This window comes from Taudactylus pleione, unplaced genomic scaffold (genome assembly GCF_031769625.1).
Source record: "Taudactylus pleione unplaced genomic scaffold, aTauple2 ptg000113l, whole genome shotgun sequence".
Taxonomy (NCBI): Eukaryota; Metazoa; Chordata; class Amphibia; order Anura; family Myobatrachidae; genus Taudactylus; species Taudactylus pleione.
The window spans coordinates 10,602,349-10,733,369 of NW_028284515.1; the positions used below are offsets into that span (position 1 = coordinate 10,602,349).

A 131,021-nucleotide genomic window follows, 5' to 3' on the forward strand; every position below is an offset into this window, starting at 1 on the left:
ATTCATGGCTGAGCTAGTGGCCAGCTGTTCATCATCAGGCTGTCATAGTGATGGGCCTATTTTTATGTGGAGGCCTGGAGCTGTAGTCCCATCTGCCCCATTGTTAATCTGGCCCTGGGTCTATTCCACGTGACGATGTAACCAAACAACATTCCCTTATTACAATGCCATTTCCTACCACTTGCCTGTGATATTATTACACAAGATAATCTGACCTTCACCAAAGGCTCTGTAATTCCTTGAGAATAAATCATCGATGAGTTAGAAGGTTGGAAACTAGACCAATATAACAGTTTGGTTTTAGTTCATATCTCACTTTGTTAAAAACTATTTTGCAATACAGGTTGTGGGAGTTTCTTTATCGGCTGCACTGTCTGAGCTCATTATTATTAGACCTCCCAATATATACCAGACAGTATGATAGCAAAGAAACAACATATTCAAAATCAACAATTGGTCAAAATATGTCTGTAGTCTGTATAAGTATGCTAAAATATAATTCTGGTGCTATAAAAAGTGAAAATGACGTGTCATATCCGTGGCAAACAAAAGACTTCTAGAGAGGGATCAAATGCTTGACTTTAAAGCAAGTGTGGCCAGTCCATGAAGAGGGCATAATCGGCACTTATCCAGCTATAATATATGTCATACGAAGTACAGTATACAGTACTGTACAGTATAATAATTCTGACATATACAGGACCAGCGATCACAGTATGCCATTATATGCGGCAGTGGGGACATCCTGTCTGAGCTAAATGTTTTTTATATGGACTCTTGAGGGCTAACATTACATCAGACCAGGAGGTGATGGGCCATCGCCTGGTCCTCTGGCCAAAAGGCCGATTGCTACAAGCTCAAGGTACAGCATTGCCCCGAGCAGGCACTAGTGAATGGGAACACCAATGCACTCAGTAAGGCACTTTGCACAGCACCTTTTTTTGGAAACATTTTATTTGTTTGCTCTGGCCTTCTGGCAGAGCAGGAGATGTCTTATATATACCACCCATAAGGATGGGTCCTTTGGGCACTTATTTATTCAATTATTCTACATTTTTGCACTTACCCCACTTTTCGTGTGGGAGCTGAAGATCTGGTTCCCCGAGGGAAGCCTTGACGGAATTTGTGGAGGAAGGGGCCTAGGTAAGCTTTGTGATGGAGGTGGGCCTGAAGAACCTTGCCCCCTAAGAATCCTTATGGCGCCGCTAGTCAGAGCTGTCAAGGAGTCCACCTAGCTTCTCTGAATTGAGGTCTAAGACCTCTATATTCCGAATGTGCTTTATGGCTCCAGGGAATAGGGTAGAAATGGAGGTAATGAATAGCCGCTGTTTCTCATACTGATGCCGGAAGCCCGAAGGGAGTATATCCTGACAGCAGAAGGGTATGTGCTCTAACCCTCCCCCCCCCCCAACCCTTACCCTCCCTTAGGGGTGCCTAACCCTAACTTCCCCCTAGTGGTGCCTAACCCTAAGTACCGCCCCAGGGGGTGCCTAAATGTAGCCCCCACTGCCTGCACCCTAAACCTAATCCCCCCTAGCCTAACCCTAATCCCCCCGGGGGTGCCTAACCCGAAGTCCCCCCGGGGGTGCCTAAACCTAACCCCGTCCCCCGCAGCTACTTGCTAACTCTTCCCGGCTTACCTCGTTCAGGATGCCGGGCATCGGGATTTTGGCCAAAGATCGGGATTTGGGGCCAAAGATAGACTTCGGCCTTCCGCCGTCGGGATTCCGATGGCCAGCATTCTGGGCGGTGGTAATTTAACCGCATCCCGAAATGGAGCCATTCTTCTTTTGGAAAGGGTCCAAAAATGCAAGCCCCGAGCACAGCCTGAGCACCACACCTCACGCATAGGTAAAACATTAAAACATATTGTTGGACGACCAGGCAGCAGCATTATATAATTGTCTGTGCTTCGTCTAGTGTATAATTGTGACTATAGTATTATATGTAGTTGGTATGCTGATGTATAAAAAAATAAACAATAGACTTTGCTGTTGGATTGTGTAGTTTTGCAACAAATGTTCCTCCACTGAGTTTTAGCAGCATGTAGCAACTTTTTACATAATTGCAGTTACAGATTCTTTTCCTCTAAAGGTGCCCACACACATACCGATCTGCACACGATCCCACGATGTGTGCGATTTCCCCTGAACTCTCCCCCGGCAGCTCCCCGGCAGCTCCCACACACGATTTGGAGTAAAAAGCATAAGATCTATCGCGCTGCTTAACTTTTTTTTTTTTTCCCCAGTGCATTTTGTCCCAGATTGTCAGATCTGCCCTACTGCACGGCAGATCTGACGATGCGATGTGCGACCAGCGGGGACGCGCATCGCATCGTGATCGTGAGTTAGGACTCACGATGTCCTCACGATTTGGCCATATTTTACACGATCTGTCGTCACGATTCGTCGGAATCGGCCAGATCGTGTAAAATATCGCTATGTGTGTGGGCACCTTCAGTCTGCATTTTACACATTATTTTTATATAGATTTTTAAGAAACAAAAATCTAGAATAAGGGGAGTTTTTAAAAAAATCTAATATCTGATTAAATAATAAGTGAAGTTTGCATATAACTTAATGACGATGGACATTACTGTATTCAGTTTATCAACTAGTTTGTGGGCTGAACTCATTTTCAGGAGAATGCAGCCTATCTAGTAACAGTGAACAAGAACATCATGAATATTGGCCGTGAAGAGCCGAGTGATGTCATCAGCTCCCAAGGAATGTATAGGCTGTATTCTGAAGGCTATGTATTAAGTATACATCTACTGCGTACATGTGGAAAGTGCACTTTACATCATAGCTGCAGACTTTGTGGGACTCACCTTCAGGAGATTCTAGAGTGGGGTCTCAGGGTCATGACACCATTAATCGCATCAACATGACCCTACATCCCGCTGTAATTCATGATATATTACAGCGGGAGGAAAGACCATGATGACACGATTCACAGCTAAACGCGTCATCGCAGAAGTGGACAGGATGTGGGAAGGTTGTCTTCTCGGGAGTCTACCAGACATTCATGGAGAGTAGGCAGCTGTGATTTAAATATGGTCTATGCTCTTCAGTCCCTCCACAAGAAATTTCTCTGTACCTTATGTAAAACTAGTGGGGCTGGTTTCACATACCTGTTATGAAAGCCAGTGTTTATACTTTTTTTTGCATCTTCAATGTATATATGTTATAACGCTCCCATCATAACAACTGCTTAAGCCACTTGAATAAAATATACTGCCATTGTTTATCAAATCTGTAGCTAAACCTCACAACACACTCTGCAGACATGTCTAAGGCTTGGGGTTTGCCAATCAAATATGTACAATGTAGAATGCATGCAAATTGAGCCAGTTCACCTGAGAATTCCTAAATAAAAGTTTTGTCTTCTCATAGTAACTATACAAAGTACATTCCCAATTTAATTGGAATTAAATAACTTCTGTTTGCATCTCATAACAAAAATTGTGTTTGCACAAAAAGCAGAATACGCTCCTTTCTCATCTCCCGTGGGACCCAGCTTGTAAACATATGCAGGCTTTGTTTAATCCCATATTTCACATTTCAGTACTTGGTGCATCACTGAGGCGGCTGAGTGGCGACATCTCTCACATCGTTCTGAGCTTTGGCGCTGTAGGCAGCAGCTGACATTGGCTTCCTTTGATCCCGCAGAGTATGTGCATTCAGCATCTCCAGCAGAAGATCGTATACGGGCACCACGTTTTTGCACTTCATGCTCAGCAGATGCTCCATGCCTTTGTTACTGAAACCAAGAATTTTGACACCAGGGGGTAAATTTACTAAAAGTCGATTTTGGTTCCATTTAAAATTGACCAAAATAGAACCCACAAAATTGACCACATTGTTTCTATTCAAAATAGATAATTTACTAACAGTCTCTTTTGGGTTCCATTCTGATTTCGATGGTTCATTGGTTTCTGTTTGTGATCTATTTACAAAAATCGACCCAAAATTATACAAAAGAATTCCTATTGGCCAAAACATGTCACATGCACTGTATTACCCACAAACACCTTCATCCCAGTGCTAACTTGTATAGCCACAATCTTCTTAAAATCATTTCTATGTCTTTCAAATGCCTGATTTATACAGCCAGAGTTCCCCATATGCTTCTCTCCCATGTTTTTTCCCGTCATACTGAGTTTTCAGACAATTCTACATGATTTAAAATCAAATAGAACTGCTTCTGATGGTTCTATTGATCATGTCGATTTTGGGTCGATCTTCAAATCAACTGCTAGTAACTAAGCTTTTTCGGCAGATGGCTATGGGGAAGTACCGATGGTCTATCTGAAGTTCTATTTGTGTGTGAAGTCGGATTTCTGGGGATTTCGGGGTACATTTACTAAAGTGAGAGGTTTTAGAAGTGGAGATGTTGCCCATAGCAACCAATCAGGTTCTAGCTATTATCTTCTAGAAGGTGCTAGTTAAATGTTAAGTAGAATCTGATTGGTTGCTATGGGCAAAATCTCCACTTCTAAAAACTCTCACTTTAGGAAATATACCCCTTTGAGTCAGGTTTTCCTTTAGTAAATACCTAATTGTGAAAATCATCACCAATTCCCCTACAAAATAGAATGGAACTGAAAATCGACCCTCGGTAATTTCACCCCCAGAATGTTTGATGAATATGGGAAATTCCGTCATTGAACCCTGAAAACATTTTGATTTGCTATGTTACAATGGGTGAGATGTATCAAGCCATATAAAGAGTGGGGAAATAGACAAGGATAAGTTGCCAGTATCAACCAATTAGCTTTACTCATCATTTAATAGACTATACTTGATAAATGCTATCTCAAAGCTGATTGATCTCCACTTCTCCAATGCTTGATATTTATCCCCCTTTAAACCTTAATCTACAACTGTTGTACAGAATATTTATTTCCCTGAAGTGTGCTCAGCGAAGTTATTCCTTTATTAGCCAAAACTGCTGCAAAATCTCGTCATGGAAAAGCTTTTCTCTCCTCAGATAGTTTTATTTTAGACATGTCAGCTTTCAACATGAGAACGCCATAGATTTTATTTCAGAGGCTCTCAAACTCGGTCCTGAGGACCCCACACGGTGCTTGTTTTCCAGGTCACCCAGCAGGTGCACAGGTGTAAGATCAAAGCTTCTGCCACCAGCGCTTCACGTTTCCTCCCCAGTGGTGGGAGCAGCTGGGCACAGGAGATGCCCAGACTCGTAAAACGGAGATATGTATATAAAAGGGGTTGCGTACCAGCGCTCACCTATATGTAACTATCTATGTGGTATATGCCCACAGGCGCAACCTCACGGGTCTATGTCTTGACAGTTATGTCAGTTGAGTTCTCAAATGAATACGGGGGCACATTCTTGGTATATTAAAAATAAGTTTAATGGATTGTACTATGAGGTGGAGACACAGTGCTCCGGTATATCTAGAAAAGTTCCTCATAAAAGTCCCAAATTTTGGTCTGGGTTGTTACTGATGCAAAGAGTAGGCTCCTAGAAGGAGTCCCTTTCCGTACAGTCCCGAATGTCCGTGTACCCTTACTGGACCAATGGTGCAATATTCTTGATTTTTCACACAGTGAGTGGCTTCCTTATACCTTGGTTGCAGGCAGAATAATGAGGCTCCTTTAATATTCATGAAGGCCCCAGACATCAATAAGAAGTGGGTAAGGAACCATATAAAACCGAAAACTGACATACAGACCACATTACCTTTCATGAAACACATAAGAGGATTGAATTACTGCAGTAAGTGTGCAGAATGTAAGACCACGCACAAGAACAGCACACAGACAGTACAACATTTCCACTCACACACACCACCTATCATGTGAAACGAAAGGTGTGGTATACTTACTTAGATGCCAGTGTGGACTGGAATATATAGGTAGGACAATCAGGCCTCTCAAAGTTAGAATATATGAACACTTACGTAACATTAGGATTGGATATGAAAATCATATGTATCAAAACGCTTTAAAGAGGCACACAAATCAGCCCCGTCCGGACTATTCTTCATGGGGAGGGAACCATGCTAACAGACGATAGATTAAATGGATATACACTCACAAAGCCATGACCCCGAGAGGTTTGAACGTAGACTTTAACAATAGCGTGCTGATAAGGTGACACCATCAATCTGCAGAAGATGGAGCCTTGGTCATTACAATTTGGGAGCAAATAGACACTATATTTACAACACCAACGATAGTACACTACATTCCTTTATCCACAGCATGTTGAATATTAGCACATACCCATATGGCCATAAGTCCAACTATTAAAGAAGTTAGAGAAAAATAACACAGTACTTACAATTCACATTATACCATTTGTAAGATCAGATCTTCTGTAGTATGCAGATGCACTTGCTACAGCACCATGCCATAATAAACATAACATCTGGCACACTACGCACATATCATACAGACCACACATAGATCATTTCACTTGCAACCTAGAATATATTATAGATTGTGGATACATATGCCACTTCATAATGCCAGAACAGACATAACATCTGACACAGAAGATACAGATGTCACTACACCATGCCATAATAGTCAGAGTATCTGGCACACAATATACAGATAACACAGATTAAACGCTGTATTCTATATGTAAATAGCACCATCATTGAGACACATAGACATGACAGTGCGAATGTAGCCCTTGTCCACATTATGTAGGATATCACATGTATCCATATGTTTACAGAACATATTACACCTACACCCTGATGCAGTAGTGCACGAATACTAACACATAAGAATCCACTCTCCCATCTTTTCCTACTCTCTGCTTCCCCTTCCCTTCACCCCCACTCTCGTTTTCCCACCCTATCCTATCATTATACCATTAGAGGATCTCACATTATGGACTGATCCATAGCACCAATCCTTGCACACGATTCAGACTACTATGTACTGGGGGTAAACTTACCAATACGATATAGGGTTGCCTTGACTACACAGCACGCATAAGGATATGCAAATGACCATGACGTTTCTCCCATCCCATAGTGCAGAACGAGAACGGGCCCGGAGGAGTGGACAGCGGTGGTCGTCGGCAGGAGCATTGATCAGGTAAGTTGTTTTTTTTCTGTGTGCGTGTGTAAGCCTGTGCACGTGGGTGCACTTTATTATTGGGGGGGTGGCTGCTACTGGGGGCATTGTAGAGGGGGGACTACTACTGGGGACACTGTATAGGGGGGGCCGCTACTGAGGCCACTTTATTGGGGGGACTACTATTGGGGGCAATGCAGTATAGGAGGGACTACTACTGGGGGCAATGCAGCATAGGGGAGATTACTACTGGGGCACTGTATAGGGGGTGGCCGCTACTGGGGGCACTGTATAGGGGGGACTACTACTGGTGGCACTGCATAGGGGAGATTACTACTGGGGGCACTGCATAGGGGGACTACTACTGGGGGCACTACCTGAAATTATGAGAGGAGGGGGGCGCCAGTCCATTACACTGCCAGGGGCGCTCGGATACCTAGATACACCCCTGCCTAGAAGGTTGTCACACATACAGTGTTTAAAAAGGGAGACGTAGGCACTAAGGGCCATGGAGAAAGAGGCACCCTAAAGGAGCCCCATTATTCCGCCTGCAACCAAGGTATAAGGAAGCCACTCACTGTGTGAAAAATCAAGAATATTGCACCATTGGTCCAGTAAGGGTACACGGATATTCGGGACTGTACGGAAAGGGACTCCTTCTAGGAGCCTCCTCTTTGCATCAGTAACAACCCGGACCAAAATTTGGGACTTTCATGATTAACTTTTCTAGATATACCGGAGCACTGTGTCTCCACCTCATAGTACAATCCATTAAACTTACACTTATTTTTAATATACACCAGAGTGTGTTCCCGCATTCATTTGAGATCTCAACTGACATAACCATCAAGACACAGACCCATGAGGTTGCGCCTGTGGGTATATATACCACATAGATAGTTACATATACTGTAGGTGAGCGCAGACACACAACCCCTTATATATACAGGTGTACAGATGTATTCATTGCTCACTGTCACATTTTAAAAGTTCCACTGGTGGAGCTAATTATATATTTCAGCTTGTGTAAATGATTTAGTGGACAGCATAGTGACACGGTGGTTAGCATTACTACCTCACAGTGCTTGGTTCATGGGTTCCACTCTGGCCAGCACCCTATCTGTCTCTGGCCAGCACCCTATCTGTGTGGAGTTTGTATGTTCCCCATGTGTTTGCATTGTTTTTTTCCCACATTCTAAAGACACGCTGATAGGATAGGATTGACTTATGGCAAAATTTACTTTAGTGTGTGATAATAAATATGGATTGTAAGCTGCACTGGGGCTGGAACTCATATGAATAATGAAATATTCTCATAGTATGCAGGCCTTATAGAAATACCTTTTAGTAAATAGAAAATAGCTTTAGTTGTCCTTAGAGTGCCTGCGGGTAGCTACTAAGTAAGCCACTGACAATAAAATAAAATTGATATACAAGTACAGCAGACAGAGCACACCACTGCCCATTTGCACATGTCCAAAGCCAAACCATTGTATATTTTTTATCCCAATAAAACAACAGAAAGCTCCATGATTCACTGGGCAGTATGCAATATGGGAACACCAACATTTACAGAAAATGCCATGGCTGGTGCAATGTCAGTACGGGCCTGCTCTGCAAACAGCAGCATATATCGTTACGGGATGTAGTTCATATCCCTGAGGTCGGAATCCCAACACCAGTCAGAAACCTGGCACTCAGAATGCCGACTGTAAGTATTTGTTACTTACTACTCATAACCTTACATCAGGTACAGCATAATCACAACACTATCCCTAAGTTTGCCAATTGATTTGAAAAAAAAAAAAATTAATTGCAGCAAAAACATGAAAACCTATTTGCTAAGTCGCGGGTCCTAATGGTGGAAGGACTACGGTCACTGTGGTAGGTATCACCTGGAGTTGGATAGAATATTTTAAAAGGATTTGTATTTTTTGTGCCTAATGACTATTTCCCTGGCATATGAATGTAATACGTGCTGTAAATGTTAATTGCTACTCATACCTGGCATGCCTGACATGAGACAGGAGCATCAGCAGGTTAGCCAGCCGTGTTGATTGTTGCCGGAAAGGGATCCCACTCTTGGCAATGACCCAGACCAGGCCGTCAGTGACTGTGTTTAATAGATGGTGCAGCTTTCTGCTGCTTTCTGACTCCTCCTCTGAACTTGCTAGTGGAAACATGCCTGAGGGTTATACATGGGAAAGGCATATAATGAAATATCAGGTCATGGATTCATTTGCATTGTATGTACACAATGGGGGACAAGCAGGGAATCACCTGTTGATGACCCTATTGCTGCATGTGACTAGTAGACTTTGCCTTCTTCACCCAGTTCTGGACCACACTGTACCCATATGTGGGATTAAGTAGGGTCAGAGGCACCGCCATGGTTTTATCCAAGCATATGGATGTTATTAAACTGCTTTATTCAAAATTTGAACAATTGCGAAAGCTCAGCCATTATGTGAAATGGAGATATTGTCCTCATATCTGGATGGGTCTCTTTAATACACTAAAGAGTCAGGCATAGCTCCAGGGGGCATATCGGTGGCGGGTAAGTGGATGTGTGAGGTCGCCCCACTCTGGTGTAGCTAGTACAGTAGAAGAATCACATTTTCTCTCTACACTTGATACTGATGCTAGATCTTCCCATTTGGGGGGAGATGTATTAAGCCTTGGAAAGTGATAAAGTGGAAAGTGATAAAGTACCAACCAATCGGCTGCTAACTGCCACTTTTCAAACACAGCCTGTAAATTCACAGGAGCTGATTGGTTGGTACTTTATCACTTTCCACTTTATCACCTTTCAAGGCTTAATGCATCACCCTTTGGTGGCCACCATCTACAGCTCACTGCCACACATAAGCCTGCCTTAAGCTGCCCACATACAGGCCGTTCTTGACATATATAAAATGGGATTTAGTCGGCATGCCAGCGGTCGGGATGTCGGTGCCGGTAGCAGTTCGGATCCCGGCTTCAGAATCCCGGCTGTTGACGTCTTCATGGTAAGTTAGAGTTTGGCACTAGGGATAGGGATAGGCTGTGGGGGGGAGGGATAGGATTAGGTTGTGGCTGAGGGTTAGGGTTAGGCTGCAGGAAGGGAGGGTCAGGCTGCAGGAAGGGTTAGGGTAAAGGTACTTACCTGCATGCATCGGGATTCTGACTGTCGGGATGCTGCTGTCTGTATTCTGACCGCCGCCATCCCGTACCCAACCCATATAAAACAATTATCTCCAAACTTAGACATAAGCTGAGGGAAGACCATATGTATTATCAAGTTACTCACTGGAATTCAGTAGGATCATAGCCTTCAGGCATAAATATTCTCTGTGTTGCAGCTTTAAATCTCTGAATCTTGAAGTAGTAGCTAGCAGCATGTCAAAGATTTCTAGAATCCCCTCCACACATTTACCTTCATCTCTGTAAATACATAAATGACATTTTATCCATGTGAGTTTATAGAGTATTAAGATGACAACTTCCTAGGGTGTAGGTAACCAACTGGCAGACCATGGTTGGCATCCAGACCCCTGTCCTGAACTGTCCAGACGTAAATAGGGGGGTATTTATCAAAGCTTGAAGAAGGGTAAAACTGTGAGAGATAAAGTACTAACCAATCAGCTTCCAGTTTACATTTTGCAGGCTGTGTTTATAAAATGATAGTTAGGAGCTGATTGGTTGGTAATTTATATTTTACAATTTTATCTCTGTCCCAGCTTTGATAAATACCCCCCCATACTCCGCTCTTCAAGTTCCCATCCAGAGTATGGGTCATGCTATGGAGAGCAGAGCATATTGTCTGGGATCGCAGAGCAGAACTCTCTTTATCACTCCATGGCCCACCCTCTATACAGAGAGAGCAGAGCTGACAGACCTCCTCCGTGCAGGCGCACCCATTTCACCTGCCAATCTGAGTGGAGAGCAGAGCCAGCTGCACATTGGGGCTGATGCATGGCTGGAAGTGAAACTGGCATGGATTTCTGTCTGGGGCAGTAGGTGGGACATTACTGACCCAGCAAAATAGAGTAACTGACCTGTAAATGATTAAAGACATCCACAAAACATGACGTGTTGGGTGTACCTGAAGACTGGAGTCCCAGTCCTCATGGCACTGTAACGGGATATCAATGCTTAAGCAGAGGTGACTTCATTAAAACCTCAGTCAGTTTGATTATACCATCTGTGAACAAGCATAGATATCCTTAAAACCTGGACTGTAAGGGTGCTTTTGAGGACCCAGGTTTGGGAAAGCTGGTACTAAGTGATGCACTCTATCAAGTTTGCTTGAGAATTCATTTACATATTAGAAAAGACGTAAAAATGTTGCCTATTACCAGCTATTCTAGCAAATGTTTTATTTAGTTTTTCCATAATTATTCATATTTGATGTTTTCTGAATTTCATTGTTTCATTTGCTTTATTATCTAGCAATTGTGACATTATAGACATGATTACAGCAAGACAGCCACTATATTTAAAGTGACAATTTATGTCTTGATAAAAGAGGTTAAAGTCCTCCGAAACGTTGACATACACATGGAGTGTTGATGATTCACTTCTTCGTTTATATCTGTGGTGCCTTTCAAACTTTGCCATAGATATTTATACAGTCCCAGGACTGCTGGAAAGAGCACCCAGTATTTACCATTACAATAGGAGTGCCAGGCAAAAGATTGTGTATATATATATATATATATATATATATACAGTCAGGTGCATAAATATTGGTACATTGACAGAATTTTCATATTTTGTCCTCTATTCACCACCACAATGGCTTTGAAATGAAACAAACAAGATGTGCTTTAACTGCAGACTTTGTTTTAATTTGAGGGTAATTACATCCAAATCAGGTGAACGGTGTAGGAATTACAGCGGTTTCTATATGTGCCTCCCACTTTTTAAGGGGCCAAAAGTAATGGGACAAACTAAACAATCCTAAATCTAACTTTCACTTTTTAATACTTTGTTGCAAATCCTTTGCAGGCAATTACAGCCTGAAGTCTGGAACGCATAGACATCACCAGACGCTGGGTTTCATCCCTGGTGATGCTCTGCCAGGCCTCTACTGCAAATGTCTTCAGTACCTGCTTGTTTTGGGGGCATTTTCCCTTCAGTTTTGTCTTCATCAAATGAAATGCATGCTCAATCGGATTCAGGTCAGGGGATTGACTTGGCCATTGCATAACATTCCACTTTTTAACCTTAAAAAACTCTTTGGTTGCTTTTGCAGTATGCTTCGGGTCATTGTCCATCTGCACTGTGAAGCGCTTTCCAATGAGTTCTGAAGCATTTGACTGAATATGAGCATATAATATTGCCTGAACCACTTCAGAATTCATTCTGCTGCTTTTGTCAGCAGTCACATCATCAATGCATACAAGGGAACCAGTTCCATTGGCAGCCATATATGCCCACGCCATGACACTACCACCACCACCATGCTTCACTGATGAGGTGGTATGTTTTGGATCATGAGCAGTTCCTTTCCTTCTCCATACTCTTCTCTTCCCATCACTCTGGTACAAGTTGATCTTTGTCTCATCTGTCCATAGGATGTTGTTCCAGAACTGTAATGGCTTTTTTAGATGTTGTTTGGCAAACTCTAATCTGGTCTTCCTGTTTTTGTTGCTCACCAATGGTTTACATCTTGTGGTGAACCCTCTATATTCACTCTTGTGAAGTCTTCTCTTGATTGTTGACTTTGACACATATACACCTACCTCCTGGAGAGTGTTCTTGATTTGGCCAACTGTTGTGAAGGGTTTTTTCTTCACCAGGGAAATAATTCTTCTGTCATCCACCACAGTTGTTTTCCGTAGTCTTCCGGGTCTTTTGATGTTGCTGAGCTCTCCGGTGCGTTTTTTCTTTTTAAGAATGTTCCAAACAGTTGATTTGGCCACACCTAATGTTTTTGCTATCTCTCTGATGGGTTTGTTTTGATTTTTCAGCCTAATGATGGCTTGCTTCACTGATAGTGACAGCTCTTTGGATCTCATATTGAGAGTCGACAGCAACTGATTCCAAATGCAAATGTCACACCTAGAATCAACTCCAGACCTTTTACCTGCTTAATTGATAATGAAATAACGAGGGAATAGCCCACACCTGTCCATGAAATAGCTTTTGAGTTGATAGTCCCATTACTTTTGGCCCCTTAAAAAGAGGGAGGCACATATAGAAACCGTTGTAATTCCTACATCGTTCACCTGATTTGGATGTAATTACCCTCAAATTAAATCTGAAAGTCTGTAGTTAAAGCACATCTTGTTTGTTTCATTTCAAAGCCATTGTGGTGGTGAATAGAGGCCAAAGTATGAAAATTCTGTCAATGTCCCAATATTTATGCACCTGACTATATATATATATATATATATATATATATATTTAAATTTTTATTTGCGTTAACAAATTAATATTACAAAGGCATTCAAATATTAGATACAAATAAATACAAAAATATGGATGAAAGTTACATTGAAAATAAACAAAACAAAGTCATCAGAGTGTGGGAAAGTCCTTTAAGGGAACCTTTTGGGGACACCAATAACAAATAATAGATGACAAAAATTCGCAGTTAGTTACAGCTTCAGGATGCTCTTTGTATTGCATCAATATGCATTGTAAGTTTGTTGAATTCTTTCATCTGTAACAGCTATTTTATATTACATTTAAATATCAGAAATTTACAATTCATTTTAAGTTAAAACCAACCTGGCCACTTAAAATGCAGTGACTATCTCGTTGAAATCGTGCTGGTGCCTGCAAATCGCGGGCTATTATATTTCTTCCCTATTATATTAAGATATACAGGGAGAGATGTACTAAGCTCTGGAAAGTGATACAGTGGAGAGTGATAAACTACCAACCACTCAGCTCCTAACTGTCATGTTACAGGTTGTGTTTGAAAAATGACAGTTAGGAGCTGATTGGTTGGTAGTTTATCACTCTCCAATTTATCACGTTCAAGAGTACATCCTGCCCACAATCTTTTTAAATAAATAAATCTTGTAACACCCACTGTTGCCTGTATTGGGATCATTACATTTCTAATACTCATTTTCGACAAATATTAACTTCCAAAGCTTGGTGAGCAAGAACTGTATCTAGCTGGCAGCAAAGGAGAAATTTATTGTGCAGTTGGCCAATACTGAAAAATAAGGACAGTTACAAAAAATGTTAAGGGCTGCCGTGAAGGTGCAGCCAAGCCCCCATGGTGACAAGACCATGCCCCTTTCAGCAAGTATATAAAGAGGGCCCCCCATAATGACAGTGGAGAATGTCCACAACTACATATGCTTGGCCACACCCCCTAATATCAGGAGAGCTCTCAGCAGCCCTAGATTTATAGCTTACTGTATATACTAGTAACAGGAATAGCTTGTAACACGCACTCATGCACACACAAGCATTACACCTTAAACCCTCAGGTGTTATAAGTTATTTTCCCTGGTTAACATCATAGCTTTGTAAAGTGGCTGTTTTCCAAAAGAGATAATGATGTATGTTAACAGTGGCCTTCTAAATACAAATCAGTATGTCTGTAGCAATATAGCTGCATTAGGAAAGTTAGGAAGAGGGAAGAACAGATAGTGTACCTGACTGTAGAGAAGAAAAAGGACTTAATAAAATGTTCTCATCTACAGCTGCTATCAAAGATAGGTGTGTGCCAAACCCTATAGCAACAACAAACATGTAAGGAAAAATATAGACAGCACTTGTAATATCGTATATCTATATAAACACGTTAATATTGTATACCAAGATAGAATACTATAAAATGAAACAAAATAAAATAAATATTTGTGTACCGACCATTATTACCACTTTACAATCAATATTAAAACATATTAAAAGACATTCATCAGAGACTGTTGACGGCTTTTCCTAATTAAAAATCACATGGATGTGTTTGGTAATACACTCCCTCATGACACTTTGTGACTTTTCAGCTTTAGAAGTTTAATTAGTCCAGAGCTTCGTTATTATTAGCATATATCAGATGTAATACCCATAGCTTTCAGCTGTAGTTAGGAGTGTGGAAAACAATGCAAAGCAGATAGTCTTCTTCTGAGGCAGCCGCTGACTATTCAGAGAGGCGGAGAAACGCGTAAAGGATTGTGAGTTGTTTGACCAGCTGTATATACCAATTTTTTTGTCTCCTGAGAAAGCTGTGAGTACGAAATTCAGTAGGAGGCAGAGAACTAATATTGTGGTTATATTGAACTCACGGAGAGGATGAGCTCTTGATTGTTTGAATGTTATATGGCCGCCTAATTGTGCATGCATGCTTTAAGAAATCTTACTAATGCTACAACTTGCTGGCAAAGACTAAAAACTATCTGCATTAACAAAATAAAAGCTTTTTAGCTACACTCTCTGCAAAACAATATTTCCTTCTCTCCACTTTATAAAAATACTATCTGCTTTTTCCTGTGTCATCCCAACAGTAAAGCATCCTGATACCATTCATGTGTGGGATTGCTTCTCCGCTAAGGGAGTGGGCTCACTCACAATTTTGCCTAAGAACACAGTCATGAATAAAGAATGGTACCAAAACATCCTCCAAGAGCAACTTCTCCCAACCATCCAAGAATAGTTTGGTGAGAACAATGCCTTTTCCAGCATGATGGAGCACCTTGCCATAAGGCAAAAGTGATAACTAAGTGGCTTGGGAAACAAAACATCGACATTTTGTGTCCATGGCCAGGAAACTCCCCAGACCTTAATCCCATTGAATACTTGTGGTCAATCCTCAAGAGGCGGGTGGACAAACAAAAACCCACAAATTGTGACAAACTCCAAGCATTGATTAGGCAAGAATGGGCGGCCATCAGTCAGTGTGACCCAGGATATGATTGCCAGCATGCCAGGGGGAATAACCGAGGTCTTGACAAAAAAGGGTCAACACTGCAAATATTGACTCTTTGCATAAACTGTAATTGTCAATTAAAGCCTTTGACACTTATGAAATTCTTGTAATTGTACTTCAGTATACCACAGTAACATCTGACAAAAAGGTCTACAAACGCTGAAGCAGCAAACTTTGTGAAAACCAATACTTGTGTCATTTTTTTTCCAAAATATTGGGGAATGTGGTTTATTACAGTTCATCTTTATTATTAATATATTTGACTTATATGGCGCCAAAAGGTTACATAGTACTGTACCTGGGTGATTATGTTGACATGTCGACACATTCACAATGTCGACATTCTGCATGGACCTGAGGGTTAGGGTTAGGCTGCGGCAGGGGAGGTTAGGGTTAGGTACTAGGGGGAAGGTCAGTGTTAGTGATACTCACTGCTGGAACCGATGCAGGATCAGGAGGAAGTCTCCATCAGCTGACTGCTGAAATCGGAGGGCACCGCTGGAGCTGCCGGACCTGCCGACCTAGGTTAGTCTAGACCACTAGAAACATTTTATCGACATTCTAATCATGTCGACATTTCACCAGTGTATACATGATGAATGTCTACGTGGTCAGTGGCAACACCCCAAACATGTTGTAGTGAAGCATGACAATAAAATATACTGAACCCTAATCAGATTACATCATTCCATAGAGACCACAGAGAGAGAGCTGAATGATATGCGCAATACAAAGGGCCAAATGTAATAGGGTGAGAGTTTAGAAAAGTGAGAGTTTCTGACACTTTTTAAACTTTGCCAATGTAATAAAGTCCAAAAACAAAGTAACAGAGCGAACTTGCATGTTTTTTTAGACTTGAAAATCTCATTCAGCTGTTTTCCCGTTTTGAAGATAAAACTCAACCAATGTGAGAGTTTACTGCTAAACTCTCACATTTTCTAAACTCTCACCCTATTACATTTGGCCCAAAGTCTCAGAACTAGAGAATTAACCTTTTGAATAACAAGGCACCAACATAACAACACATTTCGAGGCATTTATGAAAATTGGTGCAAAGGAAACCTAGTTAAAAAGCAGTGACGTGTGGTGAGGTAAATGGCCGGGCAGGCACTGGCTGGTATCAGATCCAGATTTACAGATACATATATGAACCCGAGGGTTCATGTGGGCGTTATATAAGGGTGAAGCAGTATATAGTACTGGAAATTTGGTGTGTTTTGATCAGGGATGTGCGGAAAAGGTAGACAGGGGAGGCAGTGCCTCACCTGCCAAACACTTTTTACTTCAGAGTTTTGACTATAAAAATGATTTGAATAATACAAAGAAGATATTTATAATATTTTCTTTAATTTTTTCTTATAATTTTTATAGTTAAAACTTTGGAGTGTACCTAAGTATGACAGGAAAGGCTAAGCATCACCTGATCGCACATCACTGTTAAAAAGGTACGGGTGGAGTCTTCCATATCCAAAATGCTTTGGACATGGGGTACACACAGCCTGCAGGTAATTTTATACAATATGTTCAATAATTTTGTGGCTCAAACAAAGTTTGTGTACATACATGAAATTAATTTGTGTGTCATATACACCTTATACACAGAGCCTATATGTAATTTTATACAATATTTTTAATAATTTGTGCCTTAGACGTTTGTGTGCATTGAAACATCAAAAATCAAAGGGTTCATTATCTTAGTCATGCCAAAACAATTCTGTATTTCGAAATATTCCGTATTTTGGAATATTTGGATATGGGAGACTCAACCTGAACTGTAATAAGAGATGTGCACGGACCACGTGTTTTGGTTTTGGAAAAATTACCCTCAAATGTTTTGGTTTGATATTGGTTTGGGATTTCTTTAAAAATGGATAAAAACAGCTAAAATCATGTAACTTGGGCTGTTTTTGTTCCTATAGTATTATCATCAATAACATTCATTTCCAGTCACATTTTGAAAACCTCACAGCACCTGAAATCACAAAAGATGGACTGAAATGCAATGCAAAATACACAAGATCTGGTTTTCAGATCTGATTTCCAAACTTGTCGAGAAGACACGAGTCGGGACCCCAAAGTGATGTGAGCCGGCACTCGTTCGACTGGCAACCCCAAAGTTCGGGAGTGTTCAGCTTTCAGCTGAACCGAATCGCTCATCTCTAAGTAACCCATAGCATAAAGACATTTATTTCATTTCCCAACTGTACATGAAAAATGACCAATGGAATTTTATTTGTTGGTAGATATAGCATCTTACACAGTTACCTGTATATTCTACTCTGTCCCTTTGTTTTAATCTTGAGCTTTAACTTTGGAATAATTCCAGAATTTTTAAGAAAGGTTTATACAAAAACATCATGATAAAATCAATAAACATGCACCATTGTTTCCCAAATGTTCCCTTTTTATGCAGATGACTTAATAAATATTTACTGAAATAACAGCTGCTAAATCCGTATTGACCTGCTTGTTAACACAACACCGAAAATGAAGAATATTTTACATAATTCCCAATCACAGGAGGGTTCACAGAAGGAAACTGTTGTATAACTAAAAAGACAAATAAATATTCATTTGCAAGTCATTCAAGGGAAATCGCAATATATTCTAAAATTCAGATATAGATGCGGCATATTAGGAGCAAATTAAGAAATAATGAGCTGACTTGTACAAGCTCTTATTGTTGTTCAACAATGTTTGAAGATTTTGTTATTGTGACACTGAGCTCAGGGCATCACCAGATGGATTAAAGAAGACAGGCACAACATATATTTTTAAGAGATATGTTCTTTTAGGTAGATGGTGGTAGAGATTAAAGCAATGCTGTATTAAAAAAAAACAAGCAAACAACAAAATGACTTAATTAGATTTTTGAGAGATAAACAACTGTAAATGCATTAAAATAAATATCACATCTTGCAGGGACATAAACCTAAATATAAGAAATGTCTGTCTTCCCTGTAAGATTATGGGGCCTATTTATCAAGCCCTTGGGAAATCAAGCTGAAACAACAGTTTCTTCATGAGTACCACTTAATTAAGTAACAAGGCTATTTATTAAACATCTAACACGGGAGATATTGCAGATATCTCCTGTGTTCTGGTAAGTAACGGAACGCACTGCATTCTCCATACAATGTATGGGGATGTTGTAGCTATGCTATTTATCAAGCTCCGAAAACTACAATCTCAGTGTTGTTACATGTAAATTAAAATATAATGAATGGAATGACATGGAGTTACATCAACCGAGCCAGTAATACACAACCCAGCACATGGTCAACACCCTTTTGACATGAAACATGTCCACACAGGACTAAATATAACGGCACAGTGGGCAGCATTGCTACCTCACAGAAATGTCTCATGAATTTGATCCAAATAGGTCCCTATCTGTATGGAGTGTGTATGTTCATTGGTGGGTTTCCTCCAACATTCCAAAATCATACTTGTAGGCTACTGGCTTCTAACATAAAAATTAACCGTATTGTGTTAGTTACCATGTGATATATATAGATTGTAACCTCCACTGGGACAGGGGCTGATGTGAATGGCTAAATATTCTCTGTACAGCGCTATATGAAAACCTGTTAATAAATAAGCAATCACCATATTCTTACCTTGTTTAATAACGATCCTCATGTAATTCTGCCTTACATAAATATATGTAAACATAAAGAAAAAATTTACTACCTGGCAGAATACAATAAGTATTATGAATAGATGCTGGCACAGTATGTTATGCTGTTATTTTAGGATGCATGGGTATGAAGTCCAGTCCTGACTTCCATTGATGAGTCCTTAGCTTGTGCCACTCAGGCCAATTTTATTAATTAACATGGATGCCACAGTTTAAGCAAAGGAATTGGCTCTCTAATATTCACTCAAATAAGTGCTATTATTTTCTAGTGTCTTTGTAAATATAATGGTAAGATCTTGACTTGAATAAAGACAGAATTAATAGGGAATCAGAATCAGGAGGTGTATTGCAAAGAGTATTCTTCGCCAGCCATCTGTGGGAGCACTTAATAAACACATCAGAGACTTGGAAGGATATGACATTGGGAGAGAGTCTGAGATACCGATTCCCATAAATGAGGTGAAGCACAGGAGAAGTCTTGAGGTGTGAGTGACGTTTTACCTACAGTCTACGTTTCATGAAAGAAAATAAAGAACATTGTAACACCCAGACATCAATGTAGAGCCATCAGAGAAATAATGAAATTGTGGAGAGTCTTAAGTACTGAGGAGAAGTCTCATCATTAGCACCATTAAAGAAATAGTGATATTTATAGGGCATATACAAGAAAAAAAAAGCTTGTCAGCACTGGAGAGACATTAAGAAATGTTCCTCGTTCTAGGGTTCTTGACGCCTATAAGGAGCCATCAATGCTTCACACCTTCCTAATTGTACTGCCTGGTGAGAAATGATGTACTGACTCATTCTCTTTTAGAATCAGAAGTGGACATGTTGAATAACTTCTGGAAACTTACTAACACGCTATAACAATGTATCCCACTCATTGTATCCTTCTCCATAGGGAAAGTATATACATACTGGTTTAGCCCAGAAAATGGCTGCATACACTGTGTGCAGGGCAAATTACACGTGTCTCTGACGTAACAGGCTATGTACCAGGAGCCGTCCTCTTTATATTCTGAACTACAACTCCATTGCATTAATTTCCACTGGGAGTGATTAGAATCAGGGTTTAGCAAGTTTAACAACTCACCTGTCAAGAGAAAGATCTGGGGCAAAAATCAGCTTTCCGGGCTGATCGATAGATCTCCACATCAGTCCCATCATCAATACCTCCAGCCAGCAGCTTTCCAGCAGGCGAACTTGATCATATAGACTCAAATCAACAAATCCTATAAAAAAAAAAATATATAATGTATGCAAAATATCCCTCCCATGTGCATGTATACTGTATATCTATTGGTGGACTGTGTGGTCTATGTACTAAGTCTTGGATGGCGATAAAGTACCAACCAGCTTCTAGCTGTCAGTTTTCAAACACAACAGCCTTTGATATGACAGTTAGGAGCTGATGGGCTGGCATTTTATCTCTGTTCACATTATCTCCATCCAAGGCTTAGGAATGAGACCCCTGTGTCTTGTGTGTTGTCCTACTAAGTATGACCGGAACTGAGCACACACAGGTGATGCAGCATCATACACATATCAGGGAGATCTATACTTGCAACTGAAAAGGTGTAACTGGCCGGTGACGTAGGCAAAGTTCAGCGAGGGTGTTCCTATAGAACTACATGCTGTGCAGAGCTGTGCACAAGCATAAATGCGCCTGTATGAGTCATCTTTTAAATTGGTTTGGACTATGGCAGGGGCGCACATATTTTGGGGACTTGTAGCCAACAATGCGTACAGATAGGGGATGGGCTGCGGGCACACAACAAGATGCTTACAGGGGTGCATTACTTTCCGTGTTTGCAATGCAGGAGCACATACGTCCAGTTCTATCCAACTCTGCATCAGGCCTAGGGCTGCTGAAAGCTCTGCCGGGCCCAGGTACAGGGAGGGGGCATGGCCAACCGGGGAGATGTGGCCAGGCTCCCTCCCTACAAAAAAAAACAGTTGGGGGCGCAATCGCTCTCCACTCCCGCATATAAAGCAGGTTGAAAGAGAACAGGATGCTGCAGCCTCTCTCCCTGGCCCAGCACACAGTGTGACAGCAGCCTCTCTCCCTGGCCCTGCACACAGTGTGACAGCAGCCTCTCTCCCTGGCCCAGCACACAGTGTGACAGCAGCCTCTCTCCCTGGCCCAGCACACAGTGTGACAGCAGCCTCTCTCCCTGGCCCTGCACACAGTGTGACAGCAGCCTCTCTCCCTGGCCCAGCACACAGTGTGACAGCAGCCTCTCTCCCTGGCCCAGCACACAGTGTGACAGCAGCCTCTCTCCCTGGCCCAGCACACAGTGTGACAGCAGCCTCTCTCCCTGGCCCAGCACACAGTGTGACAGCAGCCTCTCTCCCTGGTCCAGCACACAGTGTGACAGCAGCCTCTCTCCCTGGCCCAGCACACAGTGTGACAGCAGCCTCTCTCCCTGGCCCAGCACACAGTGTGACAGCAGCCTCTCTCCCTGGCCCAGCACACAGTGTGACAGCAGCCTCTCTCCCTGGCCCAGCACACAGTGTGACAGCAGCCTCTCTCCCTGGCCCAGCACACAGTGTGACAGCAGCCTCTCTCCCAGGCCCAGCACACAGTGTGACAGCAGCCTCCCTCCCTGGCCCAGCACACAGTGTGACAGCAGCCTCTCTCCCTGGCACAGCACACAGTGTGACAGCAGCCTCTCTCCCTGGCCCAGCACACAGTGTGACAGCAGCGCATGTGCTGGGCTGGGGAGAGAGGCTGCTGCAGCAGCAGTCAGTCCTCTCCCTGCCAAAACTTAAGTAACGCGGAGAGCGAGCAGCAGTTCCTGGACCCCTCCTATAGGCCCAGGCCTGGGTGAATAGTACCTGCTCCACAACCTCTCGGCGCCCCTGATCAGGCCCATAAAATCTAATTTCTGCATATTTCCATTATAAGATTAACTGTTACTATTCTCTAATGTACAGGGAATTAATAGCGATAGAATAGTGCTACTTAGGTTCTGAGACTCATGCAAATTGGAGGGTAGCAGCGGAAGCCTGATTTACCACCTTATGCTAATGCAGGTGTCCATTCCATGAATGCGGGGGATTGTGCATTGACTTTACGCCAGTCATCATTAGTCATACTTGCCTACTCTACCGGAAAGGCAGGAAGGCTCCCAAAACTTGAGTTGCGCTCCTGGCCACACCGAAGAGTGGGCCACTCTCCCACACCCCTCTCTAGTCGCCCGTGTCCCCTCCTCCACCCACTCGCACTCCTCCTAGGCAGGCAACCACTTTCAGAGCACAAGTGGGCTGTCCGTGGAGGGCCGATGATGTAATTTTCACTGAGTTGCGTCATCATAGCCCCGACCCCGCTATACAATATCTGTTTTCTCGGCACTGTATAGCACAGCCCACCTTACCCACGGTAAGTTTTAGGGTGAGGGTTAGGGTCAGGCACTAGGGGAAGGGTTGGGGTTAGGCTGTGGGATGGTTGGGGTTAGGCTGCAGGGGGTTGAGGGCTAGGCTGCGGGAGGGGAGGGTTAGGGTTAGGCTGCGGGAGGGGAGGGTTAGGCTGCCGGAAAGGTGGGTTAGGGGGAGGGTTAGGCTTAGTATACTTACATACTTGTGTTGGGATTCTGACTGCAGGGATCTCATACCCAACCCAAACAAAAACATACTATTTTACTGTATATAAGTAATTTTGATACTTAGCACAGTTTTCAGCACAAACATACAACTATCCTCTAGTTCATACCTGGGATCTTCTTGGCCCATGCTATCATGTGGACCAGTTCCTTGTCGGCCAGCTTTGTTAATGACATCATCATGGATGCTTCAGTGAAAGGCTTACAGGGACTGTTCATTAATAAAACATTTGGTGGTTCGGCTTCAATTAATGATAAAACAAATTGTTCAGGCCCCATGGCGCTTGGGAGAACCTCTTTCACTCGTCCGATAGTTTCAATGATCTTTTTGTTTTTTCCAAGACAGTGCATCTGATCCTCTGAGTGGCGCCGGTGACGTATGATGCGGTACCCACAACGTTCACGCCTCGTTCCTGAAAACAACTGGAACTTAGAATAGTTTTAATGACAATAACAAAATCAACAAACAAAAAACTTGTTGTTACCATGTCACCTGGACAACGGAAATGTAAGAGATGTGGGCATTGGATACAGTTAATTTCCACTCAACTTCATCTGAGGAAAAGTGGCCTGACCTTTTAGTAAATATGAAAAGAAACCCTATCCAGGTGCGTATTAGGAGCTGAGGTGGGCCTGTGTACAATAGGCAACCCCATAACTGTTCCTGCTGGCACCATCTTTTCGATGATATACAGGGTAGCCAATGCTCTATTCAGAGCCATCTTTAGCTTGATCTAACAATCAAAATGTCACCATATGTTATAGGGAGACTAATTAACCCATGAAAAGCTAGATTCTGCAAAAAAAAAATAATTCCAAAAAGTTTCTGATAGGGGGAATAAATTGTTGTACAATTTGAAAACAGTGTCAAAATGGACAAATGCTCTGTTGTCATTAGTGTAACACAATAAAGGTAATCGTTCATTACAGTTTAGTCTTGTTATTTAACTGTCTGTCCCTAGGGAAGGGGGGTTGGGGGGCACACAGACAGCCACAGTGGTGAATTGGTTGGTCATGAGTGCTGAGTGTGCTAATATCCCATAGCAGCGGTGGATACTAAATCACCAGAGCAATTCAACATTGCGGGGAAAGCTGATCCATAAATCAGCTGTCCCTGCTATCTTTATCACTGCTACTTCCGTAGCACTGAATCTTGGGCTCGGTATGTATTACCTGACAGTGCATGCCCGGCAGGGGTGAAGATCCCGACTGCTGCTAAAGGTAAGTAACTGTAATCTCCCCCCCCAACTCTGACCCTCCCTTAGCGGTGCCTAACCTTAACCTCCCCCCCAGTACCTAACCCTAATCCCCCCTCTAAGTGCCTAAACATAACCCACCATTCCCTGTTGCCTAAACCTAAGTCTCCCGGGGGGGGTGCCTAACTCTAACCCCCTCTTTCCCTAGCCTGAACCTAACCCTCCCGGGGGGGGGTGCCTAACCATAATTCCCTCCCGGGAGCCCTAAACCTAACCGCCCCCCCACGCATTTGTCCGTGCCCGGCTTACCTTCGATCGGGATGCCGGCGTAGTGCTCCTGGCATAGGTAAAATGACAGTCGTTGGGATTTCGATGTGTGTCATATGTACCTTCCCGGGATTAGACAGTCAGGAAGCCGGCGGTCGGGATTGCATCTGTCGGCTTCCCGACTGCTTCCCCTGAAACTTAGCACTGCCAAGTCTGACTCTACAGTGTTAGTGCGCATAAGTGAACTCGGGTTCACGCATGAAGCTCCCGATGTCCTGTGGAGGGAGTCAAACAGGGCCAGTGGTATCCGAAAGGATCTCTTTTCACAACCCGGTTCTCCATCCCATAAACTGGACTGGGGGTCTCGGGAACATATGCTGTCTGAAGATGGCATAGGTTCCCACTATCAAATTTGAAAAATGTAGTATTTTCAGCTTGATGAGTTTAGGTCACCTATTGTATGGGGACGCCAGGTCAGATCGGGACTGAAAGGTAAGAAAGAGATATCGGTGATGTCTCCTGCATTACCTCTGTAATGATTGGCCCCAACACTTAATAGGCCAAATGTAATAGGGTGAGAGTTTAGAAAATGTGAGAGTTTAGCAGTAACCTCTCACACTATTACATTGGTTGAGTTGTATTTTCAAAATGGGAAATTATCTGGATGAGAGATTAAATCGTGAGAGTTTTTTGAGTCTAATGAGTTTGCCTGTTCTCGGACTCTATTACATTGGCCGAGTTTACTCTCACATTTTCTAAACTCTCACCCTATAACATTTGGCCCAATGTCTTCAAAAATAAGTGAAAATGTTAACTTTCACCTTTTGTATAAATGAAGGGATAATGAATAGACCCCTTAATGTAATGCAGGAGATGTAATAGACTTAATAAATAGGCTTTCTGCTTAATTTAATGATAATCGCATGGAAAGTGCTGTTTCTACATGATTACTAGGGCATTTATGTTGAATGCATAGGCCCCTTCATCCTTGTTGACCTTAGCGCAAAGGGCTGTAAGATTTAAAATAGCTTCAACCCAAAAATTCAAGTGAACAGAGACACACCTAAATGTGCATTTCTATTAATGTCTCATCAACGTGCAGAAAAGCCCACGCCATGTCTTGCACATATGGTAGATGCAAATAAATTGTAAATCACATGGACCTGTTCTGCATTGGATAACAAGTTGTACGATAATCTGACATGCAACTGGAGTCTCTCATACACATGGGCACCGAAAGAGGGGGGGAGCGGGTACAGTTTACCCGGGCCCGGGCTTGCTAGAGGGGCCTGGCGGGGCCCGGGTCCAGCGTCACACCCCCCCCCCCCCCCCCCCCCTCACAGCAGCTCAGCACACAGCTTGTGCTGGGCTACAGTGCGATGCATTTTCCGGACACATCAGTTCCCCCCAAAAAATCCCTGATAAATGTCAGAATCCGGCTTGACTTCGATGCTGATCAGATGGCCCTGGGGATCCATTAGAGCTCGAATAATGTTCGTGGCTAATTGGATACCACCCAAAAAATTGCGTGGTTGAATGAATGGAAACAATCAGATTGGTTAGAGCTCCCATACAATCAGATTGGTTAGAGCTCCCGTACTTTGACCAATCACAGTGCTCCTATTCATGTCAATGTCTATGTCAGTGTCCGATAGTGAGCTGTCAGTTACGTATGGCTCCCTATGAGAGTATTTTGGCGTTTTACATGTTTTTTTGTTTTTCCAAATGGATGTGGACTACTTCAGAACCTTTAAAATAGGTGAGTACTTAATGAAAGATGGCTGAAAGTAATTTGTGTATGTGTCTTTATTTATATAGTGTTTTTTTCCTAAAATGTTTTGTGCCTTTAGTTTAAATTTTGTTTGGTGAACTACAGGTCCCAGCTAAGCCTGGTGGTTCCAAAGCAAGTTGGAACTTGTTGTTCCCCAAGTGCCAGTAGGCCCTGGCAGTCATGTTTGGCAACAGCTGAGATTTGTAATTTGCCCATGACAAAGTGTTGCTAAGTATATATTTTACATTATTATCTCCATACGCAAAGCGCCAGAGGTACAGAGCCCTAGTGCTTATTGGACTAGGTCTGGTTATACCAAGGAAGGGGGTCTCCCATCTATTCTTCCACCCGCCCTGGCTTTCAAAGTTTAGCGCTGGTTAATGTAAAATCACGGGTGACTCCAGCTGTTTGTCCCCCAGACCTACTACCAGCCTAGGATTAAGACCTGGGGCTAGATAAGAATTTTGGGGGACCCCCATTCATTTATTTTATTATTTGTATTCCTTTTTTTACAATAGAAGTACTGTAGGCGGACAGTGTGATTTGATTTTGCACATTGTATTAATAAACATGTTAGATATGTAGCTAAGATAACAATTGTATAGCGATTGTGTATACTGTCCACACTAAATACCGAACTGCCAGTCATCTCTGGGCTTTGTTTTAGCTGGATGCTACAGTATTTTGTTTTTCATATTCAAAATGCCCAACTAAACTGCTCTAGAGAAATTGAGTGCCACTGAATTCTGCCAATGAGAAATGTAGTGTGCTCAACCAATGAGAGAATTTTACTATACACAACCAATTATAACTAGTTTAGTTAAGAGTGCATACAATAAAACATGTAGTGCACTGAAATAATGAGAACAGCTATCTCATGCAACCAATGAGGAGCCTTTTGTAGCACTACACTGAGTAATGAGAAGAGCTATCTCACGCAACCAATGAGAAGCCTTTTGTAGCACCACACTGGGTGTCTTAGGTTCTAGCCGCAGGGGGAGGGGTTTGGTTTAGGAACCCCCGGGGGGACAGGGTTAGGCACCACTAACCCTGGGAGGGTTAGGTTTAGGGTGCAGGGAGTGGGGGTTAGGCACTAGGGAAGGGAGGTTAGGGCTAGGCACTACTAAGGGAGGGTTAGGGTAGGGTTAGGGTACTTACCAGCCCCAGTTGGGATTTCCATCCTCTTGTCTTCTGGTGTTGGTATATGATCCGGCATTACATACCGATTCCTCTCACGCAACCAATGAGAAGCCTTTTGTAGCACCACACTGAGTAGTGAGAACACCTATCTCACGCAACCAATGGGAAGCGAGGTATAAAGTATTTTCAACATGAAAGACGCACATTTTACACACAAGGAGCTAAAAAGTATGTACATCTGATGGAAGGCTGGTCCCTAAACACGTCAAGACCATGGTATAATGGGTGGACAGACATTGAATTCACAGGGAGCTTGGCTTTATGTGCTCTATCACTCAGCCCCAGTGGAGGACGCAGGCGGAGCTCCACCAACATCTCAGGAGGACAATAAGGAGATGTAAGTGTGTTGTTACCGTACACGGTATGTTTACTAGATATAATGTATAATAGTAATATATTCACTATATAGCAAATACTATAAAGTACACAGTATACTGCCCCAGAGCAGTTACACAGTCACATGCTTAGTCGCAAAGTCAGCGGAAAACAGGTATAATTGGCACGATTTGAGGATAGGTGGATGAGGACACATCTGTTGACAGGACCGACTAACTGATCACCCAAATGAAAGATACATATATTGTCTAAATTATGGTACGTACCGCACCTGTGAGTAAAATTAGCCATAAATACAAAGGAGACACAGTACTCACTGAAATAGGGCTTCCCGGATTAGATTACAATGGATAGCTCTAAAACATAGTGGCAGGCACTAAGTCGGTGCTGTCCAATTTATCCAAATTTGTAGATTGCAACCATTAGTAAAGAAAACACCATCTTATTTAAGGGATACTTTCTCTATTATTAAAAAATTGGCGGGTATAAAATGGGAAAGTAATTATTTTCTGGTCACTGCCGACGTTACCTCGTTGTATACCATCATAAGTCATCAATTAGGATTAGAAGCTACTGAGTATTTTTTAAATAAAGAAGATCTTTCTGACACTTATAAGAAATTTATTATAGAAGGTATTTCGCTTATCCTATATAATAATTATTTTTGGTTTATGGACTCATTTTATTTGCAGACCGCTGGCACAGCCATGGGCACCAGGCTGGCAACAAGCTATGCCAACTTCTTCATGGCCTTCTGGGAGGAGGGAGCAGTATGGAGGGGGCATGGCTTTGGGTCCAGCCTGGTGTCCTGGGCACGTTATATAGATGATATTATTTTTGTTTGGCAGGGGGATAGGATTCAGTTGGATGAGTTTTGTGAATATCTAAACCAGAATCCATTTAATATACAATTAACTTTTTGTATCAGTAAAGAAGAGGTGAATTACCTGGACCTCAATATTTATATTGAAGAAGGAATGATTAAGACAAGAAATTTCAATAAACCAACGGATTGAAATTCAGTAATTGAATTCACTAGTAATCATCATAATAATTGGCTTAGGAGCATTACCCTAAGCCAGTTTCAAAGAATTAGATGTAATTGTACTGACATAAATGTATTTAGAACACAAGCGGTGGCTTTGAAGCAACAATTTCTGGATAAGGGGTATAAGGAGGCCTTAGTGGATGGTGCAATACAACAGGGATTAGATCTTGAAAGAGAGAAGGCCCTGAGTAATGTACCTAGAATAAAGGAGAAGAGAGAGACTCTGGAAATACCATTTATTTCTGATTTTCATAGCCAATCAAAACAAATAGAAGGCATTATAAGGACTCATTGGAAAGTTTTAAGTAAAGATCCTGTTCTTAAAGATTTTATAAAGGAATGCCCAACCTTCGTTTACCATAGGGCCAGAAATATTAGGGATAAAATAGTGGGTAGTATTACTAGTAACCCTCAAAAGATGGTAATTACTAAATCAAAGGGTTTCTTTAGGTGTGGAATGTGTACGATGTGTAGGCTGTGTAAAAGCAAGGAAACACACATCACTCAGTATAAATCCACACAAACCAATAAGGTATATGAAATCAGGGATTTTATCTCATGCCATAGTAAATATGTGGTCTATCTGTTGGAATGTAAATGTGGTTCTAAATATATTGGAAAGACCATCCGCATGTTGAAAGTAAGGTTGGCAGAGCATGCACGTAATATTAAAAAGGTATTGATTCCGCACAATGTATCTATGCACTTTAAACAGGTTCATGAATGTGATATCTCACAGTTATCCTCATTTTGTGGTATACAAATTATCCAACCCAATTGGAGAGTAGATAATAGGGATGAGAGACTAGCAAAAGCTGAGATGAAAGTATATATTTAATGAAAATCTCCCCGGGGTCTGAATGTTGATTTCGAGACCAAATGGTTTTTAAAATAATTTTAGAGGTATAAATTTTAATTGAATTATTTTTTATTGATATATATCTGGATTTTTACTAAGAATTAATTGTGTTTTAATGTGTAAAATATGGATTTTATTCTTAATACATATTGTTTTGCCCTTCTTTTCCAAGATAACATGATGAAGGAGAAATAAGGGGGCATTGGTTGTATTGGTGATGATGCACGGAATCCCGGGTGATCACTTCCATTGTTTGCGGTACAGCGGTTATAACTTCCAGGTGTATGCGTTCCACAAACCGGAAGTAGAACAGCCAAAGCACCAAGGAGAGCCACGAGGTGTAGCGGAAGTGAAGGAATCCCCTGGAAAGATACCAAATAAGGAGATTCCGTTTTTTATCCTGAAATGATGAATAAGAACTGAAGAAAACTGTGGCAGTGTGCATATACCGAAATACAAGGGAGTGAATATGACACAAACCGGAGGGGGAGTGTATCCGGGGTTTTTTTAATTAAGGATGAATTTAAGCTACAATATGTAGTGTTGGACTTTTTAAAATGTATATGATTTTTATTTTGGAAAAATGTATGTATAGATGTATGTAATGGAAGAGGTGGGTGTGAAAGACAACGTATTATTTAGAGGTTAAAGATGAATATGAAATGTTTTTATCCTTGATTGGGAATTATGGGTAAGGGTATAAATTCTATTTCCTGTTGGGTTCAAACCACTTCCTGAGGAAGGACCATAGAGTCTGAAACGCGTTGATGGTGGTGGACCCAGCATTCATATGAATTACCAGTGGGTATCTGTTGTTGTCTGTACCAACTAGACCAGTGAATTAAACCTTAATTCTCGGGTATTTGGGTTGTATCCTGTGAACAGAGACGCTGGATATTCTATCTTCATTTGTATAGATGTACTGCATGAAGAACGCATTGTAAATTAAAAACTTTTTTTCTACTAAAAACTGATCAGACTGAGGAGTAAAGATTTTGTTTCATCCAGAATTAAAGAAACCTTTATGGGCATGAACCAAGAGGAGTATGTTGTGAGTACATGTCCACTTACTCGATAGAAGGAAATTGAGAAAGTCTTCTGAAGTATAACGATAAAGTGTAAAGAAACCTTTGAGGGAACAGTAGTTTTTGCTACATGGTGAGTGCGAACCAGTCTGTATGTTACTGAGAAGAAGGACACAGACAGAAGAGTGTGGAAGGGAAGGTGTCTACTGGGTCCCATATAGAACAGCGCTTGTGGATTACCTCAAAAACTTTGTTTTATTGAGCTCTAAAACATAACTTGTATTTGTTTTTCTAATAAAAACTAAAAACACACTATGTTCAACAATTGGAGCTTCAACATCACCACGGAGAAACAATACAAAATATGATTTTAAGTGGTAATGTGTTATGTAAATAAGGAATTGTGTAGATCTGTGCAAGAAAAAGCTAAAAGAATAATATTTGGGATTTCAAGTAGTAGCCATCTCATGTATCTCACATTTCTGTAATGTTTCTTTATTGTGAGTGCGTGTGACTGGATCCAACGATTGTTAAGTTGGTTACCACTAGACGATGTGCAAACAACACGATGGTCGATTTCACCTTCATCCCCAGAACAAACAATATCGTGCGTACACACGGTGCAATTCTTCAAACGTTTGATCATTAGATTGTTAATTATATAACATTAACGTATCGCCTGGTCTTCCGGTTGGCCGTACACACTAGACGATTTGCACAAAATTATTAACGATATCTTCAACTCTGAAGATACGGTGAGATCAGAAGATACGATGAACGACGCACGGGAGCGCGCAATAGTGTGTACCCAGCTTTAGGCAGTTATTTTTGTTACTTTTTCATACAGTAATGTATATTGTTATATATCTATAAAGAAATCCAGTAAGTTATATTTTAAGTTTATGACTTGTGGCATTCATTATTTTCTTTTCATTTTAAAAGCGAACAAAACACTGGAGAGGGTAAATGTACAGTAGCATGAATAGGTTATTTGGAATTGAAAAGCATAACAAAAACAAATGTACAGTTAGTATACAGTACTGTACATGAAGTTGATTTACATATATCTTGCTTGTCCACTTCTTTCAGTTATAACTGACAACACCTTATCCAAATGGTCACTATAATTATTATATTGCTTGTGAATTAGCACATTGTCCCAACACTAAGGGGCATATTTAATTGGGTGCGAGAATATCAAAAATCCCGCACCTGCGAGGTATTTCCTGTAGTTGGGGGATTTTTGCTATTCAATAAGGTGTGTGTTGTTTTTTTTTGTGAGCCGGGCGATTTTTATTCTCACACCTCCAGAGCAAGTGTGATTTTTCCTAAAATCGTTAATTTTAGGAAAAATCAGCGGAACTTGCTCTGGGACCCCGGCGCAACCCCCCTTAGGACTAATTAAGCAATTGGAAGTTTCCAATTAGCTTAATTAGTCCATAATTACTTACCTTCCGAAGTGCAGTCTTCTGCATCCAGCGTCGGAAGCCGGCTCTTCTGCAGCAGGGTGAGTATGTCAGTGTGTGTGGTGTTTGTAAGTGTGTGTGTGTGAGTGTGTGTGTGTGTGTGACCCCCGGTGTTAGTGTTGCCCACCGGAATGGGCACTGGGAGAACTACATCTCCCAGCAGCCCTTGCCCCTCCCACCAGCCCCTGGCGCCTACCAGCAGCCCCCGTGACTCCCAGAAGCCCCCTCTCCAGTGAGAAGATAGAGGGGAGGCCACCGGGAGCCGTGGAGACCACCGTCACCATGTTGCAATACAAGGGGTGTGTTATACATATATACATATATTTTTTTTTTTTCATGAGGATAAATACTGTATGGTTTTGCATATAACTTGAAAACACAGGACAACTTTATTTTTACACTGCAATTTAGATTTTATTTTAGATAAACCTCTCCCAAATCTAAATCTCTCTGCACATATAACATCTGCCTCTCCTGCAGTGCAGAGTGATTTTGCCAAGGTGCAAAGGGCCTGATTCAGGTTGGTTCGCAAGGCTGCGTTCGCACGCACCCGCTCACTGCAAAATATACTAATGAATGCAATCGCATGGCAACCGCAGCTCTATACCAAGACACCCATCACTGTAAGCCTGCCCACTTCTCATGACATGCATTCGTAAAATAGGCAAAACATTGGTACCATCGAGTAACATCGGAACCATCCGCACAGTTGTCGCCATCTAGACCTCTGCCTGCGTATGCTATCGCAGGGGCTTAATTATGCACGACCCTGTAACGGCGTTTAAGCGCCCAGGCACGCCTGCGTTTCTTTGACCACCCCCCGTCACCACCCTCAAATGATCACTTCCTGTCAATCACTGTTTGAAGACTCTGCATGCTCACTGCGATAGCTTCCCGACCTTTTTTTTTGCTTTGCTCTTAACTCAAAATCAGCCTCTTGGTCTCCATGAAACCTGCAGTCCTCAAACTGTCCACTTCTGCCCTGAGAAAATGTCTCACAGGCCCATCAGAGTTGCATGGAGCAGACTTGATGGAATGCTAGGATTGCAGTTTCTGAGGTGGAGGAAGCAGGGTGCTGCATTGATAACATATCCAGTAGTGCAACTGAGGGCCTGATTCAGCAAGGATCGCTATTGTGATCGCAGTAGCAATCACACACGCAGTTCTGCCGCGAAAGTATGCTAATAATTGCAATCGCAAAGCACTCTCACTGACAACATGTAGACGCTCACTTCCCCTCTCGCACATCCGTAATACCTTGCAATCCAGCCAAAACATTGGTAACATCGAAGTACATCGGAGCCAATCGCATATTTAAGGCAGGTCTGACCCTACAACTAAACTGCTTTCCTGCACGCAGTGAGAGTTCATGCTGCGTATGCCATCACAGTGGCTAATTTATGCACGCCCCTGAAACGGCGTTCAAAAGCACTGGCACGCCTGCATTTCTCCGACCACTCCCCGTCACCACCCCCAAACTGTACTTTATGTCAATCACTCTGCGATGGGTCTGCGTAGTCTCTGCAATCCTTGCTGAATCAGGCCCTGTGTCTAATATTTACTAAGGGTTTGCTCCTGTCTGTAAAGTATCCAAAATGACATCTAAGTTCTCCCATAGAAGGTAAAGGCAATGTACGTACAGTATAGCAGAATCTCCTCTAATTCATAAAGATGATGCCCTTTGTAGAGTACAAGACATGATAAACAGCTGAGCCTAGACAGTACAATACATTTTATAGACTGATGCTTGGAAATGCCCTTTGTCTATACCATGTTGAATTCATGTGTGGGTGTGGGTGGTTGTGGGGGAGGGGTCCCAAGTGTTTTTAAGTTGTTTAGTTACCAGACATTGCAGCAGGACATCAAGTGAATGGTTAGAGAAGGTATAGAGGGTAAATGGAAGTTTAATTTTTGTTTCAGTGAGATATCCCTAAACCCAATGGCAGACACTACGATGGTAGGTGGTTGCAGTGTGCTCTGGAATTTAGTCCACACAACGTATCAACTTAACCAGGGATTGGTTTGTTAACTGGTAGCTGGTACAGGTTACAAATATTTCCCCAGTTGCAGCTTGGAATGTATAAGGGTATGCTGGTCGTTGGGGTGTGCCAGTCCTCACTGTATATGCAGATTAGCAGGGCCTGCTTAAGGCATGTTCGACCAGTGCGATCGAACAGGGGCGCCACCCCATAGAGGGCGCACCCCTCCTAGTCATTCCCGATTTCAGCGGGACAGTCCCGTTTTTTGGGTACTGTCCCGCTGTTCCAGGCGGTGCCGGCCCTGGAGAAGAGGAATGGATGCCACGCGCATGCACCCGGCATCCATTCAGTGCAGGAAGAGGGCTGGGGGCACCCCAGCTACTGACGTAGTGCTGTGCTTATCCCCAGCCTGCCGTTAACGCGAGGCGTGCCATACGGGCACGCCTCTAAATAATGTCATTTAGGGGGCGTGGCCTACGGCAATTAGACTACACCAACATTTCCGAGGGGGGGGCGGGAGGAGGTGGGAGGAGGCGGGCTGATCCATTTGTGAAGCCTGTGATTGACAGCAGCTGCACACTGCTTCCATCGATGACATCAGCAGGGGGAGGAGCGCAGACACAGAGAGGAGCCTGGGACACAGCATCCATGGACCACAGTCACACACCCAGCAGACTGGAAGACATCTTATTATTAAGCCAATAAGGTTGGTAGTGATTGGAATTAATGGATTTATATTTACTTGGCTGGTTATGAAAAATGCAAGCAGCCAGTGTCACATACAGCCTGGCAGCATCAGATCACTCTCTGTCTATGCTTGCTGACAAGCACTTTAAGTGTGTCTCCCCAAAATATAATAAAATATAAAGGATTAAAAAGCAATGAAATAATTTGCGTCAGCAAGCATAGACAGGGCCGAATTAGGGCTTATGGTGGGCCCTGGGGCAACTAGGTTGTGGGGGCCCCCACCAACAAAATTGATTATGCAAACTTATTTTACAGATGTATTATAAATACAAGTGGACCAGTGGGTGTATTATTAAGTTGTGCACAGGGTATTGCAAACAGTCAATGTGTTATGCTGGGCATACACTGCCAGATAAAATGTCTGTCAGACCGACAGACATTTTATCTGGCCAGCTGCCAGCCGCAGATGTCCGCGGAGTACACTGTGAGAGAAATCTCACAGTGTATAGCCCGACATCCGCGCTCCGCCCCCGGGGGAGGAGACATTTCCCTGTTCCTTCCGTAGGAAGGAACACAGGAAATGTCTATCTGTCGGCTGCGCTGGGCATACACTGCCTGATGCGGCCGACAGTTTACCGGGTAATATCGCATCGGACGGGCATGCTGGACAATCCAGCATGCCCGACCGAGCAATATTTAACCCTCCGTCGCCCGCATACACGCTGCAATTATCGCGGCGATCCGCCGATATCGGGCGGATCGTCCCGATAATTGCAGAGTGTATGGCCAGCATTAGCGATAATATTTATTTATTATTTATATAGCGCACACAGAGAATATTTGGCCATTCATGTCAGTCATTGCTCCAGTGGATCTTGCAATATATATTCCCTACCACATGTACATGCACACTAGGGTTAATTTTTTGGATTGCAGGAGGAAACCGGAGCGCCTGGAAGACACACACACAAGCAAGGGGAGAACATGTAAACTCTACCAGTTAGCGCCATAGTGGGGAGTGAGGCAGTAATGCTAACCATTACACCAACCATGCTAATACATGGCAAAAGAAAAAGTCACATAAAAGTGTGATTGGAGTGGTGAGATGTTGCAACAGGCGGCATCTTGCAACTCTGCTGCACAATGTTGTTACCTGATGATATTTTAAACCAGTAGTCTCTATGATGAGCTTTCACGGTAGCAGCATTATTTCTCACCTGGTCCCCAGGAGTGCAGATACAGTCATCAGGCTTTGAGCAGTATTCAATTTGAGCCAAGCCGCGATACTTTTTTGAATCCTGGACTTTCCGCCTTCTTCGCCTGTTTTGTAGGCGGAAAAGTATCGCGCTCATGCCCGCTTTACCCCGTATTCAATTTGAAAGTACGCGAAAACGTGAAACCGGCAAAACTTAAACAGGCGGAAAGTACTGTCAGATTTGGGGAAATCAGCCTGACACCCCCCAAAAGATGCTCTAACAAGGGGGTTAGCTATGGTACCCCCCGATTTGGCTTGCTGAAGGTATTTGGTGTTCAATAGCTGCTAAATAGCGTTTTCCTATACGTGATGCAGAATAGTATTCAGGAGTATTTTTTGCATAAAATAACTTATCCCCGCAAATTTGGGGTACTTGAAAATGGGGATCAGCATATATAAAAGTTGCTAAAGTGAATTTGGAAAAATCGTGAAAAATCCACCTGCGCAAGCACCTGCAATGAAAAAAACAATTGGGGCATACTTGGGGACCCCCCCAGAGTCAAGTTCGCTAGTTTTAACTTTGTCTTTTTACCGACCATTGGGATGCCGCTGTCGGTTTCCCGACTGCCGGTATTTCATACCCATTCCATGTACAAATGCTGGCCTCTAGGGACTACATCAGCTGCAGCCACTAGAAGCTGGGTAGGGCTCGCCGAAAAGCAGAGGAGTGGCTTCCCATTATAAGCACTCTCTGCTAATTGCAGTCTGGATTGACAGTCCCAGTGGGAGAAAGCACCCCCCGCCCCCTGGGGCTGCCTGTCTGTCCGTGATTAGCAGATAGCGGTTCTAATAGGGAGCCACTGCCAGTAAACTCTCTTTCTCACTGGGGTGCCAAATTATATGGGGGGGTGGGAACTGCAGCCACTTATTAAAAGGGTCACAGATTATTGATATTGTAATAGTCTGGGATGACCACACCCCTCTAATTGATGGCCACACCTACCCAAGACTGGCCACGCCCCTTCAGTGGGCCCCTGCCATTGCATTCCCCTGTGGGCCCTTCATGACCCAGTCCGACACTGTCTGTAGCGGTGGTGACATAGTGAGTTTTTGGGGTTTCTATGTGTCTCCCCATGTCAGAGATACTTAGGGGCATGTCCGGGATGGATTAGGAGGAAGAGACAACTGGTATTTTGTGCATGCACAGTAGCGCACAAGTCAGGCCAGAGGTGCGCATTAGGCAGGTCAGAGGTCGCGCCTCCAGAGCCTCTGGGTTCTGGTGCCCAGTGGCTATGCAGTAAGGAGGCAGTGCAGAGCGCTACTCTAACACCCCCCTTGTTTAAGGCTGTCTCTGGTTACATAAAATTAAAACATTACATCCTTGGACATCACACAACCAAAAAACACAAGGGTGTTATGCAAAATGTGACATAACAAAACACATCAACGATTAAAATGTATTCTAGTCCACACTTTTGTAAGAAGACGTTCAGTACATGTGACGTCAGACCTTTAGTTAATATGTCAGCAACATTTACTTCACTCATCACAAGAAACACTCTGACGGAGGTAGTATCTACCAGCTCTCTAATGAGATGGTGTCTTATGGCAATGTGTTTAGACCTACCATGATGCTTAGTACTGGAAGATAAGTCCATTACACCTAGTGTATGTTGTCACATGCAATGTTGATGGGCTCATCTATAGTAAGAGTACCTAACTCACACGTAGGGCATGATTCAGTGATAGATGGAATTAAAATATTGGGTGCTTGTGCTATTAATTCTGCGCATGCATTCAAGTTAAAAGTTGCAGCCGCTACTGCATCCATTCAAAGTGCACGCAATGCCGACGTTCATGTAGATTAGTGATTATTTTCTACTTTGCATATCCAAAATATTCTGAAACCTCTACGCCCGTATGCGACCGCTGGTAATAGAACTGTTGATGGAAAACCATGGGCATTCCTGGGTGGTGAATGGGAGGTGGCCTGAAGTGAACGAAAAAAAATAATTGTTGTGTGGGCATTTTATGGGAGTGTTGCGGGCGTGCCAATGAAAGTGGCTATGTTCTCAGATGCAGTACCGCAGGCACAGAGGCCATGTTCAGACACAGAGACACTGCACCTGACTGGTGCAAGTGTCAATTGTGTACATGATGGTGTGCCGATGGTAGATTGTCCAGAAACACCATTGGTGTTGCAGTGTTCATGAGCACTGAAAGTGGGCGTCTTAGGGCTTGCACATTCCGGTCCACGTTAGTACACACAGGGAAGGCTGAAACTAGCATTTGCATATTATCACCATCGTGGTATGTGACTGCATGCACCTCTGTATCAAGCCCATAGTTTTTTTCAGCCATTTGGCTGTTTCTGTAAGAGCCATATACTCCGCCTCTGTAGCAATGGCTGGCTGTTTCTTACATGGCCAGCTGACATCTGCGCCTGCCACAGCAAATAGGTCGTCTTTATCTGCTCCCAAATTGGCATCACAGAATTTTTGCAACTCTGTTTCAGTTTTTACAAACTTTGGTTTAAAGGAATTTAAAGCCAAAGTTTGTCAAAACTGAAACTTTAGAGTTGCAAATATTCTGTCAGGTATCTGAAGATACATTTAATACTGTCCAGCGTTCTCTTCCTGTGTTGTTTGCAAATTGGCTTACACAGCTGACAGTGTAGGTCAGGGCCGATCTGTGCCATGGCACAGTGCACCGCTGTTTATTATCATTCTCACTTGTACCTTCCTCTTATTTTATACCCAGCAACTCATGGCCTCCCCAATCTCTTCCCTGGCCCTTCCCCATGAGGCCATGGCCCTTTTTCAGGTGCACTATCTTATGGCCCTATATGAAAACTGGGGGGGGGGGGGGGGGGATACCAATGCTCTTTCTGGCACAGGGCACCAAAAAGTCTAGTTGAGGCTATGACGTAGGTGATGTCTGGTCATGTGCCAATGCTTACATACATTAAAGTTCCATTGGCACTCTGGTGCTGGCCCAAGGTTTTTAGGTTTGATCTTGTTACTTGTACTGCTTTTCCACTGGCCAAACAACCTCAGTGGCAAAGGGGCCAGCGTTTAATTCCCCTGTCAAGTGATCCGGCTATCCAACCCAGGTACCGAGCATGGTTGAACACGGGAACGATACGTGTAACCCAGCAGTGTGAACGGGTGGAGAGCCAGCTCGCCAGCGCTTGGAGATGATGTCATTAGTTACTAAAGAATGTTATGAAACCCGCACCAGGTTACCAAAGGTAAATCGATATATGAGGGATGTTCCTATAGCTATCCCTATAGATACCAATATTTTATTAAACTATAGGTGCTAAACACAAATGGTGCTACCCACTGATTCAAAAATGGTAAGCTTATATGTACAGAGAGAAAAGGGGGAATCAATTTAAATACGGGTGCACTCAATCCCTCCTAATAAATAAAATGCTTTCAACTTTATTATATATACTTTCAAATTATTAATCTGGCTTGTCAAGTTACAATAAAATTGCTATTTATTACCTATTTTACTTGCACATCATTGCAATATATCTGTGCTAGTTATTGTTCAATTATATTCAATATTCATGCATTGTTACCAATATGCGGGCTCAAGTGCATGGGCACAGCCCGGCGCCTGCCGGATTCATTGAGCAGGCACCGGGACCAAGGCCAGCAGCAGTGGCAGCCCCCCTCAGGTAAGAGGGCAGGAGCTGCTGCTGGATAATGTTATTTAATACATCACAATTAAAACATTGTTAAAAATTAAATACAGAATTCAGCTGACCGATAGATACAAAGTCGTGGTCAGGAAAAAATCTCTTTCATAAGCAGCAAGAATGTTTTTTAAAAAAACATCAATTAATAATCACTGTTCATAGCAACTTGGAATAACTGAATTGTTGCAATTGTCCAAATAAGTACAAAAATGCAGAAAAAACAACCTGATCCTATCACAACCTTTTAAATAATACCAGAGACTGACAAAGTGTTATAGTACTGTTATATACCATGGTACATCGTTTTGGCTCTTTTAGTTACCACCATGAAGCCATAGTTGATGGGGTTCTTTTTGTGGAGATAATTCACTCAGCAGAATCGGATCCCTTGGTTGAGGTAGATTTTTAGAGGTGCGATGAAGCCAACGTCCAACCAAAGTCTATGGAGTAAATTTACTAAAGTGAGAGTTTTTAGAAGAGAGTTTTAAAAGTGATGTTGCCATTAGCAACCAATCAGATTCTAGCTATTATCTACTAGACGGTGCTAGTTAAATGTTAAGTAGAATCTGATTAGTTGCTATGGGCAACATCACTTTTAAAATTATCTTCTAAAAACTCTCACTTTAGTAAATTTACCCCTATGAATCTGGTGTTACATCTGGTAAGAGAGTTTCAAGGCTTAGTCCGGGTAGTATAAAGTGCAATGGAAGTCCCAGTGCAGAAATAGTTAGAGAGGTAGAAGTAAAACTAACGCGTTTCGCTGTAGGTCCTACAGCATTATCAAAGGTGGTTGGTATCAGTTACTGATGGGGTTTAAATATCCTTAACAATTAGGCTGCTAACATATACCTGTGTATAATAAGCCATTCGATCCATAAATAATACATCAAAATATTATTCTGAGTATATTAAGAGAAGGCAAACTACCTAGGGCCTGTAGAATTTACCATCTGAGAATAATTTTGTTAGTTAATAACCAGGAAAATACTTTTAAAGTACCGCTGTTATTCACCTTGTCCCAGTCATTTGATGTGAACACAAATCACGTGACCGGGGACTTATGCCGATCTTCTCTCTGGTGCTTTAGTTTAAGCACTTCCGGATTGGCACCTCTCTAACATGCGATCGCACTTGCCCCTCACGCTGTTCTATGCGCCGTCCTGATATAGTGCATCTCCGGCCATGCCTGTGCAAGTGCCGTTTATGTGACAGATCACATGTATAGTATATCAGGTGATTCAGTACACCTTCTCTGAAGTTTTCCAAAGGGTGTGCTCATTACATAGGCACTCCCAACCTATCAGAACGTATTAACAATACGCTCACTTCAGTTGAGCCCAATTCACTACATCAAAACAGTTTTGTTGTCTATATATAATAAAAATAAGAATAGAAATAATAAATGAATACATAAAGAAAGAAAGAATGAGTAAAAAAAGATACTTTTATCCTTAAATACTTCAATTACCTCAAAAGTGAAAATTTAAACTGACGGGGTAATAAGCAGGAGAACACTATAAGGTTAGTTGGTTACCAAATTTAAAAGTTATATATATGGGTACAACACAACACAAAAAAAGGGAAAAGTGTAGATGATAAACAAAACTGAAATATATACAACTATAATAAATATATCAATATCATCACAAAGTTTAAGACTACGAAAAAAAAAAGAAAAAAAGGGGGCAAAGATCTTCAATAGTACCTTCAATTAACTTTACTTAGAAATATCCACAATAGATGATATTAATATGACTACATTAAGTTCTACTGCTTCATCAAAACCATTAATAAATTTCTCATTTGCAAAGACTTTTGAAACGGTCTCCACCCCTTTTTGTTTTCAGTATTTGTTCTAACCCTACTATTTTCAGTGATTTGGGATCTCCATTATGAAAGTCGTTAAAATGTTTAGATACGTTATACTTTGGACACGTTTCAAGATATTTCATAAACCGTAATTTGAATGTTCTAGTGGTTCTTCTATATGAATCTTTTGGTTTTACTTGTAGCCATGGTGATTACTTTTGTTGTTCTTTTTGTACTTTGATTTTTAAGTGGCCTGGAGCCAGAATAGTTTTGAGGGATTTTTTTTTAATAGGAATCTGGATTTTTGAGGTATAGGAAATGTGCATTAAAAATATTATCTTGTTTTAAAATATTATTATTTTTATAAATAATTTTCTTAATCTGTGAACACTGATTATTGTAAGTACTGTAGCAATACATGCTAGATCCTGATCCCTAACTTCAATTTGGTGCCTTAACATCTTTTTACTGACCAAAAGAATATCCTTATCAGTCAATCTTGTTTCTTCAAAGGCATTACATACTAATGTATCTGGGTAACCACATTCCAGTAAAGATCCATCATTGTTTCTGCCTGATTCGCAAAGGTTTTTAATTCAGTACAATTTCTGCTTAATCGAAGTAATTGCCCTTTGTGGATGTTCTTCTTACAGGGGGGTAATGAGCACTGCCAAAATGCAGGTACACATTGGTGCCTACCTCCTTCATATAATGGGAAGTGCAAATCTTTCCATTTTTGATGTCATGGGTTATATCCAGGAAATTTGTTTTGGACGGGTGAAAAAGGTGAGTGAAATGAAGGTTGAAAGGATTAGAGTTGAGAAATGAAACAAAACTAGTGACTGTGCTCAAATCCCCATCCCAAAAAATAAAAAGATCTATGTAACGGCCATAGAGGGCCAGGTGTCGGCTGAACTCACCACCCCACACATTGGTCTCCTCAAAGTAGCCCATGTAGAGGTTAGCATAGCTCGGCGTGAATCTGGTCCCCATGGTCGTTTCCATGACCTGTAGATAAAATGTGTCAAGAAATGAAAAATAATTGTGCTTGAGGATAAAAGAAATGGAGTTTATGATGAAGGCCTCATGTCTTCTTGGGAGGTCACCATCTGACCTGAGTCTTGATGCTATAGCCTTCAAACCTAGATTGTGATGCATATCGGTGTATAAACTTTGTACATCCAAAGTAAGAAATGCATATGATTCCTTCTACTGGAAATCTCGAATGAGTTGTAAAAAATAGGTGACATCTTATATAGGTGACCTCAATAAGGAGATGCGAGGCTGAAGACAGGAATCCACATTACTGGAGAAATTGGATGTTAAGTAATTGATGCCATAAATAATTGGGTAGCCCGTGGGTGCAGTAAGGGATATGTGTGCGTTTCTTGCAGACGATTCACTTGTTTTTGCTTGTTTTACGGTGTCTTAGCCTGTCCACAATGGTCCATGTGTCATTGTTATTTCCTTTGTTGCTCTTCATATAGCTCCTGCTCTGTGGCTGATCACTTTCTGTGGTTTCAGTCTCTGACACGCTTCAAGCTGTGGGCATATCTAGCATCAGAAGTTTTTGTGTTGCTACAATATCTCGCTTGTCTTTGGCTGAGGTAGTCTCATGAAACACTAGAGGCCTGAGTCAGAGATGGATGCTAAAGCTATCGCAGCTGCGATTTTATTTGCAGTAAAGCTATGAAAATATGCTTATGGTTCACCCGAGCATAGGGATACCCACTGCTGTTTTCCCATCTCCTTACATTGTTTACCTGCGTAAATATTGGTGACATCGACGCACATAGAGCCGCCATCCTGCCTTCGTGGCAAGTCTGAAAAGCCGCAAAAACTACAGCTCTCTTCGTGCTAATTTATGCACGCCCATGAAACGGCGTTCAAATGTACACTCTCTTGCATTTTTATGACCACCCTCCCATTACCACCCCTAACGCTGACTCTTACCTGTCACTCACTTTGCGATGGAGTCCTCTATTCATAAATATATTTAAAAACAGCCCTTCCCTTGGTGTACAAGCGTGTGTCTGAATGTGCAAGGACTGAGACGCTCACTTTAAGCGTCTGTAGATGTTGTAATACTGCTTTGTCACTTTAGAAGCCACCGTCGGTTGCACCGTCAAAACTTACACCAGCCCTATGCTAGGTGCAGATTTTCCATCCAAGTATGGCTTACAATGTAAGCACGCACGGCCCCCATACACAGTGCGATAGAGCAGCCGATCCAACGGATTGGAACAACATCACTGCTATATCGTTCCATGTGTGGGCATGATATCGGCCAGTTCTCGCTCCCGTGGGATCGTACATCGCTCCTCCAGATCTTTCTGCATGTTCAGTTGATCTGGGGGAGCGATGTACGATCTCCTGCAGTGCTATGTGTGTGGGGGAGAGGGGTGCCGGCATATCGGGCGGTCGGCCACCCCATCGCTTCGTGTGTGGGGACTGCCCGATATGTCAGCCATCGGATAGGCAGTCGCATTGCGAGGGGCATATAGCACCATGTATGGTGCCTTTAGCGTGGCCCATCTCCACCATGGGGAGATGCATTATAGTGGCATGCATCGTGCCACTATAACTCTTCCTGCTTCGCCTCTTTACGCTTTACAAATTTGTCAGTCTCCCGCAAACCTACGGGAGAGTGGGCAAGTATGAACTGCAATACAATGGGCATCTGTACTTATTTTCTGCACCACACAACCTGCACCCAGTCCAGACACCCCTGTGTGCTGTGCAGCAGGTTTCCGCTACGTATTCTGCAGCAGTACAACTTTTCTGCTGATATTTTTTTATTTATATTGTTGTTACAAGTTAAAGTTGTACCAACATGTATCAGTATTTTGTTTGCAAAATTATTAAAAAGATATCATATAAAAAGGAAATGCGGCTTAACATTTTTAAGCCCCATGCTATACTTCTTTTATAATAAGAGAGCCTGCTTTGCATATTATCATAGTTTAATTTGAATAGTAAGCTCCTATACACAGTGCTGACCCAGTACCGTCTAGTGTAATCCTATCCATAACAGCCTACAGCATACTGTATAATATATTAGACCTTAAATGGCATAGTGAAATCAATGTTATATATAGTACAATATAAAATCACAATGAAGACACAACAATTATATGGTACTAGTCCTAATTACCTTCCTCATCCTCCTCCTACTGCTCGGCCTGCCGGGCCTGGTGTCTGGCCTCCCAGGCCTGGCGTTGCTGATGTCGCTCGGCACAAGCTGTGAAAAACAAAAATAAGGTACATTGTTATTATTAGTACAATACAGAACACTTAATAGAGCAAGAGTCCACACTCCATCAATAAAAAAGCCGGATCCATACTAGATGTAAATATACGATATAGAAAAAGCTGTATCCATATTAAATGTAAATATACAGTATGGTACAGAAAAAGCTGGATCCATACTAACTGTAAATACACGTACAGAAAAAGCCGGATCCATACTAAATGTAAATATACGGTACAGAAAAAGCCGGATCCATACTAACTGTAAATATACGGTAGAGAAAAAGCCGGATCCATACTAAATGTAAATATACGGTACAGAAAAAGCTGGATCCATACTAACTGTAAAAATACGGTACAGAAAAATCCGGATCCATACTAAATGTAAATATACGGTACAGAAAAAGCCGGATCCATACTAAATGTAAATATATGGTACAGAAAAATCCAGATCCATACTAAATGTAAATATACGGTACAGAAAAAGCCGGATCCATACTAAATGTAAATATATGGTACAGAAAAATCCAGATCCATACTAAATGTAAATATACGGTACAGAAAAAGCCGGATCCATACTAAATGTAAATATATGGTACAGAAAAATCCAGATCCATACTAAATGTAAATATACGGTACAGAAAAAGCCGGATCCATACTAAATGTAAATATATGGTACAGAAAAATCCAGATCCATACTAAATGTAAATATACGGTACAGAAAAATCCGGATCCATACTAAATGTAAATATACGGTACAGAAAAAGCCGGATCCATACTAAATGTAAATATACGGTACAGAAAAATCCGGATCCATACTAAATGTAAATATACGGTACAGAAAAATCCAGATCCATACTAAATGTAAATATACGGTACAGAAAAATCCGGATCCATACTAAATGTAAATATACGGTACAGAAAAAGCCGGATCCATACTAAATGTAAATATACGGTACAGAAAAATCCGGATCCATACTGTGTGCATTTACTGTTGATTCAGCTACTGTAGTTTGGTGGGAATTGTGTATGGATCCAGTGATATCCAGGTGTGCTTGTGTGAATATAGGGCCTGATTCAGAACCGCTCGCGAGCGCTATGCACTCGCAAGCGGGTCGATGGTGGCCCAGTGCGCATGCGTCTCCGTCGTGCACATGCGCGAGACCCAGATAGCGATGGGCAATCCGTCGCTCTGGGTCTCGTGCCAAATGGGGCGTGCTGTCTATGTGCAGTGACAGCACGCCCCCTTTGGTGGGCGGGCTGGGGGGGTGGCTGCCCATACGGAGGCGTTCCCATGGGAACGCCTACCGTCTGGCGCCGGCCCCACTGACATCACAAGTGAATTGCAGTTTTTCTCTTTCTTTTTAAATACTTCTTTTGTTATTTTGACCCAAATGCTTAAAAAATGGGAATCCTCATTAACTATTTTGGTTTAGGGGTGTCTTGAAAAAATGATGGAGACCATAAGGGTGCCTCGCACTGAGAAAGTTTGGGAACCAGTGGTGTAGACTATATTTTGAACATATTAATATTCTACATTACATATACTGTACAATGTACATGCTGTATACAGTAGTGTAGTAGCACACTTACATCTCCTTACTGTCCTCCTGGGATGTTTGGGGAGCTCCGGCTGCCTCTCCCTCAGATCGCCTCACTTCCGCTGGAGCTGACTGATGGAGCGCACACTGCCAAGCGTCCTGTGAACGTGAAGCCTGGTCACTCAAAATCCTATCGACTTGATTTGATTAGGGACCAGCCCCTTTGAGTGGGATATACGGATCCATCTCCTTTACCATAGTGATGAGCTCCTTACAGGCAAATTGTCTGGCTCTCATGTGGAAAATGCTAAAAAAGGGTGTATAATTCATTAAACCAACACTTCTCATTGGTTGCATGAGATAGCTGTTCTCATTGTTCAGCATGACTTTACAAACACATCTTATTGGTTATAACTAGTCATAATTGGTTGTGTATAGTAAAATACTCTCATTGGTTGAGCACACTACACTACAACTCCCAACATGGCCCTGTTGCCAGCTTGCCTTGACACCAAAGTCAGCCGGGACTTGTAGTTCGCCAAGGAAAAATGAAAATAAAGACACGCACAACAGTTTAATAATAAAAAAAAACTTTAATAAATAAATACAAATACACAAATTACTTTCAGCCATCTTTTAGTAAATATTTACCAATTCCTAAGGTCCTGAAGTAGTTGACATTCATTTGGGAAAAGAAAAAAAAAACATGTGAAATTCCACAATACTTCTCCCATACGCAACTGTCAGCTCTTTATCAGGCACTGGCATGAAAATAAATAGGTGTGCTGTAATTGGTCAGAGCAGGGGAGCTCTGACCAATCAGCGTGCTACCATTCATTCTTAGGGCAGTGCCCGCAAGTGAACAAAACTCATGCCATTCTTGGCATATTAATCCCTAAATAGAAAAGTATATACACTGTTAGCCAGAGAACTCGCACATTGGTCATGACGTCTCACAAAGGGGGAGTTACTGGCAGCACCGTTTATTTAAATCGCTGACCGGGCATCCTTAGGACGCCCAATTGGCTGCATATAAAATGCAGGGTTCCTGTCTGGAGCATCCACAGGACGCTCAGCGGATGTTGCTGCAGCAATCCCGGCTGTAGGGTGAGTTTCCGGTCACCCTGCTAGCCAGAATTAACGGCCGTTGGGTGGCGACGATGCCGCCCACAGATCCACTGCACTCTGTGCAAGGGCACTGGTTGCCCATAGCTGGTTACGGCCCTTATAAAGGAGTCCAGACCATGCACTCTCTAATGGTTAGCCAAGCCCCTCTAGTGGTTGGCCACACCCCTCTCTGGTGGCTGACCATACCTCATAGGCATGGGCCCCTACCATTGCATTCCCCCAATGGGCCCTTCATGCACCAGTCTGACACTGTACATCTAATTAAATCAATCACATTGCAGGTGGTTAGGGAGGAAAAGCTTGCTTGTTTTTGTTTGTACCTCTATGTCAGGGATGGGGAACCTCAGGCCCGGGGACCGTAAAAGGCCCCCGGAATCATTTGGTCTGGCCCTCTGAGCTTTTTTCTGCTAGCCTCATTTGGCTAGCAGGGTACCTAGAATAGCACCCTGCAGCCAAAATCTATGCAGCAGTGCCGCCAGGAGTGTCCTTAGGACACTTCAGACGGTCACACCGCTGTCCTTACAGCTCCCGGAGCATCCTCAGGATGCTACGGGCATTGCTGTAATCACCAGTGATTGTTGCCCCGCCCCTGTGTGACATCACACAGAGGGAGCGTGGCCTGCACCAGGCCCGCAAATAATGTTATATATATCAAAATGGCCCTCGGCAGAAAAAAGGTTCCCCACCCCTGCTCTGTGTGGTTGTAACAAAAACGAGCAAGGTTTTCCTGTTGGGCAAACCAAATGTACTAAGCCTTGGAAAGAGATAAAGTGGATGGAGATAAAGTACCAACCAAACAGCTCCTAACTGTCACTTTACGGGCTGTGTTTGAAAAAATGACAGTTAGGAGCTGATTGGTTGGTACTTTATGTCTACTTTATCTCTCTACATAGACCCCTGTTTATTAGCACGAGAGGTTTCTGATGGAACCTCCTCATTGATTGAATCTTACCTGTAATGGCAGCATGCCCCTGTACATGTGCATTTTTACTTTTCATAAATGATCCTATTTGGGTATGTGGAAAACTGTTGTGTAGAGACAGAGAAAGGGACACACAGCATACAGGAGGGGTTTTCTTACCACATTTCATCATCCCCACTTCAAAACACTTGCGCAGTCGGCACGCTTGGCAGCTCTTGCGTCTGTTTTTGTCTATTGTGCATTGGTTTGTAGCTGGGCAAATGTAATCATTGTGCCCTGTAATGTAAGAAAGAATATAAACATTACCACTGATAATATTGCAAAATACTGTATAAAGCTTAACTGCTAACAACACTTTTCTATATATCTAATATATTAATTCAGCAATGCAGTGAATAGGAGATACTAATCAAGGCAAGCATCTTCTGATGTCATTTTACATATGATGATGTCATTCCACCATTTGTAATGGATTAGCACAAACAGACTTCTTTAACAGCTTGGTCTTCCCGGCGGTTTTGCATCACGACGATTTATTAAGCTAAAATCTCGTCAAAATACCGCAGAGAATAGAAAGTGCCATACCAATTTTACCCCATATAGAACCCCACATTTACTAAGCAGCAGGTTTTGATCTGCGGTTCCGGAAGTGCCAGCATGCACTAGCGGACAGGGCCCGCTGGCACCTGTAGCGCACGTGCAATATTAAAATGATGCGCTCCTGTGGTGCAATCGGTCAGTGCGCGGTACTTATAAGACAGTATCTGTTGAGCAATGCCGAGGTTGTGAGTTCAAGCATCACCTGGAGCAAATTTAATTTAATTAAAATAAAGACAGTACACATACAGGCCCTGATTCAGAGCCGGACGCTCTAACAGAGCGCTCGCTCTGATTCAGGGCTGGCCTTCTGTTTTTTTAGAGCGGCCTCCTGGGCGCTCGCATTGCTGTGGGTTGCCACCCACAGCTAATGCGAGCTGCCAGGATGATGGTGGGGCTTGTGACGAGACCCTCTCACTGACATCACTTGTGATGTCAGTGGGGTCGGCCCCAGACGTCTGGGCAGCCATGCCCCCGGCCCGCCCACAAAAGGGGGCGTGCTGTCACTCAACATCGACAGCACGCCCCCTTGGGTACGAGACCCGGAGCGACGGTTTGCCTGTCGCTATCCAGGTCTCGCGCATGTGTATGATGGAGCCGGCTCCGTTATGTGCATGCGCACTGGGCCACCATCGACCTGCTTGTGAGCGCATAGTGCTCGCGAGCGGGTCTAAATTAGGCCCACAGTACAAAAGATATCCAGGTACCAGGTACCATCTACAGTATATTACTCACTTAAATCCTTTGGAAAGTGTTCTCTTTGGTCCATGTAGCATCCATGAAATTGTCAAAACAAAAAACTATTTGACAAGACATTGAACTTCTCTCATTGGGGGGAATTCATTTAACTCGAATTGAATAGCGCCGGGAGGGAGCTCCCGGAGCTATTCATTTCAGTGCGCTGTTATATCCGAAAATGCCGGTTCTTGCGACTTAACATGGGTGTTAAGGCGCGAGAACCAGCATTCTCTGACTAAAGTGCCAGGCACGCAGCTGTTTGCGCCGCACTAAGCAGGAAAACAGCTGCGCGCCCGGCACTTTTGTCAGATTACTCCTCCCTTATTTTTATTTCTCCCTTAGCCCACCCAAACACCACGTTGAATTGAATAGCTTCGGGAGCTCCCTCCCACAGCTATTCAACATCGCATTGAATTGAATTCCCACCATAGGGAGCCCTTCGCCAATGGCAGGTCACTCGTTAACACTGTAAGAAAATGAATAGGAGTACTCTGATTGTTCAGTGCACGGCAGCTCCAATAATCTCATATTGATCTATCTGTCTGTTTGTCTATCTCATATACATCTGTACATCCATCTACAGTATCTATGTCATATTTATATATAAGCGTGGAACAAAACTGTGGAGAAATTTTTCTAAATTTCCACTGCTGAACAGCCAAATGTACAGAGTTCTGGCTTCACCCACACTTGATGGCATCTGGGAGAGTCCAGGGAGGGGAGAATCCACTCTAATGAGGAGAATCCTGCCCCCCTCCCTCCCTGCCCCCCTGACTGTATAAAGCTGCAAATCACAGCTGCGTCATGACCTTGCCCCCTACTGTTTGAAAACCACTACTTGCAGCAATTTACAGTGGGGGGGAGGGCAGTATGACGCGATTTGTGCTACTGGTGTCACCTGGTCTCGCAGCTGCTCGCTCCAGTGAGAAGTGGGTAACTGGCCTATTCTGTCGGGATGTCAGGAGAACCCCCCCAAATTCAGGAATGAGTGCGATAATGTAAACTCTGAAGAAGACCGAGGAAAGGGTAGTGACTCCCAGGTGGGGAGAGGTGTTGTGGAGATGATGAGCTCCGTAATCTCTACCATCTATATAATCACGTGCAATGTGGCTATCAGAATTAGGAGTGTTTATTAGTGGCAGGAAACCTTGTTTCTTAGTGGTCACTTATACCCCTTTCACCAGAGGCAGATCTCCTGTGAAACCAATGAAGCTTAAGCCTCAGAGCCCCTAACCCGGGAGGGGACCTAAGGCAGGTTTTTTTTTTTTTTTTAATGAGTGAATTTTTCAACAAAATCAATGGAATTTTTTAAGTGTGTGTTATTAAAATAAGGTTATTTTAGTTATAGAATCATAGCCAATGGGTTGAAGTACTTAATATTGACTATGCTCTACAGTAGTGCATGTAGTGGGGGGTATCTAAGTACCCAGAAACCCCCTGATCAGTACTGGCCAGCAGACGCTCTATCTACCGCTCCGACCAGAGGATGGCTCTTATGAGCCGGCCAGGTGCAGAATAACGAGCTGCTGTCAGTGTCATTGCTGAGTGCAGTACTACCAGGTTCCACTAGATGCTCCCATCTCCATTTCTGCTATTCCATCTGCCAGATGTTGGCCCTGCCGTGCTGACCACATACTGAACGCTGAGATGACTGAGGGATGGCATACAGCTCAGAGGCGGGAGCACGCAGCAAGGGGGAGAGACCTGACTCAGGGGGATTCCAGAGATGCCACTCAGGAGGATCAATAGCTGGGATCCTACAGAGGAAGTGATTACATTTTGGTTTTGTATGTGATCTATCTACAGTCTCTCTCTCTCTCTGGGGGTTTCTACATCTATCTAACTATCTACAGCAGGGATGGGGAACCTCAGGCCCAGGGGCCGTATAACACCCCCGGAATCATTTGGTCTGGGCCTCTAAGCTTTTTTCTGCTATCCTCATTTAGTTAGCAGGGTGCCTAGAATGGCACCCTGCAGCCAGAATCTATGCAGTAGTGCCACCTGGAGCGTCCTTAGGATGCTTCAGACGGTCACACCGCTGCCCTTACAGCTCCACGGAGCATCCTCAGGATGCTCCGGGCATTGCTGTAATCCCCGGCCATTGTGGCCCTGCCCCTGTTTGACATCACATGGAGGGGGCATGGCCTGCATCAGGCCCGCAATTAATATTATATATATCAAAATGGCCCTTAGCAGAAAAAAGGTTCCCCACCCCTGATCTACAGTCTCTCACTCTCTGGGTTTTTTTTCTACATCTATCTATCTGTCTATCTATCTGTCTATCTATCTATCTATCTATCTATCTATCTATCTATCTATCTATCTATCTATCTATCTATCTATCTACAGTTTCTCACTCTCTGGGGGGATTCTATATCTATCTAACTACAGTATCTACAGTCTCTCACTCTCTGGGTTTTTTCTACATCTATTTATCTATCTATATATCTATCTATCTATCTATCTATCTATCTATCTATCTATCTATCTATCTATCTACAGTTTCTCACTCTCTGGGGGGTTTCTACATCTATCTACATTATATCAATCTCTGGGGGGGTTCTACATCTGTCTGTCTGTCTGTCTATCTATCTATCTATCTATCTATCTATCTATCTATCTATCTATCTATCTCTCTATCTACAGTTTTTAACTCTCTGGGTAGTTTCTACACCTCCACCATTTGGGTCTCAAGGTCCTTGCAAGGGCAGTAAGGCCCTTTGGACCTTGTTGGATGTTGCCCTATTGTTGCTGGTTGCAAAGGGGCCACCATAAAGCTTCAGGGCCCCAAAAATGTAAATCCGCCACTGCCTTTCACACTACAAGCAGTAACTCGGGTTTTTGCACATGAATGTGCAGCAACACGGGTTACTGTGCAGTGAAAGGGCCAGGTTGAAATAAGCTGGGTGGACTCTGCATTTCAACCTGGTAATGACAAGGGTTTAACACGGTTTCAACCCGGCTCATAATGCAGTGTGAATGGGTAAACCTGGGTCGATGCGATTCGGGTCCCGTTCACAGTATAGGAAGAGCCAACACTCGGAGATGATCTCATCTCCAAGAACCGACTCAGAACGTGATGGCAGTGACGTCATTAACCTGGCAATAAGCCGGGTCGGGCCGCTAGTCTGAAAGGGGTCTCAGCCGGGTCGCTCCCGGGATGGACGCATGAACAAAATCCCGGGCGGGACCCGGCATTACGATGTAAAAGGGGTATAAGTAATGCAATAAACAACCCTTTCTCCAGTGTCTTAGCTGGAGAAGCGGATTATGATCACTTCTTCCAATTTAATACCAACGAAAGTGCAAATAAATCACATAAAGCTTTTATTAAAAGCTGGATAACTGCCAAGGGTCTTTTTTGGAAATGTACCAGTTTACTGAGACCATAAAATAGAAAGGGGGAAACTTGGAAAAACCTAAATTAAAATTTGAATTGGGTATGCTGCTCAGGGTATGGTCTAAGCAGATTGTGGTTTATGGGTTGATATGACTCTCTCTTCCAGTCAGTAATGCTGGTTGAACTATGTGTAACTGCACTGTGGTACTACATGAAATGTTTTCCCATTTATCTAATGTAGCTATTAATAGAAGAATGTTTAAAAAAATATAAACTCACTATCCGTTGAAGATGCACAATTACCTATTTATTTCATAATAACAATATGTATACTTTCGTACTTAACTATTAAATAAAGATTCCAGACAACAGGAGTCGGTATTTAAGATTTGGTAAACATTTTTTTACATTTTTGATAAATGAATTAATGTTAGTATGGTGGCAGACAAAAAAACGGATGACATACAAGACATCCATAAAGTATGCAACTCAATCATTGGTGTTCAACTCTCCTACAAAATAGCACACCCAGACGGAATTTACCTATATCAACAGATGTGGAGAGCACAACCAACTAATAACCATAACCACTTACCGAAAAGCCATTATATCTGAGACTAACAAAAAAAAGCATCCTCAAAGGATTAGAAGGGCGCTATCCCCAGAAGGCAAGAGGAAGTGCTGCTCAACTGCAGATACTAATATCAGAACCTAAGCCACACTATCATGCCATAGGATAAGACTTAAAGCAAAATCAAATAACCAAAAGCGGTATGACATATATCTGTCCTTATATTTCCTTGTGCTCGGCACAGCTGGATGAAATACACGGCGGCAAGGGGCCGTCGCCCAGGGGCCCACATACATTATAGGACCCCCACACTTAGCTACATCACCAAGGAGGGCATTATGGTAAATGTCAGGGGTGGCCAAACTCAATCCTCGAGATCTACCAACAGTTCCTGTTTTTCAGGTCACCCAGCAGGTGCACAAATGTAGTCATTACTCACTGACACATTTTGAAAGATCCACAGGTGGAGCTAATTATTTCACTTGTGATTCTGTGAGGAGACCTGGAAAAGGTGAACTGTTGGTAGATCTCGAGGACTGAGTTTGGCCACCCCTGGTATATGTGAACTGGGGTTTCTGTGTGGCATAATGTAGACTGGGGGCACTACAGTGTGTTTAACACATTTCTGGTGCTGGTAGTGCTAAAACATAATCCTTATTAATAACATCGCTAACATATCATATTGACAATTTATTGGTAGTTGCCCTGGGGCCCACAGACCTTAATCTGACCCTGGTGCAAAGCATTGTTAAGCACATAGGGGCTCATAGAGTCAGACATATCTTTTTACTCAGTCGCATGCAATTAGTGAATTTTAGCGTACAGCGCATGTGCAGAAGTAATTTTTTGCTGGATCTTGCTTTGCGTGAGATGTGCGTTTCGGGTGAGAACTGGACTGTGACAAAGTGATTGCACAGGCATCCTAGAGGGTTGGGTATGGGATCCCGGCAGTTGGGATGCCGCCAGTCAGAATACCGACAGCGGCATAGCGACAGTCAGAAATCCCGACACCATCAGGTAAGTACCCTAACGCTAACCCTTACCCCTAACCCTCCCCCCTAGTGCCTAAACCTAACCTCCCCCTCCCCGCACCCTAAACCTAACCCTCCCCCTTAGTGCCTAACCCTGTGATGTTCTGGTTTTGTTGTGGGCCCGGGGTGGTGATAGGAGCAAACACAGAAGCAGATTTAAAACAAAACGTGGAACTTTTAATAAGTGGTTTGGCAGACATGAACAATGGAAGAAAATAAAGTCCAGGGATGGCACTAAAGTGCAAATGGGAACAGAGGTGAAGCAATGAGTAAAAGTCCAGGTAGTGGCAGATAGGAGCAGTCCAGTAATCCGGGTCTTGTGAGGCTGTAATGAATTGCAGGTTGAAGTGAATTGCAGGCTGTAGTGAATTGCAGGCTGAAGTGAATTGATAATGTCCAGGGGATTAGCAAGTGGAGGTAGGGTGCAGGGTAACAGCTGACACAGGTACTCAGGCAAGGGAGAGGCAATAGGAGGAGGCAGAGGATTCCAGCAGGGTATTGAGCAGGTCAGGTAAGCAGGCTAAGTCAAAGATCCAATAGGCAGTAAGTGAGCACAGGAACTCTCTCTCAGCATGGGCTGAGAAACATGTTGCACTGGCAATTAAAGAGAGCACTCAACTCCCTTAAATACCCAGTGCTCCGCTATGACAGGCCAGAGAGAGCATGTGACCCACCAGGATAGGGCGATTAGATCACATGGCTAGAGGCGGCGCCCATGCTGGAGTGGACGGAAACACCGCCAGACCAAACAAGCCTAGAGTGACAACATGCCCGCACAGGATCACACACAACCAATGCTCCCCGCTAGGCACCAGCACCACTGCCAGACGTCCCCCGCCATAGTGACCTCACAGGTAGTACTCGCCAACCGCTATGCCGAGAAACCCTGGTCATGACAGTACCCCAACCCCCCTTATGGGTGGCCTCAGGACACTCACCAGGCTTCTTAGGGTGTGTAGAATGGAATCTTCTGATGAGTGCGGGAGCATGAATGTCCCGGGCATCGGTCCAGCAGCGTTCTTCCGGGTCGTAATCCTTCCGATCTAGAAGGCACTGCAAATGGCCCCTGAGGACATGAGAATCCAGGATTTGGAAGACCTCGAACTCCACACCTCTTTCTGTCTGGATACGAGGGGAAACAGGGAGGACCTTCAGGAACTTATTCAGAATCAAAGGTTTGAGAAGGGAGATGTGAAGAGAGTTTGTAACTCTTAAGTAAGAGGGGAGCTGAAGGCTATAAACCACAGGATTGCTGATTTCTGTGATGGAGAAGGGTCCAATGTAACGTGAGGCAAACTTCATGGATGGAACTCTGAGGCGTAGGTTCCGAGTGGACAACCAAACCTGGTCTTCAACTTTCATGCAAGGTACCTTCCTTCACCTCCTGTCTGCTTGTAGTTTGTAGCACGAGGACGTCTTCTCCAAATCAATGCGCACTTGAGCCCATATGGACGCAAACCTCTGTACTGTATCCTCCACGGCTGGAACATTGAAAGCTGACAGGCTCCGAAACTCAGGTATTCGAGGGTGAAGACTGTAAACCACCTGAAAAGGAGTTAGATTCGTAGAGGAATGATATGAGGCATTGTGCGCAAATTCGGCCCAAGGCAATAACTCAGATCAGTTGTCTTGGGATGATGACATGAATATTCTCAGAAAAGTCTCAAGGTCCTGATTGACTCTTTCTGTGGATCCATTACTCTGTTGGTGGTAGGCTGTAGAAAAATTGAGTTTCACTTGTAGGACGGAACATAAGGCTCTCCAAAACTTTGCCACAAATTGAGCACCACGATCAGAGACTATTTCCGTAGGGAGTCCATGAAGGCGGAATATGTGCTGGACAAACAAATGAGCCAATTCAGGGGCTGTGGGCAATTTCTTCAGAGGAACGTAATGGACCATCTTCGAAAATTGATCCACCACGACCCAGATGGTGGTGTAACCCTCAGGACTTGGTAAGTCCATTACAAAGTCCATGGAGAGATGCGTCCATGGACGTGAAGGAATAGGTAGAGGCAACAGTTCACCAGCTGGAGCGTGACGTGAGGATCTGTGCTGGGCACAGGAGGTACATGATGAGATAAACTCCAATACGTCAGTTTTCATCAAGGGCCACCAGTAGGACCTTTTTGAAAGTTCCAGAGTCTTCCGAGTACCAGAATGTCCTGTGAAGCATGAGGAGTGAGCCCACGTGAGCAGCTGCTTCCTTAACTCTGGGACCACAAAGGTTCTCCCAGTAGGAGGCTGTAACTGTATGGTTGCAAACACTCTTGATTCCAGCACAGGAGTACTGCGAGAGATTTTGATATTGTTGTCACAGGAAAATGATCTAGACAGAGCATCTGCTTTCTGGTTGAGAGCTCCAGAGCGAAAGGTCAGAGTAAAATGGAATCGAGCAAAGAATATTGCCCATCGGGCCAGACGAGAACTTACACACTGAAGATTTTAGAGGAGAGGAGGTTTCTATGGTCGGTGAAGACAGTGAAAGGGAATTTAGCCCCCTCCAACAGGTATCGCCACTCTTTAAGTGCCCGCTTAACTGCCAAAGGTTCTTGTTCTCCTATAGCATAGTTCTTTTCAGCTGGAGAAAACTTCTTGGAGAAGAAGTCACAAGGGTGTACTCGGTTATCCTCATACCGTTGAGACAGAACTGCTCCCACCACCTCCGATGATGCATCTACCTCCAAAAAAAGGTCTATCCAGGTCTGGTTGTCTTAACACTGGAGCAGTGATAAAAGCTTGTTTCAAAAGCTGGAAGGCTGTCTCAGCTTCAGGAGTCCATAGAGCAGGGTTAGCGCCTTTACGAGTCAATGCTGTGATGGGGGCCATCAGAGATGAAAATCCTTTGATAAAGCATCTATAGTAATTGGCGAATCCGAGCAGTCTTTGGATGGCTTTCAATGTCTGGGGTCGGGACCAATCTAGAATCGCCTGGACCTTTTTGGGATCCATCTCCAGGCTGGAGCCGGAGATGACATAACCAAGGAATGGCGCACTGAGTACACTGAAGACACATTTCTATAGTTTACAGTAGAGATGGTTCCTTCTCAAACGAGACAGCACTTCCTTCACATGTTTATGGTGTTCTTCTAGAGAAGAGGAAAAAATCAGTATATCGCTCAGGAAAAACAACTACGGAGACATACAACAAATCCCGGAAAATCTCATTGATGAAGCCTTGAAAGACAGCAGGAGCATTGCATAAGCCGAAGGGCATCACAAGATATTCAAAGTGACCGTCTCTGGTATTAAAAGTGGTTTTCCACTCATCTCCCGCACGGATAAGAATAAGATTATAAGCCCCTCGTAGATCTAATTTAGAGAAAATGATGGATCCCTTGACCCTGTCGAACAGCTCTGTAATCAACGGAAGAGGGTATCGATTCTTGACTGTTATGTCATTAAGGCCTCGATAATCTATACATGGCCTTAACCCACCATCCTTTATCCCAACGAAAAAGAATCCGGCACCAGCAGGAGATGTAGAAGGACGAATTAACCCTTTCTCTAAATTCTCCTGGATGTATTCAGACATTGCTTGGGTCTCTGGCAAGGATAGAGGATAGGTGCTACCTCGAGGAGGCATCTTATCAGGCCACAAATCGATGGGGCAATACCATTACCTGTGAGGAGGTAAGACATTAGCTTGTTGTTCAGAAAAAACATCAGCAAACAGTTGATACTCCTTGGGGATAGCTGGGGGTACTAACGAGACTGCAGGGGTAACTATAGTTGCATTAGAGGTAGACAAAGAAGTTTGCAGATTATCCTGTCGTTTAGACATCTCTTGAAGAAACTGAGCCATTTGATGCTGCATAGTTTCCAAGTTTTCCAAATGACCTGCAATACACCGAAATAAATCTGTTCCAGACTCCTCTCCCGTGGCTGGGTCCATGGGGCCAGTGCAATCTGTGATGTTCTGGTTTTGTTGTGGGTCTGGGGTGGTGATAGGAGCAAACACAGAAGCAGATTTAAAACAAAACGTGGAACTTTTAATAAGTGGTTTGGCAGACATGAACAATGGAAGAAAATAAAGTCCAGGGATGGCACTAAAGTGCAAATGGGAACTGAGGTGAAGCAATGAGTAAAAGTCCAGGTAGTGGCAGATAGGAGCAGTCCAATAATCTGGGTCTCGTGAGGCTGTAATGAATTGCAGGTTGAAATGAATTGCAGGCTGTAGCGAATGGCAGGCTGAAGTGAATTGCAGGCTGAAGTGAATTGATAATGTCCAGAGGATTAGCAAGTGGTGGTAGGGTGCAGGGTAACAGCTGACAGAGGTACTCAGGCAAGGGAGAGGCAATAGGAGGAGGCAGAGGATTCCAGCATGGTATTGAGCAGGTCAGGTAAGCAGGCTAAGGCAAAGATCCAACAGGCAGTAAGTAAGCACAGGAACTCTCTCCCAGTGGCGGATGAGAAACGTTGCACTGGCAATGAAAGAGAGCTCTCAACTCCCTTAAATAACCAGTGCTCCGCTGTGACAGGCCAGAGAGAGCATGTGACCCACCAGGATAGGGCGATTAGATCACATTGCTAGAAGCCATATGGCGGCGCCCTTGCTGGAGTGTACGGAAACACCACCAGACCAAACAAGCCCAGAGTGACAACATGCCCGCACAGGATCACGCACAACCAATGCTCCCAGCCAGGCACCAGCACCACTGCCAGAGGTCCCCCACCATAACGACCTCACAGGTAATACCCGCCAACCGCTATGCTGAGAAACCCTGAATGTGACAGTCCCTAACCCTCACCATAGTGCCTAACCCCTAACCCTCAACCTAACCCCAGATACTTACCTTCGGGATGCCACAGTTGGGATACTGGAGCCGGGATCCTGACCCCATCAGGATTCCAGCACCGGTATTTTGGCCATTGGCATCCTGCTCACCGGGATGCTGACTACCTCCCATCCTAGATGTCATCTCTTCTGCCCTTTATAAATGGCTTGATTACATCAGCTTTTAACCTGCAATATTCTTTTTTTTCCATAATATATTCTAATACATTGTTGACACATAAATTAGTCAACTTAAAATGTACAGTAAGATGAACAATGTTTAAAACAATTCTGAATCCCGATAGACGTCTTCCCGAACGAAGGTAAGCCGGCCTGTCTTAGGTGTTAGCAGTGTGGGGGGGGGTTAGGTTTAAGCACCCCCGGTGGGACTTAGGGTTAGGCATGTCACCTTGTGCACAGCCAGGGGCAGGGAGAGCCGGGCAGCGTCTGAGCTGTCTGCTGAAGGTGCTCAGCGCTGCCCGGTATTAAAAAAAAAAGCATGGGCTGGCTAATCCCAAAATCCCGGGGTTGGAAGCTCCAATCCCAGGATTCAAGCCTGTCCAATTTTAGGCCAAAAGATTGGGATCAGCGGGATCCTGGGATTGGCCACCCTAATTCTAAGTTATTCTTGCTCGGGGTGGCAGCAGGCAGGTGTGAGTGCATCTTCACGCACAGTGAGACAAAGAATTTAGGAGGATGGCCTGGTGTCAAGAAGGGCAGCATAGAAGCCACTTCTCTCCAGAAAAACATCAGGTACAGACTGATATTCTGCAAAAGCTACAGGGATTGGACTGCTGAGGACTGGGGAAGAGTTATTTTCTCTGATGAATCCCCTTTCAGATTGTTTGGGGCATCTGGAAAAATGCTTCTCCGGGAAAAGACAGTAAAGCATCCTGAGACCATTCATGTGTGGGATTGCTTCTCAGCCGAGGGAGTGGGCTCGCTCACAATTTTGCCTAAGAACATAGCCATGAATAAAGAATGGTACCAAAACATCCTCCAAGAGCAACTTCTCCCAACCATCCAAGAACAGTTTGGTGACGAATAATGCCTTTTCCAGCATGACGGAGTACCTTGCCATAAGGCAAAAGTGATAACTAAGTGGCTCAGGGAACAAAACATCGACATTTTGGGGCCATGGCCAGGAAACTCCCCAGACCTTAATCCCATTGAGAACTTGTGGTCAATCCCCAAGAGGCGGGTGGACAAACAAAAAACCCACAAATCTGACAAACTCCAAGCATTGATTAGGCAAGAATGGGCGGCCATCAGTCAGTATGTGGCCCAGAATTTGATTGACAGCATGCCAGGGCGAATTGCATAGGTCTTGAAAAAGAAGGGTCAACACTGCAAATATTGACTCTTTGCATAAACTTAATGCAATTGTCAATAAAAGCCTTTGACACTTATGAAATGCTTGTAATTTACTTCAGTATACCATAGTAACATCTAACAAAAAGGTCTAAAAACACTGAAGCAGCAATCTTTGTGAAAACCAATACTTGTGTAATTCTCAAAACTTTTGGCCATGGCTGTATACCGGCACTTTAAGCACTGAGCCGCCCCCTGGAACATCTGGAGAGGCATATGGAGAAGGCGCTGCTGCTGCCTTCTCCATATGCCGGCCGGGTGCCGTCCGAGATTCTGTTACCAGCGGGCGCCCGGCGGCTCCTTCCCTGCAGCTGGACGCCGGACCTCGCTACTGAGCTCCGTCTTCCGGCTCCTGCAGTGGGTTTTGGGAGAGACATCAGTGCAGAGTGAGGGGCGATTGGGAGGCAGCAGGCGCCTGAGCGGGGCCTCAGGTAAGTTCTGTTTGTATGTTTGTTTGTTTGTTTGCATGTATGTCATTATGTGTAAGGGGCACTACTGCAAGGGGCACTACTACTATTGTGAGCAATGTATAGGGCTCTACTTCAAGGGGCACTACTACAGTTGTGGGCAGTGTAAAGAGGACACTACTACCATTGTGGGCAATGTATAGAGACACTACTAGAAGGGGCACTACTATTGTGGGCAATGTTTAAGGGGCACTACTACAAGGGGCACTACTACGGTGGCCAATTTATAGGGGGCCCTACTACTATTGTGGGCAATGTATAGGGAGCACTACAACAAGGGGCATTACTACTATGGTGGGAAATGTATAGGGGGCACTACTGCAAGGGGCACTTCTACTATTGTGGACAATGTATAGGGGGCACTACTACAAGGGGCACTACTACTGTGGGCAATGTATGGAGGGCACTACTGTGGGCAATGTATAGGGGGCACTACTACAAGGGGTACTACTACTGTGGGCATTGTATAAGGGACACTACTACTGTGGGCATTGCATAGGGGACACTGTTACTGTGAACAGTCTTTAAGGAGCACTACTACTGTGGGCATTGCATAAGGAGCACTACTACTCTACCCAGAATTCAAGAGACTATACCGGCATTTGATAATAAGTTATAACCGGCCATACAAATTACAGTAATCTACCCTGGAAGTGTTGGTTCCACAATGGAGCACATAAATCTCTGAGTATAAAAACGAATAGAACAAACAAACAAGGGCGCATCAGAAAACACTAATTAGCCAATTAAAGCAGAATACAAAACTGATGATATAATAAGCGACCCAAAGCAAAAAAATTGGCAATAGCCTAGAAGGCCAGGGCGGCTAAATAAGCAAACTTAAGTATCACATAGTAGGGCTGAATTCAATCAGGTGCGAAAAGTTGTGTTTGTCGAAAAGCATTCGCCGGTGCAAACTTTTTGTGCATATGTGTGTATTGCGCTATCCAATTGCCAACTCCATAGGCAGAAACCGGCAAAAAGCCTTCACCATCTCAGAGGCAGGTGATAAAATGTGCAAAATATCTATTTTTGGCTAAAAATGTGGGAATTTGCGGCCTGATTCAGTAAGCATAGCAACTTCGATTGCAATAGCGATTATGCACGCAGTTCAACTGCGATAGCATGCAAATCCATTGCGATCACTATGCCACCGCAGAACTACATAAAGACGCCCATTTTACCTTACACACATCCGTAATGTTTAGCACGACTGCGAGAACATCGATACAATCGAGTACCATCGCAGCCTCACGCACACTTGCACAAGCTCTGACCTTGCTCAGAAATTGCTAACTTCAGCGCACGCTATCAGGAATCAGGCTGCGTAGGGCATCGCAGTGGATAATTTATGCACGCCCATGCAATGCGATTGCGTGTGTATTAGCAGCTGAGCTCTTTGCTGAATTAGACCCTTGATTAAGAACCCTTTGGTCACCCCCCCCCTCCCCCCTTATGACTAATTAGGCAAAAAAATATTAAAATTGGCTTAATTCCCCCTAATGATGATATGTAATTTTTTGGGTGAAAATGTATAAAGTGTTGGATAATGGGTATAGACACAAACATATACTAGCACCCATTTTAATGTTCCCCCCAATTTAACTACAGCAATTATTTTTCCAAAAGAAATTGCTTTATATAATTTTTTTAAACTTATGTAAATTTGCATATAACAGCCATTTGACTCACTTTAAGAAGCCAAAATACTTTTATTAGGGCTATTAATACACTTTTATTTTGATTTCCTATGTCAATTGTGCTTTTTATGGGGTACAGACTGATTTCCCCAAGATGTGCTGTACTTTCCTCTATTTTCACTATGCGCATTTTATCACACATATGCATTTTTTGCGTGTTTTGCAATTGTATAGGGCGAAAAGCGGGAGCGCGCATTGAGAAAAAAAGATCTAAACTGGCGAATACGGCGATAACTTCACCACGTGAACGCTTATCGCCAAACGCGATTTTTATTTGCACCTAATTTAATATGGCCCTGAGTATGAAAATACAAAACAAAACGAATCTATATAGAGAAAATAAGATATATATTAAAAAAGTATATGAAAGTAAAATAAAAATTAAGGAAAAACTATAAAACAAACGTAAAATATAAAGACAAAAAAAAAACAAATACCTAATACAAATAGAGCCAACAACCAATTAATTACAAAATCAAATCTAAATCACTATGGTGTCCAAAGAATGGATCCACTTGGCCTCACACTTACATAAAAAAACATGTCACGGCCTCTTGGAGAAACAGGTAAATAATCAATCAATCTGCATCTCCAGGTATAGTGTAGCTCATTCAGACCCGCTCGCTAGATGCATTAGTTCGCTCCCAGCCTATGCAAATCTAATGCACGCCCAGCAGGCGATTGTATGGCAAGGCATTAGCATGCCCACCATGTCTTGGCGTGCGATCACTTTGTGTATGCAAACGCCCACCAGCCATTCATAAGACGCCCACTTGCGCACGTCATCTCCTGGAAGTGCATGAAAACATTAGTACATCGAGCACCATTGGATGTGCTTGCAGCGCTTGAGGTTGTCTATACCTGGCAGCAAGCACTGCAATCACTTCAGTGTGAAATACAACCAGGTGACGTGTACAATGACGCTGCTGTTAATTATGCACATCTCTGAAACGGCGTTGAAACACTCAGGCACATCTGCGTTCGTACCTCTACTCCCCCGTTTCTAGTGGCCAGTCCCTGTTGGCACCCACGCATGGCTTCTCCTGTCACTCATTCAGTTGCGCTGTCTATGCTGGGCGAGCAAGCACTTCCCGATCTTTCGCAGAGGTTCGCGCACACGCATTGCAATACATACACATGCGCAGATTGCAAATATCAGCCAGCTATGAGCGATCGCATCCAAATGAGCGGGTCTGAATCAGCTCCAGTGTCCATAATGTTGTGCTACAGGTATTTCAGAAGATTTGTTAATATATGCTTGGCAAATTGAAGTACAATGGCTTGCCATCCTTTCCTTAAAGCATCTTGTCGTCATGCCCACATGATAGAGACCACATGGACAGGTATCACTGGTGCTATTTTGAGAACTTTTGAATCATAACAAACAAGAGAAACTAAAATTTTCAATGTAATTCTAAAGGCCTTATGCTGGGTACACACTAAACAGATATATCTGCAGATGATGGTTTTTCGTACACCCTGAACAACCATCATCTGTGTTCAGTGTGTAGGAGGGGGCGGGGCAGGGGCGTGTCCACCCTCCTCCCCGCGGCTGCCGCTGCATGTGTATAGACGGTCTGCAGACATATTTGTCCATCGGCTGTGCAGCACAGCCTGTACGATATGTCTGTGAACCACGTCGTTCACAGACATATCGCGGGTACACACTGGCCGACGGGCAGCAGATATATTGGCCGACCAATCGATCGGCCAATATATCTGTCAGTGTGTATGTACCCAGCATTAGACACACTGGGCTCCCTGAGCTCACCATGGTCATAATGTTTATCCTTATCAACTGTCACATGAGCAGGAGAAATGACAAATGTATGCCAACTGGAGAAACCACAGAATTATTAATTCATTAAGGCACTGGTAGCTCCTGGTGTGTATCAGGAGCGGAGGGGACCCATGTGCAGTTTTTTCCCAGGTCCCCTCATCTCTAGCCAGGAACGCACGGAGTAGACTCTAGCGTTGTGCCAGAGTCTACTGTGCATTCGAAGGTCTCCGGGAAAATGGCGCAATGGCCAGTTCCTCTGCAATATTTCTACTGCGCATTTGCAAATCACCAGGTAAATGGCCGCCACATCATTTTCCCTGTGATTTGTGCAGCACTGCTGACGTTGAACTGCGGAGAGGTACATATTAAAGAACTAGAGTGCAGGTTGTGCGGTGTGTGGCCTGTGTGCACCGCACATCCTGCACCCATTATAGATTCGCCACTGGATAGGCCTGCTCACAAGTGACAGAAGCACAGCAGTACCAGGTAGCCCGAGGATAAAAAGGTACAGCAGGGACAGACACACAGAGGAAGAAGAAATGACAGAGAAAAAATAGATGATAAACTTCCCCCAACAGATACTGCATTGCTATAAATAACACCGCCTCCTTAGTCTTTTTAATTCTGACCCAAAAGCACTGTTAGTGGTTCTCCTGACGATGCCCCTACACTTGCTCTATATACTGTGGCTGCAGTTAGCACCAGAGCCTGCCTAATAGTCGCCTAACTAACCGATCACTTTACTGTTAGTTTCCGGGGTCGCCACGCTACGGCACTCTCCATTAGCATGCGCTAATAGAGAGTGCCGGGGAGGGACCCTACAGATCCCTCTCTTGGTACTTTTTGTGGACTGTAACCCACAGGCTACAAAGGCTAATGGTAGCTACCACGGCAATGTACCGAATGCTTTGCATTCTAGAGTTTGGTAAATTTGTCAATAAAGCAGCCCCCATAAATGGTTTTAGCTGCTAGAGCTTGGTACTTCATTTTTTGATAACTCCAACAATTAAGCATCCCCAGTTGTTGCGGATGGAAATGGAGGGACTATGGCAGAAGTCAGAGAGATCTGATGTGTTCCTTCCATCTTAAATGCTGGGGATCATTAATATTTGCACCACCAGTGGCGGATTTTACATAAGGGCTGCAAACTTTCCCCCATACCCCCCAGTAAAATCAGCCACACGCAGGGACTGCCTAGCAGTAGCAGTGACTTCCCATTGGAAGTGCTCCCTGCTAATAACAGCCATACAGGCAGTCCCAGGGGAAGGTGTTTTCACCCCCTGGGACTGCCAGTACAGACTGCGATAGCAGAGAGAGCGCTTCCCATGGGAAAATCACTCCTCTGCTATTGCAGCAGCCCTTACCAGCTTCTAGGGGTTGCAGACAATGCAATCCCTAGAAGTCTAATTTGTGCACATGAACGGGGATGCACTACTGCACATGTGCACAATTACATACCACCAGGCAGACAGGTTAGGAGCCACCACTGCCTCCAACAGACAGATTAAGGAGTATGCAGTATTTAGATCCGTCCCCAGAGACTGTACCCCATGGTGGGTAAGGGAGGACCGCTGTACATGCCCCGTAGGCTTCTTCCTGCTCTGGGGCACATAAAACAGACCCTGGAGCAATGGAGAAAGTCAGTGTACCCCTTCAAGGCTGGCGCCTGGAGGCGACCGCCTTTCATTGTCTCCTGTATTTCCACCCGTTTGGAGGTGTATCTTTTGCACCAAGTATAGGGTATCTGCACTGATGATGATGGACTGTAGCAAACCAATCCTGTATGTATAATTCTGCATATGGACAAATGTATACATTTTTTTCTATGCACATCTCATTTGAGCACTGCGGTCCTGATTCAGAGGTGGATGCACTGCCGATGTCGGATGCAGTGGAGTGATTGTTTGCTACTGAGCAAGTGTCTAAGTCAGGGTCGGCACCAAGGGTCGGGGCACCCTGTGCCGGCTATCTACAGTGCGCCCCAATATTGTGCCCGGCTTCACCGCGCGCTACCGAAATTGGGGGCATGGCCTAATTTCCATAGGTCACGTCCCCTACGTGATGTTATTTGGAGGCGTACCCGCATGGCATGCCTCCAAATAATGTCAAGCTGGGGGAGCCTCACTAGCTGGGCTTCCCCTAGGCCTCTCCCGTCACTGAATGGATGCCATGCATATGCGCCCAGCATCCATTCAGACTCCGGGGTCCGGTCCCAACCTCCGCATTTGACCACCCGTGGGCCACTTCGGCCCATGGGTGGAACAGTGGGACAGTAATGTCCCGCTGAAATCGGAATGTTGGAGAGGGGTGCGCCCTCTATGGGTGGCGCCCCTGTTCGACCGCACTGGTCGAAAACCCCTAGAGCCGGCCCTGGTCGAATGGTGCATACACAGGGTCAGATTTTTCTTCAGCTCTGAACAATAACGATTAAAAAAATCGTTTAATCGTTCATAACAGAAGGAAAATCTGACATATCTGACATGTCTGAACGATGAACGATGTGCGTTCCCGATGGTCAGATAACGATATCTGACATCTGATGTGTTTGCAGTCAGATTTGGACGATATCAATCCTTTTAATGCAGTCAAAAATCGTTGGTCAAATTGTTCATCAAATCGTTGAATCGTTCAATCGTTCATCTGACACATCTGACAAATCTGACCGTGTGTATGCACCATAAGTCACACCGCGCATGCGCCCCGATTGTGTTCGTACAGAGTTGCTGTTGCCCCTGTACATCCAATTTACTTTATCAGGCCAATATAATTTTTTTTGAATCAAAAAGAGAGATCCAATGGCTTTAAAATCAGTATTGAGGGAGTGAAATGATATTAAGGGGTATATTTAACAGTAATTTCTTATCGCCGCATATCGCTGCTTTTGCAATCAAAAACAGTACCTCCCCTGCATACATTCTGTTAAAGCTAAATATTTCTGGGTGTCCTGTATAAACTGCACCAATTGTGTTTAAATATTTTACTGGGCGCACTTGTATTACTGCATTTAGAAGATCTTATTAATGTGTAAGAGAAATTATTTGATTTTGAATCCTTTACCTTCTCTTATTCCCATGAGTGCTGCAACTAAAAAATAGCCTGGAACTTCTTATGGCTTATAAGATATTTGTAATAGTTATTTCTGGGTGCAGAGTCTGCAAAGAATTATGTAACAAAAGTAATAACCTTAATAGATCAATAGAAATATACAGAGAAAAGAACCTTAGTATTAGTGATTTCAGTGTGAATAGTATTCACTTTCTCCTTCTTTAATGTTCTGGTATCTCACAGGATACTTTTTTTTCTGTAAGCTTCCGTCTCCCGATTCCCTGATCTGACAGGAACCACCTATCGTCAATCCGTCAGGGAATAGGGGAAATTCTTCCTGTTAAAAATCCCTGACTTGCCAATCGGTCATCAAGGCACCCTAACATTCCAGGTTTTAGGCACAGGTGACTTAATTAGTGTCTGCAACAGTTTGATCATACCACGTGTGCACAAGGAATGCGATCTTGTCGTGTGGTATGCTGGCGCTGGAATCCTGACACCGGTCAGAATCTCGCCGCTGGTATCCCGACGGCAAGTACTGGGGTTAGGGGGAGGGTTAGGTGTTAGGGTAGGCACTAGGGGGAAGGTTAGGATCAGGCAGTGGGGAGGTAGGGTAGGGGTAGGGAGAGGGTTAGGATACTGACCCTGTATCCTAACTTGTTGGGATGCCGGTATCGGGATTCTGACCGCTGGCATCCCAAGCACTGGCATCAAATACTCAACCCTTTGCACAAGCATGGATATCCTGAAAACCAGGAATTTTGGGGTGCCTTGAGGACCGAGTTTCCGAAACCCTGAATTAAGGGCTCCAACTTCATAAATATACCTATTTTTACACATTTCTAAGGATTCTTAAGGCTTAAGTAAAAGTTAAAAATTGAGCACAAACTTTATTCATAGTCCACTAATCATATGTACAGTACTTCACAAGTTGGTACATTTAACTAATTAACACATTCTATTGTATCAAACAAAATATAAATCTGGCTTTCTTACTGCTTTTAACACAAATTAAATTGTAAAGCACAGAAGGCATTCGCCGTGCACTATTAGGTTTCATTAATAATCTGAATGATATTACTGTAGAACACTTGGCTTAGCAGAATGGAATGCCCTCATTCATTTTAAGCATTGAAGACTAACATGAATGCAAAGCAGAAATGAACAAACCTTGAATGCTTCTCTTGAAAAAAGCTTTGCAGCCCTCACAAGACCAGACTCCGTAGTGGTAGCCAGAAGCATAGTCACTGCAAACCGCACAGAAGTGAGTGTCCCTTTTAGATCCAGGGTTATTTCCCATATGGTTTGTACATTCACCGCCTATAGATTTCCTCTTCATGACTTCCCTGCAAGAAAAGTAATGTTAGGGGAACACAATGCACCCTTATGAAAGAAAATTTTCAATATTCTGTAGATATGCACCAATGCTTTTTCTGAAAGGAAGGCAATGACACAACTAATGTGCTTCTAAGACACAATATACCCTTTTCTCATTACTTGTACTGCTTGGTACCTTTATTTTTCTATCTGGATGTCCCTTTCTTGTCTGTCAAGTGACGACAGATTAAAGCACAGCAGCTACCTACAAAACAACAGGGTTCTCTACAGTCCAAAGTGCAGAACACATGAACTCATCTTGCCAATCTAGGTGCGGTACGTGGTGATTGCTTAAGTACAGGCCGGAGATGGCACCATGGTGCCAATAGCAGTCTGACATAACAGCTACAATGTATCCATTGCTATAGAAGCACTGAGCCATTAATATAACAAGGATACATTTATTTTTTAATGAGAGGTAATTAGGGAGTTAATGTACATGCATAGAGTTATTTGATGTTGGGGCTTCTTAATAATGGGGGTTATGTGGCAATGATTATAAAAAGGTTAATTATATTGAATGGGGTTGTTACAATGATGCTGTAATAACTAATGTTGTTTGAGGAAGGGTTAATTATTGATGAGGGAATAACATTGCAAGGCTTAGTTATTATATGAAGTCACTGATACTCTCTGTATTTTATGGCTGTCACTGATGCTCTCTGTATTGTATGGCAGTCACTGTGATGCTTTATGCATTATATGGTGGTCACTATGATGTTCTCTGCATTATATTGTGGTCACTGATTTTTCTGTTTTATATGCCAGTGATGCTATCTGCATTATATGGCAGTCATTGTGATGTTCTCTGTAATTTAAGGTGGTCACTGTGATGTTCTCTGCAATATAAGGTGGTCACTGTGATGTTCTCTGTATTAGATGACAGTACTCTGTGGTGGGTGAGGTAGTGTAATACAAGTAGCAATATTTACCTTAGAGTCTTGAGACATTGGAGTTTGCTTGCTCTATTTAAAAGCGAAGACATTCCAGAGCCACAGAATAAATGCAGCAGGTGCTGGTACCTTAATGTAATTTGTTTGCCTTCACCCAACAAACACTTCAGTCTCTACAATGTTAGAATCTGTATTCAAGTAAGCCAAGGTTGACAACTATCTAGTTTGGTGGGAAGCACTGTGCTGAGTCTTTGCCCAGATTCACAGAATGCCCAGCTTCACACCTACTGACCCCTCCGCCTTGCACGCTGGACGGCGGCACCAGTCGCACAGCCCACACAATAGTCCTGTTTGGAAGACATGTCACATTGTAATTCAATTTTATGTATAATTCAATTTGTTTATGTACTTTGTAAGGTGCTGCGGAACACTTGTGGCGCCATATAAATAAATAAATAATAATAATAATAATAATAATAATCTTGTCTCTCTGTATTCATTTGAAAGTATAAAGTTATAAATTCTTTTTAATGAGTTGCAGCCAGACTAACCATGAGCTCCAAATATTTCTCATATTGGTTAGACCCATCATAAAAATGTTCTTCAAACCTTGGCTACTGCATGCTGCCAGGACTCGGGTGAGCTGCTGAGGATATAGTTGCCAATATGTCATTGCTACATTTAAAAGAGCAAATAAAAAAGTTCTCAGGTACTATGTTAGTAAATATGAAAATAAAGTGCTATAAGAAAAAAAAGCACTACATATTACAACTAATACATTAAAAATAGATTTTTACTCATTAATCAAAATTACAACATAAAAATTCTCCCTCGATCAAGTAGACTGATACATATATTATATCATTAAAAAAAATGCTTTTTAAACATTTCAAAATCTTTTAAGACAATTGAGGTATTGAAAAAAATGGTTAAGATCAGAATCCAATGTTTTTTTCCATTTAAGGTCCAGGTTATTGAGTTTTTGGTGGTGCCGACAAACTCAGATGCTGTCATCAAACTAAGGGTTCTATTTACTAAGCAGTGTTAGGAGACAGAGTGAAAAGTGATAAGGTACCAGCCAATCAACTCCTAATTGTAATTTTTCAAACACAGCCTGTGAGATGACAGTTAGGAGCTGATTGGCTGGCACCTTATCACTTTTCAGTCTGTCTTCTAACACTGCTTAGTAAATAGACCCCTAAACCTTTTATTGTTACTAATGCTATCAATAAATGTTAATTGGTATTTCTGGTGCACAGGGCCGGATTAAGACTTGTGGGGGCCCCGGGACTACTAAATTGTGTGGGCCCCAACCAATCAAATTGACGCTAATCGCCTGTTGCCACTTCTATGCCACTGCATGATAGTATGACACATGGCAGATGGCATTTGTAAGGAGCTTTGGGGGCAGTAGAGCATCTGGCAGGGAGGGTGGTCTCTGGGCAGCCAGCTGCAATCTTGCAATGCAAGGTTGCCGGCTGGAACCCCCCGTCACAGCCGCAATGGGCAGCGGAGTGCAGAACGCACACACACATACAAGGATGGGGCCAGGAACAGGTGAGTTACCTGTCAGGATCCCAGTGAGTGGTGCGCATCGCGCCATCGGCTGCCATCATCCTTCTGCTGGAGGTGCTGTCACTGGCCCGGCTTTTACAGAGGAGCAGCAAGCAGCCTGAGCTGGTAGAGCAGGGAGCCAGGCATGCGAGCAGAGCGCCGAGGAGCACATCCACTCCGCCTGAGGGAAAGCCGAAGTGGATCACGGACTGGAAGGTAAGTAGGGGAAGGGTCCGACTTTGCAGTCAGCTGTGCTTGCAGAAGCCGGACGGGCAAGGGAGGTGGCAGAGTGGGCCAGGTAGGGGCAATGTGTGGGGGCCCCCAGTGTGTGGGGTCCCTGGACGACCGCCTCATTCGCCCTACCTATAATTCGGCCCTGCTGGTGCAGGGCACAGGATAGAAATTTACCTAGTTTGTTTCCCTCTATATAGCACTTTCCAATCACCATAGCTAAAGCTTAGTGATTATATCTATTAGGGGTCTATTCACCAACACTTAATTTTTACACAAGCAGGTGAAAATGAACATTTTCACCTGCAATTGTAGAAATTAAGAGGTATATTTACTAAAGTGAGAGTTTTTAGAAGTGTAGATGTTGCCTATAGCAACCAATCAGATTTTAGCTATTATCTTCTAGAAGGTGCTAGAGAAATGTCAATTTAAGAATCTGATTGGTTGCTATGGGCAACATCTTTATTTCTAAAAGCCAGCAAGAAAAGCAGATATCTCCTGGAATGGCCACTGTCCTCATACACTAGTATCACGGATATCTCCTGCTTACCTTTCTCTCCTGGAATGGCCTACTGTCCCCATACACTAGTATGGGGACAGAATTCATGAAGTGCCGAAAATATAAGATTCAGATGGCGTTTGCTCCTGCTCGCTGCGAGCAACCCGTTCCTTCCCTATGGGAAGGAGGTCCGGGTTGCAAAGAGGGATCCTTCCGCTGGACGTCGGGGCTCTTGTGCACATGCGCGACCTGTAGGTCACGCATACGCACTTGGCTCACTGCTCCGAAAGGAGCAGTGAAAAGTTCTGTGGAGACAGCTGATTTTCGGATCAGCTGTCTCCGTTTGGACCCTAATAATTAACATAATGAATAGACCTCTTATGACTCGTACACACGGGTCGATCAGACAACGATCAGATATTGTTGTCTGATCATCCTGCATGTGCTGCATGTTCGAAATCGAACATCCAGTAACATGCACCAACCCCTTAACAACTTAACGATCCCTAGAACAAACTGGCTAACCTGGTTGATATCAACCAAGTTGGCCTGCATGCATGGGTGATGGTCGATATCGATATCGACCATATGTGCCCACGCATCGACTATCATTTGGTTGTTAGAGGGGTTGAAAAAAAGAACAATAAAAACGATCAAACGAAAACGATATCGTTATCGTTTATATCGTTCTTTTAAGTTGGACCGTGTGTATGCACCATTAGTGTTTTAAATTTATGAAGCAGAACTGATAACTACTAAAAATGCGGGGAGGGTTTGTCTGCATTTCCAGCAGGTGCCTTTTATCTAATTCAGTTTTTTCTCAGATCCTAGGTGTATGGTGTCGCTCTTATATTGCACTTAGGGATGTTCCAGATTATGGGTTGAGAGCATTATTTTCTTAGAAAAGAGCATTATGACAATTGTAAGTTAGTGAGCAATTCAGTTACCAGGACCAACCCAGCTCAAGGGAGAGAGGTACAGAAATAATTAGGTATACAAGGATGTAATCAGTCAGGGGGACATTTATCAAATCTTGGGGATAGATAAAGTGGAGAGAGGAAATGTGTCAACCAATCAGCTTCTACTGTAACTGACATTTTTCTAAAACAGCATCTAAAATGAAAGTTAAAAGCCGATTGGCTGGTACTTTATCTCTCTACACTTTATCTCTCTCCAAGATTTGATAAATCACACTGATAATGTGATATTACCGATCCCAGTAAAGGAGGGCACTGTGAAGGTGATGTTTTTTTTTAGTTACAAAAAATAATCAATTATAAGGGTAGGAGTACAAATAGCAGACATTCCCAAAGTCTCTGATGTGCACACAACATTTATTTATTGAAAGCAGATTAAGAGGAAATTGAATAATCTCTGCACAGACAGTGACTCTCAGACTGTTAGCACTTCATGCAAAGGGAAAGGGGGGAGAAAGAGGGGGAGAAGAAGGTGGAGGATGTCACAGTGAAAGAATACTACCCACCTGCCACTATTCCCAAAGCCTCTTTGCTCACTGCACTATGGGCCTGATTCAGAGCCGCTCGTAAGCGGCCGCTCGTTCGCTCCGAGCGATGTTTGCCCAACTGTGCATGCGTACGGGTCATTATACGCATGCGCGAACCAGTCAGTGCGGTCGAAATTCATGTACTCGCAAAATAGCGAATGCCTGATAATTTGAGTGAAAGAAAGAGGCGTATGTGGGTGGTAACAGGGGAAGGTGCTTGAAAACGGGGAGTGGAGATCCGAACGCAGGTCGTGCTTAAAGGTCAAAACGGGCGTTTTATGGGTGTGCATAATTAAAACAGCAGCGTCATTGACCACGTCACTGGGGTATTTTATAGCCAGAACTGCTCGCAAAATTGTGGTAGCAAAAACCAACCACAAGAATAGCGAGCAGTTCATACGCTGGTCGATGTACTCGATTAATCTAATAAATAGAGGACACGACGTAGTATGCGAGCGGCCAGGGGGCGTAGTTTCCCAAAAAACGACCGCAAGTTTTGTACGCTCGTTCAGATCTAGAGGCGTGAACAGACCGCAAAGAACGAATGGTTCATTTGAATAGCCACCCCTATTTTCTGGACGAGCGAGCGCTAATTGTGTCCGGCTCTGAATCAGGCCCCATGTGCCTTGTGACTGTTGCTACCATGATAGTCTGTGACACTGGAAAATCTAAGGAATTGTCAATCATTAATTGCAGTGTTTTTATTGTCATGGGATTGCTGCTTTAATCTTGTTCCAATAATTGGAATACTTTCTTGGTAGGATTCCAAGGTGTTAGGAGCCTTGACTGCAATGCCCACTTGAATGAATTAGCCATGTATAAATTAGCAAAAGTGTATTAAGCACCAGAGGTTTTTATAGAGAGGGTATCTACACTTCTAACTCTTCTTTTTAATCAACTATTACACAGATAAAAATCTCCTAAACACAAAATAACATAAATATAGCAGGCAGAGATAAGGTTTGAACTCCAGTTATACACCTCCAGATTTCCCATTTTGCAAAGGGAAAAAGTGGAAGATCTCTTCTAGAGATTTTTCTAACATGTCCAATATTAAAGCAGATGCCATTGAGATATGGTGTAGTCAATATTTTGCTGATGGCCTCTTGGTTTCGGTTAGGAGAGGAAAAACAAATCACATAATAGTTGATGAGGGGACATCTGAGCTAATTTTCAAGTGCACACAGTAGAAAAACTCTTAAAACAGGGAAGGGTCGTACTTTTTACCCATATAACGTTATAGATGTATGCCCAACTTAGTTAGAAAAAACAAGGCATCATAGGTTACAATAAACATGATGTCAGTGGACACTTGAGTCTCAGTGTGTAGGAGGCCACTATGAAGACAACCCTGTGATATCTGACCTTTAGAATGGGTAAATTTTTGCTCAGTAGACCCAGCTTCACTCCTTGGAGTTTCCATAAGGTACAGAATTCCCTCAACAAATCCCCATCTGGGGAGACAGATGTTTTGGAAAGTCCAAGCTATGGATGAAAGGAGGAAGGTCTTCAGGACCTTGTACAGCATGTATCCTACCTCTCCTGTTAACAAGGATAACACCATCTAAAATGTAAATTGTGTTATTTCTGGCAATCTGTCTGTGGTCATAGTGGACATTGGTGTTGTCACGTGGTCAACACTGCATCTAAATATAGCTGTACCACAGCTTAAGTTCTGAATTTGGAATGGTTTCAAAAGAATCTCTTCGTTAACATGGAAATAACGGGCTTGGCAGGTGACTTCAGGATTTTCAGGTCCTCTGGGACTCAAGCGCTGTTAATACTCCATAGATGATAACTGATGTGGAATTTCTTGCAGTATTTCCTGAAAAAGGACAACAACTGTGCTGTGAAACATAGGAGATTCTAGTGTGCCAGTAATTCCTAATTGATTTCCCCTTCCTCTATTATAATGTCAGTCAGTCATAAGGGTAAGTATTGAAAGCATATGGGCTTTTGGTACCTCTGACATGTTATTTGTATATATTCAGCCCCAGTTAGATGAACGTATTAGGGAGAAATCAGCTTATATGAATGCTATTTCTAATTTCATAGAGTTAGTGACCTTCTCTGTGGGCAAGGCTCTCCTATGGGTGAATACTTCGGGCATCATTTTGGATACATTGTAAGTGATGGTACATTTACCAAATGTTTCAGTGTTTAATGACTCTGGGGCTTCCGTAACAAGGTTGTATCTGTCAACAAAGTGAAAGGGCAACTATATCCCGCCGCAAAAGAGAGATAAAGCTGCCAAACTCCAGTCCGGGTTTATACCCCTTAACCTAAATATAAGTATAATAAATTATTAAGGTGACTAGAATTTTAGCGCTGCTCTCACATATAGATAATCACTCAAAGAAAAAGAAAAAGGAAAACCAATAAATAATGAATATATGAACAATTCCCTTGGTGGGATGATTTCTTCTTTAATTCAATAGGAGGTGTCAAATTGAACACAGGTGTTCTCCATATATGTAAAACAAAGCATGATAACACAACATAATGTAGATAAAATATAATTTAATAATTCCAATGATTCATAGCAAATTTCTTTGAAACATACACACTCTGCTAAAAATTTCTGATGGCTAAAATCATTATAACACAGGTGATGAATGGAGATGTTACCAGAGAAACGTAAAAGTGGAGCATATAGGTGAAATAGAGTTGGAGGCTCCGGAACCTCAAGCTCAGCTGCCTCAATCATGGCTGTCCAGTAGTTTCTCCAACCCAAATGTCAAAAGGTCCTTCTGTCACAGGCCAACGCGTATCGAGCCACGGTCTTCTTCAGGGAAGTGTTCATATATTCATTATTTATTGTTTTATCTTTTACTTTTTCTTGACATTGAGTGAATATCTACTGTATATGTGAGAGCAGCACTAAAATTATAGTCACCTTAATAAGGTTGTGTCTGTGAATTTCTACAAAGTGGGTAGCTGGAATGCCCGATGCCTTATATTGTGCTGGGTATTTTTCCTGTTTAGAATCAATTCTGAGCAAAATCTGTGGAGTGCCAGCATGGTTGGTGAGAAATGTGCACAGCCGAACGTCGCAGCAATGTCTTGCAGAACATTAGTCATTATTGGGTTCCTTTTGAATTATATTCTTTGAAACTTGTAATAGTCAAACTAAAGGGGCCAATCCATTAGCAGATACATTTCAATGATAAACGATATATCGTTCAGTCGTTCAATTGATCTGTCATGGATAGGCCCTGAACGATGACAGATGCGCACTCCCGCGGCCAACAAATTGTGTCTTTCGTCTCTCCAACATGTTGGTCAATTTTCGCTTATCACTGACAGATATTAGATATATCTGTCAGTTTATAAGCGGTGAACAACGAACGATATTTTTAATGAAAATTAATAGAAACATAAAAAAATCCACTCCCTGAATGATGTCATGCAATATTGTTCGTCGTTCGTCGTTCGCAAAAATCTGTCATGTACATGACAGATATCTGTCAGCGCAGCCCCAGGAATTTTCAAGGGATAAATATTTTGTCTTTCGTCGTAGAAAAAGATCTGCTAATGGATAGGCCCCTTAACACGATTGGTTACTTGTCAAATGATTTTCTGTCATGTAGTCCTGAATAATTTCACTTCTGTAGAAATAATATTCCTCATACCCTTACATGTGAAGGAGTACACCGGTGATGGTACTGGCAAACCTCTTTTTTATGCTGAGATACAATAAGTACATAAGGATTTGGATGCCCACAATGAAAGAGGGGGGAGGGGTGTTCTCAAAATTTTTTAAAACTGTTAACTTGGCAATAAACAACATCTGCTCCTTCATTACCCCAGCAAAAATAGAAGTAACAGATGAGAAATATTTGTTCTTCAATGTCTGCTAAAAATATTAATAACAGCCATAGCCTGGCAGAGCCTAGAATTGCAGCATTTAAAAACTTAGGGGTCTATTTACTAAGCCTTGGATGGAGATAAGGTACCAGCCAGGGGCTGGCTGGCAACTTTTAGCCTGGGGGGCAAATGCAGGCAGGTGGCCCTGGCAGAGGAGTAGCGTGTAGCCAGGGTGCCCGGAGCATGTGCATACTTAGGTGCCCCCCCCTCAAGTGTTCCAGGGAGGAGGCGGGTCCATATGGAATTAATGTAAAGTAAAAATAAAGATATGGGGCAGCCCCCTGTAGTGGTGCCCATATGCAGTGCCCCCTGTGCCCCAGGAAAGGACCCCCTTATACAGGCCACCAGTAGTGATCCTCCTTTGCAGTGTCCCTTATACAGTTCAAAACCAATATTATTGTCAGTTATATCTGTCACAATAATTTGATGTGAATATTTATTTCAGCTTGAGGGGCCTATTCATCAATACTAAAATAACGTTTTTAAGGACAGTTTCCTTAATTACCATTAGTTTAGTATTCATGAACACACTTAGCACAGGAGATATCACTGATATCTCCTTGCTAAGTCTCCCTGCGTTAATTAGCACACTCCCCATACATTAGTACATTAGTATGGGGATATGGAAATTGTGCTATTCATCGAATTCCGAAAATATGTTGGAGCTACTATCCACCACTATGAGGTGGCGAATAGCAGGTGACACCTGCTTCCAGCGTGTGCAGGTCCCCCGGCGTCTTCCTCCGGCGCTCTGGTCTCTCCTCTGGTTCCGTCTGCTATGCTGTCATGTGTTCTCCCAGGGAGTACACATGACAGCATAGCAGACGGAGCCAGAGGCTGCTGCGCGGGCAGGTAAGTGCGGGACGGGGGGAGGTGAGCGGAGGAGGGAGGGGGGGCAGGTGAGCAGAGGGGGGGAAACAAAATTACCGCATCTGTACATAGTGCTGTGCATGCGCTGGTTATACGTATGTAACATCGCATGCGCAGCATGGATTCCAGCTGCAGTAAGTTAGAGTAGAGAGGGATAACTATCGATTTCCCGAAAAGCTGTCATCGCAAAAATGGCAGCTTTTCGGAATAGATACTTATGGAGAGGAGGAATGATGAATTCCTCCGGCAGGGGCATCTCTTCCTATTGGCCTGGATGGCCCTCGCCAAGGGCGCCGGCTGAGGGGGGGTGCCGTTGCCACCTGACATAATTAACAAATGATCACTGCTCTCCTGTTTGCTCTGCGCAGTGTCCCACAGACAGCTGTTATTAGTAAATGATCCCGGGTCTTCCGTCACCTCTGCTCTTATCAATGTCGTCCGTTGATAACTAATGTGTATCAGGCTTCTTATATGTCCCTTTATATCAGAAACATTTAAAATTAGAGAGACTAATTTTTTTTTATTTTTTTTTTATAATATATCTCTTCTCCCACAATACCCACTACATACCAATCACCACTTACTAAGTCCCATATGTCAACCTTGCAGGAAAAGAGTGCAACACCACATCAACCACAATGCTCTATTCACAAGGTAATTTGCATATATGCAAATTATCTTGCCCAATATGCACCTTGTTTGTTATTGATGCCCTCTTTTCCTGTGTTGTTGACATATAGAAATTAACAAACAGTGCTTGCATGTAGTAAGTGTTATAACTGGAAAAATATAAAACTATATATATATATATATATATATATATATATATATATATATATATAAAAAAAAAGTATATATATATATATATATATATATATATATATATTGTCTCCCTATTTCTACATGTGTATAAGTTGAACTACCCCCAGTGTAAGTACTAATAAATTTATCTTTTTCTCAGTATGGGGAGTTGACCATGATCTTTATAGATTGTGAATACTCAGGTGTCAGGATTAAGACATGGTCCTTATGGACTGTTTTTATTATTGTGTGTGACATAGCAATGGACCCATGTGGGCTGTTTTACCAGTGAATTATATGGCAGAGTTAAAAAAGCATAATGCAGTGTAGACAGTCCAATTTGAATATATGTAAATGATTTTACCCATAATGCATGTTTGTTTTTGATGCTATGTTTTCAAGCATTTCCTGTGTTTTTTGGCATTAGTAAATAGTGGGTTGCAATAGAGTAAGTTCTGTAAAAGATATATTTATTAAAAAGAGAAATAAAAAAAAATATTCTTCCTATTTCTACAGGTGTCTCAATTAAACTACCCCCAGTGTGTGTTACTTTATTTTTTCAAGTAGAAGCAGTCAATGGATGGGGGCGCCAGTTCCTTAGTTTGCCAGGGGCGCTCGGACCCCAAGATACACCCCTGTCCTTCGGTAATTAGGTAGAACTCCATGCGAGTTCTAAACCTAATTACCTCCAGAGAAGCTTTGGGTATGATGAATAGGCCCCTCAATCATGTTGAATATGTTCTTATCTGTTATTCTTTTTATTCTGTTGAATTGCAGTTGGATGCTAAACTGCTCCCACTTTTGATATGATGGCAAAAGGGATGATCACATCGCCAAGGCCTTTGCTACCATTAGGTCGCTAGGATTTCAAGGTTTAGGTGCGCCTAAAACCCTGCATGAGTGACATATGTTTTTACTTTCCCCATGACGCCCACAGATTAATCTTACCTGTGAAGCTGCCAGTGGCTGCTCTTCTGTATTAGTTTTAGGTTGGAAGTAATGCCTTGTGCTTTGATGTCACAATCCAGTGCAACACTTTCAGTCTGAGGAGCATAACAAGCTGCCCCTCTCCTTCTCTGCAGCCTAGTAAGGTAAGGAGAAGCCAAAGGAGTTCCCTGAAGTAGAGAAAACTGGAGAAGGGCGGCTCGGGACCTTTGGTCGGCAATGCTTCTCACTAGTAAAGGGCACAGTGGGGGACTTTATATAGAAATGGTGAAGGTCCTCATAGCATCCAAATTCAATTAGAATACTATTTGTTGCTTTGGGCAACAGCTAATTTTGTAGTTTTCTGTAGAACAAGTTTCATTAATGTCCACCACTGTGTCCACCTCTAGCGAGGGAGAAGATATGCTCTTAGCATGCTGTGTTCTTCTTCCTTGTTGGTGGCACAGTTGGTGGCACAGTTATTGACTGTTCATATCTAGTATATAGAGATATACATAAACATGATAAGTAACATAAAACCACGGTTCTCTTACCTGTGAATTGGCAAGATGTGTTCTTCTGGTTTGGCTTCAAACCACGGACTCCTCGGTTGCTCTGCATACAACAGTGAGGATTGGCAATGTAAAGTGACAGGAGACATATGGTCTGGTGCTGTCCACAATAAACTTGGACTCATAGTCTGTCTCATAGCAGAAGTTTCTGAATCACTAGAATTTCCTGGAACATTATAATTTATAAGAGGCGGGTTGCAAAATGCTATAGATGAGTAGTCGTGCCTGTTTTCCATATACGAAGAAGGAATGTACACTGGACTTTGGTCTACTGGCATGATGCTCTGATTGCCACAATACTCAACCGGAGACATTATAGCAGATGGAGAACTTTTGATGTCTGCTTTCGAAGGTCCAATATGTTGCATTGGGTGCAACTGTGAAAACTCCTTGTGCATGTGCGTTGACATGTTGATTGAAGGTTAAAAGCTGTTTCTCAAAAACACATTGTTTTCCATTGGCTAAAATAAAAGAGGGACAAATTATCAATGGGCTAAGAAGTTGCCATCCACATCAATTACTAACCAGTTTCATCTATGATAAAGACAAACTTAGAACATGCCTAAGACTATGGCTAGATTTAACATGTCGCCAACCTCTACCCTGTCTGTCTAGGGTGTGGATTTAAATATAGAAAGTAAAAGGTCAACAATGTCTGGATAGATACCAGATATTAGACAGTCAATAGGTCGACAGGGACAACAGTTCGACAATTACAAAAGGTTGACATACTAAAGGTCGAAAAGTAAGAAGGTCGACAGGTACAAATGGTCGACAGGGTCAAAAGGTAGACACAAAATTGATCAACACAAAAAATGTTGACTTTTTTTTTTACCCTAATCTTCCCCTTTGTGCCTAACCCTAACCCGCTTTCTGGTGCCTAACCCTAACTCTCAGGTAAGTGCCTAACCCTAAACCTAACCCTTAATAAAAAAATAGATGGCGACCATTTTGTGTCGACCATTTTTGTGTCCACCTTTTGACCATGTTGACCATTTGTACCTGTCGACCTTCTTACAAGTCGACCTTTAGTGTGTCAACCTTTTGTCCCTGTCGACATTTTGTCCCTGTCGACCTATTGACTGTCTAACATCTGGTGTCTATCTAGAGATTGTCGACCTTTCTTCTGTCGATCTATAGACCGGATCCCTTCTGTCTAAATAAAATGCATTTATGCTACCATTAATCATAATGATTTTATCCCGGAGGCACATATATGGTGAGGTGATGAAACAAGGAGCAGTCTGCATCACTTGCAATTCAGCCACCACGAGAACGTATATGACCTTTCCACAGATCTGAGACTTACAAGGGGAGCAATGTCCAGGGTATGGCGTACAATTCAATTCATCTTTTTCCTGTACTTGATATTTAGGGTTCTAAGGAGGAGTTGTTGGCTATAATTTCAAGGGCATGTTTTGTGCACATCTACTAATTAGGAATGTATTCAACTATAATGCACAGGGTAATCTGAAGTCTAAATACAATCCAGATACGCCAATGTTCTGGAAGTCTGGAATTCTATTTCTATGTTAATTGCTGTCATCTCTTTGCCTCTCTGCATTGTGAAAGGGCATTTGAGGAGTGTATCAGGTGTGTCATATCAGTATGACCTATGTATGGTGGTCAGTGAGTACCGTGTGATATCAGTGTGATATATGTAGTATAGTGTGTGTCAGGTGTGTGTTATCAGTATGACCTATGTATGGTGGTCAGTGAGTACCGTGTGTGTCAGGTGTGTGTTATCAGTATGACCCATGTATGGTGGTCAGTGAGTACCGTGTGTGTCAGGTGTATGTTATCAGTATGACCTATGTATGGTGGTCAGTGAGTTCCATGTGTGTCAGATGTGTGTTATCAGTATGACCTATGTATGGTGGTCAGTGAGTACCGTGTGTCTCAGGTGTATGTTATCAGTATGACCTATGTATGGTGGTCAGTGAGTTCCATGTGTGTCAGATGTGTGTTATCAGTATGACCTATGTATGGTGGTCAGTGAGTACCATGTGTGTCAGGTGTGTGTTATCAGTATGACCTATATATGGTGGTCAGTGAGTACCGTGTGATATCAGTGTGATATTTGTAGTATAGTGTGTATCAGGTGTGTGTTATCAGTATGACCTATGTATGGTGATCAGTGAGTACCGCATGATATCAGTGTGATATATGTAGTATAGTGTGTGTCAGGTGTGTGTTATCAGTATGACCTATGTATGGTGGTCAGTGAGTACCGTGTGTGTCAGGTGTGTGTTATCAGTATGACCCATGTATGGTGGTCAGTGAGTACCGTGTGTGTCAGGTGTATGTTATCAGTATGACCTATGTATGGTGATCAGTGAGTACCGCGTGATATCAGTGTGATATATGTAGTATAGTGTGTGTCAGGTGTGTGTTATCAGTATGACCTATGTATGGTGGTCAGTGAGTACCGTGTGTGTCAGGTGTGTGTTATCAGTATGACCCATGTATGGTGGTCAGTGAGTACCGTGTGTGTCAGGTGTATGTTCTCAGTATGACCTATGTATGGTGGTCAGTGAGTACCGTGTGTGTCAGGTGTATGTTATCAGTATGACCTATGTATGGTGGTCAGTGAGTACCATGTGTGTCAGATGTGTGTTATCAGTATGACCTATGTATGGTGGTCAGTGAGTACCATGTGTGTCAGGTGTGTGTTATCAGTATGACCTATATATGGTGGTCAGTGAGTACCGTGTGATATCAGTGTGATATTTGTAGTATAGTGTGTATCAGGTGTGTGTTATCAGTATGACCTATGTATAGTGGTCAGTGAGTACCGTGTGATATCATTGTGATATATGTAGTATAGTGTGTGTCAGGTGTGTGTTATCAGTATGACCTATGTATGGTGGTCAGTGAGTACCGTGTGATATCCGTGTGATATTTGTAGTATAGTGTGTGTCAGGTGTGTGTTATCAGTATGACCTATATATGGTGGTCAGTGAGTACCGTGTGTGTCAGGTGTGTGTTATCAGTATGACCTATATATGGTGGTCAGTGAGTACCGTGTGATATCAGTGTGATATTTGTAGTATAGTGTGTGTCAGGTGTGTGTTATCAGTATGACCTATGTATGGTGGTCAGTGAGTACCGTGTGATATCAGTGTGATACTTGTAGTATAGTGTGTGTCAGGTGTGTGATATCAGTATGACCTATGTATGGTGGTCAGTGAGTACCGTGTGTGTCAGTTGTGTTATCAGTATGACCTATATATGGTGGTCAGTGAGTACAGTGTGATATTTGTAGTATAGTGTGTGTCAGGTGTGTGTTATCAGTATGACCTATGTATGGTGATCAGTGAGTACCGTGTGATATCAGTGTGATATTTATAGTATAGTGTGTGTCAGGTGTGTGTTATCAGTATGACCTATGTATGGTGATCAGTGAGTACCGTGTGATATCAGTGTGATATTTGTAGTATAGTGTGTGTCAGGTGTGTGTTATCAGTATGACCTATGTATGGTGATCAGTGAGTACCATGTGAGTACAGTGTGATATTTGTAGTATAGTGTGTGTCAGGTGTGTGTTATCAGTATGACATATGTATGGTGGTCATTGAGTACCAGGTGTGTGATATCGGTGTAACCTGTGTATAGTGTGTGATATCAGTATAACTTGTGTATGGTGAATAATATGAGTAATGGGTGTATGATATCAGGGTGACATTTGTACAGGGCCCTAGAGAGGGCGGTTCGGTCGGAGTCATCGCCCAGGTTGCAGTGCCCTGGGGGCAGCACGGCTGCTGTCTCAGAAGAAAGCAATCATTTTTCCCATTTTAATTGGAGTAGCACGGGGACTGCCGCAGAGGAAATTTCATGGATGAAACATTGCTTTGTCACCAGCTCATATCTTGTTCCAGTTGCTAACAAGGCAGCATATTATAATGTCTCATCCTATAGTCTGATTAGCTGCTTATTCCAATAACCAGATATGCCTGTGGCTAGAAAATCCAACGCACCCAAGTATGACATAGAGACAAACATTACATAAAATGTATATGGAATATTTAACTTCTAAATGAAATTGAAGTCACACATATTTTTCTAATTTTAATTCATTTCTAAAATATTACTTTTGTAATAAACATAAGTTTTTGTTATAATTCCTATGTACTATATTATCTTCAAATAAGTCTTCTGCCACGTAGCTATTTACCAAGCATGCTCCATAATACACCAGCATCACATGTCACAAACATCTGCCTACAAGAACCAATCAGGTTTTAGAGCAGGATATATTGGCAATACATACTGCCCTCTTACCTATGATGAAGACCCTGCTTCTGGGGTAAGGCAGCTGGAAAGCACATATATGTAAATAACCACTCACCAGCAGAACAATGCCATCTGCTGTCGCCCCTTGCTATGAATAATATACCTTGAGATTTATTCTGCGTTCTGTACACTTTATTTTATTCTATTCAACACCCTTATATATATATATATATATATATATATATATATATACATATATATATTGGAAAAATACAGAAAAAAGAGTCAGCACATCCATATTAATCCATAGAAAAATATATTCATCCAGTGTTCAACACATAACAATGTCAAGGTTTAGAGGGGCTTGTGAACAAATGTGTAGCAGCAGTTCATCATAGCAGAAGCAGCAAGTCATAATAAAAATACTCATCACAAGTCCTCCCTCCAGTGTGTAGCGCCCGACAGCCGTTTCGGTGTCAATCCGACACCTTCATCAAGGGCATATGTGATGTTTCTACAAAAAAGGCAGGGACTTATTAATAATAATAATAGTAATAATAATAGTAATGATAATAGTAATGATAATAATAATGATAATAATAATAAAAGTAATTTAAATATCTACAGCTGTACAAAGGAACAGAGCAGTTCAGGGAAAAGTGAGTACTTCCAAGTATGTAATTTTTTCTTAATTTCTTGGTTTTAAGATGTCAGACCGGCGTGCTGAAAAGTAGCTTTTCCAGCTAGAAAATGTTCAAATCACTCAATTAAACCAGTGGTGACAGTTTGAAGTGAAGGCAAACATTGCTCCCCAATCACACCTCTGCTTCATCGCTCCCATGTGACAGAGGAGGAGCCTTAAGCTGGCCACACACTAGACCAACTTACATCCAACCAGCCAACTTGTTGATTGGTTGGAATGAAAATCTGGTAAGGAATGAAAGCAAATGACAATCAGCAATTTGCTCCCAAATGCCGGGAAATGGACAAAAACTGTTGTTTGAGTAAATTGTTTAGATCAAACAATTAACAAAACTTGTCTAACGACCATTTTCATCTGTTTTCTGGCATTTAGGAGCAAATTACTGATCATCATTTACTCCCGTATGTTACCAGATTTTCATTCCAACCAATCAACAAGTTGGCTGGTTGGATGTAAGTTGGTCTAGTGTGTGGCCAGCTTAAGTGTCCGGCTCTGAATCAGGCCCTGAGTCTGTGGTCACCGAGTATATATATTTTTTCTGCACTGTGCACACCTAGAAATCAACTGCATGATTGTAAGGTGGGTTGCATTATGCAAGCATCTCGCCATAACACCAAAGAGTCAGGCAGGGCTGGGAAGAGGGGTACTCATGATGGAAGATTTCAGCAACTGGGATATAATTGCTTTCCTAGCTGGAAAAGGCAGGGCTGTCTTTACCATTAGGGCCCTGGGATCTGGGGGTGCCACTGAGTCTGCTTACAACAAAATTAAGGATGTCTCTGAAAGAGACATCTTTGTTGTACTTAAAGCCTGAGTCAGCTTGGTTTGCAAGGCTGCGTTCACATGCACTCGGTCGATGTTCGCATTCTGTGCATGCGTATGCATTACACTGCGTGTGTGCGAACTAGCTACTGCAATCGAGTAAGGGATCGCAGTGAGTACACAGACCCTTCCGATATTGATTGACAGGAAGTGCTGCTTGTGGGTGGTGATGGGAGGATAGTACGGCGAATGCAGGCGTGCCAGTGCGTTTGAACGCCATTGCAGAGGCGTGCATAATTAAGCCTCTGCGGAAGCATACGCGCAGCCTGAGCTGTAGATACTGACAGGAAGTTTAGCAGTTTGTGAGTGAAGTCATGGTCAACCACAACAGTGCGTATTGGTCCGATGTTACTCAATGTTACCGATGTTTTTGCACACTTGCGAAGGCATTGCGGATGTAAGTAAAGGGAAGTGGGCGGCTTGAGAATGTGGTGGGCGGCTTTGTATAGTGCTGGGATAGCATTGCAATTGCATTCATTTGCATAAATTTGCAGCGGCCGGGTACGTGCAAACGCAGCCTTGCAAACCAAGCTGAATCAGGCCCACAATGCAGGCGGCGGCAGCACAAACGCACGGCAGTTTAAAAAATATAGGACATCTAGGACACATTACCACACAGCAGTGGCAGACAGGATGGCAGTTGAATAAACTATATAATTAAAAATGTCAGGCAGCAGTGCCCTAAACAGCGTATAATGCGAAGAAAAGAGGGTAAAGATGGAATTGTCCTTGGGCTCTTCAACCCACCCTTATGTTCTATATATTAAACACAGAGCTGGCCCTAGCCAAATTAGTACCCTAGGCAATATTTTGGGTGGTGCCACCAAACCCTGTGGGATCAAGAAAAGAGGAGTGGCCTCTCGCCAGGGGCAGTCTCCGACACGGGCCCCCTTCTTTCCGCCTGGCGGCCGGCAGCGCACTGAGATATGCGCGGCCAGCGCCAGAGTTATAGCCTCTGGGCACTAGAGTGTGCCTATAGTCTATAGTGTATGCATAGGTCATGGGAAAATGGCCGCCGCGGCCATTTTCCCTGTACTGCGCATGCGCAAACTACGGGAAAATGGCCGCCACAGCCATTTTCCAGTCGTTTTACAGCGCCGGACCCCCGCGCCGACGTGGGACTCCGGAGAGGTAAGTAATATTATGGGTGCAGGGTGTGCGGTGCAGGGCCCCCTGGACCCAGGGGCCCGTGTTCCCCGCACACCCTGCACCCATTATAGATATGCCCCTGGGTCTCGCTATACTGTGGCGCCCCTGGGTCTCGCTATACCTTCCCCATTGTGCTGTGCTCCTAGCACCCAGGGGCGTATCTATACTTTGGCCAGGATGGTACTTGCCAGGGGCGCCGGCCGCCAGGGGGCGCCACCTGGCAGTGCCACCATAGCAATAGATGCGCTCTGCAGTGCTGTGGACAGATAGGTTATGGTGTGCTGGGCACCCGCTGGAAAGGATAGGTAGGTAGGGTGCGGGTGGCCACAGCCACACTGAGCACAGAATGCTGACCCGGCTGCTGCTGCAAGTTTTGTTTGCCGGGTGCCCGCTGCGGTGTATATCAGCGGCGCACCCGGCTGTCCTCACTTGCTGCTGTGAGGGTTGTGTATATAGATCCCCTTCTGTAGGTACATCTACGGAAGGGGATCTGTCCACAACCCTGCTGTGAGCTCTGCTCTGCCTCCCCCGGCTCCTGCATGGTGCAGTGACTCATTTCCCAGTGCAAGGGATCGAGGAGCTGTTCGGTGCGGCACAGCATTGTGAGGTTACAGGTCAGCCTCTTCTTGTTAGTGTTGGCAGGGTAGGGGGTGGTGGTGTGTGTGTGTTATTAACAGGTCAGTGACAGTCTCTTGTTAGTGTTGGTCGGGTGGGGGGCTGTGTTTGTGTTAACAGGTCAGTCTCTTGTGTGTGTGTTTGTAAGTATGTTGTGTGTATGTTATGTGTGTGTGCATGTATGCTGTGTGTGTGTTGTAAGTATGTAGTGTGTATGTTATGTGTGTGTATGTATGCTGTGTGTGTGTTTGTAAGTATGCAGTGTGTATGTTATGTGTGTGTATGTATGCTGTGTGTGTGTTTGTAAGTATGTTGTGTGTATGTTATGTGTGTGTGCATGTTTGCTGTGTGTGTTTGTAAGTGTGTTGTGTGTATGTTATGTGTGTGTGCATGTATGCTGTGTGTGTTTGTAAGTATGTTGTGTATATGTTATGTGTGTATGTATGCTTGTAAGTATGTCATGTGCGTATGTATGCTGTGTATGTGTTTGTAAGTATGTCATGTCTGTATTTTATGTGTGTATGTTATGTGTGTATGTATGCTGTGTGTGTTTGTAAGCATGTCATGTGTGTATGTTATGTGTGTATGTATGCTTGTAAGTATGTCATGTGCGTATGTATGCTGTGTATGTGTTTGTAAGTATGTCATGTCTGTATTTTATGTGTGTATGTTATGTGTGTATGTATGCTGTGTGTGTTTGTAAGCATGTCATGTGTGTATGTTATGTGTGTATGTATGCTTGGAAGTATGTCATGTGTGTATGTATGCTGTGTGTGTGTTTGCAAGCATGTTATGTGTGTATGTTATGTGTGTATGTATGCTGTGTGTGTTTGTAAGCATGTTGTGTGCTGTCCCTTAGCTTGCCAGGGGCTCTCAGACCCCTAGATACGCCCCTGCTAGCACCCTTCTTCTAGCACAGATCACAGTACCCAGCACCCCTCACCCAGAACTCCTCTTCCAGCACAGCACAGATCACAGCACCCATCACTCCTCTCCCAGCACAGCACCCTTAACCAAGCACAGCACCCTTCACTCCTCTCCCAGCACAGATCCCAGCACCCTTGCCTCTCTACCAGCACAGCACTCATCACCCAACACAGCCCACCACCACTCTCCCAGCACAGATCACAGCACCCATCACCCAGGCCCTCTCCCAGCCCAGCACCCTTCTCCCAGCACCCTAGCTCTCAGTCAGCACAGCATGATGGCACCCCTCACCTGACCCAGCACCCCTATTTCAGCACAACACCCCTCTCACCCAGCCCAGCAGCCCTTTCCCAGCACAGCACAGATTACAGATCCCATCACCCCTTACCCATCATAGAACTCCCCTCTCACAGCACAGCACGGTGTCAGCACCCCTATCCCAGCAGAGCACCCCCCTCTCAGCAGTGAACACCACAGCATCCCTGCCAGTGCTCTCCCAGTTCCAGACTTACTTTACTTGAGCGCAGCCTGCGTAGCCGCCCACCCGACTGGAAGTACAGCAAGTAGCGGGTTTTCCTGGTTCAGGCTGGCAGGGAACGTTCCTGTGCATGTCGCCCCAGCGCTAACCACTAGCCGCCATCCATGTGCCCCACCTCCACAAACCACCGCCGGCTGTTCCACCTCTGCCCGCTCATTGTTTGCTGCTTCTGAGCCCAATCGTGGATACTGCCCAGTGGCAATAGCAGGTTCCAGAGTCTCTGCCCAGTCGGCAGCAGGTGCCCCGTCCATGCCTGCCCCAAACCTCCGCAGGCCCTAGGCAGGCTTGGATGCCCCTAGGCATTCCAAATGCCCTTGTTTGACAATGCCTAGGGCCGGCTCTGATTAAACAGGACATGCACAGTTTAACAAACCAATAATTTAAGCGACAGGGACTGCCATTTGTGGCTGAAGTGATTGGTTTGTTTGGGCCCCCACAAAACAAACTGCCAATAGGCATAAGGCAGCTAACAGTATTGTTGCTAATCCTCTCTACAGTTGGAACTGGTAGAGGTAATTCTCCTCATCTGATTCCTCACCCTCCTTAGTGGGGTTGGGTATGAAATCCTGGCTGTCGAGATGCCGCTGGTCAGAATACCGACACCCATAGGAATGCACGGTGAGTGTTTTCCTAACCCCTACTCTAACCGTAACCCTCCCTCCCCGGTAACTAACCCTAATTTCCCCCCCTAGTGCCTAAACCTAACCTTCCCCTCCCCACACCCTAAACCTAACACCCCTCACCAGTGCCTAAACCTAACCTACCCCCCTAGTGCCTTAACCTAACCTCCCCCTCCCCGTACCCTAAACCTAACACTCCCTCCCTGGTGCCTAACCCAAACCCTCCCCCTAATGCCTAACCCCGCTACCTAACCCTAACCTCTCCCTAACACCCAGATACTTACCTTTGGGATGCCGGCGGTCGGGATACTGGTGCTGGGATCCCAACCTCATTGTGTACATCATCCTCAAACAATATTAATTAATCCCCATTGGAATCCACCATTACAGAAGTCTCTGTAATGGAATTGCCGGGAAAGGTTTTCCTCATGGAATTTCCAGTTCATTTTGAGGAAGTAGCTTCCTACGCCGATCGCTGATAAGGTTCCTGGCTGTGCTGAAAACTCTGAGTACACGCTGGAGGGTGAGCAGCTTAGGTCATGCAAATTTTCCACATTTTGAGGAAGTAGCTTCCTACGCCGATCGCTGATAAGGTTCCTGGCTGTGCTGAAAACTCTTTCTGAGTACACGCTGGAGGGTGAGCAGCTTAGGTCATGCAAAGCCAGTCTGTACAAGGGCCTCCAAATTGCCTTTTTGTCTTTCTAGTAGTCCAAGGGACTCTGTGATATACCTATGTGTACGATGTCATGAAAATAATCATCTACCATTCTTTGGATGGTGACCCTATCAGGTGGAGTTGCGGTAGCGGTGTAACTAATTTTTGGCAATTTATACCCGACCAGATGTCACAAATTGACTTCTCTGCATCACCACTGGGTCTTTTGGGAAAGCTGAATTTTTTCCTGGCAGCTGCCGTAGAAACTGAAGGAGGTGATGTTGTTGTGTCGTGTACCACTTTAGCTGCCACCTTACTCACCAGGAGCTCTTTGCATCTCTTAAGATCTGGGTCAGTTGGAAAGAAAGACACAACATACGACTTAAACCTAGGATCAAGCACAGTCGCCAAAATGTAGTGATCCGATTTGAAGATATTGGCAACTCTTGGATCCTGGCGAAGTAAACAAAAGACTTGATCTACAAGTCTGACCTACTTAGTGGAATTGATTTGTTTAATCTCCTCCTTCAAATTCTCGATCTGATTTTCCAAAAGCCTAATTAGGGGAATCACCTGACTCAAGCTAGCAGTGTCTGAACTCACTTCACAGGTGGCTACTTCGAAGAGTTTGAGCACCTTGCACAAGATGGAAAGCATTCTCCACTGCGCTGGACTAAGGAACACTCCCTCTCCTTTCCCAATGTCATGGCTTGTTGTATAGCTGTGGATGACTTTTTGCTGTTCATTCATTCGCTGAAGCATATAAAGGGTGGAATGCCACTTGGTTACCACCTCTTGCTTCAGTTGGTGGCAGGGCAAATTCAATTGTTCTTGCAGCTGCGGCAATCTGATGCATGCTGTGGCAGAATGTCGAAAATGTCCCAAAATATTTCAGGACACAGGCAGCATCTCCTGCAAGCCCTTGTCATTTTTTAAAAAACCCTGTACCACCAAGTTGATTGTGTGAGCAAAACATAGGACGTGTTGGAATTCACCCAGCTGTAATGCTCTCACAATATTGGTGGCGTTGTCAGAAGTCATAAATGAGGAGAGTCTAAGTGGGTTAAGCCATTTTGCTATGACATACCTTAGTTTTTCTAAGAGGCTGTCAGCGGTATGCCTCTTAGTGTACCCGGTGATACACAGGGTAACCTGAGTTTGCTGCAAATGATGTAACAGGGAGGAGGTTCCTAGATGGTTATCGTCCCTACCTCTGCTTACTGTGGTTTTACAAACGCTACAGATGGCTTTACAATTGTCAGGATTTGGGTAAAAATAATTCCATACATAAGAAGTGCATTTGTTGGTCCTATGCCCAGGCAGGACAATGGCCTTCCTCTTATCATGGTCAAGAGCTGTTTCCACTGGTGCCTGACTTACACTAATAACATAATCCTCATTAGCGCCGGCATCAGCTCCACAAATATCCCCCTCATCCTCTTGCACTACATCTGTGGCATCCTCAATTTCTATGTCATCCTCAATTTCTATGTCATCAGCTATATTTATGCTGCTCAACCCCACATTTGCAAAGGGAGCAAAAATGGTGGAAGGCGGCTTCTCTGCAAGTACAACAGTATCAGAAAGGTCAGGCGCACACATCGCCTTCTTGGATGCACTTGGACTCTCCTCAGGGATTTGTGACATTTCTGTTTTTGAATGCACAGGGCCTGCTCAGCAAGGATCGCTGATGCGGTCGCGGCTGCAATTGCGCAATCTGATTCAGAGCCGGACTCTATTTGCGGACGGTCGTTCCAAAAAAGGGGCCGGCTATTTAAATTGAGCGCTCGCTCTTTGCGGTTTGTTGACGCCTCTATGTCTGAGTGAGCGAATGAAAAATGCGCTCGCTATTTTGTAAAGACGCCCCTTTGCCGTTCGCAACACACGTCATCATCCGGTATTTATTAGATTAATCGGGTAGATCGAAAGGCATCTGAACTGCTCGCAGTGCTTGTGGTAGGTTTTTCCTACCGCTATCACTGCGAGCAGTTCAGGCTAAAAGACAACCAAGTGACGTGGTCGATGACGCTCCTTTACTAATTACGCACTTCCATTAAACGCCCTTTTGACCGTTTGGCACACCTGCGTTCGGATCTCCACCCCCTGTTTTCAAGCACCTTCCCCTGTTACCACCCACAAACGGTACATTCTGTCAATCAAATTAGCAGCCCCTCGCTGTTTTGCGAGCACACGATTTTCGACTGCAATGACTGATTTGCGCATGCGCATTACGACCCATACGCATGCGCAGTTGTGCGAACATCGCTCAGAGCGAGCGGCTGCTTACAAGCGGCTCTGAATCAGGCCCATAGTTCTGCTGCGAAAGTATGGTAATAAATGCAATCGCAAAGTACTTGCACGGACAAAATGCAGACGCCCACTTCCCCTCTCGCACATCCGTAATACCTTGCAATCCATCCAAAACATCTGCAACATCAAAGTACATCAGAGTCTCACACTATTACGGAAGGTCAGAGCTCACTTATAAATTGCTAACTTTCCTGTATGCAGTGAGCACTCAAGCTGCATATGCCGTTGCAGGGGTTAATTTATGTATGCCCATGCAACGGTGTTACACACTGTTTTTCTGCACCACACTTTCCCTTTATTTTAGACGCCCTGACTTAGACCCTCTATGCCCTTGAGCTTTGGCTTTAGTAGATGATGTTGAAGGACTAGTGTCGTCATCATTGCTCGCCTTTTCTAATGGTGCGTACACACAGGACCTCATTCAGACCCGCTCGCAAGCGCCTATGCACTTGTAAGCGGGTCGATGGTGAGGCCCTGCACACGCGCAGCGGGCACAGTGAGCGTGCGCTAGCTCCGGAGAGAGTGACAAATTCACTCGCTCCGGGGCTCGCTACAAAAGGAGATGTTGATCGACAGCTCGCCCCGTTTTGTAGTCGGGGAGGGGGGGTGGCCGGACAAAGGGAGGCTTTTCTGAAGGAACGCCTGCCGTTTGTAGGCGGCCCTACTGACATCAGCAGTGATGTCAGTAGGTAGCTTTCTGCTCTGTTAGAGCAGGAAGCTACCTGGGGCTTGCAGCAGACGAGACCCGACCCCAAGGGTCTCATCGCAAGTCCAGATGGTCTCGACAATCGCGGCCATCACCTGGTCACTCGCTAAAGCTGCGAGCGGCCAGGAGGCCGGATTTTAAAGAGGAAGCGGCCACTCTCAAACAAAGTGCGCCAAACAGTACAAACAATACATTTAATTTCATTTTTGGATTTTTTTTTTATGTCACAGGCGCAGCTCTATTCAAACTATGTAGGGTCACAAGGCTTATATATGCACATAAATGTCTTACTGATGGAGTCTGGACACTGCACAGCCAATACAGCAGAGTACAGCACAGCATACAGCAGCGTGCACCCCGTATACACATTGACTAAGCCACTTGTGACTTGTGAGTGTGGACATTGGGCACAGCCTATACAGCAGAGTACAGCACAGCAGACAGCAGTGTGCACCCCATATACACTACACATTGACTAAGCAGCACAGCCACTTGTGAGTTGTGACTTTTGAGTGTGGAGTCTGGACACAGCCTATACAGCAGAGTGCAGCACAGCAGTGTGCACCCCCCTATATACATATTCAGCACAGCCTATACAGAATACAGCACAACAGCGTGCACCCCCCTATATATAGTTATACACAACAGCACAGCCTATACAGCAGAGTTAAGCGCAGCTTACAGCAGCGTGCTTAACAAGAAAATGGCGCCAATTCCCATCCGCGGTGCATTATATAGAATCCAAAACCTGTGAGAATCTGGCGCCGAAAGGATGACGTTTTGCCTTGAAGTGGAATCCAAGTCAGGAAGAAAGATCCGAGGAGCCGCTGGGATCTACTCAGATTCCTAATATTCGGGTGTGTTCGGATTCCAAGGGATCCAAACCGCTCATCTCTATCCTTTGAAAATATAAGCAGTGCTATAGTGGTGTAAATGTAAATTAATCACAGAAACATATAAGTAAAATACCATAGTTATTAAAAAATATATAAATATTCTATTAACCTATAATCATAAGCAGGGCCGGCTCCAGGGTTTGGAGCACCCTGTGCCGGCCCTCGAGAAGGCGCCCTAATATTGCGTGCCTCCAAATAACGTCAGGCTGGGGGTAAAGCCCAGCACTCCGTCACTGGCTGGGCTTCCCCCAGCCCTCTCCCGTCAGTGAATGGTAGCCACGCGCATGCGCGCGGCATCCATTCACACTCCGGGGGTCCAGCACTGCCGCACTGCTGCGGCAGTGGGGGTCCCCAACCTCCCGAATGCAGGACATGAATCATTGGATGGAAGAGTAAATATCGTTTGCACCAGGTATAGGCTTGTACAAGCGCACTTTGATGATTATAATGATGATAACTATCAAACCATGTTTACGTATAGGGACAGTTGTAACGCAAAGATGGGTACAACTCTATATATGGTGAATATATGCATCTATTCCCATGCAATGCAGGAGCAACTATAGCCAATGTGCATTTAACTCCCCGTCAGGCCAATCATTTTTTCTGGGCCAAATTCCACATAATATTTTTGGTATCTGTGAATGATGCAGATAACATACATATAATAAAAAGGTATATAAGAATTCTGCCCGACAACATAGATTCCCTGGTCCCTGGAGTCAGGTAAGTAAATTTTTTTTTTACTATTTTTTTTTTCTTTTTTTTACTGTAATCAGCTTGCGGTCTGTTTAGACCACACAGCTGATTACTGGGACCGACTCCCGGCTCTGCTTTCCCCGTTAGAGCGGAGCAGGAGTCCGGTAAGCAGGGGAGACCCTGGATAATGCCACTTCCAGGTGGCGTTATTATCACAGGGCTTTCCCCCTATATTTTTTCACATTTTATTTTTAGTAACTCCGGTTGGATCACATTTCCCATTACAATTATGGGAAATGCAATCTGCTTTACTAAAAATAAGTGATACTTAGGGGTTGGAGTAGAATTTTATGAATTGTACTCCAATTGCCCTGTAATAATTATAGATGATACTAAAATAATGTGAAAAGGGTGTGAAAACATCCTTTTTCACTTTATTTTAGTCAAAATAATGTTAATAAATAGAGCCCTATATCACTTCTCAAGGACTCATTACATTTTTGCCTTTTTTGTAGGGCCCATGGTGTCTATTTCCAGAAGACAGTCATCAGTATCTTGGAGGTGCAGGATTTCTAGTGGGGTCACCTCTGGGCTCGTGTTATGCAACTATCCTGTGTCAATAACTGAGCGACAGAGTTTCTAGGTCAGATTTCATATGGATGATTGGTTCATCTGGACAAGTTAGAATCCTGATGGTGGCCCCAAGCATCTTCCTCATGTCCATGAACAACAAAGCCCTTCATTATTGCCTTCACATCTCTCTCATAGATATAATAATCATTCCATGGTTCTGTGATCTGTACTTCGTGTAGCCTACTCTCGTTCATCAGATAATCCAGTTTAAACGTAGTTCAATGCATCCTTGCAGCTGTGGACAGGGGCAGTGGTGGTGTATAAATATATCCTAATCAATGCATAAGCTGTGCCGGATGAACAATGGTAATTTTTCTTCTAAAAGTGAAATTGACTAGTCTCTTGCATCCTGGACATTAGATTGTTTAATCACATCCCCCCCCCCCCAACACGGATATCTGGATAAGTACCTGGCCTTGACTTTATTGCCACTTTAGGTGGTCATGCTGTCTACATTTTTGACCAAGAGGATGCCCACTCTACCAGAGGTCAATTTATGTTTATTTAAGCTGTCCTGCGGATGGGGTTGTTTTATCAAAAGTGGTGATTCAGCCTGAAAATAAAATTCTCTGCCTAAAGGCCCCCTTAAATGTATCAATTTGTACCAGCCTTCAACAGAGAAGTGCAGTTGTAGTTGCCACATCCTGCTCTGATTCAACAGGCTTTGCTCTCCCACTCACACTCCCTGAGAGCAGATACCCCTATCTATAGTTCTATATCACCTAACCCCCTGTACGCTCTGTCATCTGGGGATTACTGTGAACTCTCACATACCCTAGAGAGCAGCCCTCAGGGGGTCAGTGATACATACTTTGATTTATCTATACTTGCCTCCATTTTCTGATACAGATGAACATGTGCCAGATTTGGATCAAATAAACAAGGCTAATCACTTTTATTCATTTACTAAGGGATATTGGTACTGATTTTTAGTTCCAACTATCTGTCTATCTACAAATACAGTGTGTATATATATATATATATATATATATATATATATATACTCCTCCAGGCGCTGCACTCAACGGACTTAGAAATAAAGTTTCCTTCACAGGCTCATAACTGCAACGTTTTGGGCTTTATTGCCCATCGTCAGGCTGCACATATATATGTGCAGCCTGACGACGGGCAATAAAGCCCGAAACGTTGCAGTTATGAGCTTGTGAAGGAAACTTTATTTCTAAAGCTGGCCACACACTAGACCAACTTACATCCAACCAGCCAACTTGTTGATTGGTTGGAATGAAAATCTGGTAAGGATTGAAAGCAAATGACAATCAGCAATTTGTTCCCAAACGCCATAAAATGAACAAAAACTGTTGTTTGAACAAATTATTTAGATCAAACATTTAACAAATTTGTCTGACGACCATTTTCATCTGTTTTCTGACATTTAGGAGCAAATTGCTGATCATCATTTACTCCCATACGTTACCAGATTTTCATTCCAACCAATCAACAAGTTGGCTGGTTGGATGAAAGTTGGTCTAGTGTGTGGCCAGCTTAAGTCCGTTGAGTGCAGCGCCTGGAGGAGTATATTATTTTTTGCAGCTGGCACCGTGGCAGTTGATCTTCAAGGGAAGGAGTGTGCTGAACCCGGTCGGTGATTATATATATATATATATATATATATATATATATATATATAGTATTTATAAAATTAGAACCTGATAAAAATTAAGTAATCTCTTTTGTTTGCGTGTTAACTGACACTCACTGCGTGTGCTTTGCTGTGTGACGTGCACTGCAGCTGTGACGGTGGGACAGAGGAGGACTGGGAAGAAAGGGTTAAGTGTAACAGGATGGGAAAGGGTTTGGAGGAGCAGGGAGTGGGCGGGACACGGCGGAGCTAGAACAGCTGAGGTAACCCAGCAGATCTCTGGTCAATTTACAAGTTAATTATATATTTTTTGTTTTTATCTGTGTGATTTACACTATTTATCATCCCATAACTTTTACTTCCATATTTTCACCTTTAATTTTTCTGGACATCCTTTTTCTTGATTCCGCTTGTTGTCCCCTACTCCTATTTTCCCAATAACTACTCTGAACAGCAATAACTTCATATTGCCCCTTTAATGTAATTATTGAACAAGATTGCTAGTTTTTCCACTAATGTATATAATAATTGAGTAAGGTCTGCATGTGCAGTGGGAGTATGGGATGTAGTGGAGGAGAGTGAAGAGAGCAGCAGTCAGCGGGGGTTGGACCAACAGAAAGAGGGGGCGGGGCTGGACAGATCGGGTGGCTGAGCAGACTTACAGTCCAATTACTAGTATACTAATATTTTCCTCAGAATTATCAATGTAACTTTTTCTGACTCCATTTTCAATACATAATTGGGTTCATTACGAGATGGGTGCAGGATGCCGGCGTTCGGTTACTAGGTTACAATGCCAACGCCTAAAGGTAAGTACTCCTAAAATAACCCTTAACCCTCCCTCCACTGTCCCTAAACCGAACCTTCCTCCCTAGTTCCTAAACTGAACCCTTCCTTCCCCGCACCCTAACCCTAACCTCCCCCCACTGCCTAACCCTCCCCCTAGTGCCTAACCCTAACTCCTTACCCTAACCTTCCCCTTAACCCCAGTACTTACCTTCGGGATTCAGGTGGTCTGGATGCCGGCGCCGGTATTCTGATAAGTGTCGGGATTCTGGCATCGCCATTCTGACCACCGCAATCCCAACATTCGGGATTCTGACCACCGCAATCCCAGCAGTCAGGATTCTGACCACCGCAATCCCAGCAGTCGGGATTCTGACCGCATTCTCTTTATTACAACTGTGACTCTTCTCAATCTGACTGGCTAAATAGATGTCAGTCTCACATGGGTTTACTATCGGTTTTACGTCTGTTTTATGGCGGTTTGTTCAAAATCCCATTACACCCCCCCACAAAACTCATGTAAAATAATATAAATATAAATAAATATCTGATATGCAGAGTTGGATGGTCTCACTGATGACGAATGGAGTGGAGCACTTGCTTGTCCCCTTGTATCTACTGCCTCTGTTCGGTTTCATCAGATTCAGCTATTTCTACTTCATAGAACTGTATTTCACACCAGCCCAGTTGGTGAAGTTCGGAGGGAGGGCTTTGGATGTTTGCCCAAAGTGTAATTCAGCCTCTAAAACCTTTTGGCATATGCTATGGGAATGTCCTAAGGCGCAATTATTTTGGAGCCGGGGCCTCGGGGGTATCTGATACCGGTATTCCTCATTCTATTCTTACTCCAAGATTCTGTTGCCTTGGGATTTTAGATGATGATATTCTAGATAAATATAAATTGCAATGTGCGATAAATGTATGTGTATTAGCTAAAGTTTGTGTAGCAAGACTTTGGATGGCCCCTATAGGTCCTGACTTTTCAGGCCTGGGTGTCCTTGGTTGCGCTAACTGTGCAACATGAACATTATATGTATATAGCACGTAAAGCAGAATCTAAATCTGAAAAGATTTGGGCCGGTTGGCTAGATTCAAGATATGCTTCCCCAAGTTAGTCTGTCTGAGTACTATATAACAGGTCTGGGATGTGACAATGTTTCTGGTATATTAATGATATGCAAATCTCCACATGTTTCATATATTTGATATTCTGTGTGATTTTTTTATATGTTATATGATTATATAGCAATTTGTTTCTTTATGTCATTAATAATTGTATATGATGCTGGTATTTTTTGGTCTGTTTGCTAGCAGCTATTAATTATGTATTTTGTATTTAAGTTTTGTTAGTTTGTTTTTTTTGTTTTGTTTTTATCTTCTCTCTTTTTTGTATATACAAAATCTATTAATAAAAAAATTACTCAACTAAAAAAAATATCCGATATGCAGGGGTTCATGCCCCCTGAAAAACTACCACTTAGTAAATCTACCCCATGGTGTATTTCTCTATCAGAATGCGGTCTCTTCTTTCCTCTTTGCTAGAGAACTCACTTCATTCATTTATGTTGCTTCAGAGCAGGGGTGCACAATAAACAGCCCTCCAGCTATTGCTAAACTACACATCCCAGCATGCCTTGCAACAGTTTTAGCATGGCCAAATAGCAAAACTGTGGCAGGGCATGCTGGGAAGTGTAGTTCTATAACAACTGGGGGGCCACTAATTGCCCACCCCTACTCTAGAGTATATGGGCATAGATATGATAGAGATTATTCCCATTAAGTGACTCCTGAGTCATCCAATATTTCAAGATAACTGGAAAAAAAAAAAACTTTTTGGAAATTTAAAAAATAATAAGTTATTGCTTTACAAATGTAAGCATTCCATTTTTGTTTTAAAACCTAGGAGCAGTGAGTTCAAGCAATGCAGGCATTCAGCTTGAAGAAACAGTGAATATTTGTCATTTATGAGGGTATACTGGTATCAAGGCTCATCAGCATGCATTATCGGGTCTGCAAGAGGCCTGTACCAGAATGTAGCGTTTTACTCAACAATACATACCTTTCACATTAATGGATATTTGGATGTGCTTTAGAATTGTTAACATTTCCATCAATTTAAAAGTATGATCCTCAAGTATTCATAATGTACTTCAAAATTCTAAATACATATTAAAGTTAATGGACTGTACGCTATGTTTAGTTTTCAGTCAAGAGAAACATTTAAAAGCAAACAAGATGAAGGGGAATATAAACAGTATAAACGACAGTTCCAGGTCATAGGGAAGTACAATGAGCACAGTAGTGCGCAGTATTTAAAACAAGAAGAAGGGCTGCTAAAATAGTGCATGGACATCGCAACAAAGCTTATCGGGAAAGCCTTCAAGAGCTGACCATGTGGTGATATAATAAAAAGCTTCAAATATATCACATGGTACAGGTTGAGTCTCCCATATCCAAATATTCTGAAATACGGAATATTCCGATATACGGAATATTTTAAGCAAGACTGAGATAGTGAAATCCTTTGCTTTCTGATGGTTCAATGTACACAAACTTTGTTTAAGGCACAAAATTATTAAAAATATAGTATAAAATGACCTGCACGCTGTGTGTATAAGGTCAGGGGAGTATCTATAATGGGTTCAGGGTGTGCAGGGAACACGGGCCCCTGGGTCCAGGGGGGCCCCGCACCGCACACCCTGCACCCATAATATTACTTACGTCTCCAGAGTCCCACATCGGCGCAGGGGTCTGGCGTTGTAAAAAGACTGGAAAATGGCCGCATTCATTATAGACTCTAGGCACACTCTAGTGACCAGAGTCTATAACTCCGGCGCTGGCCACGCACAGCTCAGTGCACTGCCGGCCGCCGGGCGGAGAGGAGGGGGCCTGTGTCGGAGACTGCACACGAGCCCCCTCCTCTCTAGAAACGCCCCTGTATAAGGTGTATATAAAATATAAATGCATTCTATGTTTAGATTTGGGTCCCATTCCGAAAATATTTCATTATGGAATGCAAATATTCCAAATTAGGGATGTGCAGGCTCGGATAGGTTCGAATTTGCACGCTGAGTTCGGATTTTTCCCTCCAAAAAAACGGAACTCAGAACGAGGCAAAACGTCACCTTGCATGGACACACATCATCATTCCCGGACAAAGTCCAGGAATGATGATGTTTGTCCATGCAAGATGACGTTTTGCCTCGTTCTGAGTTCCGTTTTTTTTGAGGGAAAAATCCGAACTCGGCGTGCAAACTCGAACCTATCCAAGCCTGCACATCCCTATTCCAAATACGGAATATTGAGATATCCAAAATACCCCTGGTTCCAAGCTATTTGGATATGGGAGACTCAAACTGTATTACTATAATTAAAGGCAGTATTTACAGTGCATCCGGAAAGTATCCACAGCGCTTCCCTTTTTCCACATTTTGTTATGTTACAGCCTTATTCCAAAATGGAATAAATTAATTTTTGTCCTCAAAATTCTACACACAATACCCCATAATGACAACGTGTAAAAAGTTTTTTTTGAGATTTTTGCAAATTTAATAAAAAAAACAAACTAAGAAATCACATGTACATAAGTATTCACAACCTTTGCTCAATACTTTGTTGATGCACCTTTGGCAGCAATTACAGCCTCAAGTCTTTTTGAACATGATGCCATAAGCTTGGCACACCTATCTTTGGGCAGTTTTGCCCATTCCTCTTTGCAGCACCTCTCAAGCTCCATCAGGTTGGATGGGAAGTGTTGGTGCACAACCATTTTCAGATCTCTCCAGAGATGTTCAATCGGATTCAAGTCTGGGCTCTGGCTGGGCTACTCAAGGACATTCACAGAGTTGTCCTGAAGCCACTCCTTTGATAACTTGGCTGTGTGCTTAGGGTCATTGTTCTGCTGAAAGATGAACCGACGCCCCAGTCTGAGGTCAAGAGCGCTCTGGAGCAGGTTTTCATCCAGGATGTCTCTGTACATTGCTGCATTCATCTTTCCCTCTATCCTGTGTCGAAGCCGGATAATTGGCTGACACAGGATCGGTTTAAAATTAAATCTGCGCGACGCCATTTTTCAAATGGCAATAAGATGCCATTTTGCGACTGGCAGCCCAGCACCATTTTTGTGAATCTTGCCCATTATAAGTACATACGGTGATGCTATTATTTAGCGTTGTGTGATTCCCACGCAATAGAAAGAAGTTAAAAGTCCTCATCATATAAATACAGTCAGTAAAACATATAAAATGATTAACCCTGCAAAACACGTACCATGGTGTACTCCACAAACACGTAGTCGCACAATGCTAACTAGCGTCTTTTCCCAAAACCCCAATACTTACACACTGCACACTTACATAAAAGGTTCCCTAGCATTAAAGTGTAATATTCAAGGTTTATTCAGTATTATTAATGTTGTGAAATAAATGTAATTTGATATCTAAGGTTTAGAACATGGTAAGCAGACCGTATTTGGTGTTGGACTGATCCACTGTGTCTTTGCAGATTTCCGGTACCATCGGTGAGAAGATCGCAACATGTGTCTGCAAACTATGCACTATAGAGAGTTAAACATTAAAATGTACTCTGTAATGTAACCAGCTTAGATTTAGTATGCAGCGGGAACAAGGACACAAATGGCTGTTGGAGGCTGGTTTGTGTCCATTTGAATTGACTTATGAACTATACTGTAGCAGAAGAACCAGGAAGAAGAACCATTGGAATCATGCCAAACTATTCTATTGTATTGCCTATCTCTGCTAGCGTATATATGTGGGCTCTGTAAACTTGGATGCCAGTCTTCTTGCCTCGCTGTTGACGGAGGTTTCTATATTGATGCCGGTATCTGGGTCCAGAGCGCGTGCGTATGTAACAACTGTACCTTGGGTCTGTATGATTTATTTGCGCTAATTGTATTTAGATCACAACATGTAACCATCTGTTTTTATATTGAATAACTTTTTGTGCTTTGGAACCACACTCAAAGTCTGAAAGCATTTATTTCTTGTGCGACTCATTACGCTAAATAGCGACAATTTTAGAAGGTATAGGTAGGTAGGAATCGATAGGTAGGAATCCATAGTTGGGGGCTCGCAGTGTGAATCATGCTACCGGTTACTTGGTAACACTCGGTCAGCGAACTCTCAGCAAAAGGGTGGAGGCGCCATAGCAGGAGAACGCATTGTGCCTTCGAAAATCTGCTACCACTTTGTTGCCGAGAGTTATTGTGGCTTAAGGAGCGCTGATTAAGAATCCAGGGACAAAGGAGGAAAAAGTTTGTTTTCCTTCATTGATAGATTTTTATGTTTAAAAGGGGAAGTCGCACAATAGCGTAAGGGTAATACTACATTTTGTGTAGTAGTCGCATTATTGTGTATGCAGTTAGTCGCACAATAGTGTATATGTATTTCCTGTATTGCTGCCACATGTTTTAAACAAAGCCGTTGAGAGTGCACGGTGATATTGATAGATAGCATTGTTGTAAATACATTGATCAGTGTTGCCATAGTCTGGGAAAACGTGTATTTTTCTGCGCAGGAAAAGGGTGTGTAACAGTAAATATTTGTTGGAGGGGTAACATGTTCCCTAGTTAAGGGTATCGTAGGACCCTTAAGTGCTAGGCGCCTGGTGTCGGCCTAGTGGCACGGTAGTAGATACCGCAGTCTATACACATAAGCAGGTGTAGTTGTTGTCTTTGTTGTAGTTTCGACTCTCAATGTGATTGCAGTATTCAGTGATCAGTTAGGGTTATTTGAGCATTGTAATTGAACCGCACAGTTTTGGCTAAATTGTGATTGTGAACTGAGCAGAGGGTGGACGAAATCACTGAAAAGGGTAGGTGTTATTGGAATACCTACATGCTAGCAATTGAAAGGTAGTCACAAAGGGATTAGGTGCAAGGAAGCAGCCTGGTTATTCTTCCACAGGTGTGTGGGCGCATCCTGTTAATAATGTCCGCAGGTAAGTGAAAGTATCTTGACTGTCTTTCACCAGTCTAAATCTCTATTGAAAAACTTAGGGTTCTCCCAGGATGGGAGCCAAGCAAACGGAAGAGATGTTAGATGATGTGCTGCTGTTGGAAGCGCCACTTGGGTCGGCACGGCATATTATGCATACTAAGTATGATGCTTATGCAATTAAGTACTGTGATGTATGGTTTAAAATGACGATGAAGAGTGTTAGACCTTTCCCCAGAATTGGCAGCTTTGATAAGGAGGTATTGAACAATGTCCGAGATAGCATCTGTAGTGTGCGCTCTCGAAATGAAAAAGGTAAAATATAACGAGTGTTTAAAATTATGGCAGCGTGAGGGGGATGCGTGGCTTAAAGGTGTACAAGCAACGCAAACTAGCGTCGCGAGCACGTTACAGGAGAGTGCACATGCAGCGTTAAACTGCGGTGCGTGCGTGCGCGCTGCGAGATAGCGCGCACGTGCAGCAAGGTAGCGTTGCGGAAGGTATTGCCGGTGGTTCACGCGCACCACCACCGCCCTATGCAGATGGGGGTGGAGGTACAGTCATTGTAAAAACCCATAAAAATTTAACAAGTAACTTGTACCCTCTCTTGAGTAATCACATAGAAAATGTTTATGAGGCGGATGATGAACCTGTTGTTACGTCTGCCATTTCCCATGCTGTACACATGTTAGATGCTCCATCACAACAAGCACAAGTGGTGCCGCCATCTTCATCAGTGATAGTACAGGAAGTGTTAACATCCACTGCACCCATAGAGGAAGTTGTTAATCACATATGTAGCAGTAATAGACTCAATACCCAGCCAGGTAACAAGGTCAAAAGTAGCAGTGCGGCTGGTCTGTATCCCATCTGGACAATAACTGTTCCGAATGGGAATGCGGATGCGAAGGGTGTAGTGCCCACAAGGTAGGTAGCAATGAATTGTCCTTGGACAAGAGCGGAGCTAAATTCCATAATGAATGATTTCCCTGATCCTAAAAAGGAATTAGCCAAATGCCAAAGATTTTTGAAAAAGTTGGGTAGTTCTCACGAGCCAACCAATAAAGATTGGCGAGTGGTGTTAAAGGCTTGTCTTCCACACAATACCGACGTGAAAAAGTTTATCACGGATTGCGTATTGGATGGAGATGGTCCCGTAACAGACGAGAGTAACCAAGGTAACATTATCCGCATAATAACTCAATTGGGTGTATATTTTACAGTAGTAGTTAACTGGAGTAAAATTTTCACCATAAAACAAAAAGAAAGTGAATCTGCAGAAGATTATTGTAACCGTTCTCTGCAGGCTATCACCCAGTACAGTGGGATAGAGGATATTAAAGATAGCACTCACCACAGGGGAATGATTGTCACTGTAGTTATGGATGGTCTAAAAGAGGTACACAAATATCTAGAAACAAAAACAAGGTACACATACATACTGTTGGTACATATATACAGAGACACGCTCATATACAGATACCAGATACACATAGACATAGCTAAATATATACATACACTCATATCAATAGGTATACATACTGTATATTCATATACAGTTACACATTTGCACAACAATACCTACCACAGCCTCACAATGCCCATCCCGGGCTGTTTTTTTCAATCCCAGGATTTAGTTGGTCAATAAAAAAATTTTTTCGTACGGGCCTGTGCTGGGCCATGAATGTTATTTTATTTCTGTGGTGTTAGGGCTCAGCCGGGGCCTCCCAATACCACAAGTACTAAAAAAAAAAAATAACATGCATGGCCCAGCACAGGCCCACAGGAAAAAAATAAATCTTTAATGGCCCCTGGTCAGGCCTCAACACTCCACAACAGGAATAAATTAACATTTATGGCCAACCCTGGCCCCAGGGCTTCCAGCCCCCCCTTTCCCCATACCACAGCACAGGAGACCCATGATGAATTTGCAAATAAAATATACATCATCCTCAGAGAGGAGTACTGTATGTCTCCTCCTCCAAACCAGCAACCAGGCAGCAAGGGGTGCTCCAGACTGACAGTCAGTCACTGTGTGGGGGTGCAGCAGCAGGACTCCTTCCCTGGGGGTGCTGCAGCAGGGCTCTTTCCCTGGGGGTGCTACAGCAGGGCTCCTTCCCTCACGGTGCAGCAAACAGCTCCTGCCCAGGGGGTGGTCCACCAGCAGCAGGGCTACTTCCCTCCCTTCTCCCGAACAGTTTGTCACTGGCTGCCTGACGCCACACTACCCCCCACAGCCATGCCGTTCAGTCCTCCTCTGCTTAAGACTCTACGCTTCGGGATATAACAGAAAGGCACTGGTGTGCCTGTGTCAGCGGGTGGGCACCGGTGAAGGTGGACAGGTGGCATGGGGCTGCACTGTGAGACGCTGCGCGGCCTCTGATGTCACGCCAGCGCCACGCACAGCTGGGCAGTGTTTGAGCCAAGTGCTCACGAGTCAGGACTCAGTGCTGCCCGGCAACAAAGACATTCTTCTTTTTTTTATATATATATATATATATATATATATATATATATATATACACATATTGGGACGCAGCGGCACCCTCCAGGGGTTGGCGCTCCGGGCGACGGCCCTGTTAGCCCGCCCCTAGAACCGTCCCTGGGCGTAACTACGAAGGGTGCAGGGGGTGCGTTCGCACCTCCTGCACCCTCCATTTGCCGGGCGCCCGCTGAGTGTGTTACCAGAGGGTGCCCAGCTCCTATTCAAACCCCCGGCGGCAGCCGGAGGACGGAGCTCCCTCCGTCTTCCGGGTCCCGCAGTGTACTATGGGAGTGACGTCATAACGTCACTCCCATAGTCCCGAGGAGCGGACGCCGGAGACAGAGCTCAGGAGTGAGCTCCGTCTTCTGGGTCCCGCAGTGCACTATGGGAGTGACGCAATGACGTCACTCCCATAGTGCCGAGGAGCGGACGCCGGGGATGGACGGCAGCAGCACTGGAGCGGGGATAAAGGTAAGTGTTTTTTTTTTTTGTTGCTGTTTTTTGTGTGTGTGCGCACACGCGGGGGGGCTCACTACTGGGGGCAACTACAGGGGGCTCACTACAGGGTGCAACTACAAGGGGCTCACTACAGGGGGCTCACTACTAGGTGCAACAACAGGGGGCTCACTACTGGGGCCAACTACAGAGGGCTCACTACAGGGGGCAACTACAGGGGGCTCACTACTGGGGGCAACTACAGGAGACTGACTACTGGAGTTACTGCATAGGGGGGCCATTACTGGGGGGCACTACATAGGCGAGCACTGCATAGGGGGACCACTACTGGGGGCATTACATAAAAGGAACTGCATAAGGGGGCGGTGGCAACTGGGGCTGGCATAGTTGCTGGGGGGGTTGTACATTTTAGTTTGGGGGGGGGGCACCAACATTTATCTTGCCTCCGGGCACCTGGGATGAAGTTACGCCACTGAATAGGAAGATGAAACCCATCACCTTAAGCTAGCACTAATCTTCTACAATGCAAACAATACAACAATTACAATCTGCATACAGTTTCCTCAACTGATATGTGGCCTAAATATCTGACTAGGGGGCAGAGTCTCACAACTGAGCTGCAAGCTGTTCCTAGTTATGGCTTAGCTGGATCCTCTAACTTGACAGGTAGTAATGATTATGTAGTAGCAGGGATACAATTGGGGGAATAGTGACCTTATTAAGTAGAGCAGTGGTTCTCAAACTCAGTCCTCAGGACCCCACACAGGTCACGTTTTCCAGGTCACCCAGCAGGCGCACAGGAGTGTTCATTACTCACTGACACATTTTAAAAAATCCACAGGAGGAGCTAATTTCACTGATTTTGGCCCTGATTCAGAGCCGGACACTCTGGCAGAGCGCTCGCTCTGAATCAGGGCCGCCCCTCTTACTTTTTGGAGCGACCTCCTGGCCGCTCGCATAGCTGTGGGTGACCACCCACAGCTATAGCGAGCGGCCAAAATGATGGTCGCGATGGTCAAGACCATCACGACCATCAGGCTTGCGACGAGACCCTTGCGGTAGGGTCTTGCTGTCGCAAGCCCTGGAGTGCTTTTGGCTCTATCAGAGCCAAAAGCACTCCCACTGACATCACTAGTGATGTCAGTGGGGCCGGCCCCAGACGGTAGGCGTTCCCATAGGAACGCCTCAGTCTAAGCAGCCACGCCCCTGGCACGCCCACCAAAGGGGGCGTGCTGTCAATCACCATCGACAGCACGCCCCCTTTGTTGCGAGACCCATAACGATGGCTTGGCCGTCGTTATTCGGGTCTCGCGTATGCGCACGACGGAACCTCCATCGACCCGCTTGCGAGCGCTCAGCACTCACGAGCGGGTCTGAATCAGGCCCTCTGTCAGGAGACCTGCAAAACATGCACCGTTTGGGGTACCGAGGACCAAGGTTGAGAACCTGTGAAGTAGAGAACCACTTAGGAAAACAAGAGGGGCTGGGCTGTTTTTACTTGTCAGCATTCACTACAAAGCCTGCAGGGCAGATCTGCCTTTATAACCTTTATAACCAGTAACAGCAGGCTATACCTAGGGGCCAGACCTGTGGAGAAGTCACTTAAGATGCCTACAAACTAGGCGATATTTGACTCGATCTGGCCGAGTCCGAAAACATCAGAACTAGAGATGGTGTAAAATATGTCCTAATCATGAGTGCCCACTCACGATCACGCTACCGATGCGCGTACCCGCTGGTCAGACATAGCATCTTCAGCTCTTGCCTGCTGCAGGCAAGATCGGACAATCTCAGTCACGATGCACTTGAAATAGTTAGGATGCACGATAGATCGTGGGTCAATTTGGACAGTTTTTAACACCAAATCATGCCCACGACTGCCGGAGAGCTGCCAGGGAGAGTTCAAGGGGAAATCGGACACGATATCGCATCATGACCACATCGCCTAGGGTGTAGGCACCTTTAGTCAACAAGAGCTTTGGGGCTGGACTGACTGACAAGGCTGGCGGTGGGCAGAGCTAAAGGGGTGGCGGATGTCTGCAGCGACAGGCAGCAGAGTAGAACAGCAGGGTGTGAGGGGCTGTACCGCTTAGCATGACAGGCTGCTGGCTGCAATTAGGGCTAAGGGGCCAATTTGACTGAAACTGACAGGCAGGCAGAAGGGCAGTGCTCCAGGACTGGGGATCCTTCCTCACCTGGCTACTGTCACTGAGATGCGGCACCACATACACAGTAGGGATGTGCAGGCTCGGATTAGTTTGGATTTTCTCGTCAAATTCTGATTTTTCCCGCCAAAAATCGGGTCTCAGAAAGAGGCAAAACGTCATCTTTCATGGAAAAACATCATCTTTCATGGACTTTTGTCCAGGAATGATGATGTTTGTCCATGAAAGATGACGTTTTGCTTCTTTCTGAGACCCGATTTTTGGCGGGAAAAAAATATCAGAATTTGGCGGGAACATCCGAACTAATCAGAGCCTGCACATCCCTAATACACAGGCACACCCGCCAGTAGCACTGCGGCCAGTCAACTTAGCAGGCACTACAGAACTCCCTGGTGCTTCACCTCTCACAGCCGACTAGACACCCGTCACACTGCCACCCTGACAGACGGCACTATGGCAGCGCAGCTCCCGCTGCTCAAAATGTTACCTCAGCTCTCTCCTCAGGGTCAGTGAAAGCTGCTATATATAGCCTCTGGCTAGGTGCCAGGATGTTTCCCGCCCAAAGCACAAGCAGGTTCAAATTCTCTTTCAGCTAGGGATGGGCAGATCGATTCACTGTACTGAGTTGAGCCTCATGGCTCAACTCAGTGAAGTGTCTCGAGACAGTGTCTCGAGACACGGCTCTTTAGATAGAGCAAGTGCTGGAGCCAGCAGGGGAGCCAACGACTCAGAGTGAGTCGCTGACAGCTCTGCCCCCCCCCCCCCCCGGCAGCCCAGCACTACAGCTCAGGGTTCTCACTGACTCTCCTGAGTTGGTGAACTCCCCTGAGCCCTGGCTGTAGCTGTGCCCCACCAGGCCAGCTCAAGCCTCTGCACTGACTCAGGAGAGTCAGTGCACTGCCCTGAGCCCTGGCAATAGCTGCACGACTCAGAGTGAGTCGCTGACAGCTCCGCCCCCTACACTGCTGATCTGACTCAGTGCACAGAATTATGATCAGGTCGGATCAGCAGTGTAGGGGGCGAAGCTGCCATTCACTAGCTACCACTGGCAGAGAGGCTAGGGGAGGTGGGTGTCTCGGCTCACCAAACACTGAGTGACTTGAATCATTCACTCATCTGAATGATTCGAGTCAGTGTGTTGAGACACTCACTCACTAGCCATCTCTACTTTCAGCCCTACTGTCAATTGGGTCTATTCATGTAGATCTGTGGTGGTGGTGGATTGTTACTTATCACTATAGATCGCATCAGTTCGATGTGATCTATAGCTTAGATATGGAGCACTTCACGTATACTTACCTGTCCAGAGAAGCGATCCGAAAAGCTGGCCCCTCTGCGATCCTTTGGTGATGTGCTGCGCAGCTGCATATTGGTCTCCGGAAGCCGGACGAAGAGTCTGCGCGTGCATCAGCCAGAGCCCCGGCAGAGAGAGTCGTGATGCATTACTCAGCAGCAGTCTGAAGTGACCCGGCAAACCTGCCCAACCTCCTACAAAGTGACCCACCTTGAGCATACTCATCTGGAATTTGTCAAGTCTGATGGTGAATCCTGCCTGCAGGATGTGGTTAATTATTGTGGGGACAATACCTAGAGCACCAAATCTATAAAAACAACCAAAAATAAACTATATTATACTCAAAGCAGCAGCCTAATAGGGAAACCCCTTTAAACTGTTACAGATGAAATGTAATAAATTGATATTAGGCAGCATTACAGTATACAGTACCTACAAAAAAAAATTCTCTGACACCAGTACAAAAAATTTAAAACATATCACATTTATTAAATTGTATCATATAGCATCCTAAGTTATGCACAACTGTTTAAAACATCATAAGATCAAGTAAAACTTGGCAACAATAGTAGCAAGTAGAAATGTTCTATTACTATCCCATAAAAGTGCAGGAATGAAACAAATGTATAAAACATTCCTAAAGCTTTATGATGTAGATTTGCACCTAAGGATCATAAATGTTCTTCACAAGAGTTACTGAAGATGGCAATAATCATCCAAGTAGGTTTTGGCAAACTCCAGGCACCCAAAAGAATCCAGTCTACCATCCACTGAAAGGGCACCAGGGCAATCTTCATATGTAAGAGCATCACATTAAATTTAAAGCTTGACAGTACCTCTTGCTTAAATCTAAGGTGGACATATAGCAGGTCGGACATATAGCGGGTCCTTTCCAGCTGATCCATGATCCAGCAGGCCATTTACCCAGGGCATGGGGTATCTATCTGCACACCATCACTTCATTAAGTCATCGGTAATCTATACAGAATCAGGTGGTCTTGTTCTTTTGGGGACTAATACCTAGAACTGATGGAGTGTACAGTTATTCTGAGAGACAGCACCAAATCCATCCGATCCTTCCTCATCATGATGAGTATCTATAGCAGTGATTTTCAACCTTTTTCAACTCGTAGCACACCTTCAGTTCCTCATGGGAAAAAACACACACATTGACCCCCACAGGAAAAAGAACAGTCATTGGTCCCCACAGAAAACCAAACACACGCATTGCCCCCCATAGAAAAAAAACAACAAATCACATTGCCCCCCCCCACCACAAAAAATAAAATAACCAGCTGAGAAGGCTCACTCTTGTCCCTGTCCTGTCCCTCATTGACTGGTGTTGCTAAATCACATGCAGTGTGCAGGCAGCTATGCAACGCGGCGTACGTGACCTATGTCAAACCGTCGTGTCTCCATAGGTCACAGCCCGTGTGGTGCGCCTGAGCCTCCCTGAAGAACCCAGCACTGCCCAGGCCAGCAGTACAAGTAAAGTCAGCACACTAGTGTAATACCTCAACTAGAAAATGTTTGGGTGTGTTAGTATGTTCTTGAACCTTACAGAGTGAGTATGGATTGTTACACTCTGGCTAGGTTCTCTTTATCCTCTTGAATTACCAGAGAGGTAAGGAGGATTGCCTCAGACACAAATAATTATTCCTGTTGTTACTAAATAAAATTTTAATTTATTTTAAAATATGATTCCTCAGTAAAGTTTGTGTAATCACAGTTACAACAACAACTTCTCAACATACATTAACTAACAAGCGTTTATATATTTATAATACATTCCCACAATAAATAAACCTGTTTATTGTGCTGGAACTCCGGATCTGGAGCTATTGGAATTGAAAGGTTAGTACAGTATTTGCAAATGCAGCAATCTGAATAAAATTAATTTCCCTCCACTGTAACATATAACATAGTTTACAGTGACCAATCTCATTGCATAACAGTGTATACACATAAATCAGTACGCTACAACACTTTACTTCAGTACCTTAGTCCGGACTAGGGGCCTGATTCAGACCCACTCGCAAGCGGCTGTCCGCTCACAAGTGGGTCGATGTTGTGCACTGCGCATGCGCACGACGACTGGTGAACTACAGGTACTAGTGGGCCCTTAATGCCCTGCATGCTGGTACTTGTGGTTCTCCAAGTACCAGCATGCGGGGCAGGCTAGCTGGGACTTGCAGTTCTACTTGTAAAGACAATGTTTGATATTCTTTATTTACACCACACCACACAATCAACCCGCGACCCACCGCCACCAGGGGTGGCGGGGATAGCCCCGGGCTATCAGCCTGGGCCTGGGGTGCCCTGGAGAGGGTGACCCCTTTATTGGGGGGGTCCCCAGCTCTCCAGGGATTCCCGGCCTAGGCTGACTAGCGGTCAGGGCTGATGCTGCGGCTGGGGGGCCCGGTGAAAGGGCTCCCCTGGCTGTGGCATCAGCCCCCCGCTAGAAAAAGTCCAGTGCTGGTTCTGGAACATACAGGGGAACCCTACTAATTTTTTTCCCCTGTATTTCCAGAACCAGGACCGGATCAGAGCCCAGAGCTGGTTGCGCAGAATACGGGGGACCCCTACGTCGTTTGTCCCCCGTATTTTGGCAACCAGCGCTGGTTCTGACTAGCCCGGTGCTGGTTGTGCTTAAGTACAGGGGACCCCTACGTCGTTTGTCCCCTGTATTTAAGCACACCCAGCACTGGGTTACTAATGTCCGGGGCTGGTTGCTCTTTTTTGGGGGGGTGCACGCCATTTTTTTCTTTTTTTACACAGGTTTTTTTTTTTTTTTTTTACCACAGCAGCACAGACGGGTCTCACGGACCTGTCATTGCTCTGTGCCAATCACACAGATGCATGTAGCACGGATCTCCCGGGTTCGTGCTACATGCAAATGGGCACCATAACGCTGATTGGCTTCCTGTCTGCCACTGCAGTGCCACTCCTAGATGGGCCACGTGTTTGTGCCGCCCACTTGTGTCGCTTAACATAGTCATCCAGCTACCTCGGTGCAACCTTTTGGCCTAAAAACAATATTGTGAGGTGTGAGGTGTTCAGAATAGAGTGGAAATGAGTGGAAATTAATGTTATTGGGGTTATTAATAGCGTAGGAACAAAAAAAGGCCCATTTTATGTGATTTTAGCGGTTTTTTTTATTTTTTAAGAAAAAATCCAGATCCAAAACACAAAACCCAAAACACGGAAGGGTGGTTTTGGCAAAACCAATCCAGATCCAAAACACGAAGAAAGATCCAGATCCAAAACCAAAACACGAAAAGTGGCCGGTGCACACCCCTAGCTAAAACCCATATCCCGATTGGTGGGGTCACTGGTGAACACCTCCCAGCAGGTTAGATTCCGCACCTTTGATCAGGTCTCGTCAACATCCAAATCTCTGTGGATGAGGAAATCATATATTCAGGCCCCTCGCCTCCGATTTCTCCCACAACCTCGGACCCCCGCTTTCAATACTCCAGTGACAAGCGTGACACAAAGCTTCTCAGAACTTATTGCGAATACTTCCCTATGAGAAAAGGAATTCCAGCCATGTGGCCAGACAGCACCATCTTGGATCTTCCCCAATGGCCATTGCATCCTAAACTCATCCTGTATGATGCAGCTGGCAAGTATCTCCAAGCCCCCTCCTTTGGAGAATTCCTGCAGAGATCACCAACTTCTCCTCTTATAAATTTGCATCCTCTGAAAAGCTGCTGTCGCTGGTGCACTAATAATCACAGTATGCCTTTAAACACATGCCCTGCAGTTTTTATAAACATTACAGGGGATTTAACAGTTAATACAGTGTTTATCAGTCGCAATCAGAAAATCAAAATGATCACCGCTAATCTACAGTATACTATCTGGGGGAAAATAAGGGCACCTGGTGTTTGATAATCTAGGACAGTGACATACAGGAGTCAAGTTCCCTATGTGTCATTGTTGCCGTAAGTGGAATCACATTCAACATTCGTTATTTTAGAATCATAACGGAATAACTCACTGATCGTGATCAGTGTTAACTGTTAAGTCATCTATTCTCTGAATCAAAGAGGAAATGTAAGTACATTCACAGACCACTTTGCTTGCAAAAGCAAGTCCTATATGACTTCAATATTGCCAGAAGTATAGTAACTTCTAAAATATAAAGTGCGCAGATCTAACGAACAATTTTCTAAACCTACTTGGTAAAACATGGTTCTGCTGCCGCTGTAACTTGTAGTCCACAACAGCTAGAGAGACCTCCTCGCGGCTGCCGCTGTGTGTGAACGGGCGGTCTGTCCATCGGCTCTGCAGCACAGCCAATGCGATATGTCGTGAATGCCGACGTTCACCGACATATCGCGGGTACACACTGGCCGACGGCAAGCAGATACATTGGCCGATCAATTGATCGACCAATGTATCTGTCTGTGTGTACCCAGCTACAGGCAGGCAGGCAGGCACACAGACAGACAGATAGATAGAATTTTTGTTTCATCATTTTCTCCTGCCCTCAGAATGATGACACCGCTCGCACACCCCTAGGCCATGATCACAGTAGCATCACATCATACATTTGTTACGTGAGCTGACACTGTCTCTGAAGAAGCCGTTAACAACTGGGGCCAAGCTTACGGTCGAAACTGCAGCTAGTGATGCAAGTAGATGTTATTTCAGACTCCGAGCACGCACCGAAGTGTGGTCTCATGTTACGGTGGCGTGGTGATGCATAATAGAGGTGTGCCTGCACAACATACTCCTGTTTCCACTCTGGGAGCATGCCCGGCATTCTGGGAGCTGCTGGGTTGCCCCCACTCACTCACGGGGCCTTTCACACCGCTGAGCACTGTAATTTGCTCAGTGGCGCAGATAATGGCGCCAGGAGTAAGGTGGTAGTGGGTACCATTCTTACATGCACTGCAGAGACTGGGTATGAAGCCCTGGCGGCTGAATAGCCGCCAGTTCATATCCCAACGCCGGCAGCCCGAAGGAAGAAGATCCCGACAGGGCAGTACCCTATCCCTACCTCTCTCCCCCCTAACCCTCCCTTAGTGGTGCCTAACTCTAACCTCCTCCCCTAGTGCCTAACCCTAACCTCCCTCTGGGGGTTCCTAACCCTCCCCCCTAGGGGTGCCTAACCCTAACCTCCCCCGAAAAACTAACCCCGCTGCCTCCCTAACCTACCCCCGAGCGAGCGTGACTGAGTGCTAAAGCGCCCAGAGTTACCTCGATTGGTCCGGTGTCCTTCTGGATTCCGGCGTCGGGAGTAAGATAGGCGTTGGTACTTCGACGCCTATCTTAAGTCCCCCATCGGGTTTTAATTGTCGGGATATAGACCAGCTGCATGTAGTCTGCCGGTCTATTAACTACGTCGCGGACAATTCTTGCATTTGCTCTTTAATATATATATATACAAGCAGCTACAAAGGATGGCGGCACTCAGAGACTTCCACAAAAATTGATCTATTCAAATAAGCATGTTAGACACCAACGTTTCGGGACCACAATGTCCCTTTGTCAAAGGGACATTGTAGTCCCGAAACGTTGGTGTCTAACATGCTTATTTGAATATTTGAATACATCAATTTTTGTGGAAGCCTCTAAGTGCCGCCATCTTTTGTAGCTGCTTGTGGACTGTATTTATGCGGAGGGCACCAGAGCTGCTGAACGCTGCTTAGAGTGAGTGCCGATCCAAACAGGATTTTATATATATATATATATATATATATATAATGTGATAGAAGCACTGGAGAAGTTAGGGATGGCGTGTAGATGTGTCCCAGATTCCTGTAATATGTATATTTACCCCCAGGAAAAGTCTGTTTTACAAACAGATCTGAGTGTCGGCTTTTGGTAAAAGCCGGAGAATGGGTCCTGGGGGTGTGGATGTGAGAGAGAAGGGAGGTCTCCATCCACAGGGCTGTTTCAGGTGTTAGGCCTTTCAGCCTGTGTGCAGGCTAATTAGGGATTACACCTGGAAGTGGCTCAATATAGCTATGTAAGAGTTTAGATGCAGTGTCTCACACACCCTGGGGAGAACAGATACTGAGGTCTTGTTCAGAGACACTGGGACCTTTTGAAAGTGCTATGTTTGTGGTGAGGCAGTAGGCCTTGCCACTTGTAGAGAGGAAAGTACCTGTCTAGTCAGTGCCCAGCCAGGCTAGAATTTATTTTATGTGTGGTTTATTTGACTTTTGGAGTTGCACAATGAAAACTGGTGCTGACCAGCTTGCACGTAAACCCTCGACTGGAGTGCTGTTTCCTGGCTGCTGTGTGTAAGGAGGTGTCATCCTACCCCAGGAGAGGGACCCCTACCCCGATCATATCACAATATATATATAAATATATATATATGTGTGTGTGTGTGTGTGTGTGATATATATATGTATGTGTGTGCGTGTGCATGTGTGTGTGTGTGTGTGTGCGTATGTGAATAATAAATAAACATTTTAAATTACTGGTGAGGTCCAGTTAATTTGTTCACCAGCGTATTCTCCATTTTCAACTTTTGGTTTGTGTGGGATTTGCAAGTTATCCCTTTATCAGAATTGCTGCAGGTGAACAAATGAATTATTCTTTTGGGATAATTGGTTAACGAGTGCTGGGTGGTTGTCTCCTTTACTTGGCGTGGCATAAAGCCGTGGCCGCTGCATCGTAGCATTCCGTATACAGTCAGTCGCACAGATATACAAGTGTCGAATATCCATTTAAACAGTGCAGTCTCGTGAAGTGGTTTTGTCGCATCGTACAGTATTGCGACTAAGACACAGTTTTGGGCGAAAAAGCCACAAAAAGTTGTTCAGTGCAAGTCGAGTCGCACGGAACCTGGCGCGTCTGGGCTGTTTGGTGAGACTGCAGCAATAGTGTATGAGGACACATATATAGGGTAAGTTTAGTGAGGTGATGCTCCCTGCACCCACTCTCTGAGGCCCAAGATTCATCTGAGACGGAGCATGCTCATTGTGCACATGTGCTGATCAGGGCCGTAGCTAGGGTAGTGCGGCCGGTGCCATCGCACAGGGCACCACAGGTCAGGGGGCGCTGTTTGGGCCTGTCAAATTTCTGTTTATTATCACTTTCACTTGTAGCTTTCTCTTATTTCATCCACAGCATCTACTGTCCTCTCCTATCTCTTCCCTGGCCCTTCTGCATGAGGCCATGGCCCTTTTTTGGGTGCATTAAGTCCCTTTGAAAAATGAGGGGGAGGGCAATGCTCTTTCTGGCACAGGGCACCAAAAAGTCTAGTTACGGCTCTGGTGCTGATCCACAACAGGCCCCTTCCCCTACTCAAGTTTTGCTACAGATCCCCAGGTTGCACTGCTCAACCCCTAATCTTATCACTATTACCAGTGATCTATTCATGCACAGTAGTGTACAGGAGGATTGACTCTCATCTGCTCTGACAAGTCTGCCCCCCAGTTTGAAGGGGGGAACCCCAATGTTTCTGCACTGGGATACGCATTGATCGTATTGAACTCTTGTGATAGTGATGAACCAAATTATATGGTTTCCGGTGCAGCACCAGAGACTTTTTTAAACTGCAGCTCAGGCTTCACTGAATTTGAAGCTTCTGCTTTCAGTCATTCAGAGATCTGCAACAAGTGTACTAAAATGATCTGGTGGTCTTCATGCAGGTGATAATCCTCAAGTGTCTGTAATAGTTCATTTCTTGCTGTTCAATTATACACAAATGTGTGTTCTATTTTTACTATTTGCTAAACAGACATAATAGCAGATTTACAGTTGATGTCTGGAAAAAAGAATACGCTTTTTTTTTTGTCACCAAAATCAAGCATGACCTTTTGTATTATTGCTGACGTTTGTGTCTGGTAACACTGAATATGTATGGTATCTGAGATGAATAATGCTTGCTTCATTATGGGAACTTAGCAGTGAGGCCAAACGCATGTGTATATATCAAAGCATAACTCTCCCTCCTCTTGGCTAGACATATAGGGCCTGAATCCGAGATTTAGGCTAATGCAATCGCAACTGCAATCTCTTATAGATCACAGTTGCTAAAATATGCTAACGACTTCCAGAGCTTAGCTGAACATCGGGACGCCCACTGCTGGCTTCTCATATCTGTCCTATTCAGCGTACACATTGGTGATATCGATGCTGATTGGGCAGCCACGTAGCATGTAAATCATACTTGCCGACATTCAGCTCCTTCCTGTCCGGGAGGGAGCTGAATGCCTGCATTCTGCGGGGGTGCATGAACGGGCTATGATGCCGTTTTGGGGCATAATGATGGAAAAAAGGCATTGTGAAGCAGGGGGCGGAGCCACGATGACGCGATTCAGCATGAATCGCGTCATCGGGCCCCCCCCCCGCTGTGGGGTTTTTTAGCGGCAGTGCGGCGGGTAGGCGGCAGCCGGGAGGCTTGCCTGTCTTTCCGGGGGGGTCGGGAACGGCACCCGATATTCGGGAGGGTAGGCAAGCCTGATGTAAATCAAGTCTGACTAGCCGCATACACAGCAGCTCTCCTGACACACAGGCAGCTCTCATGCTGCAAAGGAGATCGCAATGGCTAATTTATGCACGCACATGAAGTTCAAACTGCCCCAAAATGCCTGAGTTTGCCCCCGTTACCTCCCCTAAACGCTGACTACCTGACACTCACTTTGCAAGTGAATCCTCTGTGCAGGCGTGATCGCAATACAATCACAGTGTGTGCGCAGTGAGGCATTTGTGCATGCGCAATGGCAAACTATCACTCAATCTGCGTAAATATCGGCATTGCATAAATCCGGAATGAGACCCATAGCACCTGATTCAGAGGTGCGTGCAAATTCCGTCGTGGCTGCGATTCTGTACGTAGCATTTCTGGGGAAATATGCAAATGTTGAATTTGTACTAAGACTGGTACCGTCTCAAATCCCCGGCTTGGGTACAAAGACGCACCATCGATCGCACATCAGTCACACTATCATTCTCTGTTGCAAGTAAGCCGCTGGAGCCTTTACACTATGTACGAATTTGGTTGAGACAAGCCCCCAAAACGTTATTGGCACACCGCGCATGCTTCCCGATAGCTCACAGAGACACAGCACAGCATCGGATGCATGGTTTTAGTGAGTGTTCCGGGAAACATACAGAAGTGGCAATGCCGATACGGGCGTGTTGTCGAAAGCAGCTGTGTTGAAAGACGCACGGCCACTTACACAAGAGGCCATACTCATATGGATAAACTGCACCTGCCATATGACTGTTGTAAGTCCCGATGGCGTGTCCAATGGTGCGCTGATGATGTGTCTAAGTACACACAGTGACGGATATTCACTGTACTAAGATGCTCAAATGACGTCTCAGTTGTTTGAAAATCAGACGTGGCATTAGCTTAAAGACGCCAACAGTAAAAGAATCGGGCCCATACACTGCAAGGCAACTCTGTCATTGAAGAATACAAGTTATAATAATCTATGCTCATATCACCTGCTGTTTCAATCATCTGTGCAGTATTTCACTACATATACAGTATAACTGCAGATGCAACGAGTACAGGTGATAACATTAGTAATAGACAATTATACACGAGTTTGGAATTTGAACCATGTCTGGTCTGCCATATATTGTAGACTGTAACAGTGTGAGTCAATTTCAGTAAATATTGAGAAGAGTCATCCTCTTGTCTTGTGTTCCAGTTCTGGAGTTCTTACCAAAGTGATAAAGGATAGAGAAAAGTAAATATTTGTGGTGGAACAGGTAAGGTTAAGAAGTGTGGATGGAGGAAGGAGCTGTGACTGGGATGGCCATATTGTTGTGCTTTTTGCGGTAAGAGGTACCCGGTAACGGCGTGACTTGGAAAACGTATCATATGTCCCAAGTTTGAAGAATTTTGTAATTGAGTTGTTTTGCAAGCTAGTTATGTATTCCATGTTGGAGAGAACCACATGAAGCTTGTCAGTGTCAGACTGGGGCATGAAGGGCCCACCGGGGAAACAGTGGTAGGGGCCCCATGGATGCTTGGCCAGCCATTAAAGAGGACAACATGGATACTACAGTGCATGGTCTGTTCATCCATGGTCCTGCTCTACCAGGTAACTGACCCTGTAATAGAGTAACATTGTATAATACGAGCGCACTGTCTGAAACTTGACATTAGAAGAGGAGGTGGGGCCCTTAGGCAGTGGGGCCCACCGGGGATTTCCCCTGTACCCCTGTAGGCCAGTCCGACCCTGCTGGCGGTGTAGGGGGGTTTGGTTTCTTCCAATACTGTATGGTGCAAGGTGTTGATGTGTGCTAAAAGGCTGCATATTAGCACATTTACTGGAGAGACTCATTTTTGGACAGGCCCACCAGATATGGAGGAAACTGCCAATCCGGCCGCACTGTCTACAGCATCTGTTAGAGGTACAGTATAAGGATATATTTGGTTGAGTCATTCTGGTACCAGGGACCATATGATGTCAATTTTAGAGGAATTGTCTTTTACAGCCACTGACTGAACTATTTAGGAGTCTTGCTTTGATTTTGTCCTATAGATGCTCTTCCAGAGTTGTCCTGACAGGTGTGATATGTATTACCGCGGCTGCCCGACAAAGGAGGAAATCCTGATCGTCCTAAAGGTAGGTATAAACTAATCTAATTCTACCCCCCAACCCTAACCCTCCTTTAGGGTGCCTAACCCTAACCTCCCCCCTGTGCCTAACCCTAACCCCCCCTCTAAGTGCCTAAACCTAACCCCCCCTTCCCCGCTGCCTGAACCTAGGGTGCCTAACCCGAACCCTCACTCCCCCTAGCCTAACCCTAACCTCTCGGGGGGTGCCTAACCCTAAGTCCCCCCCCGGGAGCCCTAAACCTAACTCTCCCCCCTCCGCGGCTGTACGCTGCGGCGCCCGGCATTACTTCGATCGGGAAGCTGGGCGCCGGTCTCCTGGCGTCGGTAAAATGAAAGGCGTCTAGATTTAGACGCCTGTCATTCAACCCTTGCCGGTATTAAGTAGTCTGGAACCCGGTGGGCGGCATTTAGACCGTCGGCTTCCAGACTTCCAGACTACATCCCGTCCTGACATCTGTTTCCCAAGCAGGGTTATCTATTCCTAATGTTGGTGTTTCTGGAGCTTAGATGACATGGTAAAATAGGCAAACTGCACCTTTATTGTGTTATGACTGAGTGGAGCATAGTGGTTTCTCAATCTTCCAAGAAGATTTAGCTTTGCTGCTGGTAGGTTTGCAGGCTCCTGCCCTCTGTCTGGTTCACAGACATGATGAGTTGGTGATGATGATAAACAGAAGGAAAGAACTGGCCAATTGAGACAGGACATTGCCAAGTGCAAATCAGATGGAGCTCCAGGACAAGTCGGGTCAGCGGCAATCACAATAAGTATCAGAACCAAAACAGCAAGCAAAAGAATGGTCAGGAATAATCCAGAGCCAAATCACAAAAAATAGCCATAGGAAAACTACGGGAATGCTGGAGTACAGGTGGGAGCCTAATACTTTGTTAACATACAGTATGGAGGCACCTTTGACATGATCCACCAACTCAGATATGAGTGGAAGAGGATACTGAGCAGTGGCAAACGCAGGTAGGATCTAAAACATTTTATTTAGACAGAGACAACTTTGTCTCATCTCTCCGTCAACACAAACTGGAGCTACTGTGCATGTGCGGTAGCTCCTCAGACAGAGAGCTCTGAGTGTCAGAGCCATCTGTGCGCTGGCTACAGGAATATGGCTAAGGGAGAGCTGCTGCACATGTCCAGGTGCAGCAGCTCCACCCATGCCATTGCTGAGCATCTTTTTGTCCAGTCCCTTCCTCGCTCTACTAGTCTACTCCACCCCAGTCAGCACCACGGCTGGATCAGGCAGTGCTGGTGAGTCACACTGTGATTGCACCTGGGTACATACTACAGTCCAAGTCTGTGTGTGGGGGAAATATATACATACATGCCTATCCTCCCGGAATTTGCGGGAGGCTCCAGATTTTTTGGGTAATCCCCCACACCCCTGGAAGGGTAGCCATTTCTTCCCAGTTCCTAGTGAAGTGGGCAGAATGGGGAGCATTTCCGCGACGATTGCGGGTCTCCGTGTAGTGGGCGGGGCTTAATGACATGATTCTTCATTAATCGCGTCATTTTGCCCCGCCCCCTATTTAAATTTGAGGCAATTTACCATGAGGGGGCAGGGCTTAATGATGCAAATAATCAGGCCCCCGCCCCCCACCTGCTTCTCTTATCCGGGCTTCTCTTGGGAAGAGAGAAAAAACGTAGGCAAGTAGGCATATATGTAACTGAGATTTCTGCATTGCTATTATTATGTAGGATGAGAGTCTCATTTACTGGTCCTTTGCAGTGCGCTGAGAGATTCTTTGTTCGTTTCCAATCCTGGTCACTTCTCAGTTTCCTGCTTACTAAAAACATCTGAAGAAGCGGCATATTCAGAAGGAAGATTTTACTCAGATGTGGAGGTTACAAGTATACGGGTAGGAGACCTAGAGTTCCGCAAATGGCGTCAGTGACAACTGGAGCCCCAAACGACTTCTTGTGCTGAATGGCGATCTAATATTGTAGAAAGCAGCCCAAGTCACCGAAGTCCTAGAACAATAGGATTAATAGTCCTGGGGATGGCATCAAATGAGATGGTCTCTCATAACTAATGGAACAGTAAACAGAGGAATATTGGGCCTCATTCAGACCCGGTCACAAGCGCTGAGCACTCGCAACCGGGTCGATGTTTGCCCACTGGGCATGCGCACGTCGGAGCCGCCCCAGCTAGGGACGTCTGCTCCGTCGATCTGGGTCTCGCACCAAAGGGGGCGAGCTGTCGATGTTGATTGACAGCTCGCCACGTTTGGAAGGCGGGCCGGGGGGTGGCCGGCCAAATGGAGGCGTTCCCGACGGAACGCTTGCCGTTTGGTGGCGGCCCCACTGACATCTGCAATGATGTCAGTGGGGAGCTTCCTGCTCGATCAGAGCAGGAAGCTCCCTGGGGCTTGCGAGTGCCGAGACCCAACCTTAGGGTCTCGTCGCAAGCCCCGATGGTCGCGATGGTCCTGACCATCGCGACCATCACCCTGGTTGGTCGCTAAGCTGTGGGTGGTAACCCACAGCTTAGCTAGCGACCTGGAGGCTGAACTTCAAGATGCAATTGGCCACCCTCAATCAGAGTGACCGCTTGCATCTAACGTCCGGGTCTGAATGAGACCCTTTGTCCCCAGCTATCTTACTGCCAATTATCATTGTGAAAGAGATCGGAGTCTACAAAACATGAGTGGGTGTAGGCAATCTGGAAACATTGGATGCTGAGATGAGATTATCAGGCAAGATAGAGTTCCAAAAGTCCTATAAAGCAGTGCAATGTACCCCAGGCCATGATGAAGGGTGACTGAGGTACTAATCAGGTTTTGAGGTTTCCCAGGTGTTTAGGAAAGGATCTAAGTAAATTACCTGGTTCTGCACAGTAAACACAAAGGGGGAGATTTATCAAAGCTTGGAGAGGGATATAGTGGCGAGAAATTAAGTACCAAGCAATTAGCTCTTAACTGTGTCATTTTTCAAACACAGACTGTAAAATGACATGAGCTGACTTGTTAGTACTTTATCTCCCTCCAGGCTTTGATAGATCTCCCCCAAAGCTTATTTTCTAACCTTTGTTCTCATTTCTCAAGAGTCAGGAAGAGCAAAGTGTGAGTTTCTCTTGGGATTACTGTTTACTAGTTGTAAAAAAAACAACAGCCTTTTTTGTGTGCAAATTGTGCTTTTGTGCTACACATGGCTATGTATATTATAGTGCTCTTATGCTTAGTTATAGGTAGAGAGGCAGGACAGATGATTTAGTACTGTGAGGGCTTGTAAATGAAATTGTATCCCATGCAGACCACCAGAGCCGTAACTAGACTTTTTGGTGCCCTGTGCCAGAAAGAGCATTGGTGCCCCCCTCATTTTTCAAAGGGACATAATGCACCCAAAAAAGGGCCATAGCTTCATGGGGAAGGGCCAGGGAATAGATATGGGAGGCCAGGAGATGCTGGGGATGAAATAAGAGGAAGCTACAAGCAAAAATGATAATAAACAGAAATTTGAGAGGCCCAAACAGCGCCCCCTGACCTGTGGTGCCCTGTGCGATGGCACCGACCGCACTACCCTAGCTACGGCCCTGCAGACCACATCAAAGACACATATGTGCCTGAAACTTCTCACTTGTGTGTGCTCAGCCCCTAGTACACAATATGCAATAATGATGAATGGGGCTGCTAGGAGCATCCTGAAGTAGGTGATGGGGGCAATTCAATCGTTTTTTTTCCATGCTATTTAATGGGCACCCATGTAGCAATTCAATTGTTTTTGTGCACCCATTAATTATTGTGCTTGTTACATCCAATTAGACCATTTTACGTGGCTAAATCTGTCTAAGGTCCTGGTTAGCCGCCTGACCAGCAGCTTGGGCGCCCAAACAACAGGGAGGGTGCGAGCAGAAATTGAAATGTGTGCTCCCACGGCATTCGAGCCCCTACAGAGCAACAATTGAATTGCTTTGTCGGGCGCCCATTAGTAGCTGCCGTGGGTGCTAACAACTGAATTCCCCTAATGATTTTTTAGTAGGGATTTTTTTAAGATGTGGGGATAATATTGTGTGGCAGTCTCAAAACTACTTGTTGTTGTATAGTGGTCATTCACATGCGCTCTGTATTATATGGAGGTCATTGACATGCTCTCTGTATTATATGGTGGTCATAAACATGCTCTCTGTATTATATGGAGGTCACAAACATGGTCTCTGAAGTGCATGGCGGCCACTGAAATGCTCTCTGTCATGTAAAGGCAGTCACTAAAATGCTCTCTACAGTGCATGGTGGTCACAAAAATACTCTCTGCAGTACATGGTGGTCACAAAAATGCTCTCAGTATTGTAAGGTGGTCACAAAAATGGGAAGTTGGTGGTGCATATGTATCTCAGTCCAATCTCCACTTGTGACTGGGTGGGTGTGACTGGGCTGCAACGGGATTGGTTTGCTATGACGTGCTGATGGTATCGCAGCCACTGCTGAATGAAAGTGTTACCTATCACCGCTTATCATTAAGTAGACCCTATATGTTTTATTGCTTTATGGATTAGTTTGCTTTGTAATTTATTTTTTGTTTTTGTAGTGGGAGGTGGTTCTTTGAAACATTTTCTTTCAGCTCCAGTTTGTCTAGAAAAGGTATCCATTGTATGAATGTATCGGAATGGTGCCCCAAACCAGTATCTTGCCTAGGGCCACGTGAAGTTCTAATTCCCCGAATGGCTCCGATGCCTGAGGCCTCTGCCCCTTTACCTACCTGCAATACAGGTTACCCAGTCAGCTGCATTCTGACCATTCTCCTGCATGCAGATGTGGAGCTGGAGTAGGGATGGACATCTAATGCTGATGGTTAGTAACCATTGATATTCCTAATTTGATGGATTTACTTTTCCAGTGAATTGGGTATATTAGATGGTTGCCAGCCATCAGATGCTGCTTTCCAATATTCATCTGATGGCTGATAGCTTATGTGCAACTGCGGGCACCCGGAAGTGGTGTCTGCAGCTCACCATATGTGCATGAAGCTCCGACAGCTTCTGTGCATGTGCACATAGTAACCATCGATGGTCATGGTGTGTCTCCTACACGGGTGCATTTGGTGTGTCACACAAGTGTATTTGTTGTGTCTCATACACAAGCACATTTGGTGCCTTGTATACACTGATGTATTTGTTGAGCCTCATACTTGAAAATAATTTCATTAATGATGAGGCTTGGCTTGGTAGCCACCAGGCGTGCTCTGAGAGATCACCAGCAAGTCCTACATCACCAAGAGGCACCACTCTCACTCTAAAAACCCACCAGGGCTGGCACCTGTCCTTCAGTCTTTGCAATTATAGTGTCTGTGACCCAGACATTGAGAAGCCCAGTACTCCCCAGCGACGTGACTGAAGCCTGCGATCTCCATCACACCCCCATCAAAGATCAGGCTGGAAGCAGTGATTTGTGACTCCAGCCACCCAGCCACTGATTCTGTCCAAAAGACTCCCCACATAGTGCAGGTACCACGTATGTGGGTGTAATGCTGATGTCTAGTGCTCAAAATTGTGGAATGTTTATTTTGTTGTAATTTGGTTGCCAATATCTGCATAATTGTTGGAGTAATCATGCTGGGCCTATTATTACAGTCTGAAGACATAATGACTATCATCTGACACTATTAACTTCCTATGTGCCCTCAATCTTTGACAGCCGTTTGACAGAAACCGACCAGGTGGTTCTTAATACACAACCGCTGGCACGAGAGTGAGGGTATCTCATCCATCCTGTTATAAATAATAGACCTTTGTCACACCCAACATTTGCTGTTTTGAGTGTGTGTACCAGTAATACAGACTGCAGATGCAAGAGTTGAAAATTACCCGTTATCATAGATATACAATTGTGCCTCTATCGGTCACACAGACACTGTCAGGAAAGCTTGGGCAATCAATCTACCACTTGCTGGTAAGAGAATGTCATTTATTTTATTCCGTGATTGTCAGTGCTATCTCAGAGTAGTTACTTGAAATTATACTAACATATGCTTTCTTATTTTAAAGCTATGTTGTTCATGATTGAACTTTAATTTTTACTAATAGCGTAGCTTTAAAAATCTATAAGAGGAAATATGTAAACTAATGGTTTTATTGTTACTTTTACATCTTTCTAAAATTGTAAAATTTGAGAAATATAAAAAAGTTGTGGCCACGGAATACTGGGCACTCACCAATGTGTCCTGGCCGCTTCGGTGCCCGTCTACCGTATGCTACACATTGCCGACTGACTAGGACACATACCCACACCTGACAGTTCATACATACACTGACTAAATGTTGTCAAATTCTATGTTTCTATGTTTCTACTCTATGAGTACACACAGGCCGATATATTGGCCGTTCAATTGAATGGGCTATATATTGTGTGTGTGTCGCAGGTGTGTACAGACTGTTAATGACGTCTGTAGCAAATATATTGCGTTGGCTGTGCAGCATATATCAGCCGACTGCCTTGCTGCAGAGGCTGCCGGTGACTGACAGCTCAACTGGACAGGCACATGTAAATGCCCACCCAGTTGTGACGTCAGCCACGACACATTGGGCCGACAATTGGTATGTATGCATGCACTTACCAATAGTCAGCTAGGTTGGGTGACGGCAGGATGGGCAATCTGTCATCCTGCTGTGTACCCAGCTTGACACTGACTGACGGCATCTCTCACACAGCTGGAGTCACACACACGGACGAGGTCACACACACCAGTAGCACCGCTCACAGTAAACGCCGGGAAGACAGAGGAAGACCTCCAGAATGTTAGGGAAGCGTAGGAGGACGACCGTGCTGCCAGAAGGAAAATAATTATGTACGAAATAAGTTAATTGGGAATTTTCAATTTGCTTAATTAGTCATAGGGGAGTATCCAAGGGGTTTAGAAGCATGTCCCGACAAATTTTTCCTAAAAATAAAGATTGTAGGAAAAATTGGACTTGCTCTGAAGGTGCTCAAAAAATATATGAGCTCCACCCGAGCAATTAAAAATATCTCTCCCAATTGATTACTAAAAATCTTGCACTTGCAGAAAATACTCTGCAGTCCAAGATTTTTGATACATTTGCACCTACTGTAATTGAATATGCCCCTTGGTGGGCTGGCTACAAAGGGGACTGTCACACACAGGGGGAGGTGCAGGATCTTATTTATAATCCATTCACCATGATATTGTTGAGAATCTAGTTTAACAATCAGATTAACATAGAATTTAAATTTTATAATAGTGGACTAAGGGCTTGATTCAGACCCGCTCGCAAGCGCTATGCACTCGCAAGCGGGTCGATTGTTAGGCAGTGCGCATGCGTGGCGTGCGCACTGCGCGTGCGCAAGCCCAGGAGCGAGCGCAAAAAGCACTCGCTCCGGCGCTCGCATCCAAAAGGTGCGGCTGTCAATGTTGATCGACAGCTCACCCCGTTTGGAAGGCGGGGTGGGGGGGTGGCTGGGCAAACGGAGGCATTCCTGCAGGAACGCCTGCCGTTTGTGGGCGGCCCTACTGACATCACTTGTGATGTCAGTAGGTGGACTTCCTGCTCTATTAGTTCAGGAAGTCCACTGGGGCTTGCGGCAACGAGACCGTACCGCAAGGCCCGATTGTCGCGATGGTCTTGACCATTGCGACCATCACCTGGCTGCTCGCATAAACTGTGGGTGGTCACCCACAGCTATGCGAGCGGCCAAGAGGCCGCAACTAAAAAAACAAGCGCCCACCTTGATTCAGAGCGAGCGCTCGCTTTTTGCGAGCGCCTCTGAATCAGGGCCTATTTACTATACCTTGTAATAGTGGGTTTACATGCCGCGATTTTCTGTGATTTTGGAGTATTTGTTAATATGTACTTCTACAGATGGAAAACTTTGGGATTAGTTTCCCTTATAATTTCCAACTTTAAAGTAATATGGATACATAATCTTTATATAGTACTTTATAAAGATAGGAAATGTTAAAGCTCCCACTAAACACTGATTACCTATGTTTTATTTTATGGAATGTCAAACAGCCTTATAATTTTTCTTATAATTTCGTATTAAACACATTTCAATGATATACCTCTTGTCTCCTTTTTTATGTTGTACTGTAATACAATAATACAAATATTTTGAAAAAAAAAAAAAAGAATAGTAAATTAATGTAAATTGTCTACTGGTATCTTACTACAGATATGTCTCTTTCTTTGAGTAAAAATATTGTTTTAATTTATTAATGAGATTAAGGAGTGGCTCCTGTGAGGGTTCGGGTGCCCCCCATTTGGGATCTGAAGTCTATCAGGTTACCTCAGAGATTCCCAAACACGGTCCTCAAGGCTCCCCAACAGTTCAGGTATTAGAGATATCCATGGTTGCGTACAGGTGATTAAATCAAATTGACTGAGGTACTAATTAAGTCACCTGTACTCAACCATGGATATCTCTGAAACCTGAGCTGTTGGGGAGCCTTGAGGACCGCGTTTGGGAATCTCTGGGTTACCTATTGCTGCAATAAAGGACTCCTATTTTATGGGAGTGTTTTCTTACACGTGCTGCAAACGTAAAAGAGCAGATGCTCCAAGCGGCACATTCCACTAACACATTATTTATTATATTGCAGACTATGGGGAGCTGATGTCTCAGCCCAGTCCACTGATGCTCAGCAGGCTACTATGTGTCATTCAGGGATGTCATAAGGACACAGGGGCGTATTTATAATGGGTGCAGGGTGTGCGGTGCACATGGGCCCCTGGGTCCAGGGGGGAGCCCACACCGCACCCCCACATTTTTTAATACTTACTCCTCCGAAGTCCCATGTCGGCTGAAGCGCTGCACAAAACACTTGGAAAATGGCGGCCACAGCCATTTTCCCGCCTTTTTGCGCATGTAGACTCTGGGCATAGACTCTGGGCCCAGTGTTACTGCTGTGGTGATGCGGTGAGAGAAGAGGGGTCCCGGACAGAGAATGCACACGGGCCTCCTCCTCTCTTAATATGCCTTTATAAGGACACATAGCCATATGTAAAGGCTGGCATGTCAGTGGCGGCCATTTGTGGTGATAGTTTATCCACAGAGCTACTCCCTGAGTATTCTCTACAAATTCACATTGATTTCTGACAACGACTATTTTTAATGGATTTTGATTACGATTTCGGATTACGCTTCTTACAGTCTTCAGACAACAACTGGTAAGACTATTTATCCCTATTAAACACAAA

At 44.1% G+C, this 131,021-nt stretch overlaps 1 protein-coding gene across 1 annotated transcript; it reads right to left on the bottom strand.

The window, feature by feature from the left end:
- Nucleotides 1–3,497: 3,497 nt before the first annotated feature.
- ESR2 (estrogen receptor 2) lies at nucleotides 3,498–81,484 on the bottom strand. Its single transcript, XM_088471323.1, has 8 exons — nucleotides 81,057–81,484; nucleotides 69,153–69,328; nucleotides 48,725–48,841; nucleotides 23,289–23,591; nucleotides 20,670–20,808; nucleotides 10,351–10,484; nucleotides 9,066–9,246; nucleotides 3,498–3,762 (listed from the first exon to the last, which is right to left on the bottom strand). Exons 1-8 carry the CDS (start codon nucleotides 81,482–81,484, stop codon nucleotides 3,579–3,581), a joined length of 1,662 nt encoding a protein of 553 aa, XP_088327449.1. The 3' UTR covers nucleotides 3,498–3,578.
- Nucleotides 81,485–131,021: the final 49,537 nt, after the last annotated feature.

Excerpts from the sequence above, each read along its gene's own strand:
- ESR2 (XM_088471323.1), bottom strand. The coding sequence starts at position 81,484 with ATGTCAACGCACATGCACAAGGAGTTTTCACAGTTGCACCCAATGCAA. Across the intron at positions 23,592-48,724 it reads AGTGGGGATGATGAAATGTG|GAACGAGGCGTGAACGTTGT; the intron begins GTAAGAAAACCC and ends AGTTGTTTTCAG. Across the intron at positions 10,485-20,669 it reads CCAGATCTTTCTCTTGACAG|AGATGAAGGTAAATGTGTGG; the intron begins GTGAGTTGTTAA and ends ATGTATTTACAG.